The 144,179-nt window shown below is 33.9% G+C and overlaps 1 protein-coding gene across 1 annotated transcript; it reads left to right on the top strand.

Moving 5' to 3' along the window:
• The first annotated feature begins 48,201 nt into the window (after positions 1-48,201).
• LOC149560612 (uncharacterized) lies at positions 48,202-91,612 on the top strand. The gene is made up of 5 exons (XM_089824747.1): positions 48,202-48,385; positions 89,608-89,660; positions 89,812-89,928; positions 90,774-90,910; positions 91,071-91,612. The coding sequence occupies exons 1-4, from the start codon at positions 48,262-48,264 to the stop codon at positions 90,852-90,854; spliced, it is 375 nt and encodes a 124-aa protein (XP_089680873.1). The 5' UTR covers positions 48,202-48,261; the 3' UTR covers positions 90,855-90,910; positions 91,071-91,612.
• Positions 91,613-144,179: the final 52,567 nt, after the last annotated feature.

Genomic DNA, 144,179 nt, shown 5'->3' with positions numbered 1-144,179 from the left:
TACATTCCATGATAAAAAAATTCATGAAAATTCTTCTATATCTTCCTCATCTTCAAGAGAGGAGTAGCTATTCTGCAAGAAGGTAGAAATTTGGTTAAAGTTAGAAGGAATATCTTCTAGATTGATGGCCTGATGTTTCACCACTAGTTTCTTAGCACATCTAGGAGGATTGTGAGAACACCACACATTCTGAGGCATAATGGAAGAAGCAACAGGAGGGGTTCAAACCATAGCTAAGGCATTAGCCCTAGCAACCACCTTAATCCCCTATGAGCTAGTAGGGTTTGAAACCTACGAATTCCTCGAGTTGGGTTTCGAAGAAACCACCTATTTCCCTAAGCTAGTTGGGGTTTGCGCTCCTATTGAGATAGGAGGAACCACAACCACCATGACATATGACTATTTAGGAGCCAAGGGAGTCAAGGGAACCTTGCCCTTGTGCCCAATAGTAATCCATTCTTCTTTTTCCCCTTCAGTTGGCTTGGCAGGAGCTTCTTTAGGCGGGGGTTTAACCCTAGGCACAACTAAAGGGCAATCCTTGATCTTGTGTTTTGTTGACTAAAACCTATAGCAGGTGTTGGGAAGGTTCAAATAAAGTAGCTTTTGAGAGAAGGTTTGAGCCACCACTTGGATTTCCACAGAATCCTTAAGATCCTTGGAAAGATCAACTTCAACACAAATGCATCTTTAAGAGTGAGTGTTAAAAAATTTCTCATGTTCCTTTGTGATGACTTTGCCAAGGGTATTGGCAATGGACTCAATAAAAGGCCAACATGGCAAGGGTAAACTTGGGAACTTGACCCACACAGGAACCCTAAGGTTTTTGTCATCAAAGATTGTGAAGTCTTGTGACCATTTTTGGAAAAAAAGTAGGGAAGAACGCACAGACCAAGGACCATTGTTAAAAACCACATCTGTTTGTGATGGGTTGGCGAAGCGAAAAAAAAAAAAAAAAAAAAAAAACCTTTGGTAAGGTTTTTCACAGCATCAAGGTAGATTCCATGAGGAGTCTATCTCTTGTTAACCCATTCTCAGAGCATAGCTTCAGGAGGAGTCCTACCCACAAAATACCCTATTAAGGTATACTATTCTAACTAATCACAAGCAGCATCAAATTCTTGTAAAGGAAGGATAATATCATGATTACCTCGTGAAAACCTTCAAGATGAATTTATGAGAGCGTTTGTTTTGAGAAGTCACCATGACAATTTGAAGTAGCAACATGAACACTAGTAACAACCGGGTCACCTACCTAGCCTAAAAGCTCTCACAACAAATGTGGTGTGACAAGTGGAAACAATAGAAGGAGAGCTCAGATAGAGAGTTGTACACAAGAAAATTGAAAGTTCACATGAAACCCTAGGAAAGTTTTAAAAAAATTATTAACACATAATTTAATTCTTTTTTATGTAATTTAATTAAAACAACCTTTATTAAATTTTTGTTCTCTCTCTAATTAATTATGAGATGTTTTAATAATATATTTATTAATTCAACTAATAATATTATTTAGAGTTTATTATTAAAATAAAACTCCTAAATAATTACTATTAAATTAAATAAATATAAATACACCTAAATTAGAACTTTAATACAATCTTTTGAATTTAGTTCTTTTATTTTATAAATTTCTCAATTAATTAAATATAATTAAATATCAAATTTCTTTATAAGATTTTCATTAAATTAAATCATTAAATTATCTTTTAATTTGATTTAATTATAATAGAAAATCATCACAAACTCACAAAACCAAATACAATAACCCATCATATAGTACGAAATATCAAAACAAACTCTAGGTAAAAATCATGAATTCACGTCACTTGACAAATTTAGAAGGGTGAAACTAACTTAGATACTTATCCTATTTTCTAGGACAATTGGCTTAGGATAGGATTTGGACTCAAGAGTTATCTTCTCACTTATACCATTGAAATACTGCAATAGGGTACACTCATCCTGGCAATTTAGGGAAGTCGATACCTGGTACCTATAATCTACATAAAATTCATGCATGTACAAACACATATATCCTAAACTAAACAAGCAATGGCAGGAAGTGGTACATTGTGTAGATCTCGACTAGCAGGTGACTATGACTCCCTTCCTCAACCACATTAAAAATGTCAAACATAAAGAAAATGCACATGTACACCATACACATGCAAGTATGGGGTAACCATAAGAACTACATATAAATCATTCCTCTAACTAACACCATGATATAACTAAAAATTATTAAATGAACATAAATATATCATCATCGAAACAATCATAAACACTTGAAATAACTAAGTAACTTATCACATATAATCAACTGAGTATAAAATAATATTTAATCAAATCCAGTAACCAAGCACCGATAATCATAAACATAAACATAAAACAGGCCTAAAAGAATCTAACAGATAACAATAAAAGTCAACTAGGGGTAGGCATTACATCCACTCCCCCTAGACATAGGCTTACTCCTAGAAGCCTAGAAGAAAGATAAAACTATACTAGGAGCAGGCATTACATCCACTCCCCCTAGACTTAGGCTTACTCCTAGAAGCCTGCTACAATGACTAGGGTAACTAAAAGTCAGAGAATACTATCCACAATGTCAAAAAAAAAAGCTCATTTAATAAACTAATACAAATAAGTTAATTATGTATATACTTTTAGTCATTTAGAGCAATATGATTCTGGTTTAATAATAAATCGAAAACCTTATTGATCCAACATTCATCTTTTTAACAATTACTAAAATAGATCCCCTAAAACACTCAACACAAAAGATCAACATCTCTAAATCTATTGGAAAACATAAAAGTTATAATATATAGACATAAATCGAAAGTCAAGAACATAAATGTTATGAGTTTCCAAGTTCCATGTTAAAAAGTTTCACTTTCTTGTTCAAACTATTTAGGTTCAATTTTGTAACTCTACTAAAAACACCCAAACAAGAACATAATGCTCACAAAGACAATCAAAGGCATTCTACCTTAAAGCATAATTATAAGAAAATATGTCTAAAATCTAACTCAATAATTTTACAAGTTTTGCCTTTTTCTATGTTTCAAGTATCAAGTATAAAGTTTTCAAGTTTCAAGTGTTCAAGTTTGAAGTTTCCAAGTGCTAAAGTTTGAAGTTTTCAAGTGTTAAAGTTGCAAAAGATACATTACATTGTTTACATTTCATTTTAGTTTGAACAACTAGTTCAAGTGTTCAAGTTTTTAATAGATACACATAACAGTTTAAGTTTTGTTTCAGTTCAACTAGTTAACAACTAGTGGCATTCAATATACCTATAGCTCCCAATGTAGAAACTCAAGCTCTGATACTAGATGTAATGCCCTGTCAAGGAACCCATAAGAAAATAACCTAAGGTTTTACTAAGGTTTCCCAAACTTTTTTTTTTTTTGAAAGATAATATACAACAACAGTTATAAAATAGCAGAAGCAATAACAACAAGAGATAAAATAATAGCGAAAACATTAACTCACATACATAATAACCATCATAAACAAATTACAATTCTTAAGGGTCCCATGACATTGAATCACATTTAAGTTTAATTAATAAGTTAAAAACAATATAAAACACATCAATATTAAAGAATAAATCCACAAATTCCATTTAAACAATATACAATTATCTCGAATGTCACTTGGCAATAAATAGAGTGGACAATAATCCACTATAAAAGTCATAGGATATGAGATGCTAAAATAATATGCATCATGAAATAAATTACATCATCTTGTAAGATGTATCAAATTAACTACAATACAGTAGAGTATAACCATCCATCATAGTACATAAGAATAGAATGAAAGATAAAACATAATAGGGAACTCCAACAATGGCATCAAATTGTTGGATCTCAATGGTATAAGAAAATTCACTACCACCCAACCTTGTGAAACCCAAAATGATCCACTCCCACTGCACTGAGGAGATATACTCAAGTCCCAAATAGGATAAAAAAGTCAAAAGTCAAAACCAACATCTAGGTTCAAGGAATCACTTGAAAACAAACTATCTCAAAGGGTACCAAGACACAAGTATCAACTAAACCTAGAGGCAACATAGACACATAGGGAATCTACTATTCAAGTGGGAAAGTTTCATCACATGAGCCAACTCTAAGGTTACCTGACAATCTTTTAATACTCTGTGCCCCTAGTGTCTCTATGTGGTGTCAGTATCATTTCGTAGAGAAAAGGCATACTAACAAGTTAGCTCTAAGGTTGCCATGGTAGTCTTTTAATACTTCAAACCCCCTAGTGACTTTATGTGGTACCAATATCTTTTTAATTCATTTGAACCCATTTAATAAAATATTATCACTTATTAAAATAACCCACAATGGGTTACCCATCAGCCTCTTTTGGACCGGGCAAAGCAAGTAAACATAAACCAAATCTATGTCGTAACATGACATAACAAAAAATAAATCTTTTTATTCACCTCAGTCCTATAGAAGCAACTAGGAAGAAATCAAGGATAACTGATCGAAGACTCACAGGTTATATCAGGAAAGACACATCATCCACCTTAGTTCTACACAAGAATTGAAAAGCACATCAAAATCTCTAGTCAAACTCATCATAGAACACACACAACACATCACCATGGTCGGGTGTAAAATATCATAATCAAAACATCATCATGACACCACAAAACAAAACTCCCAAGCCTTTGGTAAACATGCTAACTAGTCAAAGTACTAAGTCAAACCCAAAAACCCCAACACCAATAAATCACACATCACAAAAAGTACATACAATATAACTTTCTCAATACATAAGGTTTCAAAAACACAAAGGTTTAATTTAACAATAAGGTTCAAGTTTTCATTTCGTTTCAAGCACAAGATTTGATATACAAGTAGGGTTTCATTTTTCGTCTTTTCAAAGTACCAAGTTTTCTAAGGTTTTCATTTTATCAAAATATGTAATAGTTTTCCCTTAATAAAAAAAATCATTTTCATTTTAAAAATTAGACAATTAAGCAAAATCCAAATTTACCAATTAACCATACACAATTTATGGTTCAAATATATTTTAATAATAATTTAATTTAAAACTTTAACTAAATATTATTAATAATTAAATCAATAATCACTAATCTATTAATGATAATAATTATTTATTAAGAATAATTTATATTATATTATTAATAAATAATTATCATTTTATTAATAATATAATACTATTGTAACATTAAAAAACTTACTTATATTTAATATATTAAAATTTACTAACATTTAACATATTTAAAAAAAAAAAAATTTAAGATATTAATAATATTTATTAAAATTTAATATTAATTAAAAATATTAATAAAAAAATTATTTAAAAAAAAACCTATTTTAATATATGTGTGTGACCTGCATCAAAGCAACCTAGGCTACCTTTGGCAACTGTGGCCTGCTTGCACAGCTGCGGTCTGCCATTGGCAATCGTGATCTTCTTCATACAGCTGTGAGCTCAAGGTAGCCGGGCGAGGGAGGGAAAGAAGGAAGGCGGTGTGGGTAGTGGTCACCCCGATCCACCCAATAATTTATTATTATATTTTTAATTAAAAAAACACATATAGACACCCCCCCTACACTGCAATTCCTCTATTATTATTTTATTTTATTTGTATAATTTTAATATTAGTTATAAATTACTATGGTAATTATATAAATATTTTTTTTTTGATAGATTACCAATACAATTCTGGAATAGAAGCTCAGATCAAACAGTCAACATCTATAAAATAAAATTGGTTTTCTTTTCAAAACCCACATCACGATTTTAACAATTTTATTATGAACCACCTAATTCATCAAACAAGGGTTTCAATTCTAAATTAACAAATAATGATTTCAAAAGAATGACACTCATTCATAGACATTTCAAAAACAAAGAACAATAGATTAGCAAACAAGGGTTTTCACCCAATTTTAAAACTCAAAATACATATAACTTCAATACAAAGATAAATTAAGATTCACAATAGGATTTCATCAATGATATCAAACAAAGCTACCAATATCTAGGAACAAATATATCCAAACATGAAGCAGACAAAAGATTGGAAGATGAAAATCTTATTGCAGATAAAACCCCTTTCTTCTGAAAACTTCCTTCTCTGAAAATCGCTTCTCCAAATCTCGGTAACTGTCAAATAAGCTCTAGATCTTTGATAAACAGTTCTCCCCCAAATCTAGGGCTTTTATTGTACAATCACATAAGGGAATTCATTGATTGTTACCTTTTATTATTTTATTACCTTTTTATATTTTCATGCACACTTTTTGTAATTTAAAATATCTTTATTAAATAGTTAGCTTTCTCTATTGATTAATTTATTATATTTTAATTTCATGCATAAGCTTTATGCAATTTAATTAGAATAACCTTTATTAAATTTATGTTTTATCTCTCTAGTTAATTACAAGATGTTTTAGGCAAAAGCCTATAATGCAATGATAGCTTGTGAGCCTCTCATGTGGAAAGTCTTGGGTTCGAATCTACCTTTGCTTAACATATAATAATAATTAATTCCAACAAATAATAATTAATCTCCAACAAATAATAATTAATCTAGGCTTCAGTCATTTATCGATAAAAAAATAAATTAAAAAAATTACAAGATGTTTTAATAATATATGTATTAACTCAACTAATAATATTATTTAGAGTTTACTATTAAAATAAAACTCCTAAATAATTATTATTAAATTAAATAAACATAAATATACCTAAATTAGAACTTTAATAAAATCTTTTAAATTTAGTTCTTTTATTTTATAAATTTCTCAATTAATTAAATATAATTAAATATCAAATTTCTTTATAAGATTTTCATTAAATTAAATCATTAAATTATCTTTTAATTTGATTTAATTATAACAAAAAACCATCACAAACCCACAAAACCAAATACGATAACCCATCATACAGTACAAAATACCAAAATAAATCGTAGAGTCAAAATCACGAATTCACATCACTTGATGAATTCAAAAGGTGAAACTAACTTAGATACTTGTCCTATTTTCTAGGACAATTGGCTTAGGTTAGGATTTGGACTCAAGAGTTATCTTCCACTTATACCATTGAAATACTACAATAGGGTACACCCATTCTAGCAATTCAGGAAGTCAATACTTAGTACCTACAATCTGCATAAAATCCACACATTTACAAACACATATTCTGAACTAAACAAGCAAAGGTAGGAAGTGGTACATCATGTAGATCCCGACTAGCAGGTGATTACGATTCCCTTCCTCAACCACATTAGAAACATCAAACATAAAGAAAATGTACACGTACACTACGCACATGCAAGTATGGGGTAAGTAACCATAGGAACTACATATAAATCATTCCTCTAACTAACATCATGAAATAACTGAAAGTCATTAAATGAACATACATATATCATCATCAAAACACTCATAAATAGCTGAAATAACTAACTCATCACATATAATCATTTGAGTATAAAATAACATTTAATTAAATCCGGTAACCAAGCACCAATAATCATTAAAATAAACATAAAATAGACCTAAAAGAATCTAAGAAACAACAAGAAAAGGCAACTAGGGGTAGGCATCACATGAATGGTTGTCAAATAACGATTAAACAAATGTTGATGTCATGACCTGCAACTGTCAGACTTGCTGTGTCAATACTTTATTAATGTCAACACTATGCAGGCATCCTTTGTACATTTTAATTTTGTGAACTACATTAGAAGAAACTCTCCCTTACAAAGAGTATTAACATTTTGATACCATCTGTCAAAAAATTCAACTCTCAAAGGAGACAAAAAGTTCACCCTTTTGAAAGGAGATTGTTGAAATAATGAAGATTGATGAACCTCTGATGGAAAAATCATTATTTTGTTACTGATGTCAAACCTACTACTTTTTGGTGAGACAATTTCTTTCTTTTCAATGAATGCTATCATTTGTTTGATTGATGACAAGGATTTGTAAAGAAAGGATAACAAGAGAACCTAGAAAAAGGTTGAGTTATTTAGTGTATAAATGATGTTTCCCAAACCCTTCAAATTAATAACTTAGAAAATATTAACACAACACAGATTCTCAGAATACTAGACTCTTCATTAAACTTCTCCAACTCTACTCTACGTTACAATGAAGGAAAATCACTACTTATTAAAAATACAAAAATTACCATATTTGACAGATTTTTCCATTTTTGGTAATTTTCAACACCCATCCTAAGAATCTTAATTTTTCCCAAGAAAAGCCCCCAACTAAGGAAAGATGAATTGCCAACTAATCTACAAAATCAAGAATATGATTTCAGATTTTTTACAAAATAACTTTCTAAAAAAAATGGAAAAAAACACAAAAACCTAATTTTAGAGGTCAAGATGATATTTCAGGCTCCCAGAAAAATGCCAAAATGACCACCTATCAAGCTAAGCTCAATTGACAATCCACATAACTCCTCACATGATTGCTTGTAAAATTTCAGCCAAAACCCATATCCAAGTCAAAAGTTATGACTCTCAAAGTTGATGCATCAATAAAAGGAGCACTAAGACCAAGAAAGACATTGACAATATTGTGTAATTTTTATCTACTTAAGGCTATAATGAAAGGATACTTAGAAAAGACTTGAAGAAACAGTAAGTAAAGAAATGTGTCTGTCAAGCCTGATTGAGCAAACAATGCAAGCTGAGCAAAGTTAGTGCAGGCCGAGTAGATAATTAGTTGAAGTTGAGTAGTAAGTTTAGTATGTGCCCAGAAAGAGAAATATAATTGGTGCCAAGTGAAGAAAGTTTTGAGCACTAGTAAAGGCTTAGTGGATACCAAGAAACCCAATGTTTTTCCTACAAATAGAGTGTTATTGCCGAGTGCCAGTAAAATGAATTAGATCAAATATTCAATGAATTTGAGCTAAAAATTTTGATTTCTTGAATTGTGTGAAGCATGTGGAAGATAACTATGATGAGCTGGTGGCACAAAATTCAAGAGAAACCATTTTGAGGTGAATTCAAGGAGGATTGCAAAGGAAGTTTCGAGAAGGGAACAAAATGGAAAGATGGGTAGATTCAATGAATCTAACCTAACCCTAGAATGGATGATTTTGATTAAGTGGTAAAATACTTAAATTCTCTATATAAGGAGATAGTAAGCCAGGAGCAACTAGTGTCATGTGTGAGCACCTAAGAAAGGCAAGAAGTCTAGGTTGTTGCTTCATATAGTGGCCGAATGAAATAATCTACAATTGGCATACAAAACAAGAAGGCTTATGGTGAGGAATGCTTGAAGGGTGAACAAGTTGTAGAGACAAAGAGGATTAATTCTAAGAAGAATGGAGGACTAAATGTGAAAATTGTAATCTACAAGTGACTTCTTATTGTTATTAGATCAAGTCTTGTTATTACTCTCTAACAATTGTATTAGCCTAGATAAATCCTTTGGAGTAAGGTTGACCTAATAGTCATCAGCAAATACTTTAACAGGGTGGCATTCTAATGGAATGTTCTAAAGTCCTCTAATAAGGCTCACTCCTTAAAAGGTGATTGAAATCCTTTAACTAGGTCACATTTAATAATATGCATTGTAACCTTTAAAAGGGTTGGCTCCTCATAAGGCTCACTTCAGAAGAGTAAAAATTGGTAGCATGTTACCAGTAGTTTTTTCCAAATTGGATTCTACATAAAATTCTTGTGTCAAAATGTGTGATTGATTTTGTGGTATTACATGTTTACATTTCTGCAAAGTTATTTTGACCTAGGACAACAATTCACATATGTTTATGATATTGAATGATCAATGCATGCATAAGTATAAGTTGAGGTACTAAAAAGTTTTATTTGTACATTTGGACCTAGGATAACCGATTCACACCCCTTCTCAATTATTCTAAAGTATTCCAACAATTGGTATTAGAGTGCCAAGTGCTTGAGAGAAAGTTTTGAAGGAACTTAAAGCTAAAGATCAAGATGGAAAGAAAGGAGGTGCCCAAGTTAAACAAGGAAAAATTTCTCGGACAGACACGTTTGATTAAGCTACATCTAGGATGTCTTGGAGATTATGCACAATCAAATATCAACACTGACCATGTTGATCCAACTAGAGATCCAACTATTGAACAATTGAAACATAAGAATGAACACAATCATGCAATGCTAGACATTGTATATGCCTTAATCTATTCAGTGTTTGATGACATCAAAGGATGTGTTCCTACTAAGAAGATGTGGGATACCCTACAAAAGATCTATGGAGGGGAAAAGAATGTGCTTAGAGCCAAAGCTAAAGGGAAATTTGATAAAATGATAATACAAAAGGTGAGACTATTGTTAGCTAGTATTGTGCAAGAATCAAAAATATTGTTAATACAACTCGAGGATTTGATGGACAGATTAAATTAATTAGATATTTCCTAATTAATTCTAGTTCTCTTAAGCTAAACTTTAGGCATATAATAATCAATTCTTTTATTAATTATTATTATGCAACCTAGGTTAGACCTTTTAAAGGTTTTGATCTCCTTTATAAGGATGATCTCTCATTGTAAACATTAAGAATTAAGACAATTTAGTTTTGATAACAACAATCTCTTTTTTTCTCATCAAGAATGTCTCATCTATGGATCTAGCAATTCCAGCCTCCATAGTTTTTTGGTTCTCTTTCTGTCATAGGTGTTTGCATGCAGGTGATTCTTGGAAGCTGTAAGGTTGATCATTCATCAAATTCACCATTTTATCGTAGCTTCAGATCTTCATATCCCTATTATGTTCATGAGGGTTTTTGCATTGGTTTTCAAATCTGAGCTTTTAGAGAATTTTTTATTGGATCTTGGGGATCATTGATTTTTGAAGTACTTTGAGCAAAAATAGACATCATCGTTGAGTTCAATGCACTTGAAAACCCCCATTTCCATATAAAATATGTCTAGTTTGGACACTATTGAAATTTGAGGCAAAAAAAATTTGTGCCTGGGCTATTTATACCTGGACATGCAAAACGAGGCAATGATATTTTGATTTTTTAAATAAAATTTTTAATAGTAAGAATTACTTAATTTGATGTTGGTGAGAAAATGTTTCTTCATGCTTGGCACAACTTTCTCTTAGGAATGTTGGTGACCCTTCCTCGAAGTCACAGTTACTCCTCAAGCCATGCCCCTACATTGATACACGACCCCCTATTCCAAGTCAATATTTATATGGTGGATTTTCAAATTAAAAGTACTTATTTTTTGGTTTTAAATTCCTCTATTTTGGTTCCTTCTTTATATTTGGGCTCCATTCCCATTACTGTGTGATGTCACCTGTTGGCCAAGATCAATGAATGTTTTTGGGAGCATAATTTTGGGTGGATTTTCCCATATATGGATCGATCTCAATATGGGTAAGAGTTGGAATTATTAGAAAATTTTGTGGGCTCGTGCTTTATTTTAGCATTGGCAATGGATTTTTGTTGCGTACATGGTGGAGAGGATTGTTAATGAGCCCCACAGCTTTGTCTTCTCCCCTTGCACTTTATGTTTTGAGTGCATAATTAGTGGAGAGATTTATGATGTGGTAGTTCATCTTGGACTTTGCATGCAATTAAGATAGTATATTTTTCATCAATCATCAATGCATTGCCTACCAACTGGTACTTATGTACCATGATTGGTGGAGTTTTTAGGATTTGAACTCTGCTCCATTCTCCTGCCTCTACCCACATCGATAGAAATAGAGTGATTTGCCAATTGTTTGGTGGTTTTGGTGATTACTGCTCCTCTGACTCACTCCAGTTGTCCACTCGACTAGCCCATGCCTTGGATTTTGACACTTGATTGCACACTGGGGACTCCAACATTCAACATTTTTTTTGGAGGAAGACAATGATTTATTGGTAGTTTCAATCCCTTCTCGGGTGGTTCCAACGGGTTGTAGCTTTTAATGCATGATGGTGCCTAATATTGTTTTGGTACCAAGTTTGGGATGAGTTTTTACTGATTGTTGGTTGCATTTTTTAAATGTAAAACTAGTGTACGTAAAGCTAAAGAATAGCCTTATTGCTCATATTAACTTTCCTTGACATGCTCAATCTCCAAAGCCAACCCAGTGTGAGTATTCTGAACTGGAGAGTTGGTGAAGTCAGCATTCAAAGACACTGAATTGTATGCAACATGGATCTTGGAATTAGAAGGGTTTTTTGATACCTTTTCCCAAGCCCACACTAGGAAAGGACTAAATGCAACTTCAAATTGGGGGTTGATGCATTTTTTAATGCCAAATCATGACATTCAATCAATGATTTTTTTAGTGGTGAATCTTCACCAATTAGTTATTCCATATCTTTGGGAAATTGCAATTTAGCAAATATAACCTACATATGGGGTCAACCATGTCACTGAGATATTAAATAATTTTGGTCCAAATCCCGGGCTAATTGCTCATTAGTTAAAATATAATTGGTCCCAAATCTTGGTTCAATCGCCAATGTAATCTACATTTAGAATACAATTATTTTAAAAATTTTGCCAACCTTTCCCTAATATTTTCTTATTAAACAATGTTATTTCACCCTTAAAATAAAATAATATTTTCCCTTGGGTTGAGCATTGCCTATAATTTTACTGAAATGTGTCTCCAACTACCCCCATTTAGCCAATTATTTTGGTCTTTGGGACAGGTGTCCTAATTTCAAGAACATTTAGAATTTATGGTATGTCATTTGAAATTAGGCCCGAAATAGATTTGAAGCCATTGATCTATATTACATTGATGGTCCAAATTAATTCCTTTCACCATAGAAATGATAACATTAAAAGTGATGATGACCAAGTTGACAATAAAAAAGGACACATTATTAATTGAATCTTAATGCATTGGCATACTATAAGTACACTACACAATGAACGTTTGGCATATGGGCCATAGATCACTTGTGACTCTATAAATTCACCAAAAAATTAAATAATCTCTTTTTGGATATTGACATATTAACCAGCTATATTAATATTTTGTGTTATAAGAAATGATTAACTTGCCTCTTACATTACAAAAATATTTGACCAACAAAAAAAATCACCTACATTTATTCTCATACCAAAAATAGATAAAATTAATTCGCCATAGTTATTATTAAATTTTCATATGGAAAGGAAAAATTTTCCAATAGAAAATAAATTTCTCCCTTGGTTCGAATGAAAAAATCACCATCGATTAGAATTTTTTCTTGCATATTTAATGTTGAATTTGCTAGCATTTTACATATTTTTCTAGGGAGGGGTTTCTTAAAGTTATCCCTGCATTCAATGCTCTCCAATCACCATGTGCTTTGTTGTTTGGCATGTTTTTCATACCATCAAGCTTTATTGTGAAACTACTGACAATTTTGGACCAATTAAAAACTGTCCTCTTTATGCACATGAATGTTTTTTATGAAGCTCAATGTCTAATCAATGGGCCCCACCATCATACTGGTGGGTTTTTCCTATTAAGTATGGGCAGCATTTTGCCCATCACTAGTGTTTTTGGGATTTTTATGGTTATTTTGTCCATGCACCTTTCCTTGCATAGGGGGATTAATCTTTCACATGACGTAATTTTTTGGCCACTGGTTTTTAATCTAACACCAATCCTTTGTCTAACATTATGTTTTCAATGGTCGGATATTTTTTTTTGATCATTTTCTGGCATTTTTTTGCCTTGACAGCCATTTGACCATCAAATTTGGGCTAGTCACTTATTGCCATCAATGCCATGTCAGCATTGCATCACCACTTCCTATCACATCCTCAACCTCTATTTGAACCCACCTTCATTTTCTTGCTCATATCTCAGGCATACAAACTCCATTTTTTTGCAAATGAGACATCATTGAAAAGCTAGTTCCAAGCCCATCATAGTGGTATAGTTAGTTTTCATTTTTGATGCTTTTTTGATGGCTTTTTCTACTATCAAAGTTGTTAGGGTAAAAGCACAAACCTGTGTCACCTTTTATAAAGGAGAAGTGATATCAAAATTTAAAGTCTTCAACTTTAACAAAATAAAAGTGGCATTTGTGCTTAGAATTTGAAGATGATGTAAACTAATGAAATGTGTAAAATTGGATGAAGTTTATGTCTATAATTTTTTTTAAAAAAATTGAGCGAAAATTTTATTTATTTTTGAATTTTTAAAGTGTATTTTTTAATTTTTTAAAAATACTAAAAATATAGAGTTTTTTTTCCATCAAACAAATATATGCAAATGTTCATATTTTGGTTTGATTTTGGAATATGTTAGAGTTAACATGTATACCTGGTGCACCGAAAAAGAAAAATTGAAAGTCGGCTAATATTTTTGAAGTTATAACTGGTCAAAGTCAAAGTTATTAGAAATATATAGTTTTTTCTCCCGTCAAACATTTTCCATCAAAGCTGCATTTTTTTAAAAAAAATTACATATTCTTGAAGAAGACTCTCTCCTCTAGTGCACCATAAAAAAATTTAAAAAAATTTAACATGATTTACTATTTTTTTCTTATTTTTGAATAGACATCTTCCTGAATCTTAAGATACCTACTTGTAATATTTTTAAATTATAACATATTATTCATAATCAAAACTTTAAAAAAATTATACAATCATAATCGTGACTCCGAGAACTACAAAAGTATATTTTTAGTTTTAAAAAATACTTCAATTTAGTAGGTCAAATTGGCCTTCAAAGTGAGATGTTTACAGAAGTTTTGATTTTTTCTTGTTTGGCTGCCACATAGAGTTTCGGTCGTAACAGTTTCGGCTGAAACAGTTTCGGCCGAAACCCCCGGTCAGCTTGAGAAACCGGTAGCGGTTAATGTGACTTTTTGATATAAAAAACTATTGTTTTATCTTTTTTTTAAAAATTAAATATACAGGGACAGCAAAAATTGGAAGAAGATTTGCAAAAAACAATTAATTTTGAAGCAATTTTCAACAACTGTTTTGCAGATTTAATCAATATTGCAAAGGATCGAATATTTTGAAGGTGTTTTTTTCTCTTCTAATTATTTTTATTTTTATGTATTATATATTGAACCATTAGCTAATATTTAGTGAAATCTAAATTTTTTTAATTTTTTTTTCTATAGATTGAATTATTCAATGGGTAGTAAAAGGAAAAGATCAAGGAAATATGATAGAAAAAGAGATGACAAAATGAAAGGCCATACAAAACATGCTCAAAACCAACCTACTGAAATTCCTGAACATGATGAGATTCATGAAGAAAATGAAAGTAATGAAGAGGAAGAAATTGGTAGTTCTATTGATAGAGACAAATTAGAAAGCATAAAAAAATTGATGGATTTGGATGAAGAACTACTTTTTAACCAAATTCCATCTAAAGATATGATAAATGATAACACTATCAAAAAGCATTGTCAGAACATGTGGGATGAATATTTCAAGGATAAAAGTATATTTGGACAGACACAATTATTTGTCAAGTTATTTAGGAGAAGAGATATGAGACCTATCTTAGAGTTGTTGGGTGTTGATAACAGGAAAAGCCATGCTCATAATATTAATAAAACAATAGTTGAAAAATTGCAAAATGCTTATAACAAAATTGACGACACAACTCGAGGAGGCGATTTGAGTAATGCACGTAGAGCATTGATGACTACTATATCTAGTAGAAAATTGACACATAGAAAATAGGTACGTGCAATTTTTGATGTACTACATATATCTAGAAGAACTGTCCAGAGATACATCAAGAGGAGAAATATGCTAGATGATAACATTGAGAATAACTGGGTGAATATTTGTAGAGTTCCTCGAAAGGACAGGATTTTTGAAGAAGTATAAAGACAAGTTATTGAATTTTGGACCACACATTCTCGTGTTTCTTCCAATAGGCATGATACTATACAAATTAAAGATCAAGAAACAGGGGCCAAAATTGAACATCCAAAACATTTCATAGATATAACTCAAAGTGAACTTTTTGAAGCATTCAAATAAGAATTTTCAAATGTCAAAATATGTCAGAGAATGTTTGAGAGTTTACGTCCTTCCTTTGTATGCATAAATAAGATGCGAGAAACTTGTTGTTGTAGAAATTATGTTGAATTTGGTCTACACTTGCAATCATTTAAAAAAGTTATGGCAATACTTGATCCTAATTTGGTCATCCCTAGCAGTACAACACAATTTGTGAGGTCCATATTATGTGATAAATTAGAAGATTCAGATGAATTCAAAGTGCAATGCATCAAAAATCAGTGTGAAGTTTGTGCAGATTTACACAAATTTTCTCAAATTATGCAAGTTGAGAATATTAATGAATCCACTCCAGTTTCATGGATGAGATATGAATATGAGACATACCAAAATAATAGAGGGGATGAATCCAGAAAAATTGTATTGAAGGAGAGTGAATTGCATTATGATGAGTTCATGGCCAAGTTTCGTCCATTGATATATCCACATATCCAACATTGTCATGGTGCACGATGGCAAGCTAAACAGTTTCGTGATTCCAAAAATTGTTTTCCACCTGGTTGTATACTTTCAATTGTAGATTTTTCTGAGAATTATACATTTGCACCTCATACAGAGCTCCAAAGCCAATATTATCATTCTGAACAAGTTGCAATATTTGTGCAAGTGACCTATAGACATGCACAATTTGAGGTGGATCAGATAGAAAGATTGGATGAAAATGAATGCATCATCATCAAAGAGGTTCATTTCTATATTAGTGATTATAAAGTTCATGACAAGAGTTATTTGGCTCATTGTTTTGCAATGTTCTCTGAAGATCTCATAAATTGTGGAATAAATGTTTCAGAGCACTGGATTTGGTCAGATGGATGTGCAGGTTAGTATACACAAAATAGTTGTTAGGATAAACCACAGACAGAAATAAAAACTACATGCAAATATGACCAATAACAGAAAATAATAGAACACACAGAAATGAACACAAGGCACCACGATTTAACGTGGTTCACCCAATCCCTAGGCTATGTCCACCAAACAGCAAGTCTGATCTTATTACAATCCAGTGATTACAACCTGATTACAATCCGTAATCCCTTACAGCTCAATACCGCCGCAAGAACCAATTTCGTATCACCACATATAAAAAATACCCAACCCTAAGAACTTTTTATATAAGTATTAAACCGCTTTAGGGTTATAATGTGTCGGCCATAATATGTCGGCTACGTCCCAAAAAAAAAAATTATTTATGAAGTATGTACAGTACTTTCCTTATCAGTCACCACAATCTAACAATCTCCCACTTGGGGACTGATCAGGCTCCACACTAAACAACAATCTCCCACTTGGAGACTGATCCTGTAGCAATACAACTACCGCATGGGGCTCCCACTGGATCAAACCACCCTGGACTCTGTTGTTCTTTTATTCACATTTATTCTAAAAGACCAACTGAAGCTGAAGAGGAGTTCAACTTCTCCCTTGTTACAACCTTTGTCAACATATCTGCTGTATTTTCATTGGTACGTATCTTCTCCAGCTTTAACTGTCCATCCTCCAAAACTGACCGAATGAAATGGTACCGCAACTGTATGTGTTTGGTCTTAGAATGTAGAGCTAAATTCTTAGCAAGATGAATGGCACTCTGACTATCTGTGAACAAATAATTATCCTTCTGAGGATGTCCCTGTTCTTCCAAGAAGAACTGAAGCCATATCATCTCTTTGGCTGCCTCTATAGCAGCAACATACTCTGCCTTTGTAGTGGAGAGAGCATTAATCTTCTGTAGCCTAGAAACCCAGCTCACGGCTGCCCCACCAACAGTAAAGACATAACCTGTAGTACTCCGCCTGGTATCAATATCCCCAGCCAAATCTGAGTCAACATAGCCCTGTAAAGCAGTAGTAGAGCCCCCAAAGTGTAAACACTTATGGGATGTTCCTCTCAAATATCTGAGAATCCACTTGACAGCATTCCAATGCTCAAATCTTGGATGACTCATATACCTGCTAACAACTCCCACTGCATGTGCAATATCTGGCCTAGTGCATACCATAGCATACATCAAACTTCCTACAGCTGAAGCATAGGGTACCTTGGACATCTTATCCTCCTCTTTCTGTGTCTTGGGACACATCTCCTCAGTCAATTTCAAATGACCAGGTAAAGGTGTGCTGACAGCTTTAGCATTCTCCATAGAGAAACGTTGCAACACCTTCTCAACATAATTAGCTTGAGATAGCGTCAATGTTCTGTTCTTCCTATCTCTGCAAATCTTCATACCAAGGATTTGTTTTGCTACCCCCAAATCCTTCATAGCAAATGCATGTGCTAATTGGCGTTTCAGCCCCTTAATATGATCCATGTTAGACCCAACTATAAGCATATCATCAACATATAAACATAAAATAATGTAGCTATCATCATCCAACCTCTTAAAATAAACACAATAATCTGAATGACACCTATTATATCCATGCTCATGCATAAAACTGTCAAATTCCAGATACCATTGCCGAGGTGTTTGCTTTAAGCCATATAAACTTTTCTTCAATTTGCACACTAAGTTCTCCTTACCTTTGACCTCAAAACCCTGTGGCTGAGCCATATATATTTCTTCATCCAAATCACCATGAAGAAAGGCTGTTTTAACATCCATCTGCTCTAAATGCAAATCTTCAGTAGCCACAAGACTTAAAATAGTATGAATAAAAGTCATTTTAACAACAGGAGAAAATATCTCATCAAAATCAATTCCCTTTTTCTGTGCAAATCCTTTTACAACTAACCTGGCCTTAAATCTTTTCTTACCTCCTTCCTCTTCTTTCAACCTGTAAACCCATTTATTCTATAAAGCCTTTTTACCTGCAGGCAACTTGCACAAATCCCATGTCTTATTTTTCAGCAAAGAGTCCATTTCATCTTTCATTGTAGACTCCCACTGAATCTTAGTATCCACCTGCACAGCTTCATCATAACTTTCAGGTTCACCAGCATCAGTAAGTAAAATAGAATACAAAGAGGGAGAAAACCTTTGTGGAGGTCTAATTGGCCTTGTTGACCGTCTAACATTCACTGGTGTGTGTGGTATTTGTTTTTGCAGTTGTTGCACATCATGAGGAATGGCTGGAACATCAGCTTTTGGAGTATCATCCAGCACTACATAATCATCTTCTTTCTTCTCATGTTGCTGCAATAGATCTTTGTACAACACTTTTTCATTGAATATGACATCCCGGCTTCTTATAATTTTATGATTTTCAAAATCCCAAAGCCTATAGCCAAATTCATTAATTCCATATCCAACAAAGACACATTTCTTTGATTTAGCTTCTAGCTTGGTTCTATTTTCAGAGTCTATATGAGCAAAAGCTTCACAACCGAAGGCCTTGAGAAAAGAATAACTCACCTTCTTACCAATCCATGCTTCCTCTGGAATACCACAGCCCAAAGGAGTAGAGGGACCTCTATTAATCAAATATACTGCAGTATTGACAGCTTCCGCCCACATGTGTAAGGGCAACCCAGCATGCAACCTCATGCTCCTTGCGCGCTCCATTATAGTCCTGTTCATGCGTTCAGCCACTCCATTTTCCTGTGGAGTCCTTGGAACAGTTTTCTGTCTACGAATACTTTTAATGGAGCAATAATCTTCAAATTCATGACTGCAATACTCACCACCATTATCAGATATGAGACATTTTAATTTCTTACCAGTCTCATTTTCAACCAAGCATTTCCATTTCTTAAAAGTTTGAAATACATCAGATTTCTGTCTAAGGAAATAAACCCATACTTTTCTAGTTGCATCATCAATAAATGTAACATAATAATGAGAGCCACCAAGGGAAGATACCTGAGCCGGTCCCCATACATCTGTATGCACAAGCTCTAATTTCTCCTTTTTGTTTTCCTTCCCTGTCTTTACAAAACTCACTCTCTTTTGTTTTCCATACACACAACTTTCACAGAAATCCATATTCACACATTTTAGACCTGGTAAAACTTTCCTTGAATGAAGTACTTTCATACCTTTCTCACTCATGTGCCCAAGTCTATTGTGCCACAACGCTGTATCAGAATCTACAGCAACTATTTGTTCTCCCTGCTCAACTGCAGTAATTGTTCCTGAATATTCATTTTTCTCTGAAACAATCAAAGTAGAAGGAACAATATGACCTATACAAAAATATAAGGTGCCTACTTTCACACCTTTTGCTACTACAAGGGAACCTTTTGAAACCTTCCAATTTTTATCATTAAAAGTAACTACACAACCCTCATCACCGAGTTGCCCTGCTGAAATTAAATTCCTACTCAGCTTTGGAACATGTCTTACCTCATGTAGTAGCCAATGATTCCCATTCTGCAACTTAATCTTAATTTTTCCCTTTCCAACAATCTGACAGGGTTTATTATCCCCCAAATAAACAAGCCCAAAATCCCCTTGGACATAATCAATGAAATAACCTCTATGAGGTGTAGCATGAAAAGAAGCACCAGAATCTAAAACCCATGAATCATCAACACTCTCTAAAGACAGAAGCAAAGCATCCTCTTCGGATTTGTTACTTACCACATTTGCCTCTTTGTCTCCATCTGATTTATCTCCTTCATTTTTCTTTCGAGTCCAACAATCTTTCTTTTTGTGCCCTGGTTTCCCATAGTACCAGCAATCATTTGGTCCTCTCGATTGAGACCTCCTCCCCTTTGACTTTCCTCTTGATTTCCCATGATTTCCAGAGTTACTTCCTCTTTCATTCGTTCTACCCCTGCTTTGTGCATTTAAAGCACTTCCTGATGTAGATCCACCTGAGGATTTTCTACGAGTTTCCTCACTTAAAATAACACCGATCACATCATCATATTTTAGGGTACTAGATCCAGGAACAGAATTACTCACCGCCATTACCAAGCCATTCCAGCTTTCAGGCAGAGAACACAAAATCAAGAGAGCCCTAATTTCTTCATCAAAATTGATACCCACAGAAGATAATTGACTAGTAATAGTATTAAACTCATTTAAATGATCTGCAACAGATCCACCTTCTGCCATTTTCATATTAAATAAACGCTTCATGAGAAATACCTTATTTGAAGTGGAGGGCTTTTCATACAGTGTCGCTAGGGTTTTCATCAAATCTTCTGTCGTCTTTGCTTTTGTAATATTAAATGCCACCGATGGTGCTAAGCATAACCGAATGCTTCCGAGTGCCTTTCTATCCAAAAGATCCCATTCAGCCTCTGACATAGTTCCCTGATTCTTGGCTTTTCCTTCCAACGGCTTCCATAAATCCTTCTGATATAGATAGTCTTCCATTTGCATCTTCCATAATTGGAAGTTCTGCCCATTAAACCTATCAACCCTCAGCTTACCCTCATCTGCCATCGCTCCCACTCAACTGTGAGACTCCCACTTAACCGTGAGACTTTCCTGTAGAGGATAACTGAAAAACAACCTCGCTCTAATACCACTTGTTAGGATAAACCACAGACAAAAATAAAAACTACATGCAAATATGACCAATAACAGAAAATAATAGAACACACAAAAATGAACACAAGGCACCAAGATTTAACGTGGTTCACCCAATCCCTGGGCTACGTCCACCAAACAGCAAGTCCGATCTTATTACAATCCAGTGATTACAACCTGATTACAATCTGTAATCCCTTACAGCTCAATACCGCCGCAAGAACCAATTTCGTATCACCACATATAAAAAATACCCAACCCTAAGCCCTTTTTATACAAGTATTAAACCGCTTTAGGGTTATAACGTGTCGGCCATAATATGTCGGCTACCATGTCGGCTACTTCCCTGATTATGAAGTATGTACAGTACTTTCCTGATTAGTCACCAAAATCTAACAATAGTTACACATTTATTTAACTTTATTTTAACTTGTATTTATTTGGACATGTCTATTTCTATTTAATATGTGTACTTGGATAATTGTAGATACTTATCATGTTTCACGTTCACAGGACAATTCAAATATGCAAAAGCATTTAATTGGTTAGCAATGCAACAAGCTAGAACCAATGTTAAGTTTTTATGGAATTTCTTTGAAAGTGGACACGGAAAAGGGGAGCATGATGGAGCAGGAGCATGTATAAAACGTGCGCTTCAACAACATGAACTTGCAGGTAAATATATGCATTTTTTAAATGTACATGTTTAATACTCTAATAGCATATATTTTAAATTTTATATATACATGCATATTTTATGTACATACAAGGAATAGGATAGAGAGCGCAAATCAAATTTTTGAATGGTGCAAAGTTCATTTCGCTACTCGAGATACTGAATACAATAAGCGTTAGTTTTTGGAGGTGAAAGGTGAACTAAGTTATATTTATTTTTAATGTCTTTTTCAAATCAAGTTGAGTTTTTAATTAAATATTTATTTTGAAATATGACAATTAGTTTTTGTATTTGTAACAAATATAGATCGATCTAATCCTTACAATTGTCAAACGATTCCTGGAATTAGAAGTTTACATCAAGTGATGACTACAGGAAACCATAAACCTCCAATACTTAAAGTAAGAGAGAAAACATGTTTTTGTGATGACTGCATTAAGGACAATGTAGTGAGTGCATGTGAAAATATTGAGAATGGATATGTTTCACATTGGGATTTGAAGGAGATAGTTAGAAAGCCTCCTTTTGAAGATGTTGACATTGACATTGACATTCATGATCCTGTATATTCAGCTGATTATGAGTGCATTTCTAATTTAGTTGTGCCAAGTTTGTGTGCATATATACATATATATAAATTAATATACATGTATATTTGTTTTAAAATAAAAATATATATTCTCTTTTTATATACATGCAGGAGATATTTTTGCAGTTCAAGCCTTACCAGATAATGCAAAAAATGTGGACTATTATCTTTTAAGATGCACAAAAGCAAAACACAAGTTGCTAGAAGGAACTATAGATGCTTATGAACAGTCATATCCAATTGGATAAATTGTTATTGAAGGAACATATTATCAACAAACAAGGGTAATTGGTAGTGGTATTGAATTTATTGAATACAAGCCTGGAGAAAAGGTTTTACACTACAGTAACCATGTTATAGCAACCAAATTACAATTTGAAGCAGTACAAAGAAAAGGACATCGTGGAAATCAAAAGTGGAAATTGCCTATTGAAGAACATGAAAAACTTATAGAGATAATAAAAAGTAGAGAGGATCCTAACAATACATTGTTTGTGGAGCTCTAGTTTACCTATGTACTTATTGTGGAGCTCTAGTTGAGTTATGCCTGTATAGCTCTTATACTTTCATATTTAATATTGATAGGATATTTGTTTTATAAATTTTTGTACATTGGATCATTTATCTTGCATATGAAAAATTAGACATGTATTGTTATTTTTATTTAAATTCGACATGGATATCTCATTTAAGACCAGGTCTCTTAGGACCTCCCCTTAAGACAACCTTTTTAGTATTTGTATGTATTTGTATGTACATATAATCTTTATATGTTCTTATATGATACATTCTTGATGTTTGTATATAATCTTTATGTTCTTACATGTATATGTTATATGAACTATGTTACATATTACATGTACATTATATTTTATTAATTAAATGTTGTTAATTATAGTTAATTAAGAATGTATGTCATTAAATACAGTTAATTAAGTCATTAAATAGAGTTAATTAAGTCATTAAATAGAGTTAATTAGTAAGACATTAAATATAATTAGATTAAATATAGTTAATAGGATTAAATATAGTTAGTTATAGTTAATTAGGTTAAATATAGTTAATTACAATTAATTAAGGCATGTCATTAAATATAGTTAATACATGATCTACATTAAATACAATTAGACTAAATATACTTAATTATACAGTTAATTAAGACATGTCATTAAATATATGTTATATTGTTATGTACATCGACCATTAAAATTATATAGTTAATTACACTTAGATTAAGGCATTAAGATGAATAACTATACATATACATGTAAACTTGAATATTGAAAATATGAATAACATATAGAAACATGTGCATAACACATACATAAGTTACATAAAAGATGAAGACATCAAAAGATCAATAAAATAGACGTCTACATTAAAAGATCAATAACATACATGTGCATATATCTAGAGAATATAATGTACCCATATTAAATGTATAAAAATAGATCATGTAGATCAAATGTTTGGAAATAACATATATAAAACATCAAAATCTCAATATAAACATGTATCTGGAAATAACATATAAAACATCATTTAGTTTCCATGATATAAACACGTATCTAGAAATAACATATAAAACATCAAAGTGTCCATATAAACCATGTATCTAAAAATAACATATAAGACATCAAAGTGTCTGGATATAAAATGTATGCATATGGAAATAACATATAAAACGTCAAGCTGTCCATATAAATATGTATCTAGACATAACATGTGTGTAATAAAATAAAAGGCCACATATGATCTAATCAGCTACATCCCCCCTCCTAATCCTGGGCCTTGTCGCCAAAAGGGTCTATCAGTTGCATTTGAACCCTGTGTCAAATGATAACAAGTGAACCATTTAATTATGTGTACAGACAAATTATATCAAGATCTACATGTATATAAATCAAATATATATATATATAAATTGTAACATACCTGGGACTCACGACGTGTAGGATCTGTCGGTGTCTGCAGATCAGCAAAACGTAACATACTATCACTCAAACCCTATAACACATACACAAACACACACATATACATTAATTTAAACATATAGACATATTATTTACTATAATAAAAATAAATCTAAACATATAGAGATATTTACCGTAGCATTATGTAATTCTCTGCCGATCTGACTGATATCTGAATCATGTAATGAAAAAATAATATCAACATTCAAGTCAATAGTGCGGCCTTGATCTGAAAGCATGGAAGTAAATAGACCAGGCTGTATGGTGCCATTGAGATCCTGAGTAGGGGGGGTGCTGTAGGGTCTTGAGTAGCTGGGGCTGGTGCTGTAGCCTGGGCCTGCGTAGCAGTAGTAGTAGAAGGTGCAGGAATGTCCTCCTGCCTCTGTGAATCCTCTGGGACTGTTGTACGTGACAAAATATGTCTAATCTGAGAGCTCATGTCATGAAGTGGAATCCCTGAGAGTGTAGATAATGCTCGATATGCATCTAAAAGATTAGATGCTAAATATGATGCCAAACGATGCAATGCATCCACCTCTAAGACTGTAGAAATGTCTATAGGAGAAGGTATGTTTGCAACTCCATAATCATCATCAACAGGTGTGCTAGATGATGTAGCTGTGGGAGCAGTACCTTGAGACCATAGCATATATCGACTACATCGATCAGAAGAAATCTCGTGTAACTATGTGGCGACGGTGACGATGCTCGAAAAAATCTGTGTCCTAATTGTGTCATTAGGAACACTCTCACCTGCACTAGCCATCTGTGGACCTCTCGGCATAACCAAAAGGTTTGGACCCACCATTTCCCGTTTGTTAATGGGCACAGGAGTGTTCGCGGGTCTAAATCTATCAGAAAGTCTCCCCTGACCCTACTTAACATGCCCTGGATAATCTGTATAGTCAACATCATAGTGTAAATGAAATTCTGCAAACAATTGTTTGCAGAAATATAGGGGGAACTCATCCTTCTGTGGCCATCTATGATGAGTAGCCAACCAACGAGGATACATCAATGGTGTGACGAGTGGATCAGTACACTTCGTCACAGAGTAGCCTTTGACTCTGCAATGATCTGCATAAGATGGAAACATGGTTTTCACCATGCCGGTGAAACCTCAGTATCAATTTGTGTGTACTTCACAATACCAGTGAGACTGTGAGATAAAGAAGAATAAAATGTCTCAATGCTCATATCATCAAAAGGGTTGTATGATTCAACTGTCTGAATCATACGAAATAAATCCTCTCGCATCGCTATGACCTTATCCCTATTAGGGAGGGTGGTAGAAGAGGAAAGCGAGGTATCCAAAACCTGCATAGCATGAGATAATCTCGCCACTATATCTCTAAATAACTGCTGTCTATCATGGGTGGAGGTCGATCTACGTACTGTACCAAACTCAGCACTCTGACCCCCACCATGAACACTGGCATCCCCTGAGGATGCAGGAGCACGACCCTGAGAACCGGATGCCATAATGTATATATGAAAATAAATATGAGAATATGAATGTGAAGCTACAATCTGAGTGATAAATATCTAGAGATCTGCACATGCATATATATACAAATATAAACATACAAGTCTATTTAAATTAAAAAAATTAAAAGTTAAATTTAATTTGAAACACATGTACATATAAATACACAACATTAAATGTATGGTGCTAAATGAACAATCATGTAACATACATATGTATTTTAAAACAAATTATCTTAGAGACCATATCTAATGTACATTGTAAAGTGCTCATGCAAATGTGAAAAATAAATATTCATACATGTACATGTATATGCAATAAAAATAAAATAAAATTTCTTGATTAAATGATAACTAAGTGCACACATGTACATACATGAAATAAAAAAATATAATTCTTGACTAAAATCTAAATTTTGATGTAAATGCTTTGATGATTATGGGGAGTGTAGATGAGAGTTAGGACATAGGGATAGAAAAATTTGTTACTAGATAAGTAAATGAGTATAGTTAGCAAATGTTAATTTACAATTTAGAACTCATGACTTAATTTAGTAGTTTGAATTAGAGTTAAGAATGTTAATAAAGTAAATGGGATATAGTTTTATTAAGGTTGATAGTAAGGTCAATCTATTATGTGCTAGTAAACATATGAATACCTATTACAACCTATAACAGACGTAATGACCTAGTAGGAGTCCCTAGGTCCCCTTAACATATATATGGATAAAAATACCTAGAAATGTATCATGAGGTCGTTATGTGTCATTTGATAATGTAAGAATCATCATTATCTAATAAGACATATTATATCCTAATAATACATATTAAGAGTTATTAGAACCTAAAAAAAATAGTATGACCTATTATGACTCCTATGTCCCCTTAAGACACACATGTATGGATAACGTATTGAAAAAAACAGTTGACATAAGTGATCTTAATGTGTTGTTTGGTAATGTAAGACTCATTATTACCTGACAATGCCTATTATGTGCTAGTAAACATATGAATACCTATTACAACCTATAACAGACGTAATGACCTAGTAGGAGTCCCTAGGTCCCCTTAACATATATATGGATAAAAATACCTAAAAATGTATCATGAGGTCGTTATGTGTCATTTGGTAATGTAAGAATCATCATTACCTAATAAGACCTATTATATCCTAATAATACATATTTGTTAGAATCTGAAAAGATTAATAACCCAGAAAACTAGTGCAAAGAGTAAATATCTAAACTATGAATGCAAATGATACAAAATCAAAATAGCATCATAGATTTAGTTTTCAAAAGAGTAATGCAAATGCTTGAAGCAAAATAGCATTAAGAGGATGCAAAAATAAGAGATACAAATACAAGCCAGGTAGAATGCTTATATAGGCAAGGAAGAGAGAGGAGGTGGCAACACCAACCAATGAGGAGCAACCATCTATCAGACTAAAGATAGCAAAGTATCTTCCCAAGATAGCTAATGGATGCTCACATGTAGGAAGGTGACACCTCACAACCATTCACCTAATAAGACATGCTCTATTAACCTAAGCAAGATTATTAAAAGTGTAGGAAAAACCTAGCAAAATAGGAAAAAATAAAAAACTACACTAACACCCCCCCATAAGCGAAGCTTAGGTGGATGTAGAAATGGGTCCCGGCAACGAGGCCATGTTAGGTACCCAAGTACAATGCAAGAAGATGCAACCTCTGAAAGCGGGGAAAGAGAGAAAACCACAAGGGAAAAACCCTCCCCCAAAAAGAGGTAAGAACCTAGTGAAGAACTGAAGAAGTCTCCCGCTAGGGAAATTGTCCCCTAAAATAGGAACAAGGAGTGATCATGAAGAAGCAGCATCACTGAAGCATGAAGAACCGCAAAACTCTGTCAAAATGCTGATCTGTAGAACCCCCATGGAAATAGAAGGCACGAACCATCAACCAAAGGAACCTCCATGGAAATAGAAGGCACGAACCATCAACCAAAGGAACCTCGATGGAAATAGAAGGCACGAACCATCAACCAAAGAAACCTCTATGGAAATAGAAGACATGAACCATCAACCAAAGAAGCATAGAACAAAAATATAACCTCCCCTTAAGGTAGGTGAGGTGACAGGCAACTGAAAAGATGGGCCAAAAAATCTCCTACAACACAGGAGCCAAACTCATCGAGAGTGAGGTACAAACACAAATAAAGGCATGTGTCATTGACACTGCATGAGGAATTAGAGAAAGAGAGCCTATAAGTGGCAAACAACTATCCCCCCCATGGCACTTTATATAATAGTGCGAGTACAACGAATCACAATGATGAAAAGGATCCTGAATCGCAAGAGTGGCACTTTATCTTAGTGTGTTGCATAAAGATGCTTACAGTGAATATCAACAATGATCAGAAAAAACATAAGGCTGAAACAACAGAAGGTAAAGCCCAAAACAAAGCAACTGAAGCAACAAAATTGATCTCCGGACCTGAAACAAACAGAATATCCACCAGAATGCTAAAATGCAAAAGACTGAATAGGATATGTCTGGAACAGAATCTGGAACAACAACCAACATCACTAGAAAGAGCACAGAAAGAGCTTTCCAGCGATATAAAGAAGTCCAAAAACGGAGATCGAAAGCTCAAGATACGCCTCTCGGAGTGCAAAATAGAACATCTGACTTTGATTTCCATAATAGGCAACCAAACTATATCAAAACTCAAAAAAACCTATACCAGTATCTCTGTCTCAGAACCAGCTTTTCGACGCTTCTTTCGGATCGGAAAAATACCTCCATATGCAAAAGTTATGGCCAAAAAACCACAAGTAGGTCTTGATTTCAATGCATTACAAACCCTCATGAAGAGCATATGCTAAAAGTGAAACTTGGGCACAATAATCAAGGAAACAAATAGCACCACTGCGATCTACTCAAAAAATCATGCACTTTCAAAAAAAGAATCGCCTCGATACGAGGTCGTATAAGAAAGTTATGATCCTCCGAAGTTTCCAAAATGAGAACTGTGCACAGTCACGGCTGAGAATCTGCAATTTCTGAAGAATTCATGCATGAAAATCAAAAAATAACTCCACTAGTGGATAGAGCACAAAAAAATAGCCAAGTTCATAACAAGAATCATCAAAATCGGAGTCCGTATGAGCAAGAACGAGACATTTGAAAACTGCATTCAAATCTGCGGCTGCCAACGGAGAGGGGTATGGCTGTAGCTTTGCATGCTCGATTCTGAAAAATATACAGCTTGCATGCAAAATCTAAAAGATACCCAAATGGTTTTTCGGGGCTGCGAACAAAACCCAGAAAGTGTTTTTCTTGTTGATGAACAGAAGATGTTGCTGTAGTGTAAATCAGATGCCTTTAACAGTAAAAAACGGCTCCAAAAATCAGAAAACGACCCCAGCAACCAAAATATGACATGCAACTACTGGATTAGCTTCTTAAGTCCATCAATGGCATGCTGGAACCTGCAAAACTGATTGAAAATTCCAAATATGCAAGTTGGTTGTCAGATTTGAGATTGAAACCCCAGAGAGAAATTGTTTTTGTCAAAACTTTTTTGATTCTCAGGATCATCCAAAGATGCAAGAGAAGATCATACTTCATTTTTCAAAAAACTACAATAAAGTTTATTTGCCCCCCCTGAATCTCTCAAATAAGGAAACTAAAATCTACTCTTGCACATAGAAAAGCTCTGATACCATGTTAGAATCTGAAAAGATTAATAACCCAGAAAACTAGTGCAAAGAGTAAATATCTAAACTATGAATGCAAATGATACAAAATCAAAATAGCATCATAGATTTAGTTTCCAAGAGAGTAATGCAAATGCTTGAAGCAAAATAGCATTAAGAGGATGCAAAAATAAGAGATACAAATACAAGCCAGGTAGCATGCTTATATAGGAAAGGAAGAGAGAGGAGGTGGCAACACCAACCAATGAGGAGCAACCATCTATCGGACTAAAGATAGCAAAGTATCTTCCCAAGATAGCTAATGGATGCTCACATGTAGGAAGGTGACACCTCACAACCATTCACCTAATAAGACATGCTTTATTAACCTAAGCGAGATTATTAAAAGTGTAGGAAAAACCTAGCAAAATAGGAAAAAATAAAAAACTACACTAACAATATTAAGATTTATTAGAACCTATAAAAAATAGTATGACCTATTACGACTCCTATGTCCCCTTAAGACACACATGTATGGATAACGTATTGAAAAACGCAGTTGACATAAGTGATCAAGTAATGTGTTGTTTGGTAATGTAAGACTCATTATTACCTGACAATACCTATTATGTGCTAGTAAACATATGAATACCTATTACAACCTATAACAGACGTAATGACCTAGTAGCAGTCCCTAGGTCCCCTTAACATATATATGGATAAAAATACCTAAAAATGTATCATGAGGTCGTTATGTGTCATTTGGTAATGTAAGAATCATCATTACCTAATAAGACCTATTATATCCTAATAATACATATTAATATTTATTAGAACCTATAAAAAATAGTATGACCTATTACGACTCCTATGTCCCCTTAAGACACACATGTATGGATAACGTATTGAAAAACACAGTTGACATAAGTGATCAAGTAATGTGTTGTTTGGTAATGTAAGACTCATTATTACCTGACAATACCTATTATGTGCTAGTAAACATATGAATACCTATTACAACCTATAACAGAAGTAATGACCTAGTAGGAGTCCCTAGGTCCCCTTAACATATATATGGATAAAAATACCTAAAAATGTATCATGAGGTCATTATGTGTCATTTGGTAATGTAAGAATCATCATTACCTAATAAGACCTATTATATCCTAATAATACATATTAAGATTTATTAGAACCTATAAAAAATAGTATGACCTATTACGACTCCTATGTCCCCTTAAGACACACATGTATGGATAACGTATTGAAAAATGCAGTTGACATAAGTGATCAAGTAATGTGTTGTTTGGTAATGTAAGACTCATTATTACCTGACAATACCTATTATGTGCTAGTAAACATATGAATACCTATTACAACCTATAACAGACATAATGACCTAGTAGGAGTCCCTAGGTCCCCTTAACATATATATGGATAAAAATACCTAAACATGTATCATGAGGTCGTTATGTGTCATTTGGTAATGTAAGAATCATCATTACCTAATAAGACCTATTATATCCTAATAATACATATTAAGATTTATTAGAACCTATAAAAAATAGTATGACCTATTATGACTCCTATGTCCCCGTAAGACACACATGTATGGATAATGTATTGAAAAATGCAGTTGACATAAGTGATCAAGTAATGTGTTGTTTGGTAATGTAAGACTCATTATTACCTGACAATACCTATTATGTGCTAGTAAACATATGAATATGTTTTACAACCTATAACAGACGTAATGACCTAGTAGGAGTCCCTAGGTCCCCTTAACATATATATGGATAAAAATACCTAAAAATGTAGCCTGAGGTCGTTATGTGTCATTTGGTAATGTAAGAATCATCATTACCTAATAAGACCTATTATATCCTAATAATACATATTAAGATTTATTAGAACCTATAAAAAATAGTATGACCTATTACGACTCTTATGTCCCCTTAAGACACACATGTATGGATAACATATTGAAAAATGCAGTTGACATAAGTGATCAAGTAATGTGTTGTTTGGTAATGTAAGACTCATTATTACCTGACAATATCTATCATGTGCTAGTAAACATATGAATACCTATTACAACCTATAACAGACGTAATGACCTAGTAGGAGTCCCTAGGTCCCCTTAACATATATATGGATAAAAATACCTAGAAATGTATCATGAGGTTGTTATGTGTCATTTGGTAATGTAAGAATCATTATTACCTAACAATAACTAGTTGTTAAAATGAACATCATCAATATCTAAGTGTGGTTCATTCAGTTAGTAGAGGGCCTATGTTATGGTTAGAATGTGGTATGGGTTATGATTGTAGTTAATATAAAGTTATGTTAGAAGGTGTATTTAATGTCAAAATTTATTTCACCATAAGATATTATTGTTTCACCTCTAGATCCATCAGGTTATGTTAGAAACTGAATAATGTTCCCTAAAGATTTGCTACATTTTTTACTAATATTTTTTTACATGTTTACCTCATAACCTAATATTTTTCTATATTTTAACCTAATGTTTTTCTAAATTTTAACCTAATGTTTTTCTATATTTTAACCTAGTGTTTTTCTACACTTTTAACTAATGTTTTTCTATATTTTACCCTAATGTTTTTCCTAATATTTTTCTATATTTTAACTTAATGTTTTTCTACACTTTTAATTAATGTTTTTCTATGTTTTTATCTCATGTTTAACTACATTTTTGCTAACAAATTAATTTAAATACCATTCTAAAATAATCTAAAATAATTTAAATAATTTAAACATATTAAAAAATAAACAATTTAAAGCATTTCACTCACAAAATATGTCAAAAACAACTATTTTAAGTACGATTAACATCTATTAATCAAAAAATACGTTTAAAAACTATTAAAAAATGGGGAGGAAAAAACCACCAACCAGTTATGGCCAAAACCCTTAACCCGCTCTCCAAACATTCAGGAACTGCAACAGTAACAATGATAGCCACTAGAGGTTTGCGCCGAGTTTTATTTTGGCTCGGGGTTTGGGTCAGAACCCTTTCGGCCGAAATAGTACACGCCATGTAGGCGCGTGAAACTGCCACGTGTGTACGGCTAGATCTGTTACGGCCGAAACCATTACGGTCGAAAGGGTTCTGGCCGAAACGGTACAAGATATCACAAACGGTGACAGAGCTTTGTGCTTTTACCCATTAGTGTAAATTATTATTATTTACACTTTACTTAAGTTTATTTAGGATAAATGCATTATTAGTTTGTCTCCTAGGAGTAAGCGTACTCTTAAATCTTGACAACATAGGAGTTTGCACCTTATTTATGTATGTGGTGTCTACACCTTGTCATACTTATCCTCTCATCTACATAGAAGAGTTACAAACACAAAGAAGTAAGTATTTTTCATTCAATATTTAAAACAAATATTTCTTTTGTCAATTTGTTATTTCAATGATTTCCTTTACCTGTTTTGGAATATTTACTTTGTTATTCAATGCTCTCCAATTTCTCTTTGTTTAGCTCTTATTTTGTGTATTCCTTTTGATGTATAGAGTAAAAGAAATAATGCAAGATGGGGCACATGATCTGAGCAACGAGTGCATGAGCATTTTTGTGGTAAGGAAAATCAATGAAACATATTTGTGATGATATCATACTAACCCCAAAACCAATTAGCCTTTCTAATATTGAGTTGTGTAAGGAAACTTGAATTTTGTGTGCATTGGGGAAAATTCATAGAGAACTCATTGGGTGGTGTCCAAAGGATCAAACATTCAATTATTACCAAAGCATGAATGTTGACTTAAACCTAATGATTCTAGTTGGGAAGAATCATGGATTTTAGATAGTGTGTGGGCTAACAAAAGTTAAGGATTGTTGATCAATAGAGGAAGTAATATTGAAGCAACATGTTGAGGAGTGCTTGAGAAGTGAAGAAGATCATGATATTTAATGTAAATATGTTTTAATTACTTGATACAACCGAAAAACACAACAAGGAGTGATGATAGACACATACATATTTATACGTCTAGTTCATGCAAGTGCCTACACTTCAACTCTAAGTGAGGGAATGCAAATTCATAGTTTGGTAATCAAGACTTATAATCTTTTTTGAGTTTAATATTTTCATTAAGATTTACTTTATGAACATGTTTGCATCATACAATAAAATTGAGGATATACACCAACTATTTGATGAAATGGGCAAGGCTCAAATTTTCTCATCGAGTGCAATAATTATAGATTAATTTTAGGAAGGTGCAACATAATGAAAGTTTGATCTCCATGGGTATCATGTATGTTAATATAAAACAAGTTAGCCATATATTGTAGGGCTCAATGAGAGGAACAAGTCATACTTTGACAATTGTATGCTTCAATTTGAGTTTCTTCTCTAAAGCCTTAGACACTCTCATCCTTGCAGGACATTGCACTCAAATTGTAAATCATGATGTCAAAGCCAAGATAGACTATAAGATGATTAAAATAGATATTAGTTTTTTGTCTTTATAAAGCTACTATTGTAACATTTTTCATAGTCATGAATTGCTTCTTAGATGTTTTCTTAGAAGCACATGTACAAATTTTGAGATATTCTTTCACATCATATGGGCTTGTAGGAAATGATGGTCACTATATATGTTAAATATGGAAGCATAAGAGATGCACACAACATGTTTGACAAATAACCCATACAAGTTTTAGTGTCACGGAAAACAACTAGTTTAAGATATGCCATGCACAAAAGTAGTTAGGAAATATTTGCATATTAATGAGCCATTCCTCTAGACCTATAACTTGAGAAATCTTCTGCTAATGAGTAAGTTATCTACTAAATGAGACAAGTCAGAAGGGAGACTCTACTAACAAATAGATTGTTCATGAAAATGTTCACTATAATGATTAAGGAAAAAATCTCTATTGAATTAGTTATCATCTAAGCACCCTTGTACTAGTGTATTATTGATCATATAAAGTACTGTGAGTTTGTTCAACCTATGCATTTAAGTGGCCTCCACCTTGGCACTGTAATGTCCCCAATTTCTAATAGAATATTTTAATTAGGTTAATTAATTGAATGATCCTAAAACTCAAATAATATCACAAGGACATATTTAATTGATTCATTTAATTAATAAATGGGACCAAATCATATTAATTATTCGTAGATGTTTTTGGTGTTGGCACTCTTTTATAAACCCTCAAAAATTTTCTCCAAAGGGGTATTTATATGAGACATGTAGGTAGTTGTTAGTATGAAATTTGTATTATTTTATTTGTACTACATGAATTATTTTGTTTGTACTACGAATTCCTATTGCAGTTCTCTATAGTTCACCAAATTTGGAAGTGAAAGATCTTCCCTACTTGGCTTTCTAGTTTTGGTGGGATTCAACCCTCACCCTATTTCATTGCCTATAATACTTTGCTCAAATTTGGAAAATCAGAGTACCATCTTTGTTTGTGAGTATTGATTGGAGAATATCAGCATTCAATATCTACTCATGCTCAACATTTATTTGATGGAGTTGTGTTCTAATATTATTTGCATATGAGTTTGTATGCTCTTTCCAATTTCTGTTCAATACCTGACATACTCCTCTATCCACCTCCCCCTGTCCCTCTCCCTACATTTATATTGCTCTATTTTTAGTCCTCTCTCCATCTGCCATACTCCTCCCTCCATCTATCATACTACCTCTCTCCACTCATACTCCTCCATATTTACTCCTCCCTCCCTCTATCATACTACCTCGCTCCATCCACCTCTTTTTCATACTCCTCCCTCCATCCACCTTGCTAACTCCCTCTGTACTCCCCCCTCCATCCCTTCGTACTCCTCCCTCAATCCACCTTTCTAACTCCCTTTGTAATCTACTCTCCATCCCTCTATACTCCTTCGTCCATGATCTTACTACCTCCACTTCCATCGTACTCCTCCATACATTACCATATTCCATCCACCAACTTTCACCTACCATCTTACTTCTAACTTCCATCCACCATCTTCCATCTTACAAATTTCATCTTCCATCCACCATCTTCCATCTACCATCCTCCAAATTCCCCATATGATATTCCATTCCTTTGTATCAGAATATATATTCCTCAATACGACACTCACATTCCAGGCATATCCATTCCTTTGTATGAAAAAGTCATTCCATAGTACAACATCCTACTCCACCATGTCAGTTAGACATTTCCCCCCCTTAAGACTTAGACAAATGGCAAGGTTGCAAAAAGGAACATTATAGGCACATACATTAACCAACTCACTTCAAGGCATTACATCGTGAATTATTAATTAATCTAGATTTTTAAGGAGCTTCAACCCAACATCACAGATCCTTAAAAATTTTAATTAGTTAAAAATTATCAAAATTGTCACATTTAAAGTTGCCTATTTGCACTTCCCTTGCACCTTTTATAACAGAAGTACTAGTAAGATACTAACAAATTTATTAGCTCCCAATTGGAATTTTAGAACCTCTTAAAATAATAATTAGCTGATAGGGTTTTCCTATGAGGTTGCTTGCAACCATAATTTGTCTTACAACGACAAATAAGACACTAGAAAAAAATTTCAGGGTGTACATTTGATTTTGTGATTATATCTTTGTATAGGCTATATATTTGATTTTTCGATCATATCTTTGTACAGTCATTATGATCTTTCAACAATCACGAAAGATGCTTGAATCAAAGGACAACATTAAAGGAATGGCTAGCTATCAACCATTGACATCTATCAACTACTCCCATAATGGGAAAATCTTAAAGAAATCTTGTTTACAGATACGACAAAGCCTATGTTTCAATATCTAAAGAAATTTATAGGGTTTTCTAATGGTTGTCACCCAATCCATTATTTTCTATGAGAAGGTGTGATCACTTGATTATTCTGTGTAATCATAGGTGCAATGTAGAATGACATAATTCATTATTGCATGACCATGACGCTCAATGTCACAACCCCTTTTAGAATAGAACTATAAAAATTATTTTGAAGCCGCTTGGACTAGGAAACCATCGACGATCTACTCATTTTGGCGAATTCTTGCTACAAAGCTGAAGGGCAAACTCTGTATGACACAAATGTTCTATTACAAATCATGGCTAATTTTTTGTAATTTGTGGAGGAGGGAGAAGCATACTCATGGATGGTGTTGGTGATGATGAACTTCTAAACAAAGAGATCATTGATGGGTATGAATCTAATTCAAGCTCTTTCGATCTAAGTATTGCTCATGTCTAGAGCCATGATTTCCACAACCTTTTGCTTCCCCTTACTTTGGTAGTTCATTTTCTTAGCTTGTTCTGCAATCTCTTCTAATTACATTTTTTTTGTAGGTTTTGAGATATTTTGAATCATTACAATCAAGGGATTGAATACATTTCTTTAAGGACATGTTCCTTAGCATTTTCTTGGAGACATGTTGTTGGTTCATAAGGAAATTTGGTTTTCATCTATATAAGTTCTCTGTGCCTTATGCAAAGGGATGAGGGGATGGTGATTTGAACATCTATTATCCATAGAAGATGTATGATGATTAGGAATATTAGAAGATTGGTTTGAATTACTTTTGTTGAAAGGATCAACATCATTAAACATGGACGAAAGTTGTTGCTCATCCAATCTATCAATGTCCTGAGATCCTCTAGAAGGTATACATGTTTCACTTTTACAATCAAATTCATCTTCCTCTACAATTTCCTCTATTCTATTAGAATTTGTGGGGGCTTCCAGAAATGTAAGTGAATCACTCATTGATCACCTGTGATGGACACTCTTATTTTCTGGTGTCTCACAAAGCGTGTCCTGTAGATCATCTATCCATGATGGTTTGCATTGTGAGAGATAGCCTACTAAGGGTTGGCATTGATGTTTCAAGCTATGGCTCTAGAAAGAGAAATTATGCCAACCCATGTACATATTATTGTTATGTTAACCATTGGAACCCATAAAAGGGTTTTCTTTTTAGGGCACAAGTAAGGTGGCTTTGAGTAAGTGAATCCCCAATTTTCTCCAAAATTATCAATGAATTCCTGCTATGCCATTTATAATAAATATGGGAGCAAGCTTTTGTTGATGGATGATAATGTGCAATATAGAAGAAGATTCCAATGGCACATCTTGCAATGCACAATGTCTAATAATATAAATGTCAAAAATTCAAAGGATCTTGAAACGTCATTTAAAAAATAATGTGATCAAACATTAATGTTATTGTCTATGCATAAATATTAAATTAATGTCTAGGTACATTTCATCAGAGTATACAATGGAAAACCCAAAATAATCACACACTCTGATGAGATAAGTGCTAAAAACTTAAGGCATCTACAATGCTCTTAACGTCACATTGTTTGGCATAGCTGAATGTATTGTACAATGGCCACAAGATCTAATGAGATTAATACAAACAAAATACCACTCTTCTGATAAGCACAAGGTCTTATGAGATCAATGCAAGCAATCTTCAAGGCGCAAATACCTGCACATTTTTTTAGAGAATGTTTTTTTTCAGCATAACAAGAAATGATGCTAACAAAAGTTCCATAAATTCAGCTTTCACCCAACTACATTTTCTTAAATACCTCCAAGGACTTGTCAATGAAAATATTTTGTGCTTATCCAACAATTAATCGAATTCCACAAAGTGTTTGTGCACATCCTGCGATCATTGCATCCATGAAAGCATACCACTAAGATATCTAATCAAACATGTAAGATGCTTTGTGTATGCTTCTGCACTTTGGATACATATTTACCATGCCTCTTTGAACTAGATCTAACAGAAACCTAAACAAACTTAAATTCTAAGTTCCAAAACCCCAATAACAATCATGTATATGTTTATTTGAACTATTACTTAATATGAGAATTATGGTGCCTAAAAAACATATGATATCAGTTGAAGATATCCCACCAACGACAATAGTTTGGAAATGCATCCTCGTGATCAACTTCTTTTATGACTACCAACAAACTGTAGAAGAAACTAGAAATGTGAGCTACAATAGATCTAGACTAGGAAATAACATAAACACTCATAATTACCATTGGCCACATTTCAAACAATAGTGCAAGAAGTATAAGCACGCATAAAGACACATGCACAAATACACATGCACTTTGCACTTTTCACGAAATATCATGGTAGATGCTAATGTAACAACAATTGTCATGCAATATAATTGGCAGATAAAATGAATTATTTTGTTTTAAAAGATAACACTAATAACACTTTCAAGGCAATGAATTAACAATGCTTTAGCTTTCTCAATAATTTACCAATAGTCCAATTTGGCATATTTATCATTTCCTTTCTATTCTCCACTTTCCCTTTATGATGTTAGATTGTATGTGTAATTTAGAAACTTATACAGTTAAAACAAATGATTTTAAGCTATTACAATGAATGAAAATTTAAAATTTTGTCATTACTTATTTTTAATGGGCATCACCATGTGAAGTTAGTCCCCATCCATACTTGTTTTACATTTAGTTAATTCAAGAATAATAATGATGAAGGGTAGTTCTGTCATTGATAATTTTTTATCTAAGTTTTATGGAAATGAAGTGTTGTTGAATTTGTTACCATCCTTTTAAACTAGTTGTACACAAATTTTAAGCTATAATAATTTTAAAAAGATAAAATAATTTGTAATAATAAAAATTTAATACAAGTGTGGGAGGATATCAAAGTTGAAAATTGTGATTAGAAAAGGTGGAATATTCTTTGCTCTTAAAGAGAGTTCGTGGTAGTAATTGTGGGAAAGCATTTAAGAAATATATTAATCTAGAAAAATAATAGAAAATATCTTTATTTTAAAGATAGAGATGGAAATTCTCAAAAGTGTAAGGAGAATTTATTAATTTTTAAAGTATGCATTAACCTATGCTGCACATATACTTGTATTTAGGCTTTTCTAAATGTCTCGTAAACATTAATTATTTTTAAGTAACTTGTACATTCATAAGAAATCTATTAGTGAATTTTTTGTAATTGAATTCAATGAATTAATTGAACGAATTTAGACTATGTTGTAGAATTTATGAAAAATATGAAATATGACAGACATACAATTAAAAACCAATAAAAAAACAAAAGCATCGCCTTCTCAACTTTTCCATATTTGTCTCTTTGCACATTTACTACTAGGTATCTCGAAAATATGCAACAAGATAGATACAAATTTAGATTTCAAACAATACACTATAGAACTTGTACATGTTGGAATTTGTTCATTCTCTCTTACTTACATTTCTATTCCATCACATATTTTTCCTAAAAGCATTAGACTACGACACAAAGTTTGTTTGTATGGAAAATCTTGAGTTTCTATAGACTTTATTAGACAATTAAGAATTTCATTTGACTTAAATTGATCAAATTTAATCTTGCAAATTTTAGCGTTTAGATTATTTATCTATTTAAAAAAAAATATTAGAAATTTTTTAATTTATTCATTTGATTACTTTACTTCTTTTAATTGTATAAATTTGTTTCTGGTCATTATGGAGAAAGTTAATATGTAATTAAGACTAACAAATATAATAACATTTTATATAGAAAAATAATAATAGGATTTTGTAAAGGGCACCCCAAGAATGCCCAAAACTGAACCAACTACTGATAGTGACTTTAATGTGTTTGCATAGATTTGAAACCACATAACATGAACAAGAAGAAATTTATAATACTATGCAAATTGAAGATTGAACTACTACTGAAATAATATTAATTTCAAAATATTCCAGTAATGACTTCCCATCTTGCTACTACAGTACTATGAATAGTGTCGCACTACAATGTTGATACAATAAAATCTATCTTCAATTAGTCCAAGACCCTCATAAAATCACCCGTTCACAATGGCATAAGCATCGGACAAGAAGCGAGAATGATATGAGAAAACACTCAATCCACTTATAGTTGGAAATGCACCCAATATGCCTATTAATGAAGTTGATAGCAATGAATTTCAAAGGCCAAACCCCAAGGGAATGATGTCTAGAATGTCACAAGAGAGGATAGACGTCCTCTAATGGCAAAAATAGATCTACAACCCACACATCAATTTTCTTCCCATATTCCACCTCCTAACAATAGCCACAATCTCTCCTTTTATTTCTACTTCATAGGATCTACCACTTTTCACAAGCAATGTGGGATAAATAAAAGAAAAGAAAAGAAAAGAAAAGGCTAATGATCACACAACTGGACAACTACTAAAGTGGGGACATTACAGATTTTATATGTTAACATCTTGTGATGTGACAACTTGCAAAAATTATGTAGTTATAGTTTAAAAAGAATAATATGCATAATTTCATTCTTTCAAAGAATTTCATTGTTTTATTTTGGATAAAATTTATGAATTTACAATTTTAAGGTTTAAAAGCCTTTCATGGGAGTTATTAAAAATAAACTCCTCTACATATTAAAAATGGATAAGTAAATAGTCACAACTTTACATGCAAGAGAAGATCCCTTTGTGTTCTTTATCTTGGGTTGCCAATCAAATAGATGTGTTATCATATTCTTTAGTCATTTCATCTGTATAGAGTTCATCAAGGGAGACATTGTAACAACATAAAATATTCATTTGGAGCACAATCTTGGCCTCATTCTTCAGGGTCTCACTCGATCTTTGGTGGACTCATTCATAACCATTCAACTTCACAACCAAACCAAGAATCATTGATATTCTTTGTAATTTTTAAATGGAGACCATCCACAAAATCTTTAAGTACTCAATATGGAAACACAAGCCAATGCGTGAATCTATCTGGCAAAGAGCCAAGAACTAAGGGATATCCATTCCACCAAATTTTCCCCAGGTATGATCCCGACCTTATCCCTTTTTTTGATAATGGAACCTTACACTCAATAGGACTTGATCTTTGATTGGATCTTTAAGAACATTTCAACTTCACCAGTAGACCAAGGGCCCATTTATATTTTTGTAGTTTTATTCTTCCTTTCATTTTATTTATAATTCAATTTTAAATTCTTAAAATAATGATAATTTTAAAGAATAAATTTGATTAGTACTTTCAAATTCATTAGACTTGAGAGCATCAAATAATTTTCTTTTTTAATAGACACGAAAGAGATGGTCAATTTTTTAAACAGAAATTGTTTGCAACCAAAGTTAATGTCATTATAAGAAGTCATTAAGCTTAAAGAGTACAAAACTTCCCTTTCTCTTTGGTTTTGTTTAAATAAATATAGAGCTTTTTAGGATGTGCATTCGTATGCTGGTTTGGTGGTATTGATTCCATGAAAATGTTGTGTGATAGGAATTTGTTTCATTGGTAATGTTCTAATGATTTTTGGGTGGTCCACATTGAAAAAGACATAGAATCCTATTGATTGGCTTGAAATTCCTCAAGCATAATCAATGAGACTATACTCCATTTTCTTTTTATGCTCACTTGTTACTTCTTGGCTTATATTATGCTTTGTGTCATTGCCTTGTATAAGTTCTCATATAATTTGTTAATGTTGTTATGGGTCACCATAATGTCTAGATGGTCGTTATTTGAGCATCGTCTTGTTGTACTCTTCTTTATACAAGTCCACCCTCTACAATGATACATGTTTGTAGGTCGACACTTATATGCACTTCTGTTTATTATCTAAAAGTTTGCTTATACTATCAAATCAAACACCCATTGACATATCCCTTGCACCTTCTTTAGGTGCAAATGCTAACAAGAGATGCAATGCATCAAAGTTTTTGCCAATAATTGGAAAAGAAGGAAAATAGAGATTTGTAGATAGAAAGTCCAAGGATATGGAGAAAGAGCTAAAAGAGATAATGATATGTTATTATAAGGACAAGTAAAGGAAGAATGATAGAGAGAGTTGAAAGGAATTTAAAAATATTAATAATTATATTATTTTAAGAAATATATAAATAACGATAATTATATTATATGAATGAATTACTCATTTCTACCAATTGAATTATAAGTTGAAATATTTTATTTTCAAAAATAAATTATTGATTACTTAATTCAAACTACCAAAATATTTAGTATGTTTGAGGGGTAGTATTAGTTTACAAATTATAAAATGGTATAAAAAAATGTAGAGCAAGATTGTAAAATACTAGTTAGTAAAACATAGTGTAGCTTAAAGAAATAATATTTTACAATTGGCAAAAAAAAAAATCAATATAAAATTAATAAATATATTTAAAATAAGAGATATAAAATATTTAACCCCATATTTGAACTTGGTAAGAAAAATAGATTATGATAATTAATATTGATTAGACATTCATTTTTGTCCAAAGTGGTGTGAGGTGGAAGATAAAAAAGATTATTTTATATAAATCAAGTCAAAATGTCACAAATGTGGAAAATATTAAATTGTAATTAATGCATGATAGAGTTGTTAGAAAATAGTCGTATTTTTGTTGAAGAAAATTAAATTTTCTCCCTACCAAAAATAGTATGGTCCAAGAGAATGAATGTAAAATGTGATTTATAAAATAATGAAAAATTAGAGAAAAATATAAACATTTGAAGTTTCTTTTAATCTTTTAAATTCTATGAGTTGATTGGTCAATTGAATTGAATGAAAACAATAGCATCCCAGTATCTTGCTTTTGGCAAGAACTAAAAATAAATAAATATGAAGAATGTCCTTCGAATTTTTCAGTTGCATAAGTTCATTGCCCTTACCTAACAAGAGACACAATGCATCAAAGTTCCTACTAATAATTGGAAAAGAAGGAAAATAAAGATTTATAGATAGAAAGAAAGGATATGAAAATAGAGCTAAACTAGAGAATGATATGTTATTATAAGGACAAGTAAATGTAGAATGATAGAGTGAGTTGAAAGGAATTTAAAAAATATTAATAGTTATATTATTTTAAGAAATATATAAATAACAATAGAAATTATATTATTTGAATGAACTATCATTTCTACGAATTCACTTATAAGTTGAAATATTTAATTTTAAAAAATAAATTGTTGATTACTTAATTCAAACTACCAAAATATCTAGTTGTGTGCTAAAATATTGACACACTTCTATGAGTCATTATATCTAAGATTTCTTAAGAATGAGGTCTCAAATGACAAATCATAGCTCTCTATTAATAGAGTGCAAGGGTTTATAATGGAGACCTTCAGTTTGACTTAGTTAGTGCCCATTTTGACTTAGTTTGTGCCCATGCATGCACACCATAAAATGAGAAATTCAATGATCAAAATATGCATGCAAATGAAAATGCAAGCTAATTTAAATGATAACAATGCAAAGCAGTACAAGAAAAGAAATCTAATCCATGAAAAGAAATAACAATGCAAGAGTAATCTATAAAAGCAAATATGACACTAAGCTAATATGTAAATGCAACAATGAAGCATGATGATGGAAGCTATGGATGCATGCGAGAAGAAGACAAGAAGAGAGAAGTTGCAATGAAGCTCCAATGTCTAAACATCATGGAAGAAATTTCTCTTTTAATTAAATAGATTTATCTTATTTTATTAAAATCTTTCTTTTTATTAAATAATCTTATCTTATTTCATTCAATTATAAGTTGAAATATTCAATTAAAATAAATAAATTCTTGATTACTTAATTCAAACTACTAGAATATCTAGTAAGTTTGATGGGTAGTATTAGTTTTACAATTTGTAAAATGGTATTAAAAAAATTAGAGCAAAATTGTAAAATAATAACTAGTAAAACATAGTGTAAACTTAAAGAAATATCATTGACAAAAAAAAAATCAATGTACAACTAATAAATATATCTAAAATAATTACATATAAAACATTTAACTCTATATTTGAATTTGGTAATAAAAATAGATTGTGATAATTAATATTTGATTACACGTTCATTTTTGTGCAAAAGTTGAGGTGGAAGATAAAAATGATTTTTTTTTCTTTGAAAACCTAAGCAACTTGTCACAAATGTGCAAAAACTTAACACTTCAATCATATAATTGGAAAAGAAGGAAAATATAGATTTATAGATAGAAAGGAAGTATATGAAGAGAGAGCTAAAATAGAGAATGATATGTTATTATAAGGACAAAGTAAAGGTAGAATAATAGAGAGAGTTGAAGAGAATTTGAAAAATATTAATAATTTTATTATTTTAAGAAATATATAAAATAATAAAAATTATATTATTTTAAGAAATATATAAAATAATAAAAATTATATTATATGAATGAACTACTCATTTTTGCCAATTCAATTATAAGTTGAAATATTTAATTAAAAAAAATTTGTTGATTACTTAAATCAAAGTACTAAAATATATAGTAAGTTTGAGGGGTAGTATTAATGGTATAAAAAAAATTGAGCAAAATTGTAAAATAGTATCTAGTAAAACATAGTGTAAACTTTAAAAAAATAACATTTTATAATTATTAAAAATAAATATCAATGTAAAAATTAATAAGAAATATATATATATAAAATAAGAATTTTTTTTTTTAAAACTTGGTAAGATAGCTAGTAAAATATAGTGTAAACTTAAAGAAATAACATTTTACAAATTACAAAAATAAACATCAATATAAAACTAACAAGAGATGCAATGCGTCATAGTTTCTGCCTAATGCATAATAGTTGTAGAGGTGTAGATGAGTGAGAATCTAAATTAACATTGTGAACGCATTATTTTTTGCCTAGAAATGCACTTGTGATCTAATAGGATTGCTCATATTTTGTTGTTAAATTCTCGTCCTAAAAATGCGTTCATGACTTGATAGGATGGCTCATATTTTGTTGTTAAGTTCTCGTACTATATTATTATATCTTTGGGCATTTAAGCCCAAGAATAAGAGGCCAAAGTCTCTAATATGGCACTAAGTACTTAATATCATACTACGATCAATACATATGCTTTAGACAAATTTGCACCTTCTACATTGACAACTTAAATTATGTGCAATGAGGAAAGATATCCATACCGATATTTGAATTATAGAACTTGAAGAAGTGATGAAGCATTTGGAGTATCACATTATATATTTAAACATACCATGCATGCTATTAGAGAACTATAAGTAGTTGGAAAAACTCCCCCAACTATGTATTATTCTCATCTTAATTATCAAATGGAACTCACACTATTTTTAATTATTAACACTAGACAAAAACTACGATAGATATATGGATAGAGATAAATAATAGTATACAACAATAACAACATAAACATATATGTAGAGGAAAAAAATGATAGATAATACAGAGGAGGAAGAGGAAGAGAGATAAAATAATAAGAGTGATACCAACATAAGTTGTGTGTTCATGAGAGAGTGAGAGAATTAAATATAATTATTTTTCTTAATAAAAAAAATAGTCAAAATAAAATTATGGTTATAATAAAAAATTAAAATATATTATAGTTTAATTAATGAAACTAAGAATTTAATTTTTATATTAAAACTCACATTTCTATAAAAAAAATGAAATGTATTGAAATATAAAAATATTTTATAAGTAAAACTAATTGTTGAATTTTACACAATTAGAAAAGGTTTACTATTTAATGTTTTGTATTTCCAAAATTTTCATAAAATTAAGTAATTTTTAATTGTGAAATAATATCTATATAATTTAATATGTACATTTGTAAATAATAAATAGATGTAATACATATAAATTTGATGTGATGAGTAAATATGATGTAATAAATAATAAATAAAATATAACTATTTAATTTTAATACATAATTTATAAAAACTTAATAATAATTTATATATCTTTTATAATTGAATTATTTCTTTTTTGTATTTTTTTTAATATAAAATATAATTATTAATTTAATATTAAAATATATATTTAAGTTTTAAATATATTTAAACTAAATGATACATTGTTTAAATAAAAAATATTAATAATAATAAATAATATAATTTATAAATTGTAAGATTTATCAATTATTCATATTACAAACACTATTATAAAGTATAATTAAAAAATAATATTATTTAATTTATTTTTATAAAAGTAAAATAATAGTAATAATTTAACTACTTTTATTAAAAAAGCAAAGTTAAAAAAAAAAGAAAGAAATTCAAATACAAAGATATAACATATTGAAATTATATTAAAAAAACATTTATTAGGGTTATATATATATATATATATATATATATATATATATATATATATATATATATATATATATATATATATATATATATATAAGAGTATAATTTGAATTTATGCATTGAATGAAGTTTTAGGAACAAGTTATATCAAATAGTCAAAAATAAACATCAACGTAAAATTAATAATAAATATATTTAAAATAAGAAATTAAAATATTTAATAGATTGTGATAATTAATATTGATTAGACATGTTGTGTGTGAGGTGGAAGATAAAATGATTGAAAAAATAAAATCTTATCAACTTGTCACAAATCACAAATGCAAAAAGATAAAATTGTAATTAATACATTCATTAATGTAAGATGAAGTTGTTAGAAAATATTTGTATTTTTTTTGTTAAAAAAAATTAATTTTCTCCGCTATTAAAAATAGTATGGGCCAATAGAATGGATGAAAAATGTGATTTATAAAATAATAAAAAATTAGATAAAGATATAAACATTTGAAATTTCATATAATCTTTTATATTCTTTGATTTGATTGACTAGTGTTAATGCTATATTTGCATTGACATGAATGCATAAGTATTCCTATCATGGTAGGAACTAATAATAAATATATTTAAAATAAGAAATATAAAATATTTGACTCTATATTTGATTAAAATATCTAAATTATACAACTTAAAAAATATTTAAATTTATAAATTCATATGACTTCTTCTTCATAAACTATCTTAAATAATAAATGTATTTCAAATGAGAAATATAAAACATTTAACTCTATATTTAATTAAAATATCTATATTTGAACTTCGTAAGAAAAATAGATAGTAATAATTAATATTGATTAGATATTCATTTGTGAGGTGAAAGATAAAAATGATTGTTTAAAAAAACGTAAATCTACTTGTCACAAATGTGTAAAAGATAAAGTTGTAACTAATGCATTATAGAGATGTTAGAAAATATAGATAAAGTTGTAATTGATGCATTTATTAATATATGATAGAAATGTTAGAAAATATTTGTATTTTTGTTGGAGAAAATTGAATTTTTTAATTGTCAAAAATATAATGTTCTTATAGAATGGAAAAATATGATTTATAAAATAATGAAAAATTTAAAAAATATAAAAATTTGAATTTTTAAATTTTTTTTTAAAGATTCTATGAACTGATTAATTTGTTAAATTGAAAAATTGAATTGAATGAAAACAAAAACAAAGACAAATTGAAGAAGTTAAAAAACTTTCATTGAACTCTAACAAGACACAGAACTAACTTTCAATTGACCTCTCACAAGACGGACAAAAACAATTTTGTCATGGTTCTAACTTCAACATTTTTCATATTTTTCCGCGGCTTTCGTAACGGGGGCTTTGGCTTTACCAGGGCTTTGGCTTTACCAGTGCACAAAATTACTTCGCCTTCCAGCTGCTGGTCATTAGGTATGCATTTCTGAAGTCTCTTGATGGACATTTTATTTTTAGTTCCTCTGTTCTTACTGTGCATCAGATCATGCATTACCATAAACAGTTCATCGGAATACCTTGGCAAATAAATCGAGATTTTTCTTGTTTTATTATCAAAGCTTGCAAATAATGATTTAATGGATATGGCAAAGAAACTGTAGAATTAGGTTTATGGAATAAAACAAAATTGAGAGGCCTGAGGCAAGAAAATAGTAGGACATCAGTGGACTTTTATTCTCGAGGGCATTCTGATTTTTTACCGCCTCGCAAAAATAAAAAAAATTGAGATCCCCAAAACCTTGTTTGTTCACACAGATTACTTAATTGCATTTCCGCTCATGAGAGTCAACAGTTTTACTCCCTCATTGGTCGGAATAGGAGAAGACACTTTGACGGCTCCCTAGGACATACACGCTAACACAGTCAAGGGTATAAGGATCCGCAGGATTCATCAATTTACATATTTGGACATTCTCTTGTGTTCCTTTCATCCCCTAGTTTCTCTTTAGCTACTATTGTTGGGGCTGATGTATTTTCACACTCTTAGTCGAGCCTAAATCTTCTCCGATCATTAGTAGAAGTTACATTTTCTTGCATTGGCAGCCGGTGCCATCATTTGGCTGAAATCGACATACCATTTTCTATTTACCTTGTCCATTTTTTGGCAATATTCTAAATTTTTGTTTCCTTGCAATTCATTGGCACTAGAGGACGGTTGGATCATTAAAAAACTTGTCCTGATCCTCTTTTGAGGTCTGAAATAATTATGCAGCGACCTATAATTTTTTTAGCTTCTATGGTACTCGGTTACTTGCAAGGGTTTTTTCTTAAATTTTGTCAATGGCATTGACGGAATAAAATATAAACTACCCTCCCTCCCTCATAATTCTTACGTTGAAAATCCCATGAATCATGTGTACCTTGTATATGTACATAGTTGAGATTTCAGCGGAATAGTTCTCTCAATATGGATTCTCATAGGAGTGCATAACTAATGATATCTAATTTAATAAAAAATGATTTTGATTGTCGTTGTTTTCAGCTAAAATGAGTGAATTTTTTTTCAATCTATACATGCATTTCTTGATCTCACGTGATTAGTGGAAGGCTTTTTTTTTTTGATCGGTAAACGGCCAAGGCCTTGATTATATTTATTAATAAAAATGGTAATTTACAATAGAGTTTCTCCATTCAAATGGGCATTGGTAGGAAAGAACGGAGAAGAAAACCTCCAGTCTAGCCTGAGACTAATGTCTTTTATTTTTACAACATAGCTTTAGTGGAAGGCTTTATTAAAGATGGAACCATGAGCTCTATTGTTGGCAGAGACAAAGCCCTTGGCCTTGTCAACTGGTCTGCTGGCAGCTGCATAGACATTAAACTAAGAAATCTGAAAAATTGCTTGGGATTAAGTGGTTTCAAACCCTTTTTATTTTTATCTAGCTAGACCTCATATTTTTTTAGCATTGGAAAATCAGTTTAGCTTCTAGTTACAATTGATATTTAGTCATCAATTTCATGATCCTATGGATCTATATTATTTTTTCGCCCTTCTTTGAAAGCACTTTTATAAAACCTTGTCATATACATAACTTGTTGCCTCTGCATTGATTGTTTGTGAAGGAAAACTAAACTTGTCAACTTTGAGCAACATTGGATTTCCATTGTAGGAGGTTGGGAAACTTTATAAAGAGCACCCAAATATATTCAGTTGTTCTTCAAAACAACTGCAAAATAATCTCACTCTAGCTCTCACAAAGCATAAATAAGGACTGATCTATAGTTTTCATATAATGACCATATCTCATCATCATAAGAAGGGTACAACGTAAATATATCTCTAATATGCACAATCAAAGACTGGAAGTATCAAAACTACAAAACCCCTGTTGCTGAAGAACACACCAATATCTGAAGGCTCAAAGCTGTAGCATCTCATAATGCTACATTCCAGAGACCTGAACCAAAAGCATTAGATGATTTATTTTTGCCATTACATGAGAGCAAGGTTGCATGGGTACGTGGGTACGGGAACGGGAACGGGTACGGGAGCGGGTACGGGTACGCATATTTTTCAAAATAGGGGACGGGGGTACGTGTGTAAGCCTAATTTTTTCTATATAATTAATATTTTATAGAAAATATAAAAATCAAAATATCTGTCACGAGTCATGACATTGAGCATTCAAAACAAGAAATTTGAAAATATAAGCCATAAGTCAAATATATATATATATATGCTATTGCTGAATGTTTAAAGTATTTTTCATAATTGGGGACGGAGGTACTTGGGTATGTCAAACTTACTTAAAAATTACACTTTTATATTTATTAAAAATCTGATTTTATGAGTCATGACAATTGTTTTTCAAAACAAGAACAATGATAAAGTTTGCAAATGTAATGTACTGTTTTCAGTTTCAGATTTGCTATATGTTTGAAATAATAATACATGATAAATGCTTAGAGGCATAACAAAGAAGGCAGACTTTAAACATGAACAAGAAGATCCTAAACCATATGACAATGACATATTGCAAATGATAAACTTTTAACTTGAACAGTGATAAAGTTTATTGTTAGTGAGTATCAAAGTTTCAAACTGATTTGGTTTTGAATTAAGTTTGATAAACAACAAGCTAATACAAAAACAAAAAACCAAAAAAAAAAATCAGAACCTTAATCAAGGTCCTTAGCTATGATGCTCTCCACCGAGTACCCGGTACGTGGGATACGTGTACCCGGTACTTGGGTACGTGGGTACGAGTACCAAGGGTGTGGGTACGAGTACCCATGCAACCTTGCATGAGAGGCACTTTGATGCCTAATCAGTAGTTCACCGTATCATGAATAGTTATGATACAAGTATTAACTCCCGCAAAGTATTCAAAACGATAAGGTTGGCACATCAATACAGAAACAGCCTAATAAAACATAACTTGATGCCATATAAAGAGAACCAACGTTGTTATTATGTGAACTATTGAAGGGAAGTAGAAATTGTCAACTACAACACAATAATTAGCACACACATGATGCCAAAATGATAACACACTCAGGCAAAGCTGCGAGCAAGGACAATGACATATGATTAATGTCAGGTCAGCAATTACATGGTGCCAAGTGAGCAAGAAGATGAAACACGAACACACATGGAAGCACTGAATAAAATATATGATGCACAAGAGAACCATAGAGAAAACAGAGAGCAAGAGAAACAATGCCATCCACAGTCCCACATAGATTTCTGAGAAGCTTAATGTAGACAAGTGCAGACATGAATATCTAACAAACTAATTGAACGATTTGATAAAAACACCTGAAGTGGTATTTCAAAGAATTAACCCAACTAAGGCGAGAGGGGACCATTGAGGACTACATGATAGAAACCAAAAAGCTCTTCGTCATGGTTTTGGAATAACCGAAAAGAGACTCACTACATATGTGTAGAGGGAATATTAGTATCTACTTGGGGCCTACTAAGTGCCTTGGATCTTACCACTCCAAGGTGCAATCCTAAAAGCTGATACCACCAAAACAAAAGATAAAAGTTACTCTAAAAATATATCGTCAAAAGATAAACCCTTCTACAAGGAAGATGGGCATAAGAGAACATTTCTTTCCAGAGTTGAACATGAAAAGATTCATAGGAAAACTATATGCTTCAACTGTAAGGATGAATAGGAGTATGGACATGTTTGTGCTATGTGAACAAAAGGTTCAAGAGAAAAAATGTGCTTGAAATGCAAGGATGAATGGGTGCATATGATATAATTGTAACTGAAAATAACTTAAAAATAAAAATCTGTGTTTGAAGTGCAAGGAAAAATGGGACTTGGGACATATACACGGAAAAAGAATCCAAGTGGATGATATAGAGGCATTGTTTGACGAGGAATCATGGGAAGAAGAAAAGAAAATCCAAGCAAAAGAAAAAGTTGTGGTGAAGAAAATCTCAGCAACATTCAGTTGAAGAAGCAAGGACAATAATCAAGTGTTGACGATTGACTAGACAGTCGGAAGCAAGATGGTTAAAGTAGTTGCCACACCCTTATATCCTCAAGATCAAGAAAAAAAAATCCAATCAATCTCAATAATAAAGATTTTAATATGTCACTTTAATCACTCTAGAGAAACCCTAAGATTCCTTTGGTCAGTGAAGGGAAACAACTTCATAGAATATAGCATAAATGTATGGCATGTTTCAAATCCTCATCTCGGTATATAAGTTCTTGCCTTACAGTTAAGAGATATATATGATATTATGCAAACATTGAACCTAATGAAGCTGAGAAGGATTTAAAGATTACAAGCCTCCATGAGCTAGTTTATGGACCCTCACATTGAAAAAGGAAAGAGTTTAAACTATCAATTGCTTGAGGACAAGCAATCATGGGGCAGACTGTCAATGCCCTTGCCATAGAGAAAGATATCCATGCTCAAGGAAATTTCATTTTACAGGAATGCACAATTTTCTGTTGGAAGTAATAATCTCAGTCAATGATTATAAGAATGATGAAAGGCAGTGATCGCGCAGTGATTGCATAAGGATGATGATGGGCTGTAATGATCACTTGTAGGACAGCAATTGATATGAGCAGCAATATATTAAACAGCGATACTATTATTTTAGGAGTGATGATTAGTATGAAGGCAAAAGAAACCATAGATACATCATTAAAAAAGGTTATGACCATTCTTAAATATCAGCAACCTCCAAGGGTTGTCTCTCTTCATAGAGACATAAAGATAGAAGACCGTCTTGGAGGAGAGCATGAAGGAAGATAGAAACAAATTAGTAATTGAAAAAGGAGATCTACAATTTAGAATATTGGCATATTTGGATCTAGTAAATATTGCGGTATGCATTAGAATATTTTTCATATGTATATATATCTATGCTCTTTACATATTTCTTTTCAAGATGTTAATAAACTTTACTATGCTTCTTTAAGTAAATAAATTGTTTATTTTTAATTTCCACAAACAATCATTATTGGAATGGAGGGAAATACATTAGGGAAAGGTGGTAAACATGAAATTATGTTGTTTTACAATGTGTTATTCCATTTTGATGTCTCAATTTGGGGTTTTTTTTGGCCCATTAACGAGTCCATTGCAAAGCTCAACAGGCGTATATTGGCAACGAAGCAGCACATATATTGTGTTGAATAAGCAGTCATCGATTGTGTAGTTGAATGAATCAATCCATAAGCAGTTGTCATTGGCTAGAGCTTTATCAATTGATAGTATTTGTGGTTAACCATCTAATATGGACGATTTATATGTCTCTATTACAATAGGATTTTGCGGGTCTTCTTTTGTATGGCAGCAAATCCTTGGTGTCATATTGTTTGTTGGATCTAACATGGGCTTATAATAACCAGGTTTAAGTAAATAGAGGACTATTGCAAACAGAACGATCACAATTACGAAAGAGTTGCTTTTATGGTTATGTTTTCATTTGTATTTACAATTGGTGTTAACTATGAACAATATATGTATACGAATATGATTACAGTGCAATTGTGTAGAAGCATAAATAGATATATGTAATTTTTGAAAATGTTGCAAGGTTATAGCAGTTGAGGACTTACCTGGAGTGTTGCAGTTGCACAAGTTGAATGAACATTGGGAAGCATGAACAACCTACAAAATACCTAAACATGTGAGTGAAATATCTCTGCATTTCATTTGTGAAATCAAAACTAATAGAACTCTAGTGCAATAAATAAGATTGAACATTTCTGAACTAGTATGTCATGTCCCCTCTTTAGCTCCTTCTAGTAGTGATATGTGAGTTAGCCTATCAGGGAGTCTTGTAGGCTGGCAAGAGTGTTTAGAGGCTCAATTAGGGTTATAGTGTTCGGAAGTTTCTGACAATGAGAGCATGATTAAGAGGAGTTCCTTAATTATAGGAGGAGACCCCTACTTTCTAGGAGGTGGAGGTATCATCCAGCATTGAGGTTATAGGAGATCATTCCCTGGTTTCAATTTTGGGAGATTCAGAGGTCTTCCTACTTTTTAGGGTTATCCCTAGATTTGAGGGATGAGATTGTCAATTATTTCATAATATCCGACATCAGTCATAGGTGGTGACAAGTTTAGTTTCACCTTCTAAAGGTGATCTGGCTATTAGTTGGGCCTTGGGGAAATATTTAAATATTTCCCAAAGTTAGTAATTAAATATTAAAATAAAACTAATTTATTAGCCACTAGGATGAAATAAGGAGATTTTTGGCTCCAATTGGTCAATTATGCCGAGGTGTGATAGTCCGTTGGAAAGTGCTAGACCTCTACTATTTGATTTTTAGCTATAGGAGCTCCGGTGATGCTTGATACTTTTACCATGATTGAAATAATGTTTTATCCTCTATGTTGGATGTCAATAATGGAAATAAAAATTATAACCCAAAGTTTCCACTTAAGTCATATTAGGTCATTCTTAGGGTTCGAATGCCTAGTAGGGAGTTATAAGGAGAAGCAAAGGAAAGAAAGATTATCTTTTACATTATTTATCCATCATTTTGGGTGCTTGGCTCTAGTAGAGCATTCCTTCAATTAAGACGCCAACCCTAGGTTGAGAGAGTAAACTATTTGGGACGTAACCTTCAAGTAACTGTGATTTAGCAGGTCTTCAGTACTATATTCAGGTAGAAAGCAAGCAGCTTCAGCAATGGCAACCTTTCTTATCTGATCTTCAGCAGCAGCTGCCATCTTAGATCTGACTTTCAGCATTGGGCTTCCTTTTTGCACACTTGGGTGTTGGAATAAGAGCAGATTTTTTGCAAATCTATAGCTAGCTGCCTATCCATATCTGGCGTTGACTGTAGCTAAGGTACTAGGTTGCTTTTATTTTTGTAACATACATTACTGGGTTCATTTGGGTATTCCCAGATTTTAAGTGTTGTGGTTTTGGATTATTACTATGTTGTTTAAATACTGTTGTTACTAGTAGATATTGTAACACATCTATTTTGAAGAGAAACTATCAAAAATCAAACACCAAACTTCTGCACTTCTGTCTACTTTGGAAGAACACTTAATTGCAGGAGAATTCAATTTTATTTAAATAAAATTATAGCATATCAGTGAATCAATCTGCTAGGGATACTTCAGTGATATCAGAGCCTGGTCTTGCCATCCTATGAGTTGATTGCAATCTAGGATTGAAACACTATGGTAAATGAGCAGAGAAATGCCAAGCATAACCAAGTAGTGGAACAGGAAAGAGCAATGATGCAAACACTCATCACAACACAACCCTTGATAGTCCAAGCCCTCGAGAGATTACAAGATAACTTGGAAGAATGGAATTGGATAGGCACAGGGGTAGATAAGGATGCAGTAGATCTGTGTCAGTAGCAAGGAGTCAGCACAACCACAGATCTCATGCTTCTGTAAGGACCTTCCTTTATTCCCATAGGCATGAACGCCCCCATACACCTACTAGAGATAGACCCTTGCTTCCACAATTCTTACTAGGAGAGTGTAGAGCACATGCAGATCCACCGGAGGTGGAATTTCAGGAATCTGTTATGGAAGCTGTAGCTGAATGGAGGGCCTTACCTCCTAAGTTTCGTGTTGTTTTTCCTCTTCCCTAGTACTATTCTTAGAGTAGGGATACTACTAGGTTAAGAGGTGACAGGGGTTTTAGACCACAGCAAATAATGATCTCAACAAAGCTATTGGGAAAGTCTCACTGGTCACTTATGATGGTATGGGTAGTACTAGTGCATGAGCTTGGGTGCACAAATTGGATATTTACTTATCTTTACGTCCCATGCCTAAGAGGGAGGCTATATAGTTCACTGTATTACACTTGAATGGGATTGCATATGATTGGTGGCATCATGGGTTGATCACCCAAGATCATGGATTGATTCACTCTTATGCAGATTTTACTGAGTGGCTTATTACCCAGTTTGACTAGAAAGACAAAGAGCTCTACTACAGAGAATTGGCTCATCTTAGATAGACAAGACATGCTGAAACTTACATTAATGAATTCCAACGCATTGCTGTGATGGTACTTGATATGCCCCAGAAGAGGAGTGTGATGTTATTCATTGAGGGGTTACAGGACAGACTTAAGGGATTGGTCTGAGCATTCTAGCCAGCCACCCTTAAGGATGCCATTGATGTAACAATAAGATTGGACGTTATTCCTACTTATCAGTCTGATAAGAGACCATTTAGGGATGCAAGACCTCCACAGAAGGCCAACACCTCACAAAATAGGGACAGACAGTTAGCTAGACCCCCTAGGATGGACCCAGAGACATGAAATGATTTGAGGAGGAAAGAATTTTTCTTTTCATGCAAAGAACCTTGGGAGCCCGGGCACCATTGTATGGGTAAGGGCAAGGTTCATTTGATTGAGGTGGCATTTGAGTTTGGTGATGAGGAGATACCTGACATTGACATTGAGGACAATCTTGAGGAGACTCATCCGGAGCAATCTCAGTTGGAATTGGACATGCCAGAGTCATTGGTGGCAGCCAAAGTGACTATGTCTACCTTATCTGGTTATCCCAAATTCCACGCCTTTTGGCTGAAAGGTACATTACAGGGCCAACAAATCATGAGCTTGGTCGATACAAGAGCTACACATAACTTTATTGATAAAAAATTGGTTGAGAAACGTGGGCTACAATCTGAGATATTTGAGGGTTTTGGAGTAAAGGTTGCAGATGGTGCAATTTTGGGCTGCACTAGGAGGATCTCACAGCTTACTATTCAGATGGGGGATTTACTTTGACAAATGACTTCAATATTCTACCCTTGGAGGACTATGATGTTCTTTTGGGTATGCAGTGGCTACAAGGTATCGGAAGGTATATTATTGATCACCACCGCATGCAGTTAGAGTTTTTGTCTGGGGAGAAGAAGGTGATCCGAAGAGCAGCATCAGACGGTGGACCTAAAGAGGTGACTTCTTGCAGGATGGAGTCTATTATTAGACATGATGATATGATTTGGGCTACATGTTTTGTGAAGTCCAAAATACCTACTCTTCAGGATGGCAGAACATTTCATGTTGATATTTAGTTAGTAATGGACCGACATGGTAGAGTTTTTGGTGACATACCTCCTGGTGTACCTCCAGATAGAGGGTTTGAGCATGGGATAGAAATGGAGGATGGAGCTAATCCAATGATCACCACTCTGTATCATCACCCTAGGGCATACAAGGATGGGATTGAGAAGACCATTCACAAGTTGTTGGACATGGGCTTCATATGCCCCAGCTCTAGCCCCTTTGCTTCTTCTGTGGTACTAGTCAAGAAGAAGGATGGAACCTTGCAGATGTGTATAGATCACAGGGCACTGAACAAAAAGACAATAAAAAATAGATACCTTGTTCTACACATTGATGAGTTGCTGGATGAGCTTCATGGAGCTATCTACTTCTCTAAGATTGATCCCTATTCAGGTTATCATCAGATCTGTGTACGATCAGAGGATGTACACAAGATGGCTTTCTGCTGCCATTATGGACATTATGAGTTCTTGGTGATGCCTTTTGGCCTTACCAATGCACCAGCTACTTTCCAGTCATGCATGAACCACATCTTCAACAAGTAGTTGAGGAAATTGGTTTTGGTGTTCTTTGATGATATCTTGATTTATAGCTAGACTTAGGATGACTATATCAGGCATGTTGAGGAGGTACTTAGCATCACGGAGAACCATTCTCTATTTGCTAAGTTGTCCAAATGTGATTTTTGACTTAGAGAGGTTTTTTATTTGGGCCATGTGATCAATGTTGACGGAGTTAAAGTACATGAAAAGATTCAAGCTATTCGTGATTGGCCTTGCCCCCAGAGCATTACTGAGTTATGTGGGTTTCTTGGTTTGTGTGCTTATTACGGGTGTTTTGTGAGGGGTTTTTCTCAGTTAGTAGCACCATTGACTTATTTTACAAAAAAATGAGCTTTTAGATGGATAGAGAAGGCACAAGGAGTCTTTGATAGACTCAAGGAGGTTATGAGTACCTGTCCAGTATTAGCACTTCCCGATTTCTCACAGCCTTTTATGCTGGAGTGTGATGCCTCAAGTGTGGGCATAGGAGCAGTATTGATGCAGAATAAACATCCCATTGCCTTTGAGAGTAGGAAACTGAGGGATAATGAGAGACTATACTCTACATATGACAAGGAAATGTTGGCTATCATGCATGCATTAGCCAAGTTCAGATAGTACATTGTTGGCAACAAAGTTGTGGTGAGGACGGACCACAATAGTCTGAAATACTTCCTTGATCAGACAGAACTCAATAATAGACAATAGAAATGGGTAAGCAAAATCCAAGCCTATGACTTTGACATAGAGTTCGTTAAGGGGAAGAATAATGGGGTTGCTAATGCACTTTCCAAAAAACCATCTATCACTGCCATATGTTCATTGAGCGAGATTTCAGTAGATTGGAAGGCTCAACTTTTAGTTGAGTATTCCAAAGATCAGCAGGCTTGTAAAATCATGGATGGGCTGATTTCAGATGATAGGTATAGTGTAGTAGATGAGATCATCTATTACAAGCACAGAGTGTTCCTTGTTCCGGGTTTCGAGTTGAAGGAGCAAATTCTGCAAGCTTATCATGACGCCCCTATGGCAGGGCACCTAGGGTACAGTAAGACTTACAGGGCATTACGAGAGAGATTCTCTTGGAAAGGACTCAAGGATGACATTTTACGTCATGTTCGAGAATGTTTGACATGTCAGCAGAATAAGTCCGAATATTACCTTCCCTGCTGGATTATTGCAGCCATTACCCATATCGGAACAAAAGTGGATAGGGATCTCCATGGACTTCATTACAAGTCTTCCTCGAGTATAGGGGAAAGATTGTATATATGTGGTAGTTGACAGATTGACCAAATATCCCCATTTCTTTCCTATCACAGTTCACTGCACCGCATCTTAGATAGCAGAGTTGTTCTTCAGAGAGGTGTTTAGACTCCATGGCCTTCCCAAGACCATAGTGAGCGACAAAGATAGTAGATTCATGAGTTCATTTTGGTAGGAAATTTTTAGGCGCACTGGTATAGAGTCAACACCTAGTACCAGCTACCATCCACAAACAAACGGACAGATTGAGATTGTAAACAAATGGGTGGAGAGATATTTACGCAACTATGTCTCAAGACAGTAGAGAGCATGGTTGTGTTGGTTACACTTGGGCGAGTTTTTGTACAATACTACCCATCATATGTCTATTTCTATGACACCATTCAGAGCCCTCTATGGTTACGATGCTTTATCATTCGTAGACTTGGCCATTGAGGACATGTAACACCCTGCCAAGGGATCCAAAAGAATTAACCTAAAATTTTGATTAAGTTTGCCAAACATTTTTTTTTAAAGAAAGAATAACACACACATCAATCATAAAGTAGCGAAAGCAATCACATACAATCATATAGAAGCAAACATAACAGATTACATTCCTTAAGGATCCCAAGATGTTGAATCACATTTAAATTTTAATTAATACTAAGTCTAACAAATAGTACATTCATATGAAAGAATAATTAAAAGTCCAAAGTCCATTTAAATAATATACATTTGTTCCGAATGCCACTTGGCAAATAAAATTTGGAATGCTCAATCATCCACTGTACATGTCACAGGGTATGAAAGGCTAAAAGAATATACAATTATAAAAATAGATTACATCATCCATTTTGGATTCATGAAACAAAGTACAATACAATAAATGAAACAATCCATTATAAAAATATAACTATCCATCATAAAGGTACAACCATCATCATAATACACAGAGATAGAAAGAAAGGAAATGCAAACAAGAAAACTCCAGCCACGGTAGCAACGGATGGATCCCAATGGTAAGAGTAAAAGACACTACCACCTGACCACGTGGAACCTAAATGGCCCACTCCCATCGCGCTGAGGAGATACTCTCAAATCCCAAACAGGATATCAAACCAAAAGTCAAAGTAAACTCTAAGTTCAGGAAATCCTAAAAGCAATCTAACTCAAGGTTTCAAAATAGGTCAACATCTAGACCCAAAGGCACACAAAGACAGGTAGGAAATCTATATTGCTAGTGGGCAAGTGTCATCACACGAATCAACGCTAGGGTTACCTGACTAGTCTTTTAATCCTCCAACCCCCTAGTGACCTTATGTTGCACTAGTATCCTTTCATACTAACAAAGCATACTAATGAGTCAACTCTAAGGTTACTCGACTAGTCTTTTAATCCTCCGGCTCCTTAGTGACTTTTTGGTACCAATATCTTTTTAATTCATTTTAAACCCATTTAATGTAATGTTATCAATTATTAAACTACTTACAATGAGTTACCCTGGCAACCACTTTGGGCCCCGACCCCCATTGCAGGCCACTTCCCAACTTAACATACAGATTACCTACCCTAGGCTCATAAAAGCATAAATCAAAGAATCACAAATATATCACCTCAGTCCTATACAAGCAACTGGAAAGCATCAAAAAGATAATCATAATAACACATTAGTTCTCTACAAGCAACTAGACAACATCCCCAAAAATATTGATTGAAGACTCAAAATGGTTATATCAGATAAGTCACACTTTTCACCTCAGTGTCACAAGAGAACACCAGAAAGCAACAACAATCAATAGAACAATACACATCATAGAGCATACCACACACATTACCATGGTTGAGTATAAGGATCGAAATCAAATCATCATAACGTCACAATCACATAACTCCCAAGCCTTTGGTAGACGTCCTAAATTGGTCAACACTCTAGTCAACCCAAACCCCAAAATACAAACAACACACATAAAACAGAGGTCTTATAAATTGGTTTGCTTTTGAAAACATGTTTGTAATGGGCACCCCTAAATGTCCCAAAAACTAAACCAAATTGCTGAAAGGAATAATGTCAAACAGTTTGCATTCAACCTCTTATTTCTCCGTTTAATGTTTTAAACTCCTTATAAATCCAGAATTCAAACATTTATTTGTTTGTTGTGTTTGTGCATGGAATTGGTATCATACAACATAAACAAGAAAGAAACTACAATAATATGCAAAAGTGGAAATGAACTACAACCAAATAAATGTTATTTTCAGAATTCATAAAACCAAATACATGGCAGATTTATCAACTCACTAATTACTTCAGCATTATTGACATAATACTCCAGCACATGCTTTCGAACTTGCTGCTACAGTACTTTGTCCTTCAATCAGTCCACTACCTTCGTAATATCATTCTCTCAAAGTGGCATAAGCGTCGGACAAGTAGTGAAGAAGATATGAGCAAAATACCAAATCCGCCTGTAGCCGGAAATGCAACTAAACTGCCTGATAATGAAGCCGATAACAGAGAATTCCAAAGGCCAAACCCCAAGAGAATGACGTCTAGAATGTTACAAGAGAGGATAAACGTCCTCAAATGCCAAGAACGGAGCTGCAACTCACACACCAATTTTTTCTCATATTCAACCTGCCTAATGAAGCCACAAATGCTTCCTTTTATTCTATTTTCAAGGGTCTGCTCAACTCATATGGGCAATGTGGGATAAAAGATGTGTAATATATAAAACATATATTAAAATACCCCTTATGTCTCCCTTGGGTACACATCACCATAAAAATAAATATTAAAGTAACACTTTAATATTTTACAATTAAATTAGACGTTACTTTAATAAAACTTCAGGCATTAAAAAGTATTAGCAATCGGACTCATAATAATGCGAGTGATAGCTCATCGAAAAGCTCTCACCGAGGAGTATCGAATCCAATCACCAAAATTGACCTGCACTGTGTTCTGCCGACTTACTAAAAATAGTAAGTATGTCTGAAACTGAGTAAATCAACTTCGTTTTGGCCCAAACTGGAAATGATTAGGCCAAAACACTCCAGGATCCCATTAAACCCTTTGTTAGCCCTCGGGACTATGTAGAACAAGGCTAACACACACACACACACTTGGTCAACTGCTAAAATGGGGACATTACAGTCCACCCCCCTTGAAATTGCTTGTCCTCAAGCAATCTCAGTCCAGCCTGCTGAATAACCTGCTCACTCTCCCATGTAGAATCTTCCTCCGGCAGGTCTTTCCATCTGACCAAATACTCCTTCACTATCCTGTTTCTAAGCTTCCTCTCTCTGGTGTCCAGAATAGCCTCGGGTACTAACACAAGCTTCCCCTCATCCAAAGGGGGTAAATCTGCAGAAGGCACTACACTCTGACCAATGGCTTTCTTAAGCCTAGACACATGAAACACATTGTGCACTCGATTGCCCTCTGGAAGCTCAAGCTCATAGGCGACTTTGCCCACTTTGCGAATCACCCTGTAGGGACCATAAAATCTAAGTTTCAACTTTTCAGCTCCGCTCTTCTTGAGCGATGACTGTCTATATGGTTGTAGCCTCAAGTAAACCATATCCCCTACCTCGAAGCTACACTCTATTCGGTGCTGATCAGCATATAATTTCTGTTGATTCTAGGCCTGTTGTATATTCTCTTTGAGCACTTTCAAGATGTCCTGACTATCCTGCAATAAGTTTTTGGCTTTGGGCACTCTACTGTCCCCCAAAACTAAATCCATGAAGCTAGGTGCTTCATAACCATAGAGTGCCATGAAAGGAGTCATCTTGATGGACATATGATAAGTGGTGTTATAACAATACTCTCCTATATGCAACCATCTGATCCAAGCCTTTTGTTGTGTAGTTACATAGTTCCTCAAATATCCTTCCGCCCATTTATTCACAATCTCTGTTTGCCCCTCTGTTTGCGGATGATAACTAGTGCTAGGTGTAAGATCTGTACCACACAACCTAAACAACTCTTGCCAAAAAACACTCATAAACTTACTATCCCAGTCGCTGACAATGAATTTGGGCAGCTCATGTAACCTGAATATCTCTCTAAAGAAAAGATCTGCCACCTGTGCTGCTGTGTAAGTGGACGGAATAGCAAAGAAGTGAGCAAACTTCGTCAAGCGGTCCACCACCACATAGATGCAATCCCTTCCCTGCACTCGTGGTAAACCAGTGATGAAGTCCATCGAAACACTTTCCCATTTCCTATCAGGAATGGGCAAGGGCTGTAATAAACCTGCAAGAAATGTGTGCTCTCCCTTATTCTGTTGACAAACCACACACTCCTTGACATACCTCTGAACATCATCCTTGAGCCCTTTCCATGAAAACCGCTCTCGGATCTGCCTGTATGTCTTGAAGACCCCCGGATGTCCAGCTGTGGGTGCATCATGAAATGCCTTCAGTATCGCCTCTCTCAAATGTGATGACGGAATCAAATAAACCCCGTCCTGAACTCTGATCAATCCATCTATCACCTCATAGCGATCATCCTGTATGGTACCTGTAATCAATCCAGAAGCCCAAGCATCTCCGACATACTCTGCTATAATCCGATCTCTCCAATCTCCTAAAATCTCTGCCAGAGCACATAAGTGAGGTCTCCGAGATAAGGCATCAGCCACCACATTTTTCTTACCTTTGACAAACTTCATGTCAAAGTCATAAGCTTGCAATTTAGTCACCCATTTTTGTTGCCGGTCATTAAGATCACGCTGGCTCATGAAGTATTTAATACTGTTGTGATCAGTCTTGATCACAAAACGTCCACCTACCAAATATGATCGAAATTTGGCCAATGCATGCATTATGGCCAACATCTCCCGGTCATAGACAGAATAACTTTTCTCAACTCCCCGGAGCTTCCTACTCTCGAATGCAATGGGATGCTTCTCCTGCATCAATACTGCTCCAATCCCATCACCTGATGCATCACAATGAAGCTCAAAAGGCTTCGTGAAATCTGGTAGAGCTAGAACTGGACATGAAGACATTACCTACTTGAAATGCTCAAAACACCTCTGTGCTGCCCTTGTCCACACGAAGGATCCTTTCTTGGTAAGATCTGTCAAGGGTGTAGCAATCTGTGAGAATCCCTTAACAAACCTCCTATAAAAACCACATAAACCAAAGAATCCCTTAAGCTGTGTAAGGTTTGTGGGAGTAGGTCACTCTACAATAGCTCTAATCTTTTCGGGATCAACCCGAACGCCATCTGCACTAATGATATGCCCAAAGTAAAGGAGCTCAGTCATGCCAAACTCACATTTAGATTCTTTGGCATACAATGACTCTCTCTCCAGAATAGATAACACCTCCTCCAGATGATGTAAGTGCTCCTCCCAGGTCTTACTGAAGACCAAGATGTCATCAAAGAAGATCAAGACAAATCTCCTCAGCTGCTTCCTGAATACCTGGTTCATACAACTTTGAAATGTAGAAGGTGCATTGGTTAGACCAAATGGCATAACCATGAACTCAAAGTGGCCATAGTGACATCGGAAGGCTGTTTTCTCAATGTCCTTTGCTCTCATCCTGATCTGATGGTATTTGGATCGCAAATCAATTTTGGTGAAGAAGCATGCCCCATGCAACTCATCAATCAGCTCATCAATCCTAGGAATGGGATACCTGTTTTTAATTGTTTTCTTATTCAGTGCCCTGTAATCGATGCACATGTGCATCGTCCCATCCTTCTTCTTTACCAATACTACTGCTGAAGCAAAGGGGCTCTTACTGGGCCTAATATGCCCCATCTCCAACAAATCCTTAATCGCCTTCTCTATCTCATCCTTGTGTTTCTTAGGATGATGATAGGGAGTAATCATAACTGGTTTGGCTCCCTCCTCGAGCTCAATGACATGTTCCATCCCTCTGTTAGGAGGAACCCCATGAGGAATATCGCTAAATACTTTAGCGTGTCTATCAAGTATCTTCTGGATATCTGGTGGATGACTTTTTTCTTGTGGCTCTGGTGAAGTTGGCATAATGTAGTACTCTGCCGCCCACTCTATGTCATCACGACGAAAAAGTCTCTGCATTCTCCTCAAGGACACTACTTTGCAACCTCCATCTGAAAGTCCTCTAAGTACCACAGTTCTGCCCTCATGCTGGAATCTCATCTCCAATTTTGCTAGATTGAGTGTGAACTCAACTAGTGAAGCCATCCATGTCATGCCGAGGATGACATCATAATCTCCCATGTCCACAACATAGAACTCATCCTCCAACTCGTAGCCATCTCCAAACCTGATGCGAAGATTAGATATCTTCCGAGTGCATAATAACTTATCACCGTTAGCCACCATGACTCTAAACCCATCATGCTCCTCTGTCTGTAACCCTCTCCTGGCTACCAACTGTGCATCTATGAAGTTATGTGTAGCCCCAATGTCAATAAGAGATATCACTTTCTACCCCTGGATAGTACCCCTGACCTTAAATGTGATTGCCTTTTGGGCCCTTGTCAAGCGTGCCAACGATCTATCATCCTGAGGAATGTTGCTCTCCTCTATAGTGTTACCCTCATCTGAATCGGAGTGCTGATCCTCCCCTTCTGACTCTGACTCTTCTGCTGAAAAATACTCCATTTGATTTGCCTTAGCCTTGAGAGAACATTTATGAGATAAGTCCCAAGGCTCTCTACAATGGAAGCACAACTTCTTCTTTCAAAATTCATTCAAGATTTCATTGTCTAGTCTTTTTGATCCTTCTTTGAGTTTGCTATACTCTTTCTGAAACGGTTTTTTGTCTTTGTCCTTGCGGTAGGAAGAATCTGTTGAATGGTTTTTTCCTTTGTATACCCAAGGGGCTAAATCTCGTGCCTTTTTAGTTGCTTCAGCTAAGGTGAGTGGATCATGTCCCTTCACCCAACCTCATAATGGATTAGCAAGACCATCACAAAATAACACCACCAATCTCCTAGGAGAGATATCAGTAAGAAGTACAGACAAGCACTGAAACTCGGCAATGTAAGCATCCACAGAACCTGACTGTTTTAATTGTGCTAGCTCCTTGAAATGTAACTCGGGATCCCTAGTGTCAAATCTCTCAATCAATGTTTTGGTGAATTCCTCATAGGATGTAATCTGATTATGCCCCAAAGTCACCATGCCATGATGCCACCATTCATGTGCAACGCCATCCAAGTGTATAGCCGCATACTTGATAGCCTCCTCCTCAGGCATAGGATTTAGCTGCAAGTATGTATCTACCTTCTGCACCCAAGCTCGTGCAGTCATCTTCCCTGAAGCATCATAATAAGGTAAAGAGAGTTTTCCAACTTTCTTCCTCAGCTCAAAGTTTGGATTCCTCCCTCTTGCTCTAGGCATGTGTCTCATCCTCAAGTCCATATAATCTCTGAGGGAAATATCCGCCTGAAACTCCGGTCCACTAGCCTCCCAGTCCCTCCTGAACTGATCCTGTAACTCGGTAATCTGTGGTTCGTTTACTGGTTGAACGGATCTCTGGGTGCGAAAGTGGGTAGAAGAGGTCTCGAGCTTGCAGTCCGCGCTGGGCGTGCAACGTGTCTAAAGTTATCAGCCTCATTCCCATTGTTGCTGTGTCCATTATTACCATTAATGTTATTTTCAGGACCATTGTTGTTGCCTTGGCCTCCATGGTTATTGTTTCCCCCGTTGTTATTGTTTCCCTTGTTGTTATTGTTTCTGTTGTTGGCATCACCTAGATTAATATTGACACCCATCTGTCTAGCCATGAGCTGCAACATCATGTCCATTCGCCTATTCTGCTCCTGCTGCATACGTTGCCCCTGCTCTAATGTATCCAGTAACTGTCTGAACAGTACCTCCCCCTGATTTGGACCAGCATTTCCGCCTCCGCCTAATCCTGTATTCCTGTCATCTCGATCACCCATATTATTGTCCTGATCAAAGAATATCTCCTCTGTGTCTATATGGTTGGATTCAATGTCCACCTGCACGGATGTACTAGACTATTTGCTTTGCAAGTCTGAAATCCTATTTTGTCTTGCTCTGGTATCACGAAAATTATAAGACTCCTGTCCAATGCTCAAACATAAATGCTTAGCCAGTGTTTTTTACTTATTTCTGATTTTAGTGTTTTGACATTTCGTCAAACACTTTTTCCCTCTATCCGGCTGTTCCAAATTCCCTATAAGACCTCCACAGGATGGCAGGACTTATAGCTCTGATACCATTGTAATGGACACCCCTGAATGTCCCAAAAACTAAACCAAATTGCTGAAAGGAATAATGTCAAACAGTTTGCATTCAACCTCTTATTTCTCCGTTTAATGTTTTAAACCTCTTATAACTCCAGAAATCAAACATTTATTTGTTTGTTGTGTTTGTGCATGGAATTGGTATCATACAACATAAACAAGAAAGAAACTACAATAATATGCAAAAGTGGAAATGAACTACAGCCAAATAAATGTTATTTTCAGAATTCATAAAACCAAATACATGACAGATTTATCAACTCACTAATTACTTCAGCATTATTGACATAATACTCCAACACATGCTTTCGAACTTGCTGCTACAGTACTTTGTCCTTCAATCAGTCCACTACCTTCATAATATCATTCTCTCAAAGCGGCATAAGCGTCAGACAAGTAGTGAAGAAGATATGAGCAAAATACCAAATCCGCCTGTAGCCGGAAATGCAACTAAATTGCCTGATAATGAAGCCGATAACAGAGAATTCCAAAGGCCAAACCCCAAGGGAATGACGTCTAGAATGTTACAAGAGAGGATAAACGTCCTCAAATGCCAAGAACAGAGCTGCAACTCACACACCAATTTTTTCTCATATTCAACCTGCCTAATGAAGCCACAAATGCTTTCTTTTATTCTATTTCCAAGGGTTCGCTCAACTCATCTGGGCAATGTGGGATAAAAGATGTGTAATTTATAAAACATATATTAAAATACCCCTTATGTCTCCCTTGGGTACACATCACCATAAAAATAAATATTAAAGTAACACTTTAATATTTTACAATTAAATTAGACGTTACTTTAATAAAACTTCAGGCATTAAAAAGTATTTGCAATCGAACTCCAAATAATGTGAGTGATAGCTCATCGAAAAGCTCTCACCGAGGAGTATCGAATCCAATCACCAAAATTAACCTGCACAGTGTCCTGCCGACTTACTAAAAATAGTAAGTATGCCTAAAACTGAGTAAATCAACTTCGTTTTGGCCCAAACTGGAAATGACTAGGCCAAAACACTCTAGGATCCCATTAAATCCTTCGTTAGCCCTTGGGACCATGTAGAACAAGGCTAACACACACACACTTGGTCAACTGCTAAAATGGGGACATTACAATGTTGAAGGGTTATAGGTTTTTGTTTGATGTAAGTTTCTGAATACCTGAGTTTTGCATTTTAACCCTTACAAATTAATCCATTTCTTATGTTTGAAGATGAACATCTTATTACCTTAAGCTCTTAAAACGAGCATAATCTCTATAAAGATTTTCCTTAAATTCTAAATAATATTATTAATTTTTCTCAAATTATTAAAATATGAGAAATCATTGAGGGTTTTATTGGGAATTAGTTATAAACAATTAATTTAATTAATTCAATTATTATTATAAATTGTCGAAAGAACATTATAATGGAGGATGGAGATTTTCTAATTTAATTTAATATTCTTAAAATTTCTCATATTTTAATAATTCAAGAAAAAATATTGATAACCATATTGATGACACCTTATTAAATATATCTTATAATTAAATACATATTAATTATTTTAAGTCTTTTAAATATCTTAAAACTTTAAATTATATTAAAATTTAAACATTCATAAAAGACAAATTTAATACATCAAATCTTAAATATCTAAAACTTAAAATTTTTATTTTATTAAAATTTAAATAAATTACAATTGACATGAATTAACAATTTAATAAATTAAATAATAATAAACAAAATTTAATAAAATTTCATTATGCATTTTTAGAGGCTCGTTGGCCTATCATCCTGCAGTTGTAGGTATTACTGCTGCTGCCGTGCGCAACCCTTAAGGCCGTGGGCAGGGGGATGGGGAGTGGGGTTTGATAGCCTCGTCCCCTCCCTTAAATATATTTTAATACTATTTTAAATTTTTTTTAATTTTATGTTTAAAATTTTATTTTGTTCAAGTTTGATAAAACAATAACCGCCCCGCATAAAATTTTAAATAAATATATATATATTTTGAAACAATTGCTATTTTGGTCTGATAGGAGAGATACTAACAACCATGCGAATTTCCATTTTCATAAGCGTCTACTTGGACTCTGATGCTAATCGCTACGCGCAAGAAGATTGTAGAGAAATTCCTCCTCTCAGAACCTTCTCCTTTCTGAAAATTCCTTCCCCTTCTAAAATTCGGGGTCCTTCAAAAATTAACCCCCAAACTGTGATATGGAGTTCTCTCCTAAAATTGGGGCACTAATTGTGCGTTCACCCTAGAGAACTCTCTGCTCACCAAACTTCAACTCTTTATTAACTTTTTCTTTATCTTTCCTTTATCTTTTCTTTTTTCTTTTCCATGCATTTTTATTGAATTGTTAAACAACTTTATTTAATTTTCACTTGACTTCTCTTTTAATTAATTTATTAAATTTAATCTCAAGCACGCATCATGCAATCATAGAACTTTTAATAAATTAATTTCTTTTTCCACTTAATTTATTTTCGAACGTTTAATTTGATAAACTATTTATTAACTTAAATAATAATAATATTTAGCATTGATTAACAAATGATCTCTAAATATATTATTATTAAATTAAATAAATATTATCATGTTCTAAATTTATTCTTATAACTTTTATCTTCAAATTTAATTCTTTTTACTTAATTAATTTCCCAATTAATTAAATATAATTAAATATTAAAATATCATAATAAATTTTGATTAAATTAAATCGTTAATTTAATAATTTAATTTGACTTAATTAAAAGAATTTAATAATTTAATTTGACTTAATTAATAGAAAAATCACCAAAGACTCATTAAACAAAATACGAAAACCCATCATAGAAAAACACATACAAAATGAAACTAAAGGGTTATAATCATGAATTAATGTCATTTAATGCATTCGGCAGGTACTCAACTCAAATACTTTGTCCTAATTTTCTAGGACAAATGGCTTAAATGTTTAGGATTTGGACTTGAGAATTTATCTCCCCTCTCCTACCATTGAGATAATGTGATAGGGTACGCTCATCCTGGCAATTCAGGGAAGTCGATACCCGGTATCAACAACCTGCATAAAATCCACACATGTACAAGCACATATATACTAAGCTAAACAGGCAATGGCAAGAAGTGGTGCATCGTGTAGATTTCAACTAGCAGGTGACTATGACTCCCTTCCTTAACCACATCAGAAATGCCATACATAAAGAAAAAATACACGCACACCATACACATGCAATATGGGGTAACTATCCATAAGAAAACACGTATAGTAATCCATCTAACTAATCATCATCAATAACTGAAAACATTGTAATAATCATCATGCATACATGAAGTATAGAGTACCAAGTAATCTCATCATAAAATCAACTAAATATGAAACAATATTTGATAATCTCAAAACAATGCTACTAATCATAAGCATAAAACTAGCCTAAAAGAGTTCGGCAACAATAGCAAAAAATGCAAACTAGGGGCAGGCACTATAGTACAATAGAGTTCCTCTAGCACAGGACTAGGTTCAAGAGAACCAAAACATTATGAAATCCCTTGGGGAGAACTTGCAGTAGTCACAGAATCATCAGAAGATCTATGCTGATTGGCACCGAGTGGAGAGGGTTTTCGAGGTGGATGATTTGGTCTTTCTACGATTGTAGCCCTACTGGGAGAGCACCCTTAAAAGGGGTGGAGCTGAAAAGCTCAAGCCACGTTTCAATGGACCCTACAGGATCCTCAAGCGTGTTGGGGAGGTCGCACATGAGCTTGAATTACCTTCAGACAAAAAATTTCATAATGTATTCCATGTATCTTGCTTGAAAAAGGCACTAGGGTGATAGATTGTAGCATCCCTTGATCTTCCCTCGTTGGATGAGGAGGGAAAACTGATTCTGATTCTTGAGCAGATCTTGCAGGAAAGGGAACACCAGCTGAAGAGAAGGGTGATCTGGGAGTACTTGATCCGTTGGAAAGGCCTCCCTATTAAGGATGCCACATGGGAAAGTGAGTCCATTTTACGGCATCCAGGTTTGCAGTTACTTGTGGGCAAGCATCACCGAGAGGGGAGGATTGTCATGTCCCCTCTTTAACTCCTTCTGGTAGTGATATGTGAGTTAGCCTATCAGGGAGTCTCGTAGGTTGGCAAGAGTGTTTAGAGGCTCAATCAGGGTTACAGTGTTCGGATTTGAAGTTTTTGGCAGTAAGGGCAGGATTTAGAGGAGTTCCTTAATTATACGAGGAGACCCCTACTTTTTAGGAGGTAGAGGTATCATCCAGCATTGAGGTTATAGGAGATTGTCCCCTGGTTTCAATTTCGAAAGATTTAGAGGTCTTCCTACTTTTTAGGGTTATCCCTAGATTTGAGGGATGAGACTGTTGATTATTTCATGATATCCGACATTAGTCACAGGTGGTGGCAAGTTTAGTTTCACCTTCTGAAGGTGATCTCACTATTAGTTGGCCCTTAGGGAAATATTTAAATATATTTAAATATTTCCCTAAGTTAGTAATTGAATATTTAAATAAGGCTAATTTAGTAGCCACTAGGATGAAATAAAGAGATTTTTGGCTCTAGTTGGTTAGTTGTTTTGGGGTGTGATAGTCAGTTGGAAAGTGCCAGACCTCTACTATTTGATTTTCAGCTATAGGAGCTTCGATGACGCTAGATACTTTTACCATAATTGAAATAATGTTTTTTCCTCTATGTTGGACACTAATAATGGAAATGAAAATTATAACCCAAAGTTTCCACTTAAGTCATATCAGGTCATTTTAGGGTTTGAATGCCTAGTAGGGAGTTATAAGGAGAAGCAAAGGAAGGAAAGATTATCTTTTACATTATTCATCCATCATTTTGGGAACTTGGCTTTGGTAGAGCATTCCTCCAACTAGGATGCCAACCCTAGGTTGAGAGAGGAAACTGTTTGGGACCTAACCCTCAAGCAGCTGTGATTGAGCAGGTCTTCAGTACTATATTTAGGCAGAAAGCAAGTAGCTTCAGCAATGACAGCCTTTCTTATTTGATCTTCAGTAGCAGCTGCCATCTCAGATTTGACTTTCAGCATTGGGCCGCTTTTTTGCACACCTGGGCATTGGAATAAGAACATATTTGTTGTAAACCTGTAGCTAGCCACCTATCCATGTTTGGCGTTGACTAGAGCTAAGGTACTAGGTTGCTTTTATTTTTGTAGCAGACATTACTAGGTTCGTTTGGGTATTCCCAGATTTTAAGTGTTGTGGTTTTGGATTATTACTATGCTGTTCAAATACTGCTGTTACTAGTAGATATTGTAACACATCTATTTTGAAGAGAAAATATAAAAAATCAAATACCAAACTTTTGCACTTCTGTCTACTCTGTAAGAACACTTAATTGCAGGAGAATTCAATTTCATTTAAATAAAATTACAGCAGATCAGTGAATCAGTCTGCTAAGGATACTTCATGGTTAAAAAAATTCTTAGTAGACTGTAGATCATTTTGTCAAGACTCCGTTGGAATAAGAGCAATCGTAGAAGTGAATAAGACAAAGTGCATGTTGAAAACTTTCATTTGTGGATTCCATAGTGATTTCTCTCGATATTAGATTACACTCTTCTTGAGTGTAGTAGCTTTTAGTCGATTAAATTTGGGGAGCTTGGAAGGAGCACTTATTCCTTGTCTAAAGTTTTCCCACGAGTTCATTTAAGGTTATCATAGCTTGCTCTTTACTATCATAGATGTGACCAATTGTTGAGAGTTGCTTCCTTAATTTTGTTATCCTCATAAAATATGAGGTGATGGTTTCTGCTTTAGTCATTTTAATATTAGAGAGCTGATTTTTAAGAGTAAGAATCCTGTTAGTGTTGTTGATCTCAAACATGTTTCCCAGGGGTTTGAACATATCATACACAGAGTCTAAATTTGTGATAACAGTTAGTAGATGATGTTTTACTCTATCTACTAATAATTCCATTGCTCTAGTGTTGTCATTGACTCTTTTCGTCATTTGCAGTAGATTTAGAGGGATATTCTACGATTGTTTTCAATTCTCGCTTTCTTCGTATTAGCATCATTTGCAGTTTCCAGGCTTCAAAATTTGAAGCACCTTCAAGTCAGTCTTCAAGTTTGATTCCATTCACCATTTTGATAAGTATAAAATATGTAAACTGTTTATTGTCAATCGAAATCTGATCTGATCATCTCTTAAGCCTTCTCTGATACCATATTAAAATTTACAAAGGATCAGATTGATTATAGATATATATTATTTTGATATGTATAATGCTGATATACTTATCAACTTTAAATTTAATATTTAATTAAGTCCGGTTGTAGACTTTGACCCTTGATATGTTTGTTGAGTCTGATTGCAGACTTTGATAGGAGTTATTTGTTCATGACTGTAATTTAAAACAGTTTTAGATTTCTGTTAATCTATCAGCACTGAAGACTGGTTTATTTACGTGTTTGTCATGCTGTTTAAACACAGGTTTCTCTGCATGTATATTAATGAAATCCCATCATGGAGTCATGTCCATGATGGGCTGTGTCGTGGTCGTGACCTCCACGATTACAACAGAGTTGCTTTTATGCTTATGTTTTCATTTGCAATTACAATTGGTGTAAACTATGAACAATATATGTATATGAAGAAGATTACTGTGCGATTGTGTAGAAGCATAAATAGATGTATGCTATTTTTGGAAATGTTGCAAGGTTATAGCAGTTGAGGAATTACCTGGAGTGTTGCAGTTGCACAAGTTGAATGAACACTGGAAGCATGAACAACCTACAAAATACCTAAACATGTGAGTGGAATATCTCTGCATTTCATGTGTGAAATCAAAACTCGTAGAACTCTGGTGCAATGAATAAGATTGAACTTTTCTAAACTGGTAGAAAATTCTTAGTAGACTGTAGATCATTTTGGGAAGACTGTGCTGGAATAAGAGCAATCGTAGAAGTGAATAAGACAAAGTGCATGTTGAAAACTTTCATTTGTGGATTCCATAGTGATTCCTCTAGACATTAGATTACACTCCTCTTGAGTGTAGTAGCTTTTAGTCGATCGAACTTGGGGAGCTTGGAGGGAGCACTTATTTCTTGTCTAAAGTTTTCCCATGAGTCCATTTAAGGTTATCATAGCTAGCTCTTTACTATCATAGATGTGACCAATTGTTGAGAGTTGGTTTCTTAATTCTGTTATCCTCATAAGGTATGAGGTGATGGTTTCTCCTTTATTCATGTTAATATTAGAGAAATTTTTTTTAAGAGTAAGAATCCTGTTAGTGTTGTTGATCTCAAACATGTTTTCCAGGGGTTTCAACAGATCACGCACAGAGTCTAAGTTTGTGATAACAGTTAGTAGATGATCTTTTACTCTATCTACTAATAATTCAATTGCCCTAGTGTTGTCATTGACTCTTTTTGTCATTCACAATAGATTTAGGAGGATATTCTATGATTGTTTTTTACTCATGCTTTCTTAGTATTAACATCATTTGTAGTTTCCAGGCTTCAAAATTTGAAGCACCTTCAAGTCACTCTTCAAGTTTGATTCCATTCATCATTTTGATAAGTATAAAATATGTAAGTATTTCTTGTCAGTGGAAATCTGATCCGATCATCTCTTAAGCCTGCTCTGATACCATGTTAAAATTTACAAAGGATCAGATTGACTATATATATATATATATATATATCATTTTTAAATGTATAATGCTGATATACTTATCAACTTTAAATTTAATATTCAATTAAGTCCAATTGTAGACTTTGACCATTGATATGTTTGTTAAGTCTGATTGCAGACTTTGATAGCAGTTATTTGTTTCTGACTATAATTTAAAACAGTTTTAGATTCCCATTTCCTGCAAATCTATTGACACCAAAGACTGGTTTATTTATGTGTTTGTCATGCTGTTTAAACACAGGTTTCTCTGCATGTAAATTAATGACATCCCATCGTGGAGTCATGTCCACGATGCACTATGTCATGGTCGTGAGTCGTGACCACCACGATTACAAAAGAGTTGCTTTTATGCTATGTTTTCATTTGTATTTACAATAGGTGTTAGCTATGAACAATATATGTATACAAAGAAGATTACAATACGATTGTGTAGAAGCATAAATAGATATATGTTATTTTTGGAAATGTTGCAAAGTTATAGCAGTTGAGGACATACTTGGAGTGTTGTAGTTGCACAAGATGAATGAACGCTGGGAAGCATGAAAAACCTACAAAATACCTTAAACATGCAAGTGAAATATCTCTGCATTTCATGTTTGAAATCAAAACTAATAAAACTCTGGTGCAATGAATAAGATTGAACATTTCTGAACTGGTAGAAAATTCTTAGTAGACTGTAGATCATTTTGGCAAGACTACACTAGAATAAGAGCAATCGTAGAAGTGAATAAGACAAAGTGCATGTTGAAAACTTTCATTTGTGGATTCCATAGTGATTTCTCCAGATATTAGATTACACTCTTCTTGAGTGCATTAGCTTTTCGTCGATCAAATTTGGGGGGCTTGGAGGGAGCACTTATTCCTTGTCTAAAGTTTTCCCATGAGTCCATTTAAGGTTATCATAGCTAGCTCTTTACTATCATAGATGTGACCAATTCTTGAGAGTTGGTTTCTTAATTCTATTATCCTCATAAAGTATGAGGTGATGGTTTCTCCTTTAGTCATTTTAATATTAGAGAGCTTATTTTTAAGAGTAAGAATCCTGTTAGTGTTGTTGATCTCAAACATATTTTCCAGGGGTTTGAACATATCATACACAGAGTCTAAGTTTGTGATAACAATTAGTAGATGATGTTTTACTCTATCTAATAATAATTCCATTGCTCTAGTGTTGTCATTGACTCTTTTCGTCATTCGCAATAGATTTAGGAGGATATTCTATGGTTGTTTTTAACTCATTCTTTCTTAGTACTAGCATCATTTGCAGTTTCTAGGCTTCAAAATTTGAAGCACCTTCAAGTCACTCTTCAAGTTTGATTCCATTCACCATTTTGATGAGTATAAAATATATAATTATTTCTTGTCAATGGAAATCTGATCCGATCATCTCTTAGGCCTGCTCTGATACCATGTTAAAATTTACAAAGGATCAGATTGATTATATATATATATATATATATATATATATCATTTATATGTATAATGCTGATATACTTATCAAATTTAAATTTAATATTTAATTAAGGCCGATTGTAGACTTTCACCATTGGTATGTTTGTTAAGTCTGATTGCAAACTTTGATAGCAGTTATTTGTTTCGGACTGTAATTTAAAATAGTTTTAGATTCTCATTTCCTGCAAATCTGTCAGCACAGAAGACTGGTTTATTTATGTGTTTGTCATGCTGTTTAAACACAAGTTTCTCTGCATGTAAATTAATGACATCCCCTCGTGGAGTCACGTCCACGATGGGCTATGTGATGGTCGTGACCTCCACGATTACAAAAGAGTTTCTTTTATGCTTATGTTTTCATTTGTATTTATAATTGGTGTTAGCTACGAACAATATATGTATATGAAGAAGATTACAGTGCGATTGTGTAGAAGCATAAATAGGTATATGTTATTTTTGGAAATGTTGCAAGGTTATCGTAGTTGAGGACATACCTAGAGTGTTGCAGTTGCTCAAGTTGAATGAATGCTGGGAAGCATGAACAACCTACAAAATACCTTAAACATGCGAGTGAAATATCTCTGCATTTTATGTGTGAAATCAAAACTAATAGAACTCTGATGCAATGAATAAGATTGAACATTTCTGAACTGGTAGAAAATTCTTAGTAGACTGTAGATCATTTTGGCAAGACTACGCTGGAATAAGAGCAATTGTAGAAGTGAATAAGACAAAGTGCATGTTGAAAATTTTCATTTGTGGATTCCATAGTGATTCCTCTAGATATTAGATTACACTCTTCTTGAGTGCAGTAGCTTTTAGTCGATCAAATTTGGGGAGCTTGGAGTGGGCACTTATTCCTTGTCTAAAGTTTTCCCATGAGTCCATTTAAGGTTATCATAGCTAACTCTTTACTATCATAGATGTGACCAATCGTTGAGAGTTGGTTCCTTAATTCTGTTATCCTCATAAAGTATGAGGTGATGGTTTCTCCTTTAGTCATTTTGATATTAGAGAGAGAGCTTATTTTTAAGAGTAAGAATCCTGTTAGTGTTGTTGATCTCAAACATGTTTTCTAGGGGTTTGAACATATCATGCACAGAGTCTCAGTTTGTGATAACAGTTGGTAGATGATCTTTTACTCTATCTACTAATAATTCCATTGCTCTAGTGTTGTCATTGACTCTTTTCGTCATTTGCAATAGATTTAGGAGGATATTCTACAACTGTTTTTAACTCATGCTTTCTTACTATTAGCATCATTTGCAGTTTCTAGGCTTCAAAATTTGAAGCACCTTCAAGTTAGTCTTCAAATTTGATTCCATTTACCATTTTGGTAAGTATAAAATATGTAATTATTTCTTGTAAATGGAAATCTGATCCGACAATCTCTTAAGCCTGCTCTAATACCATGTTAAAACTTACAAAGGGTTTGATTGATTATAGATATATATTATTTTTATATGTATAATGCTGATATAGTTATCAACTTAAAATTTAATATTTAATTAAGTCCGATTGTAGACTTTGAGCATTGATATGTTTGTTAAGTCTGATTGTGGACTTTGATAGCAGTTATTTGTTTCTGACTATAATTTTAAACAGTTTTAGATTCCTGTTTCCTGCAAATTTATCAGCACCAAAGACTGGTTTATTTATGTGTTTGTCATGCTGTTTAACACAGTTTTCTCTTCATGTAAATTAATGACATCCCATCTTGGAGTCACGTCCATAATGGGCTATGTCGTGGTCGTCAACTCCATGACAGTTAATACTGTTAGTAGATAATAATTATGCCATTAGTTATATGTAATTGGTCAGACTGCCCTCTAATCAGTCAATAGCATAGATGGAAAAATCGCGGAGTACTTGGCGAGTTTCAAATATTCGCCAAGTTTTTAAGCTTGGCAAGTTTTTCGCCGTTTAACTCGCAATTTCACAAACTCGGCCAAAACAGAAAAATCATCGATTAATCGCTTAAAAGGGCAAAAACTCATTTTTTTCTCATTGTTTGTTGTGTTTGTGTTCTCTAGAGCCTTGAGGTGTGGAGAGAAGAAGGTTTGGAGGCATTCTTAGCTGATTGCAAGTGATTCAAGGCGGATTGAGTAGATTTTAGAGGAAAGAGGAAGATGTGATTGTATTGATGTATTTAGACTTTTAGTATTTATTGCTAGTTTGACATATTGAAACTATTTACTATTTTGCTTCCTGCCATGAGCATTATGCATGAGAATGCAATTTTGTATGCACTATGCATTTATATATATCTAAACTCTGCTTGTTCCTTTTGTGTTCTCTTTAATTAACTTATTAGATGCATCTTCTTATTAAATTTTGCAAAATATATGTATTTTTAATTAAATTTCAGTGGTTTTTTTATGTTCTCGAGTTTTTTTTTAAATTGCCGAGTTTTTCCCGATTAAACTTTTGGGGGGCTTGGCAAGTTTTCCAACTATGGTCAAGAGTATTATTATTATGCAATCTGTTATTATTAAATGTGATTTAATAAATGACAATAATATATATATATATATATATATATATATATATATATATATATATATATATAGCTTAATAATAATAATAATATAATTATATATATATCCGACTGAAACTACAATAACATCAACAGTATTTTTCCCAGAATAATGGAAAAAAATGTAGGAGGCTCTCCCATGCCCCTTATAAAGCCTAGGCACACACCATATAAGTAATCCACTCCGTCCATTTGAATTGCCAACCACATTTGCTACAATCATTGTAATTTGCCACTGAACTTGACAGGGAGGGAGTACACACAGTTTATGAAATGCCATGTTAAAACCCTACTTGATGCCAAATACAATGTTTTTCTGGAAAAATTCTACTGGCCCCATAGGCACCTAGAAAAATTTGGAGACAACAGTTTGTATGATATGTCTTTATTGGGACTTTGGTACAATCTGAAACCTGAAAATTGAGTGAGAATGATTCATTGAGTGAAAGTTCTTTAATGTAGTTCAAAATGTGGCTGTCTAGAAATTCAAGATATTTTCATATTTCTTTTTGCATTTTCTGTAATCTACGGTGTCTGTGTAATTAACCTCTGAGTTCATTTGATTTAATAGTTAAACAGAAGAAAACCTGCTTATGGTGATCATATCATCCTTTCCAGAAGGCTGGGTGTTTTCCACCCAATCGTGGACCTTTCGATCATGACCGTCACTCATACAATTTCCAAAGGAAGTAGTTCAACCCTTTTCAGGAATATTGTGTATGGTATCCATTTGCTTGCCATCCAAGGGTTGGTATAGAACCCACAACCATCATAGCTAGTCAACCTAAAGATCTTCTTGCATACTAGGTGACTCTTGTTACATGTTGCACTAGTGGTCCTAGGGACAGACGTATACTACCTATAGTATAATATTACTTTGGCTAATTTTTTTTAAGTGCAAGTACATTCCCTGTGTGGTCAAAGTCACCACCAATCCTGTCCCCCAGATCTCCTAGTCTATTTCATTGGATAATACAATCCAGGTGGCATAAACCTCTATGCTAGTAAGTCTTCTACCCATCCAGGGATGCTCTTAGATCAATATGGATAAGAGTTTCAGAGGTTCAATCTAAACTCAAGTTGCAAATTCTCATAGCAATCAGATTTGGCCTAGAGGAACAATACAAAAGGGACGCAACAGGCAGACCATAGCTAGAACCATATGCATGTTATTTTAATCCTTAAGAATCTATCCTTACAATTTTTTTCATAGGTTTCACTTACTTAATCAAAGCCATTATTATTACGATAATAGATAAATGTCTATTATTAGTTAATGGTAATCTATTGTAAATATTTGAATGTTTCTAATATTTAGTTAACTTTACCTAGTTGTAGCTTTTTTAGCTTTCTTTCAGCTAGAATAGAAGGTTTCTATTTTTTATGATCATTTCTTAAGGAAACATCGCTCCGTTCTTTTGTATATAATGGCCTCTCGGTCTCTGTTAATAACAAGCAAGTATTTTACCATTTACTTCTGTAATATGGTATCAAAGCCAATACTTCAATTTATTTTTGAAAACTTTATAATTTCTTTCAAAAATATATGCTCCAAAATTTTCAAAATTATTTTTGATGCCGTGTAGGGTTTCCATTTTTCTTCAAGAAATTCCTCTCTTCTTCAACAGGTTCTTGGCAAGGGTTTAAGGATCTAAAAATCCTCTTTTTTCAAGCATGAGCAAAATCACAGGTTGGAAATGTGCATCACAAAAATGGAGGTCATTTTTTTTATTTGGTCGTTTTCTCCTGCCCACAACTGCTAACAATCGCATCTATAGATGTCATTCTTGGAGCTGCTCTTGCTGATTCAACAGCTATTTTTTTTGCAGACATTTTTCTGCATTCCATTCTTCAAAAATTTGCCTGTACACACCTTTTTTGGTGTAAAAACCAATGTCTCTAGCAACATTTCTTCAAGGACATCTATCTTCATGGAAAAAATTGACCATTTTCTCTAAGAGAACTCTATTTTTCTGCAACTTCGACCTTTCATGGCTGCCAACTAGGGTTTTCTTCAAATCCCTAATTTTTGAGCTCAAATTTTTCTTTTGATTCCAGATTCTCGGTGGATTTTAAAAGAGCTCAACTAGGTTGTCATCTATTTTTTCTAGGTGCCTCGATTTTTGTGCCTCAATTTTCAAGCCAGTTGATCTAGAAATCGACAACATATTCTTTCTGGGTTTTTTGACCTTGGTCACCCTTCAAATTTTTTGGATCTTCTATTTTTTTGCCTCAAGGATTGTGCCTTTATAAATTTTCACATTTTTCATTGAAAATCGTGCCATGGCATCTCTAACAAACATTCTTCTCGAGAACAACTCAAAAGTTAGTGGTCAAAATTATGACATTTGGAAGTAATGAATCATAACAATTTTTGAATATTGGAATATTGATCTAATTGTTCTGGGCGTTATGAAGTGTCTGACTGCTCCTAGTACTAATCAGGAGACATGGGATTTAAATAATCGAGAGGCAGTGATGCTTCTCAAATTATCCGTAGTTGATGATTAACTCTCTCAGATTCCTTCCGACATGACAACTGTCGAGATAAGGGCAAATCTCAAAGGTCTTCATGAGATTTCTGAAAAAAGAAGAGCTTTCTTCTTGAAGAACACTCTATTTTTTATTATCATGAATGCTTGCCATCGGTTGCAAGATGGAGGAAGTGGACATTATGGTTATCACTCTTCAAAGTTTACCAAAGTCTTATGAGCATTTTGTCAAGACTCTCAACATCATGTCTTTTGGTGTTGATCTGAAGTTCATTGATCTCTGCACACTTTTGCTTTAGTAAGATCGGTGAAAACAACAGTTTGGTAGCAGTTCCAACTCCACCTCCACAGAGAAAGCTAAATCCTTTCAGAAGGATAAAGGCGAGTTTCAGCAGTCATCTTAGCAGAAGTCTTTTGCTCTAGCATCAGATGACTCCTGAAGAAGACCATTCAATGCAACTATTGCCACAAGTTTGGGCAGATGAAGGTTGAATGTTGAAAACGCTTAGTTGCACAATCTAAGCAATCAGTGCAAAGCACACTAAGCAGATGGAATCTTTCTTTTACGCCTTCATGGCTAAAAGACCCGCAGATCATGTGAAGTCATCTACTTGGTACATTGATTCAGGTACCTCATCATTTCACTCACCTCAGAGACTGGTTTACAAACTACCAACCTTATTGAGATTCTGTTATTTTTGGTGGTGGAGAAGAGTACACTGTTGTTGGCAAAGGCAACATTCAGATTTAGTTTGTTGGGAGGAATCTCATTTTCCTCGATATGTACTATGGTCTAGGGATGGAACTAAATCTACTCTTAGTCAATTAGTTACTGTGACATTCTCCACACTTGGATGTCACCTTCAGTTCACATCAGTGCACCATCATTGATCGGGTGATCCAGTCTACTGTTGCAGTGGGTCTTGAGGATCATGGTCCTTTCTAACTTACTGATTTTGGTCTTTTCTCGAGACTTAGCTATGGTTACTCGACGGTCTTCTGTTAGCACACTTTGGTATCAACAATATCGGCACTTAAATGTGCATTATCATTCAGAGCTTGCTTGGGATGAGCTTTTCCTTGTTATAGAGTTGATCTATATATATGCTATGTAATATAAGATCAAGGGACATCGTAGTGAATTGCAGATTCATGTAGTAAGGATTGCCAGAGATTTAGACTCAACAACTTGGAGTTTGTAATGCATGCCAGGTTGGGAAGCAACATCCTATAGCTTTCACAAGTGGTGATTCATGGCGAGCTTCTCAGGTATTTAAGTTTGTTCATGCCAATATTTGCGGTCCTATGGCTTCTCCTTCTGTTCTTGGGTCTAGGTATTTTCTATTGCTTCTTAATGATTTGAGTAGAAAAACATGGGTGTATTTCCTTAAAAAGAAATCATATGCATTTCCTATATTTCATAAGTTTAAAACTTTAGTTGAAAAAGAGTTTGGGAAATCTATTATTACTCTTAGATCAGACAATGGGGGGGATTTGTTCTAATGATTTCTCTAGCTTCTTGGATACTCATGGCATCAAATGCCAGTTAACAAACACCCCATACACCACAACAAAATAGTGTAGTTGAACATAGGAATAGAACAATCCCCGAGATGGCTTGATCTATGCTTGAACATAGACATATTCCAAAGTTTTGGGCAGAAGTAGTCAACATTGCAGTTTATCTTTTGAATTGGTCACCCACTGTGGCTGTCAAAGGTAAAACTCTAGAAGAGGTGAAGTCAGGTCGCAAGCCCACAATTAATCACTTGAAGGTTTTTTGGCTCCCTTGCTTTTGTTTGGATCCCTGATGCGTCACGCACTAAGTTGGATGCCAAGAGTCAGAAACTCATGCTTGTTGGATACAATAGTCTTCACAAAGCCCATCACTTGATTGATGTTGAGACATCTCATCTCATCTATAGTTGTGATATAGTCTTTTATGTGCAGTGAGGACCATTCATGCCTGTTTCTCCTATTCTCATTCCAATAAACCAGTCTATGAAGGCTCATGATTTGGGAGTTAGGCTTTCATTATGTCCACCTGATGGGAGGGCTCTAGTTATACCAGTGATCCGTGTATAGACACCTCCAACTTCTCTTGCAGGATCACCTCAATTTTTCGATGCTTTGCTTGAGTTTGATCCTGATTCTTTTGATGAGGAACTTGATCACGTAGCATCTCTTGATACTATTGTTGGTCATTTTCCTCTTCGACCTAAGTGGTGGGCTAAGACACTTGCTGATCTTCGTGATGATGAGCTCATTAATGGGAAAATTGCTCGAGAAAAGAACAAACCTACAGAGTTTGTTAACTTAGCTCTGTTGGCCAACGTTCATAATGCGTTTGAACCTCAAAAATACTCTGAGGCTAAAGGAATTCTAGAGTAGGAACAGGTCATGACATCTGAATGACAAAGCTTGCTGAAGAATAACACTTGGGTACTTTTTGATCTTCCACCAGGGAAGAAACCCATTGGTTGCAAATGGGTTTACAAAATCAAATACAAATTGAATGGTACTTTGAATAAGTACAAAGCTCGTTTAGTTGCAAAGGGCTTTTCTTAGTGTCAGGGTATTGATTATGAGGAAACCTTTGCTCCTATTGCAAAGATGAGCACCATTAGATTAATTCTAGCCATGGCAACTCAGTTTGGTCGGAATGTCCATCAGATGGATGTTAAGAGTGCTTTCTTGAATGGTGATCTCCATGAAGAGGTCTACATGACGCAACCTCAGGGTTTCAAGGTGTTGGTAAAGACCATTAGGTTCTCAGATTGGTAAAAGCTCTCTATGGATTAAAGCAAGCCGCTCGGGCATGGTACATCAAAATTGATAAGTACTTTAGTGATCAAGGCTTCAAGAGGAGGTCTTCAGACTTAAATTTGTACATCAAGACTACTGACAGTGACATTATCCTTCCGATTATTTATGTGGATGATTTGATCATCATTGGCAATTCAACATCTTTGATTTAGAGAATCAAATAGAGGGCATTGATTATGAGGAAACTTTTGCTCCTCCAACAAAGATGAACACCATTAGATTAGTCTTAGCTATGGCAACTTAGTTTGGCCAGAAGGTCCATCGGATGGACGTCAAGAGTGCTTTCTTGAATGGTGATCACCATGAAGAGGTCTACATGACACAGCCTCCTGGTTTCAAGGTGTTGGTAAAGACCATCAAGTTCTTAGATTGGTAAAAACTCTCTATGGCTTGAAGTAGGCCCCTCATGCATGGTACATCAAAATTGATGTACCTCAGTGATCAAGACTTTAGGAGATCTTCAAACTCAAATTTAGACATCAAGACTACTGATAATGACATCATTGTTTAGGTCATTTATGTGTATGATTTGATCATCACTGACAGTTTGACATCTTTGATTTAGGGAATGAAACAAAATTTATGCCACTCTTTTGATATGATTGACCTTGGGCTCATGCATTATTGCCTAGTTTTTAAGGTTTGCAAACAGTGTTCTGGTATATTCATCTCTGAGTCCAAATACGCCAGGTCACTGTTAGACAAATTCCGTATGCAGGATTGCAAGCCCACATCTACACCTATGGAGAAGGTCTCAAGTTATCCGCAAAGTCTGATTCTCCTCTCACTGATGATACTACATATATGCAACTGGTAGCCAGCCTCATCTACCTCTCTGCTACTAGGCCTGACATTAGCTTCACAGTCAACTACATCTCACGTTTTATGACAGCTCCTGGGGCTAATCAGTGGATGGTAGCAAAGTGTGTGCTTCATTATGTGAAGGGCACTTTAGAGCATGGACTTATTTACTCTTGAAGTTCTAATCCTAGACTCAGTGGGTTCATAGATTCAGATTGGGTAGGCTTTGTTGGCAATAAGAAGTCAACTTCTGGATATGTGTTTAGTTTGGGATTCGGTGCAGTCACATGGATCAGTAAGAAGCAGTAGGCAATTTCTCTCCCCTCTATAGAGGTCGAATATAGAGGGTCTGTTAAGGAAGGATATGAAGCTATTTGGCTTCAATTGAGGCTTGGTGATATGTAGATGTCACCATTAGGACCGATTACTCTGGTTGTTGATAACAAAGGCGTTATCAAGTTAGCCCAAAATCTAGTCTTCCATGAACGAACCAAGCATGTGGATGTTCACTATCACTACATACGACAACTGGTTGAAGACAAGACAATATCTTTGCAATATGTTCCTACCACAGATCAGACTGTAAACATTGTCACCAAGCCTCTTGGTCCTAATTGGTCTGTCAAATTTAGAGGACAGCTTGGTGTTGTGGATGGATTAACCATTAAGGGAGGGTATTACGATAATAGATAAACGTCTATTATTAGTTAATGATAATCTATTTGTAATCTATCATAAATATTAGAATGTTTCTAATATTTAGTTAGCTTTAGTTAGTTGTATCTTTTTTCACTTTCTTTCAGCTGGAATAGAAGGTTTGTATTCTTAACGATTGTTTCCTAAGGATACGTTGTTCTATTCTTTTGTATATAATGACCTCTTGGTCTCTGTTAATAGCAAGCAAGTATTTTACAAATTATTTTTGTAATAATTATTTCCTTAAATGAGTAAAACTTGCGTAACGGTTTACATGATTAGAAACATCCAATAAAGTTGCATACAAAAACCGTGGTTCAAATAAGAGATATTGCCATTATTCACATGATGAGATTCAACAGAGATTAAGTTTCTTGATTCTAAGTGAGCTGTAATGATGCGGCATTATAATGCCATAATGCGATTGATAAGAATCTTAATGCTGATAGAGAGATAGAGATGCCATAAGGCAGCTAATAAGAACTTTAATGCTTAGTGAGATGCTATAATATGACTAGTCTTATCATGTTGGAGATTTAAAAGCAGAATGAGCCTGTGATGCTCCCTAATGAAATCACGATTGAAAGCATAAGATTATAATGCATGTCGTATGACCCGGATGCAAATAGAAAATCCAATGATCAATATGTAGTTCAAAGTCATATAATTATAATTCCATGCCACACAATATAAGTATTCAAATTTCTGACATGCATCTATCTTTTTAGACAGCTTGATTGCATAAGGAAACAATCAAATCATTTGATCATTATATAGCAAACAGATTTTCATCAACAAATAAAAACATTCGTATGCTTTCTTGGAAATCAAATGATGATAGAGATTGATAGTTAATTGGTGAATTACTAAAGTTGTTCAAATCAATAAAACAACCAAATACCAAGGACCACTTAACCTCCTAGAAACTCAGCTATCACTAGCCCCTCCTAAGGAAACGACAATGCTGCGGTTCCTAATCAGATGACATTCCTGAATTTTACCATTACTTGTGGACTCTTACACCGATGACACTATTTCTCCACTCCAAGTTAATTTCTTTTTGACACAAATGGAATAGATATTCATGCCATTGAATCAAACTCAACTACTAAATAATCTTGAATTGTATAACAATTCATTTCCTATTTTTCATATAGGATAAGATAAGATAATAATATTAATGTCCACAAAAAATCAACAAGGTTTATGAGATTGAGCATACAAATAGAAGACTCGGCCAAAGTAGAAGCACCAAACGGTGACTGAGAAGAAACGAAAGCTAGAAACAAAACAAGAAAGAAGACAAGGTAAGGACTAAGGGTCCTTTCTTGTCACAAAGAAATCAGTAACAGAGGAGTAAATCCATGAATGATCCATAGTCTTAGAATGTCGTGTAGAACCAGTGTAGGATTGTCGCTACGTGGAGAGAGTGGTGCAGTGTCTAATTGATTTGGAATGAGAAGTACTGGAAGGCCTTTTCAAACCTCGTGGAAGAGACAAGGGAGAGAAAAAGGTAGTAATGAGCTGGTTTGAAGTATGCCTTTGAGGTATAAAAGATTGCAAGGTAATCTCTTGAAGATGGGTGGCCTCTTGAAGATAAAGTGCAAGACACCACTAATCAATATAGCTGATGAACATCGAGAGAGAAGAATAGTCTCTGAAAATGCAGTAAAATCTTCCTATGATCTCATAGTAAAGAGGACATCCAAAAATGAAGTGGATCTCAGACCAAAGCCAAAGTACACAACTGACATATTCAATCCGCTCGATCCATATGTTGATTGGTTCGACCCCTATGTCGGTGAGAACCAACCTTGAATGAGCCTAGAGAAAACAGTAAGGCATGATTCTAGTGCCGATAGAGATAAGCAGGGCGAACAAGAATACCATCCTAAATCACAAGAAAATGCTCAACATAGAAGGCCATCCTAGGTTGTAGACCCCCTGGGGGATTACTCCAGGAAGTGATAATGTACTGTCTATAAATTTCCTGTTTGACATGCTCATTCAACTCCTGACGTGAGGGGAGAAGATGAGCAGGAGCATCAAGTGAAAACTAGTAAGGAGGAAGGCGATCTATCTCAATACCAATCAAACCCAACAAAGAGGTGGCCTAGTTGTACCAACAACGAGACCTAGTAGAGGTGTCAGATCTCATAATCTCAACTAAAGAATAGAATGCCAGATGAGAGTATCTGTGCCAGTCAACACCTGACTCCATAAAACCATGAAGTTGATGAAGAAACCAAATCAAGTAAAAAATGGTAGCAAGTTTGAGAGGATGAGCTCCAAACTCAGATAATACAATGTTGTGAGGGGTGAGTCTATGACATCTTATGATATGCCGCAGCATCAACGTTTGAACCCTCTCTATAGAAGCCCAATCAGAAGCAATAAGAGAAAGCCCCCAAACCACCGAGCCATAGAGAACTGTCAGATGAACCAAGGAGTCCAAGAGGGACAACTTGGATGAAATATCCTGGAAGTGATGCCTAAAACACTATCTTTCCAGCAAAGTGAGAGAACCCATGCCCTTACTAACTTTGGACTGAATAGCTGGTCTCAAGCTAAAGCATGGCCCCGAGAACTTCACACTGGGATACATATAAGAGAACGTAATCTCAACCTCCTGACCCTGAAAGAAGAAATGAAGACGAGAGGTCTTTAAACAGTTAAAGACCATAACCCGAGTCTTAGACAAATTGACTACAAGCTACCGCTGATCACAAAAAGAAGCCAAACTATCAAGGAGTCTTCGTAAGCTGTTGGGAGAAGAGGCCAAGAGAGCCACATCATCAGCAAAAAGGAGAATGGAGATCAAAACCTGATGCAAACAGCAACCATATAAGAAAAATATAATTTCTTTCATGGCAGAATATACATGAAAATCCACATTGCCAATATTAAGAGAATTTAACATTTCCATTCTCATTAAAAAAATTGACATAACTACATTTAACAGAAATCATTTTAACAGCCATTGTCACATTTCACAGGACTTAGTTATGATAGTTATAAAATAATGTGGTCACTAGGAAGAGATGCAACAGTTCCTATCTTAATTCTACAAAAGATATTGCAGATTCCATTTCCCTTTTCCATAAATTATTTGTTTTTTAAGCTCTAACCATATTTTTTCTTAACTGACGCAAGCCTCTGTTGATTTTTGGAGTTTGCTTCAATTTTCTTCCCCATGCTGATGGCTCAATTTACCTCTGCTTACATATTTGTTTCAATTAATAATAGAACTATATGACATCACAAAGATAGGAGGAAATCTGTGTCAATTCTACAGTTAACTGGTCATATTATAATTGATCTCCACTTTTGTTTGTCTACTTTCAAACAATTAATGCAGGTGGACCAATAACTAGTGAGAAAATGGAAGTCTTATCTGGAGATTCAGAATGCCTCTTATTTTGGAATATATTGCTTGTTCAGTGGCCTAGTGTATGCCTACACAAACAACACGTATGACTTACCTTTGGAAGTTCCAGAAATTTCTTGTTTATGTAGTATGCAATACGTTCTTGTCAAATTTACTTTTTGAAGGGTTGCTTAGGAATTGTATGATGATGATGAAATCAAGAGAACATCAGGATCATATTTCATACTTCCTCTTTTCAAACTGCTGTTATCTATTATATTAATGAAAATATATTTCTTGGTGCTGTACAGCACAAGGGCTGGTATTTCACAGGCAGATCAATTTTATAGCTCCTATCCAACTGGTGTAGAGCTTCTTTCTGATACCACGAAGATTATTAAAAGGCTTGTTAAGTACATTTTTAAATTACTGATATGTAGCTTAATGGTGTGTTGAAGGCCATTTCTTGTTTGAGATGTTTCTTGACACTGATTTTGGTTTTTAATTTTGAGCAGTTGTATAAATCAGCTCTGGGTAATGTTTTTGAAGAGGAGGAATGGGGCCCTATTGAATTTCCCATTATGGCAAAGCATTTCCAGCGCCAAAACAAAGCTCCATATGCCTATCATGCTGTAAGTCCCACAATTTTGTTTTTTATAAAATTGGTTTTCAAAGTCTCATCAACAACTTCAGACATTCATTGATTCTTTAGATTTATTCTGTGTAGAATCTGGTCCTATTTGTTAACAAGAATTTCAATTGACTTTTCTTGGTTTCTATATGGTGGTAATTGAATTAATCAATAATAATATTAATAATAGATGAGAGAGACATGAAATATATAAACCCAGCCCTTTGTCCTTCTGTTGAACTTTGAATTAAGATTTTGTTAATGTGATTATAGCTTCAACCGGATAAATCTATGAGACAATACTATTGTGTGTGTATAAATTTATATATATCTGTGCATTTGTGCCTTAATATAATAAGACAAGAAATACTATATATATATATATATTTATAAATGTCATTATATTAATTAAAAGAGTATATGTTAATTAGTAGACATGTCCCACATATCTCATCCACTATATGAATAAGAGTGAGATGCGGTATTTGAAAAATTCATGTCGTACTGGCAGTGCTAATACAGTGCTAATATAGAATTTAGTTTGATAAAGGGTGCAAATGTGTGAATACTTTTCGAGGGACTAAAGACAAATATTGAATTTTTACTTTTTTATCTCTGTGAATATCATTTGGCTTCCTTTGTCTCTCTATGGGAGATAAATTCTGAGAAGGCTTCAATATATGTTTAACAATTGAAGCGAATTATTCAAAAAAGACTATACTCGGGGGAAGAAATATTTTTGTGTGCAAGACTATTCTGCAAATCACGCTTTCTTCAATTTGTTTAGAGGAATCATAGCAGAGAAAGATGACAATGATCGCTACACTTTTCTGTTTGTGGTTGTAGCATCTCCATCAGGATTCAATGATTTATCAATGTTGTGGTTTTCATTGGACTTCATATTCATTGTGTCTGCCTAGTTTGTAACCTGCATCAATCCGGTCGTGATCTGCTGGCTCCAAAGCTCTTTTGACACATTGAAGGTTTGCCCATTTGCACAATTTGTGGAGTGAATTTTGTTTGGTTGTATTTGAATCGTGGAAACCTCTTTGCTTGAAGTTATGTAGCTGATTTGAAGTTTGATCTTCCTCAAGATAATTTTGTTCCACTTCAAAAATGACACTGAATTTTTGATTTGTACAGACCAGAAAATCTGATTACTTTGGACTACAGCTATGCACTACACAATAAATGGCAATTTGGCACAGCAAAGATTAAACAGATGCAGCAAACAAATTTATTCTTGTCCAATTTTTTTTCCTTTGAAGATCCTGAGACCACAGAACGAAAGCCGCTGCAGTCCATACAGGCAGGAGTTGCTGTACTTGGTTGATTAGCATGACATACTTTGACGTGTAGATGCTGTGCATTGTTGATTATGTCTTGCCTTCTAGGATTTGGATAAAGGTACCATCTGGGAGGAGAGCCTCCATCTCAAAGGGCTATACATTTAGCAATTGCAGTTGGAACTATGGTTGTAATTCAGGGAAGTATTGTTCTTGTTGGACATTCTACTGCTAACTTATACGTTGCTCAAAGATATTATTTTATGAGGATTGCTTGCAGATGTAATAGTACTGCCTTCATGGTATGTGTGTTCCAAGTGCAGTGATCTCTCTTTATATTGTGAATGAGATAAGGATAGACACGTCTATTCATTAATATAATAGTTTATTATTTAACTACACACACATACATATATATATATATTTATCTATATATAACTATTGTCACTTTTGAAGCTCTTAAGAAAGTGATCTATAATGATGAACATGGTTTTAATTACTTGCGTGTTCTTACTCACCTTGTCCATTCCCATGTTAAGCCTTTGGTACATGAGTACATGTTTCTGGCATTTTACTGTGTTCAATATTTAGTTATCATATTTGAAAGATCATTTTATTGATGTTCTTGGATTTCAATTGCAGTCCAAATCTGAACTGTATTGAACTACCTACACTTTCCTTCTCAATTATGGATTGACTTGTTATGTTGGGTAATGATACATTGTTTTCCTTACTCTTATAGGAAGCTATTATATAGTTCTAAAATCTAGAGGGAGGGAGAGTGGAAATATAAAATTGTCTAGATGATTTTAGTTTGCTGATAATGGGCTTACAATTCTACATGATTTTCTATAAATTATATTATGATTAAAGTCATGATTTTCACTGGCAGATTGGACTGTTAATTAATTCCCTGATCAAATCTTGATAGAGGGCCCAAGAGGGAGACAAAAAATGGGTCCCTGACAGGGATGTAGTGCGTTTGTGCTAAGTAGGTCCTGTAATGTCTAAGAATCCCTTGAGGCCCCAAAACAAGTTTGGGTTTTGGGAAATCAGACCCAATTTTCAAGAAAACTGAGTTGTGGTACAGAAAAGAGATTTTAAGTGATTGAAGGAAGGGAAGGGAGGATAGAAGTAAATAGGTCCTGCGTTGAGCTTTTCACGATGAAAGAGGAATACCAAGGAGGATCCATTAGGTGCAACCCTAATTCCACTTAGAAGAAACAAAGAGAAATGAGAAGAAATAAGAGAATGCAAATTAAATGCAATCCTCTCTCTAAATAAGTGATAAACTGTCATTAAATTGAAGTGCTTTTAATATAAGATGCTACATCTAGCCCTCACTTTAGTGAGCGTATGGGCTGAACTGAATCTTGTGATTAAGAGTTTGTTGAATTGCAATGAGAAAGATCATCACTTAGTCAAATGGATTAAGCCTCAAAGAGAAAGGGTCCTAGCTCCACATCCATGTACATTGGTGCAACACAAAACAAAAGACAAAGAGATAGACACAAAAGGGGTTAGTACTAAAACCCAAATCAACTAGTGAAGAGAGCTCAACCAACATCTCACCCACTAATATCATGTTTGGAAAGCCATTAGAAGAGAGAGACCAACATCTCACCCATTAATATCATGTTTGGAAAGCCATTTTTAATACATTTTTCCATTTTTACATTTTATTGAGTTGGTTTAGTTTTTTTTTTTGTAGATAAATTTTTTTTTTCATTTTTTTGAGTGAAGTTAAATTATCAGGATCTTTTTTATTATAACAAATTAGACACAATCATGAACATGAATACACATTAAAATAGTCATGAAAGTACAGTAAAATTTATTCATCATTTTATACATAATTAGTCACCACAATACGACCAAAAACAAGTTCTAAACAACAAAATAGTCAAATCAATATTAAATATGTCTATCATTTCTATACAAAATCATAAAATAAATTATACTGTACAGTAGTCGCTCTGACTTTTAGCTGCATTTAGCATATGGTCCCAATATACTAGTAAGATTGAAACAATAATAATGCAAAAGCAGCCTCGAAGAAACATGTTTTACCCTCTCAGACCTTGCACAACTTGCAACCATCCTTTGATATGCTATAGATTTAGCTATGGTAGATGTGGGTGGGACATCATCAACCTATGGAAAGGAATTACAGCCACTACCCCCCTTGCAATACCAAATAAATTAGTGATTGCCACAATAATTACTTACATAAAATGTAAACATACAAAATTTTTAGTAATAACTTTTCTTCCATTTGGACAATAGAGGAATTTAAGTTCTAGATTATTCGTTGAGTGCGAGGTTTTCATTACTATATGGCCAACACCACACTAGCACATTGACAAATTTAAATCCATCAACCCTATATAAAATATGAATGAATAAAACACAAATAAAACATTCAATTAGCAAGATGATATTATTTTTACGTACATTCATTATAGAAGAATCTAATTTTAAAAATGATAATGATCTCACCTAAATCTTTTATAGATAGATAAGATAATATAAGATAAGATAAATTTATTAATGTCCAACAAGAGATCAATGAGGGTCTAAGGGACTAGAAACAGTACAAAGGGCAAATGCCAGCAAGGGGAGCACCAAACGGTGTTCATAGAAAGAACATGAAAGCAAAACAACAAAAGAACCAAAAAAAGAATATCAACAACTAAGAACTCAAAGGTGAGAAGTAGTCCAAAATGGAAAGGTGGGCATTAGAGCAATCGGTTACTTTGGAAGGTCGTTGCCGAGTGTGATCTCTGTGGGGTCTCATAGATCTAGTGTGAACCAAGAGAAAACATGGAGGCTACTTCAATCCTCGTGTAGGGGTTGTAGGATTGAAGAAAGAGGTGATGAGTTGCATAGGGATCAATGCCGAGCAAAGCTGAAGCTGTATGGTGTGCTAGCGAAGCTACATGGTCTCCTGAAGGTAGAGTGCAAGATAGTGCTGGTCAATATATTTGAAGAATGAGGGAAGAGATCGATACTCTTTGAACAAACAATAGAATCTCCCTCGGATCTCATAGTAAATGGGGCAACAAAAAATAAAGTGAGACTTGGTCTCAACTTCCTTGAGGTGATAAAGCCGACAAATCCTATCCTCCCTGCCACTCTGGTGATCAGTGTGAATATGTAGCTGGTGAGATTCCACTCTAAAAGATCCCAAGGAGATGCGAAGACCATGAGTTCAATGACGAGTGAGGTACCAAGGGCGTAAGATGATCTTGTCCTAGATATGAAGGAAGTGCTCATCATAGAAGGTCATCTGTGGGCGGAGCCCACCTAGGGGATTCCTCTAGGTCATGATAACATACTATCTATAGATGTCAAGTCTAACATGCTCATTCAACTCTTGCTGAGGTGGAAGATGGGTTGGAGCGCCCAGAGAAAACTGAAAGGAGGGAAGACGATTGAAACTAATACCAATCGAGCCCAAGAGGGAAAAGACCTAGGTGTACCAACAACAAGACCTGTGTCCAAGGTCTGAACTTGCAACCTCCATAGAGGAACAATAAGCCAAGTAGGAATATTTGTGATGACCATTAGAGGAATCAGTGAAGCAACGAAGCTGGTGAAGAAGCCAAAATAAATCAAAGATGGTCCCCAATCTAAAACGGTGAGCACCAATCTCTGCTAGAATGATGTTGTGTGGTGTGGACCAGTGGCATCTGATAATGTGCTGAAGGAAAAGAGTTTGGACTCTCTCAAAAGAGGCCCAATCAGACTCCAAGAGGGAGGGGCCTCAAATAATAGAGCCATAGAGGACATTTGGCTTGATCAAAGAGTCAAGAAGGGACTCCTTAGTCATGGTGTCGAAAGCACTATCACTCAAGAATAGTGAGGGAGCTGAGCCCCTTGTTGACTCTGGGCTACATGGCTAGTCTTAGACTGAAGTGACGTCCAGAAAACTTAACCCCCAAGTAAGTATATGAAGATGCAATCTCGATCTCGGTACCCTGGAAGTAAAAATGAAGGTGTGATGTCTTTAAACAATTGAAAGCCATAACTTGATTCTTGCCCAAATTTACAACTAGCTCACATAAGTTGCAAAAAGAGGCCAAGCCATCAAGGAGTCGCTAAAGACCATCAGGAGAAGATGCTAAGAGAATCACATCATCAACAAAAAGAAGAATAGATTTCAACACTTGATGTAAATAACAACCATCGCCAGGGAGCAAGCAATTACGGAGAAATGCCTCAAGCTCGTTGATGCAAATGCCAAAGAGAGTGGGAGAGAGAGGATAACCCTGTTTCACCCTAATAGTGCTCTGGATAGGGCCAGAGAAGCCCTGTGGAGTCCTGAATTTGCCCACAACACACTCGTATAACCTCATTATAGCTGTAAGGAGAATTTCTGAGATCTCGATGTCCCTAAGACATTGAAAAAGAGTCGCCTAATGAACAGAGTCAAAAGCTTTGCGAAAGTCAACAAAATAATAGTAAACTTTCGCTGAGTGGTGTCGAGCCTCCTTAATGATGGCTCGTAAGGTCAAAATGTGATCAGTGGTTTGAAAATCTGTACGAAACCCAACCTGACCTCTAGCTTGACAATGTCGTTGATCGAGCTCTTTGGACAAGATACCATTCAGTACAGTCACATAGAGTTTGGCGAAGGTATGTCCAACCATGATGGTTTTGTAGTTCCCAGGGTTGGAAGTTGGCCCAGATTTATGTATCAGATAGATAATATGTTGTGACCAAGAGTTGGGAAAGCCAACACAAACTACTCAATTAAAGAGCACTGTAAGAAAGGGACCCAAGATAGAGATACCCAATTTGAAGAATTCAGCTTGGAATCCTTTCTCATTTGGAGTTCTGCTACTGTTCATAACTCTAATTGCCTCACAAATGTGGGAAAAGGAGAAGAGGTGACAACGAGTGGGGGAGAGGATGAGATGGAGAGGGGGCTAGCCAAGAATATCATAAAGGGTGGAGGTGTGGGAGGCAAGGGAGTGAAGGTCCAAAGTGGGGGGGGGGGGGGGTGAGGAAACATGGTGCATCAAAGGAGCTTAGGATATTGGAAGAACGTGGTGCAAAGAGATCTACACTGCAGTAAAGTGAACTTTCATTTCTTATGGCGAAGAAGGCGGTGGTAGTCGAGTGTCAATTGAGAGGAAAGGGAGGAAGAAGTGGGTGAAGCAAAATGAAGCATGGAGGTGCAACGGGTAATGGAGAGAAGAGCAAACTCCCATAAGGCAAACACAAATGAGTGGAACATGGAGGTGACATCCTTGGAGTTGGAAAAGAGGTCCTTGGGAAGAAGTCGTCGGAGGTGATCGATGAAGAGCTCAACGTCGCCATCGATGAAGCGAAAAGAAGTGTGAGCATGGGGGGGAGAGGGGGGGTGCCACTAGTAGATGTGGGGCAAGAAGAAGTGGATAAGCAAGGGAGAGGAGGTGTCATGGGTCCCCAAAGGATGATACTAAGGAGGGCGTGGTCAGCCAGAGGAAGGCAAGAGATGGTAAAGCGACAAATGAGAAGGATGAAGGAGGCCGTATAGAGAACATAGTCCACAACGCTAGCACCACCACCATGTGGCCAACAAGTGAAGAGTTTAGAACCAGGAAAACAAGAGAGCCCATTCAAAATCATTAACTTAGATGATTCACAAAGCTGAAGTAAATTTCGACCATACCTAGTGAAGGGCCCCTGGCGATCCTTAGAGAGCCGATGGAGATCCATAGAACTAGGATCGAAAGCAATTGTACACATGGGATCAACCCTATCATCATTGAGAGGAGGCCGTAGGTCTCTGGTTCACGCATTAAAGTTTCCCAAAATGATGATGTCTAGGAGCATTGATTGTTGGTAATAATAAAAAACAAATCCAAGAAGAAATCCAAAAATGTAGAAGTGCCAAGAGAGATAATGAAGCAAAGAAAGAGGCAATCCACCTTAGGAATGAGGTTGAGGAGATCTAAATTAAATAAATATGTCTGGTATGATAAAATAGTTTAGAAAATTTAATAAAACAATATATTAAAATCATTTGATCATTTAAAGAAATACATTTCCAAGTTCCTTGTGAAGATTACTTCCTTACTCATTCCTTCTATATTCAGATATAAATAAGCAACAATGGTGCAAGAAGAAGAATAAACTCAAAACAAAAACATATGAGGTTCACTAGTATGCCAATATCCACTAGAAAAGCAAGGGAAATATCTGTTTATTAATTTTGTTTGCACAGTTACAACAACTTGTTTCAGGACATGTTGCAGTCCTTCCTATGACAATGACCTAGCTTGAAACCTAGTACGTAGGCTCTCCATGAAAAACACAACTCAGAAAGTAAAGTCACATAGCCTCTCAAAAAGACAGTTAAAATATCAGAAAGACATGAAACATAAATATATATCAAAATGCAATTACAATATCATATCTGGAACAATAGTTCAATACAAATTCATGACACCATCCTTAAACTTGAAAGAGTTTGCCTAAAAAATGAAACAAAAATAACTAGTGACATTTAGCATTAATGTTGGTTACAATTAAAATATTATAATCCTCCAAACTTATATTTAACATAATCTTCCCCCGCCTTTATATCCATCTCTAAGAACCAAATAGCTCTTGTAGGTTCATGCATAAAATTGTCACTTGCAACAGCTAGAGTCTCCTGCCAAAGTCTAGGGATGGCGTTCAAATTAGTGTCCTTGTTATCAACCTTGATATTGTGAGGCTTATTGATTCCCTCCTATATCTATGGATGCTTTCAGATATTACATCCAAAGAAGCATTCATGCTTGCCTTCCTCCTATTTGGCCTCCTTGTTGTTGGTGTAGAAGGATACTTCTAGTGGATGCATTGGATTGATTTGATTGATGGAAATCTTCATCTAAATCAGCAACAATGGTTATAGGTGTATTAAAATCGTCATCACCATCCATATCAACAACCTCGTCCAAAAGGTCACCATCTTCAGTATCTTGTGTCGTTGCAACAATGTTTCCTTCCGTCATGTCATTCCCCACAACAACTGCTAGATCATTAAAATAGGTGAATGGTTGCCTCCCGTACACTTTTGCACTCCTGAGTTCATTTCCCTACATGTTGGCAAAGTTAAATAATTAGGTATTTGTTTCAAATTAGAATTGAAAAACACTTTGAAGAGGACATTACCTTCAAAAGTTCATCCCATATGTTGTCCTCAGCATTGATGCATTGAGTTGTCTTTTTCCAAACAATTCCACTTGTATTTCGTAACTCTTTCATTATTCTATGCATCGTTTTCCACATTCTCAACTTATTTTTCAAAGTTTTCTCATCCAAGATTCAACTTCAACTCTTCATTGAATATCCTCTCTATGGAAGTCCATGCCTCTTGTTGAAAACCTCCTTCACCTTTCCTTCCTAGAGTAACTTGCTTAAGGAGAAAATCTAGGAGTTTTCTCTCCATCTCTCTAGTCCAGACCACTTTTGGACTTCTAGAAGAACTAACAAGGGTAGCAACACGAGTACCAATGGGGGACATACAAACCTCTTCATGTATGTTCGTTAATAGATTTGTGAACGACATTTTTACCTGTGAGATATGTAGTTGTTATATTGGTGCACAACAAGTGAAACATTTTCTTGAATTTAGCCTGTATCATAATTTTGATCTTCTATATATTCTCGAAACTCATGCATGTGCTAAATAAATCCTAATAAGATGAAGTACAAGATAGATGATTGATTCATAGAATATCAACTAAGCTTAACAAAAAAAACTATAGTTGGTTATCATTTTCACTTCTCTTTTCCTAGAAAGACAAATGTTGTGTCTTGCCATAAACTCAACAACATGCTTAAATATCATAATTTATTCATGTTTTGAATGCACTGTCATGCCATACTAAATTTGTTTTTTCTAGTTGTATTGATATGTTTAAACAATGTTTAGAAAGGAAGATTTCTTGTTTGGGTACAACTAGCAGAATAAAAAAAAGAATTAGCTTAACTATTTACGGTATCCACTTCTACTTTGTTTCAGTGGGTGGCGACTAGAAATTAGGGAATGGCAAAAAAATGAGTGGAAACCATCAACATTATCTTCAATTTGTATAAAGTTCATCCATGTCATGAAATGATAGTAATGGGGCATGGAATCTATTTTTTTTTCAAATGACATGACCCAGTTGCTATTAATTAGGCTAGGAAACACATAAAGCCTCTTAAATCTGCCCTTCATAGTTAGTACAACTTCAAGCTTTCATCGCCTCATCACTCAAGACCTCTTGTTTGCAAGAATAGATTATGACCAGGGAGGAACAATGCAACCCCACTACAATCCTAGGTCTTCTGAGGTCTTGTTTGTATTTAAGGGGATTCTTTAGGTAGGATTCATTGATACCCAAAACAAATTGTTTGTAAAGATTCTAAGTGAAGGGGATCTCTTTGTTTTTCCTATGGTTATGGTGCATTTTTAGGAAAATGTCAGGAGAGGAGAAGCAGTGAGCTCGTTGAGCTTGAATAGCCAGAATATAGGGGCTGTACATTCCATTAAGAAGGCCATCACAAGCAAGGGAGGAATGAGATATGGATGCCTATTTAAATATATGATGCTGATGATTCAATTAATCCTTTGTCTTTTTGTATCTGTATGACTAGTGCATTTCTAGCTTAATGTATGAACACTATTAGACAACATAAAATTTCCAACAACTCAAAGAAATTCTAGTAAACTATTGGTAAAAGTTAATTTTGTAATACTATTGGTTTAGAATTGATGAATCATATACAACTTCAAAGATTAAATGCAAATGTTCAAATAGAGTAACCAAATGTCAAGCATACATTTATTCAATATTTTATAACGCAAAGTAAAACCTTAGTATATGACATATTATTAGTACAAAATTTGAAACTGCAATCAAGAGTTTACTTAATGAAAGGAAAAGCCAACAATAAAAATTGTCAATGTGAGTAAAAAGAACAACTATTGTCGAGATCTATAGTCCTCCCACATCTTTCATGTTATTTCATCTCAAAAAATTCTCTAATCATCTATATCTCATTGGGTCGTCCCATAAGTGTCAATAATTGCCAAAAACATTTGTCCCATTACGATAATCTTCCTTTTCTATTTCCACATTGGGTGGAACATCATCTTCTATCGTAATGAAATTATGTAGTATGCAACATGCTAATATTATCTTTGTTTGAGTCTTGATAGTGTAGGATGTCACATGTCTCAGGATAGGAAAGCGTTGCTTCAAAATACCAAATGTGCACTCAATCACATTCCTAAAAGAGGAATGTCAGTTGTTAAATAACTCGTGCATTATTGATCAAGTTTGCTCTAGAAAACTCTTTTAGGTGGTACCGTGTACACCGATAGGGGGCAAGAAATTCAAGAACATTTGGATAGCCAACATCAACTAAATAGAATTTTCCTATACAAAGGAAAAATAAGTTATTGATTGGAAATAGCATAAAACTATCATTTACAATAATGTCTATATAATCATTAAAAATATGATTTAATGTACCAGTGGGAACTAGTAGCAGATCTGCTATTGATAGAGCCGAAGCAAGAACACAACTATTTGTATATGACCCTTCTTAACCAAGAAGAACATATTGACACTTGTGGTCAAACAAATAGACACCCATTGCATTTTATGACAAGTTTCCTTTTCTATTACGATATTTTGCTTGGTTATCCACACCAATGGTAACTAATATATGGGTTTCGTCAATTGCTCCAATATAGTCCCAGCGTGAGAGATATTATTGTCAAATATGTAACAATGGACATAAGCAACAAAATACATGTCATTAGGAGATTTACCTTGAAGTACATATCAAGTTGGTCCTTCCCAACAATTTCTAGTGTAGGTAGAGAAGGGGGCAAAAAGCAATTGGAATGGAGGGCTATTATAGCCTTCAAGAGCTTGTGGAAGTAGTGACTAATTGTCTCTCATGAGTGATTAAAGTTATGGCCAATCTTACAATTCCTTACATTGTTGGCAAGGGTATGGAGAAATATGACTAGTTGTTACACCAATGTCATGTTTATTGTATCTTCAATGCTCCCTTTCTCCCTTAGAATATTGGCGAGTTTGAAGAAAGCTCCTCTGCATATGCATATTTGGTCATGGCAACCCATCTCATTGGAATATATAATATATTTATTGAAGAGACATGCAACTCCTCTTTGCTTGCATCTATGTATTCTAGCATCTTCAACAGATGCAACTACGAATGCTGGTTGGGTGGATGCAACTATGAATGCTGCTTGGGTGGTAAGCAAAATAGTAAGTACATACAAGAGCATGATCTTCCTAACAATGTTACTTTGAACTTCTATATCATTAGCAGGATCCATTAAACGATCAAGGAGAAAAAAGGGTGTTGTCATTGTTGTCAAGAATGAAGAATACTATGGTCAGTATTTCAATTTTCTTTATTCTCTTGTTTCTTACAATTTGTTTACAATTTTAATTTCTTGAAGTGTATGGAAAAAATTAGGTCTCATTGAGAAGATTAGGTCTCATTGAGAAGATTTTGAGTGGATTGCTGATGTTTTTCTTTATCTTATGGATTTTAATATTCAACAGGCCAACTTTTGCTATTTACTAATTTGCAGGTTTAGAACCTACTTTATTGTCTCTTCGAAGAGATAGTACTTTCATATATATCTTTTTTTTTTTCCCGCTTTTGACTGGAGCTTTGAACCAGTGAGGCCACATTCTTGAGGGACCTCATCCTCATATTTGTCAGCATTTCATTTTTGCTATCCACTACCACCACCATGCCATATAGCTTATACCTTCTCAATCCTTGTCACTCCAACCCTGTACACTCTCTCCAGTTTTATCCTTCTATTACCTTATCACTCCAAATCACTCCTTATGACTCCCGAGAAGACTGCATTTGTGCACCTTATAACTCCTTAATACACCTTATTACCCCATTTCCTTTTACTCCTCCTAAACATTCAACATCATTCATGGGCACCAAACTGGGGACCATTGCAATCACATCGGCATGGGGCACCTGCACCATTTGAAATCCAGAACTCCACAGCATGACTAGGCATCATCAATAGACCTTCCATCATCAAAGGAAATCATGACACATGTCGCCTGGATTTGACCATTTGACCTCTCTTAGGCAAGGTTCGTGACATACCGTTACCTTGCAGGGTCATCGTCGCTTTCATATATATCTTTATCCTAACACTGAAACATAACATAAAACCCACAAAAATTAATTCTTAGAATTGAAAATGAAAAATAAATTAAGTGACAATCCTTAGATGGTCTATGATGACCTGTGTTTAATTGATATCCTAAGGTGGTCTAAGATCATCATATATCCAATTGTAAATGGAAAATGTGAAAATTAAAGATAAGATGGAGACAACTTGTAACAAGAGAATCAACTATCATACCGTTTATGACATTGTGACATCATCAACTAGTGATGTTATCCAACATTAGAGAATAAGAACAACTAAAACAAATTATAAATTTAAGACAAACCTTAAGCTCGACCGCATTAACTATAATAGTGGAAAAATTTGGCTCTATGGTTACACTGTCTTCTTTTTTCTTTAAAATTTTCCTCTAGTTAAGAGGCCTTTTATGAAGTTGTTAAGAAAACAAAAATACATTTTCCAATACTTCAAGCTAGTCAAACTTGGATTAGAGAAATCTACAATTGCAACAAAACAAAAGATACAATGATTAGCTCAGTACATGTTTTCTAAGTTTTTGGTAATGATTGATATTTACCAAGGTTGCATGGGTACGTGGGTACGGTAACGGGAACGGGTACGGGAGCGGGTACGGGTACGCATATTTTTCAAAATAGGGGACGGGGGTACGTGTGTAAGCCTAATTTTTTCTATATAATTAATATTTTATAGAAAATATAAAAATCAAAATATCTGTCACGAGTCATGACATTGAGCATTCAAAACAAGAAATTTGAAAATATAAGCCATAAGTCAAATATATATATATATATATATATATATGCTATTGCTGAATGTTTAAAGTATTTTTCATAATTGGGGACGGAGGTACTTGGGTATGTCAAACTTACTTAAAAATTACACTTTTATATTTATTAAAAATCTGATTTTATGAGTCATGACAATGGTTTTTCAAAACAAGAACAGTGATAAAGTTTGCAAATGTAATGTACTGTTTTCAGTTTCAGATTTGCTATATGTTTGAAATAATAATACATGATAAATGCTTAGAGGCATAACAAAGAAGGCAGACTTTAAACATGAACAAGAAGATCCTAAACCATATGACAATGACATATTGCAAATGATAAACTTTTAACTTGAACAGTGATAAAGTTTATTGTTAGTGAGTATCAAAGTTTCAAACTGATTTGGTTTTGAATTAAGTTTGATAAACAACAAGCTAATACAAAAACAAAAAACCAAAAAAAAAAATCAGAACCTTAATCAAGGTCCTTAGCTATGATGCTCTCCACCGAGTACCCGGTACGTGGGATACGTGTACCCGGTACTTGGGTACGTGGGTACGAGTACCAAGGGTGTGGGTACGAGTACCCATGCAACCTTGATATTTACATAGCATCTTCAAGCAAGATATCGAAGCAAATCATAGCAAAAATGAGTAGCTCTGGTGGTGAGAAGACCTAAGCCAATACAAAGATAACATGGCTAATTTCTTGGAAAAATGACATTATAGACTAACAAAACTACTGCAAAGCAATCTAGAGAATTTAAGAAAAAAATAAAAATGAAATGGAAGGGCGACTTTACTACTTGCATCTTCCAAGGGGCAAGGTTGACTCCAACACAAAGTTACAAACACCAGTAATATATACAAGTAGAAAGCGTGGTTTAAAATTTTAAAGTAGGACAAAAAAAAGAAATGTTGTATTGATCAAAACTAAGTATGCCCATTGGTTTGTTGATGTAATAAAGGTTGAGGACTATGAAAAATGTGTATGCAATCACACACAACAAGGGGCCAATTGCAATCATAACAACTCATTTTTTTCCATTATCAAAGCTAATTGACCCCTCATTAACATACCCTATATAGAAATTCTTGTAATAATTGTGTGAACTCCTCCTCTTCCAACATGTTATTATACTATATTACACCAACAATTTTCTCTTTATCATTATTAGTTGTTGAAGCAAGTAGAACAATGTTAAATTTGTGGTTCTTAAATTACAAATTATTGGAGAGTTGTAAATCATTTTGGTATTGAAGTGGATTTGATCATTGTAGGACTTCTAGACAACATTTTTGTATGACAAATAGAAAAGAGAATGAGCTGCTAGCAAACAATATGAATATCTCTAGCTAAGGGTGGAACAAAGAGGTGAAAATTGATAACCTCAAAAATCTAAATAAAAGAGTGATATAACCCTTGAGAGCAACATGGAGATTTTCTTTGAAAAAAAAGAAATTATATGAAACTACAACAAAAAGAACATATAAGCCAACAAGAGCACATGAGCAATGAATGGTGTGCTCAACCACCCTCGTCTTCACCTCTGCTTCTAACTCCTCATGGGCCTCATGTCGTCTTTGCTATAGGAGACAATGGTGAAAACATAAAGACCAAAAAAGCTTATTGGAAGATGAAAAAAAGTTCAAGTCCATCCCTCGTGGAGTATGAGTTGTCTAATTAGCATTGAATGCATCTAAGAGAAGTGTTCAAGGGTGAAGAATTCAGATATTTTAGGAGGTAACCCTTTACAACACTATGCTCCCACAAGATCAAGCAAAATTGGCTTTCTACACCATTAAACAAGTATCGTGTTTTATGAGCAATTAATTATAGAACCCTTCGAGCTCATCAAAGGGAAAACATGAGGTATTTTTCAAAGTGTTATCAAATTACATGTTTTATTAGGATTCAACATCAAATATTTTTAGTAAAACTATTTTACCCATATTTCATGAATAACAACTCATATGAACACATCTCACTTGAGAGTGAATGGTCTACTTAGCATTTATTGTGTGTACATGTGTCTAAAATGGTAGATATATTGAGGCATTGAAAGGTGTTACCAATACAAGTACTACTTTCTCAAGCACACACAACTATGAATTTCCCCCTAGACTTATGCCCACTTAGCTTGCTACACCATTCACAAAACCTTGAACAATTGCTGCCACTTATGAGCCATTCAATATAGAATCCTTCAAGTGCATCCAATGATGAGCAACAAATTTTTCAAAATGTATCATTGTTATGTTTTAGCGCCACAAGAAAATGCTAAGTTCTAAGAGCTTGGGTCTAACAAATGGAATTTTCTTTCAATGTACATAGAGTTAGTAAAGAAAAAAAGATATATTTTTCTCATTTCAAAATGACTCAAAATATAAAGTAAAGCTTATGTAAATTTTATTGAAAAAAAGGAAACCAGTTTCATCTAAATGGGAAAGAATTGTTATTATTAAATTTTTATCCTTTCAAACATAAAACTAGCCAAAAAATTAATTGGTTGTATCTAAATTGGGAAAATGTGCCTATGTGCACAACCAAGGCAAACTTTATGAGACCAACCATTTTACAAGGTGTAGATTGAGAGGATGAGGGCATGTGTATAACAAACTACCTTTGAGGCCTTCACACCGAAATCAAATGGACCATGACAACTATTAACCCACAAAACTTGAACAAGGCCAATATCAAAGCATATTATGTCAAAAGTGAAGAATACCAACCATCCTCCACAAAAGAGGGACTAGGGTGTTGATATTAAGTCATGTTTGTTAAGTTGTCAATTTTGTATGGTTACCGAGCTCTTAGATTAGTCTTCAGTTCATGCTGAGCAATTCAATGGTTACCAAGTTTCACAGTTCATACCGAGCATTCCAGTGGTTACCAAGTAAATTTAGGTAGTGTGAAGTCCAACAGTTCAGATTGAGTAGATTAGTTCTCACCGAACAGTAAGTGGTTACCAAGCTTTACAATGTTCATTGAGTCATTAGTTCTTGTGATGAGAAGCTAGTGCTAACCGAGTGATGAGATGATCATTTTCTACCAAGTGACACTGTATCTACCAAGTCTCTAGTGTATGCCAAGTTTGAAACTACGTTGAGTGATTAGTATGGATCGAGCCTCTACTTCCACCGAGTGCATGATGATGCCAAGTAATGCAGTGGATGTCGAGTATCAGAAAGTCACCAAGTCAGCTTTCAGAACTCGAGTTTCTACATTTGGGCCGACTCAGTGATATTGGTGTTAACTTGTATTTTGGCCGACCTTGTAATTATGAGAATTGGAATGATATATATGTAATGTATTGTATGATACCCATGTATGTAAGATGTATGGTGAAAAACAGGTGTAATGTTTTGATGCATTAGAATGCGAATGTGAATCAACAACAACGCAGAGTATTTCGTAAGGTTAAATCAGGGGAAGTCAAGTTACATCTATCACAAGAGATGATCATTACTTCAAGGATCTAAATCAACAATTCAGTTGTAAGTTAGATCTACTATTTTATCCTAATAGGTGAATCAACTTCAAATCCTTTAATAGGGTAGACTTAATAGTCTTTTCTTTAAATCTCTTTACCAAGTGCATACTTCATTGTATGTTTGTAAAACCTCTAACAAGGTGGGCCTAGTAGTCCTAATTGCTCCTTACAGGACAGATCATCAGAAGTGATCAATGTAAGCCTTAACAGGCCAACTTTATACTACAGTACTGAAGTTTTGTGGGTATCATCCCCACCCCAGTTTTACTTTCTTATTGGAAGGTTTCTGGGTCACCAAATATTGTGTTCAAAGTGTTTTGTGCTTTCAGTTTCTTATGCATGCAGTAGATTTGATCTATTGATGATTAAATGGGTTATGTTATTAAGTGCTGAATTTATTCAAAAGTTTAAGAGGTTACTGATTCACCCCTCCCCTCTTAGTAACTTAGCTTGTCTTGATTATTTCCAACATTAGGAAGCTTTTTTCTCGGTCAAGCTTCAATAAGCTTTTGTGGGACTAAAAGCCTCTCTACTAAGAAAAATAAAAAATGTAAATAGATTTAGGAATAGTAATTTGAATTTGTGAAAAGGTTGTCTACAAACACAATGTATTGTTCCCTTGGATTAAATCCAATTGTATGATATCAATCTACACTTGCACTTTCAATTATACAACCACAAAAATGACCCTGAGATGAGCAAAATAGAATTCAAAACAAAAATGATAACTTTTGCCATTTCTAGTTTCCAAGTGGGGGAGCTCCAACATGAACAAAGATGAAGAAGTGGGAAAATCTTTTCACAGAGTTGAACGAAAAATTAAAAAAGTCAATACCATATCTCCAATTTGATAAGTTAAAAGGTCCAAAAACTGTAGTTGGACTTAAACATATAGAGCTAGGCCACAGACAAAGAATGAAAGAAAAAACATGTTATCATGTTCCAAGAGGTCACACATCATCAAGCCAAACTCTTTCATGTTTTTGATGGTCCATATTTTATCTCACATTACAAATGAAAAATTTGAATGAAACTGCAATTAGGCTGGATGCCAAAATAATATTTGAGAAAGAACCTTGAATGCCAAAGTTAAGAAAAGACTCAGAATTAGGTATCTTAAAAATTCTTTGACTTCAGATGCTTTGAGTGTACATTCACCCACGTATTCAATCTGTTTCTTTCAACATCATAATATTTAGGTGTTATAAGACAATATCAAATTTTTTTTTGATTAAGGAGATTATGTTTTGAAGAATGCCTGAAACCCTTTACAGATCTTCTAATTTTCACTAAAGCTCAAACTTAGAAACAACAACCCTTAGATGAAACAGGTCGCCTAACAAAACATGGTGACCAGAGTGGCCTCACAGATAACACAGTGCACTACTACCACCTAAACAAGTTTTAAACGAGATCCTGAAACCCCATGGTTACACAAGAAGACATTTAAACTTGAACCATGTTAAGCTGCAAAACAACAGGCCAAAGAGTCCAGGATAACAAAAATAAAAAGGGACAACCTCAAAAAAGACCAAGTGAGTAGCTGGATAAGAAATCCGAGCCTCAAGATTTACTTTTAGATCCCTTCTTTTGAGAATGTAGAGACATATCAAATGATGGAAAAGAGGGCTTGACTTGTTTTCCTTTTACTTTTGTCCATCCATCCTCCACCATCCCAACAACCTTCTACCAATCAAAGTCATCCAAACCACAAGAATCCCCCAAAGTCCTTCCAGCCAGGGCAAAAGAACCACCACCACATGAAATAGGGGCTACAACTCCCCCTGAAGCTAGGGCCACATGAGGAGCATTAGCCAGATTGGAAATAACAACATTCGAAGGAGGGACAACAAAATTGGCCACCACCATAGGGGAAACACCACAAGAATCTCCCAAATCCCTACTAGCTAGGGCAAAAGAACCACTACCACATGAAAGAGGGGCAATAGTTCTCCCTGGAGCCAGGGCCACATGAGGAGCATCAGTCAAATCAGAAATAGCAACATTCGAAGGAGGGACAACAGTAATGGCCACCAATGTAGGGGAAACATTTAAATCATGCAAAACAACAATAGAATCGGCCTCCAAGGAATCCTGAGAAGAATCAACCAACCCACCCCCCAAAAAAGGGAGCTTTCTGAATAGTGTAGTGATCATCCAAAACTCCCTTCGACCAAGAAGGTGACTTTTTTGATCTAAACTTTCCAGAGGAGCATCTCGCTATGAGGTGGCCAGTCTTTTGGCATTTTTGACATTTGAATGGAATGTCCTCATAATCAAGAAGCTGAATCCAAGAGCCTATTGGTGAGCCAATTTAATCATTTCTGGAAGCCCCTCAGAGACATCTATCTCCACAAGGATGCATGCATACATCATCCGAAACACATTGGAAGATGCAGAGTCAACCAACAAAAAATCCATTAGGCCTCCTCAATGGCCTCTTGAACTAAATCCAACCATACGTGAAGGGGAAGGTTAAGCAACGTTACCCACATACCAAGGTTTAACCATCAAGGCGAACCTCTCCTGCCAAGAGAAACCACGCCTTAGGATGCTATTTTGATCCTCCATAGAAGCAAATTTCACAATGAAAGAGCCCCTTGCCATAGGGAAAATCTGGACAATATTTGAAACTATAGGCTCCCAAAATTTGGAAATCTAGGCATGCTAATCCGAAAGAGAGGGCCAAAAACCTCTAAAATGAAAGATGGCAACGGTAGAGTAGAAGTCCTCCACTTGAGTACAATTCTCATCGATAATATTAGACTCAAGAATGATCAGAGGGTTTTTGTAACAGACACAACAACACAGGTCCCTGGACACACAACTTGACCACCAAGACCAGCCTCATAGGCAACCACATCAACATAGGAAATGGCGTAATGATCCACAGCTCCTAGGGAACGAATATCCCCACCAGGATCAGGAGAAGCCCTAGTCTAAAAAGTAACAGAAGCCGTAGCAGAATCGAAAGCCAGATCGGCCGCCATAAAGCTAGATGTGGGAGCCAAAGCCGGCTGCAGAAGCAAGCCGTGAAGCCACACAAGCCAGACCGGTACAAGTTATAATTTCAAATTTATTTGTTGCAGCTAGTTTTCTAATTATAATTTGAGGAGAAAGACAACAATGAGTTAATATTCTCATTGAATTCGATTATCATGGATGCATAGTCAGGTAACAATTTTCATATTGGCTCTACGACTTACAACGTGTTCATTTTTGTAGTAATCTTAGCAATCTTGGCTAGTCTTTTTCAATATTCAATTCTCAATTCTTTAAGTTGTGAGCCATCTAAAAGTGTTTATACGATGCCATTATCAATGCTTTATATATTCATTAGTGAATTAAGGAAGGGAGAAATTGGTTTTAACATAAATTACAATGGATCATGTTTACCAAATGAGATATATATATATATATATATATATATATATATATATATATATATATATATATATATATATATATATATATATATATATATATATATATATATATATATATATATATATATATATAATTTCGAAACACTATTGAAAGTTAATAATCATTATATAATTTCGAATAGAAAATTCCAATACCATGTTCACTTACATGTGAGAGAAAACACATCAACACGACAAGAAGCAAAGGCTTATCTAGAAGAAAGAACATTACACATCCAACTAGTATCTTTGAGGCAATAAAATTTAACTCATGGCCACACAATAACTTGCAAAAAAATAGCAACACTGCTAACTAGCCATAAAAAATAACTCAAACATCAAAAGAGGAATAAGTAGGGTTAACAATGCATTAAAGATAAAAGCTTAATTAACACCCCACCAACACTATTGTGAAGAATAGTGTAACAAAACATATTTTACAAATAATCCCTAAAACAGAGAAGATAAGCTAAGATAAACTAAGACAAGATAAGATATTGATACAAGGAAAACCTAGTCATCATCAAGAACGTTGTTTCTACCATATTATCGATAAGATAATGTAGCAAAACATTATCGAAGATACCGATACAAGGAAAACCTAGTCATCGTTAAGAATGTTTTTTCTACCACGACATAGAGGCTCTACCTTCCATGGCTTGCAAAGAAGTGTTGAAGCGGTTACAAAAAAGGGTACTAATTCTAACCAATATAAGAACAATTTTTTTAATGGAATAGAACTAGGAGAGTTTCTTGAACTGGAATATTTTAAAACGATCGAATCTTTGATAATAAATTGATATGAACTGGGCCTCTATCTCTACCCTATCTTTGAATCTCTACCTCTCCTTTAAAATTGTTTTGGAACCCTACACCAAAAAAGCAGAATGAAAGCGACAATGATAAATGAGAACACTACAATGAAATGAATAACCTTGTAATCAAACATGAAAATGAGACATGACTACTCTACACCTAATAAAATTGGAGGATGAAACAAAAATTCCTTCGCCTAGTACCAAAGACCCACAATTTTCACGGATGCGATAATACAATGAGCATCAAAAGTAGACTTGAGCGGACAGACCGTGAATTTTATTTTTTCTAATCAACTAATAATGGAATAGGAACAAGTATACCAATTCCACCTATTTAGGTGGAATTGCATATGCTCATTTTTTTGGCAAAATTGGAATACTTATTCCTATTGTATTACTATTTATAATTTGTAGTTGCTAAACCCAAACAAAGGATAAGAATACACAAATGTCTATTCTAGCAGTATTCTTGTTGCCAAACAAGTCCTAAGTAACATAATAAATGCATACACGAGAGAATATCAACTTACAAGAAAATGCAAATTCATTAATGATATTTGATGCATTGAACAAGGGAATGACACAATATGCCTCCCTAAGTGGTTTCACTCTGTGCTAGACATGTAATTTTCAAGAAAACATAAGATTGCACTTAGGATATTAATTCATAAGTAATCACAATAAATGAAGGCCAAAAGAGATGTCATCATATAAATGGAAAACTAGTCATCAAAGGGAGCACATTGATCGTATGATATAGATAGAAAGAGGACATGAGGACCTTGCCCCCAAGTGAGGAAAGAAGGGAAATGTCTATTATGTTACTCATAAAGTAGGACAATGAGCTTGCAAAAGATAGGCTAACAATGCCACATAGCTAGGAGCAACAAAATAGGGATGTAGATCTATGAAGTAGGATGATCATAGAAAAGATACCATTCATCATTGGAAGTCATATGAAATAGAACATAAGAAATTAATTGGAAATAAAGATAAAGCACAAAAGAAAAAGATCTCCTAGTTGTAATTAGATGGAAATGTGAAGAGAAACAATCAATATGCATATACTTTGTACATAAAGGTGTTTGATTCATAAAGTCAAGAATGTAGGATTTTGGTGTGAAATCTGAAGTTTCCCAATCTTGTTAATATGAGCAGGACAGAATATGAAGCTTGAGCATGTGAATGATGGAATGCTTTCTTGTGTGTGTGGATACTTTATGATGGAAAATGAGGCAAATGGATGGTTTCATAAAGGGCTCAGAATAAACTTTCTTGCATAGATCAACCTGATTGGTGATTAATTCCTCGGATGAAATCTCGATAGGGAGCCCAAGAGCAAGACCAACCAATGGGTCCTTGACAAGGACATAGTGCATCCTTGCTAACTAGGTCCCATAATATTCAAGAATCCCTCGAGGTCCCAATGTAGGTCTTAGTTTTTGGAAATCAGGTCCAAATTATGAGAAAACACAGTTTCATTGCAAAAAAGGGATTCCAAGTGATTGAAGGAAGGGGAGAGAGAACCCAAGTGGATTTGTCCTTCCTTGAGCTTTGTGCCATGAAAGAGGAATACCAAGGAGGATCCATTAAGTCCTACCCTTATTTCATCTTGGAGAAACAAAATGAGATGAAAATGAATATGAAATGCAAGCCTCTCACTAAATAGGTTGTAATCCATCATTAAATTGAAGTGCTTCCAATTTAAGACACGATAAAAATGTTAGATATTGATAAACATTGCTAGGTTAATCAGTACTATAATGAACACTAAAAGTATCTTGAAAACCAAGTAGAGAAAGATCAGGGACAACTTCCATGCATTGTAAGAAGCCTTTACAATTCAAACAAGACAAAACAAAAAATTGTATGTACCTGTGGGTTATGTTATGACTTGTAGGTGTATTTTTCCATCTTTTAGATGCACTATAGACACCATTACTTGAAAATAGGTTTTTTTTCCACTTTGGTGTTATTGACCTCCAAAGTTGTAACATTTACTAAAGGGAAATAGGAAAACAAAACACACTAGTCTATGGTGATGGACTCAAATGTCATCACTTTATGATACTTTATAACTTCCTTAATCAAGCATGGTCTATTCATGATCTCTACCTAATGAAAGATGAAAAATCTCATGTCATGATTGCATTCTTCATAGATAAAATCACAATAACAATATCTTGAATAAGTGGGAGACAAATACATAAACTCATTTCATTATACAAAATATGCATATTGAATATTACATAATGGAATAAACTACACTCTAGAGGCTAGATTACATACATTGGTTCAACTTTTCTATGTAGAATGGGACATCATACATATATACGTTTTTGACTCATGATTTCTTATAAAAATACATTTATAGCTAGTGTTATGATTATGGTTTTCCTTCTAAAATGACGATTAGATGCAGAAGTTTGAGTGTTGCAAGAGATTATAATTTTAAAATCTCTTGAATATGGGAAGAAAACATTGCTAAATTTCCTCTCACATCCTTCAATAAAGAAGAACATTTGCAAACCAAAATATTCTGTCCACCCTCTCCATCTTTACGAGAAAATTGAGAGTTACTATTGAACATTACCTAGTAGCTTGTTAGAGTCCATCAACACACCCATTATGCTCCATAAAACATCATTTCTAAAGAAAAAATCCAAACAAAATAATTTATTGCTTTTAATTAGGAGGGAAAGAAGAGGGATACAACACTAAGTACAATCTAGATATCGAGGGTGAACATAAAGCTAAACATGCATGGAACTCTTGGTAGAGATCAAAAGATGTTCCAGAGAGGGGAATAAGAGACAACCAACACAACATTAGATTGAATAGAAAAAAATATGAAAAGAAAGAAATATGTGGAGGTATGATGTAAGAAGGAGATTATAGGACCTATCCTTAACCCAAATTCCCAAAAGGAAAGATCCAAATTGATTAATCACAATGAAGTGATCAACCAAATTCCCAAAAGGAAAGATCCAAATTGATTAATCACAATGAAGTGATCAATCCACAAATGAATCAAATAATGGAGAATGTGAAGAAAGGATGGAATCCTATAATCTACTATGGAAAGTAGATACTTGAAATCTTGAATGAATAAAATGCAAATACTAACTTCAAAGTAGGGAAAATATGGAAAATGTGTTTTCTGATGTCTATGCATAGTTTCGAGAAATTCTGTAACCTACTCCAGACTGGAAATGCTGAGACATAGAAAACCTAGAAATTTTTTTTCCTTCTAGAAGTAGGTCGTCTTGGACCCATATAGTCGAGCACAATCTTACCCAAAAAAGTCAACGTTGACCTGCACTGCTTTGATAGAAATTTTTTTTGCGAATCTTGGAAGTTCAATGGATAGGGTACTCAAATATGCACTGATATTGACTATCTTGTACCTGCACCTGCAAAAAAAATGGTTTTTTGTTTGGGAAGGCAAACCCCAGTTTGCAAACAACCTTGAAATGTAATTGAAATCACAATATGTATAAACAAAGTAAATGGAACTATTCACCTTGCTTATGTTGAAATCCTTGTGGAGGATTTGAATCCTTGAATCCACAAGTAAGAATGCTCCAAATGAATGTAGGATGTCTCAAATCAATGACATTAGATCTTTAGCACCAATCTTGAATGGATCTTGGGATAGAAAGAGGCTAGAATGAATGTGGAAGGAGAAATCTTCAACAAGAGGGCTTCATAGAGATTGAATCCTTCAATGGAAAAATGGATCTCCTTGATGAATTGGATCTTGAATGCTTGAATGCTTGATCATGAAAGTGGATGCTTGATAATGGATCGTCCAATATCTTCTTGTTAGAGAAAATGAAAGGAGGCTTCCTTATATAGTGATCTAGGGCACGAAATTATAGAGAGGCCAACATTGGAGAATTAAATCCCAATTAATCTTAACTCCTAGAAATACACCTAGATTAAATGCAATTTAAGAGTTTACCATTCCAAAATCTGAAACAATCAAACCATAAGTGGGAAAATGAAACTTTCCAAAGCTCGATATCCTGAAACCACAGAAACTTAAAATTGGGACCTGGGGTCAGGGTCGAGGTCGACTCTACCCTAGGTCAGAGTCAAGGTCGCCCTTGACCTAGGTTAAGGTCAAGGTTGACCTTGACCCATTAGGGCATCATTGACTTAAAAGGTCAAAGTCTTCGATTTCTCAGAGAAAGTTGTTAGAAAGAGGTTGGAAATAGGGGGAGAGAAGCAAAATAGGGGGAAACAACCAAATCCCTACAAATATTTATTCAAGGCACTTGACATGACCACAAACCACTTACTCATAGGGCTAAATGCTATTATCATGGAAGTGTTTCCATTTTAAGACAATACACAAAAAAATCCATAAGTGTCAACTGTTGTGAGGAGAACAACGTGAAGAATGAGAATCGAAGCAAGCATAGGGCGAGCACATAGCAATGTTGAAAAGACTTCCTAAGAAGGTTGAAGGTGAGAATGTATGCCAAAATTGTGTGTAAAGTGTGGTAACTTGCAAAACAACATACTTAAGTAGGGTAGTATATCATCAGGGTTAGCACATAAAAATATATCAATAAAATTGCCCAAAACGTAAAGGAAATCATCCTATTGGTGATCATGTAGAAAATACTGTGATTAACTGTTCAATTAACCTCGGAATTGAGTTCCCAATTAGTGACAATAATATACTAGAATGAGAGATTCAAATGATCATTCATTCTAAACTATATAATTGAGATCAATTTCCATTATCCAAATTCAAATGTGAAGTAATTACTAAGAAAATGAAGCAAATGCAAAATGCAATTAGCAAAATGACATCATAATACCAAGATTCTAAGAATGAGGGCCATTTGAGCTTCAATTCCATCATATTTATACAAATTGAAGTTCTATGGGTGGTTGTGATTCAATTCTAAAGAGTGATTGCAATTCAATTTGGAATGATCCATGTCACCACCTTTTGCCCCCTTTAATTAAATGTACTAGGTAATAAATGTTTTATTTTGAGAGTAATTGATTGATTTTGATTATTTAGTTAATGATTTGATTGATGAATTATGTTACTACCATAGTTGATATAATTAGGGATGATTTTGATGAATTATGTTAGTAATATGGTCAACATAATTAGGAGTGTATCCTGAGTAGGAGCAAATAGGGAATCTAGTCTATCAACCCATTTGGGGTGATTAGATTTTAATGATGTGTGTGTAAAGCATGGACACTTCAATTGACTTTACATCATTAGGGTTAGTACATCAAAATATATCAATGTAATTGCACAAATCCTTAAAGAAATTGTCCTAGTTGTGTGCCTAATCAAATAATTATCAAGTTTATTAGATGCAACTTTTATAATCAAAATAGACAACAACCATATTATAAGAAACATATACAATTAGCAACAAATATATTAACTAGGGAAACCCTTGATAAGAGGGAAAAGCCCAATGGAATGATTCCCACTAGATGATGCACTAATAAGAAAATTCCTTATGAAAGAATGTGACCTTGTTAGGAGCCAATTACATACAATTAGTACACTAGAGTCCCTGTTAAGAGACTTTGAATCCTTGTTAGGAGATTTCATTCATGTTAGGAGCTGATAGGGAGTTAACTGATAGAAAGTCAAATTCACATCCAATATTTGATCATATATCATAACACATATACATGACAATTTAGAACCGATGAAACTTCTTTCCTTTATAACCTATCCTAATAACTGATTGAGTTGGCCTTGGGGCTCCCCCCTATACAATGAACAATATAGGATCTCATAGAGATATTGCAATACACTCACATTACAATTTACACTTCCTAAATGAATATAATCAAAACTCGTCTTCAAGGAAATAAGACCACATGTTAGTCTTCATGAACCTTCACAAAGTGAACTCTAGAATCTGCTACCTTGAATGTATCATCACAAACATGTCTTCAAACATAATCCAAGCCCACTCAACCAAATTTTATCTCGCTCAACAGATACAACCGATATACTAGTAACTTGTTTCATGCTCACTAGTCTTTGACCAATCTACAATTATCCAATTGTAAGTCAACAAATCTGTAAAAAATATTTTGGCAATCACAAGTTTGATATTTAGACACATCTCTAATCATTTATCTAAGCCCACATAAGTTACTTCAAGATACATTATCATGCTGAAGAAAAAAATCTCTACAACTCTAATTGTCATAACCATAATGCATATATGTTGACATCAATGACAAACCAAGACATGAATGCAACACATAAACAACCAATCCAAATGCCAACCATCCAATCAACTCTTGCAAACATTCTAACAATCTCTCCCTTAGAATATACTCACGCTAACTATCTCCCCCCTTGGCATCATTGGCAACAGATGATGAAAAACAATAATAAATATCAAATAAGTTTATGAATATCTTCAACATTCATGCTATTTGAAAGTTCTCCCCCAAGGGTACTACTCTCCCTCATACAATACTCTCTCCCATGGGCATCAATCAATGAATTACAATCTACTAAGTTTTTTCATGTATTATTCCCCCCCATTGACATTAATGACAAAGGTTCCATTATGTCAGTTCTTGAAGTTCAATCATCTCCAATACAATTTGAAAAAAAAGAATGAAATGCCAAGTGCCAACAAACACTGTTATACAAATAATCATGTAAGAATTCTCAATAACTTTGCTCAAAGAGTGTCCACTTCTATTACATCCCAATTTTTGACCTAATTTAAAATATAGCCATTGAGGTTCACATGAAGTCAATTGACGGTTAAATTTTTTATAATGCTACGAAATGGTAGGATGGTTTGTTGTTATAATTTCATGCGAAGACAACATGCTAGCTTATTATTTATCACGAATTCATGGAATTGAAAAAGTGGTTAGCCATTATGATTATTTATGATTAAATAACTTGTTATGGTAATATGATTTAATTGCGACGAAATTCCTTGTAGGAAGCACGCCGAAGGGGTGAAAGTATTATTAGAAAAGAATTGGGCACAGGAGGATCACCATCACTAGGCAAATGTGTATGAATTGTGAATCACCATGGTTGAGGACCTAGCGACTTGAACATCTGGATACAATTGATGGAACTGCATGAGATATTGAATAAACATTTAAAACATTAATTATTTTAACTAAAAATAATACATACCTCAAAGGATTTTGAATGATCTTTCACCATATTATTTATATATACCTATGTACGTACACATAGATCTAAATCAAAGTGAAACCATAATATTATTTTCATTATAATAAAATGATGTCAACTCACCAATATATCTACATGTAGGTAGATAGATATAAACCATAATATTTTTTGAATTATAACCTTCAAATCTTCTTCCATCCTTTTTATTCTTTTTCTTTTTTGAAATTGATTTAACATTTGGCACATTTATTTGGCATACAAGAACCAATACACTTCCTTTATGTTATAGATTCTTGGAAGCTAAGGAGTGACATTACCTTTTATTAAGAAGTTGAGAGTGAGAGGGAAAGACGTCTATTCTTCCAAGCACCTGACTTTTATTATTTTTCCAAGCATCTGACTTATGTGATCATTCCCATATTCTTCCATATTACTGATTACATTTTCATAGCATCAATATCTCTACTATTATCAAATTGTAATCATTGCATTGTTCCTTCCCATAAATTCTTTATTATGATGTTATTCTCTCGAAATCACGAGCTACCTTCATATTGGATTAACGTTCAAGATCTTCACAGTTGAAAGTGAGGTAGGTTTGTGAGCATCCAACAAGACCCCATTCCTTTTTAGATTATTTTAGGTTATGTGGATATCCAAAATCCAAAATATTGCAATATGAATTTCTTATTCAGTTGCTACAACAAATCCAATTTACATAGCAATAAGCTACAACTTATATCATGATGTAAAATATCTTAATTGATATCATAGGATAGACCTCTAAATTAGATTTGTTTATGGAAATTAAAAGCCAAGTAACCACGTTATGAAATCATGATTTATTATGCCATTAGAGATTAGAATTCAAATGATATTTTCTACACATCTTTAAGAACACATTCTTCAAATCACAAATTGCGATAAGATGGAGCGTATATTATTTATGAAACAATTGAGAATAAAAAAAGGAGTTGGTTGCTTTGGGATTCAACCACCTAGGACTCACCCGACTGTATAGCCAAGGAAAAGGGTGAAGAGGTGAGAGAAAGGAATCTACAATAACATGAAATAGAATCAGATGTGACATAAAAATGTTTATCATTTTAAAAAGGAATCATTTAATAACTCATGCATGATCATGTTTATTTTATTCTCCTGTTGTCAAGTCATGTGGTGTGATTAGATACCAGGATGCTTAGTGGCTGACAAGGTGTTCCATGTCTATTCTGGGTAGGGAGGGCCTTTCTCGTTAGAGATTGTGTGGGGATAAGTTATGGTTTGAGGTTGGGTGATTAAGCCCATGACAATGTTTCCCCTCTCTACAAGATGTCAGATGTCCATCAGACAAAGATGAGCTATGCATTCAAACGTTTGTCAGAAACACATATTTTTACTTTTATGATGTATGTGCAAGTAGAAGGTAAGATTAATTGAGTTGTATCATCATTACAAGTATTTCTTTCAATGAAATCAACTCTTATCGTCGATATAATTGGCAACTAGCTAGATTGGTTGATCCTCTAATTAAATGTGGAATATATTTAGTTGCGAGAGATAGATTTATCTGATGAATTGTTATTCCAGTCTTTCATTTATATGAATAATGAATATGAGCATATCTTTTAATCTTATGTTATTGTCACAGTTAGCAATGAGAAGAAAAGAAATGATACAATGATATTTGATGCCCTAAGTGATACAATGATATCTAATGCCCTAAGTGATACAATGGTATCTAATGCCTTCAATGATACAATGGTATCTAATGCCATAAATGACCCAATGGTAATTGATGCCCTAAATGATACACTGATATCTGAATCTCTAAATGATACAATGGTATTGATGCCCCAAATTGATACAGTGGTATCTAGTGCCCTAAATGATCCATGGTAATTGATGCCCTAATTGATACAATGGTATGTGATGCCTTAAATAATATAGTGGTATTTGATGGTAATCATCATTTGATTTTAATATAGTGGTATTTGATGGTAATTGTCAATTGATCCTAAGTGATATTTGTGGACTAATCTGAGTGATTGTAGAAGCATCCCTACATTGATTTTCGGTTCAAATTCCATGGTATGTAGATTTTAATTTCTATAGTAAATTTATTGATGGTGTTTTCAAATGTTAGTTATGAGTTTTCCGTTAAGTAACTGTAATAGTTAATCTCATTCTCATCAACATAACTGATATAACTATCTTTTGATGAAAATGAAGTAATAACTATATTTCTTTCATATGTTAGTTGTTAGTTAACACCTGGTAAAAAGATGATGTTACAACTCCCCCATAGGAGCATCACAAAGCATCATGTTCAATGGTATAAAAAAATCCTCTATATAACACTAGATTGATGCAATCTTGTATCAATTACTCTGAAGAAGGTTGGGCAATGACCCCAAGCATACTGATAGGGTACTTAAACGTGTCCTTAGCAATAGTTTTGTAAAAATATCTGCTATCTTTTACTTGTGTTGATGTACTCATGTTTGATTTCCTTCCCCACTACATCCTCTCTTAAAAAATGATACTAGTAATAATATGTTTAGTATTTGAATGTAACACCAGATTCTTTGACATACTGACTATATTGGGTTGTCACAGTGAATAATGAGAAGTTTTGAAAATTTAATGCCTATATACTTTAACATCTATTTCATCCTAACGATTTGTTTAAAAGTGTTTGTTGCTGCTACATAATTCGCTTCTACTATAGATTGTGATATACAATCTTGTTTCTTGCCTAGCCATGAAACTAATTTTCCTCCCTAGAAAAGTGCTCCATCGCTAGTGCTTTTCCTTTTATCTACATTTCCTGCCCAATCTACATTAGTATATGCACATAAAGTAAAATCATGTTATATTTCATACCATAAGTCATAGTATAATTTACCCTTGAAATACATGAATATCCTTTTTATTGCTGCTAACTATCTCTCTTTAGGATTTTCTTGAAATCTTTTAACACTACTAATTGCATTAACAATATCTAGTCTTTTATGAGCCAAAAATTGTAATCCTTCTACCATGGATTTTTACCTTTGATGAAGGGACGAGCAGATTCAAGAGGAATATGTCTAACTTAAACCTAAAAAAATCACTTGTTTAGAGTTACACACGAAAGAAACATACAAATTAAATTCATAGAAAAGAACAAGAGACCAGATTTTGCGCAACCATATTGATGTAATCAATTAACTTTCATAACTGAAATCCAAACATGCTCGACTGTGAGGCCTTCTAGGTTGTGACCATATACAAAGAATTATGAAATCAAGTCCAAGTGCACATCTTGTCTTCTCCTCTAGGATATTCTAATAATCTATCTTGCTAATGATCTCCCAATTGTGTTATCTACACAAGTCCAAGCTCCTTATATAGATAGCTATGCCACAAGTCGACTAGCAAAGCATTTAATTACATTATAGGTCCAACTTGGAAGAGTAAACCAAAACTGAAGCAAATATGAACAAAACTTAATGCCAAGTTATCATTTAGGTCCACACATGACCCAAGAACATGCCCCTAACTTAGAAAGATCCCATTTCATCGTACAGAACCACACAAGATGAAAACCCCACACATTTCGCAAAATTTGGCCAAAAATCGATACTGGAGGAAAATGATGATATCTCCCAACTCCGAATGAATTAGGACTTGCACTTTAAATTGAATTTAATACTTTAGGTCCTATTCAATAAATTAAATGCACAAAGGATGATTCATTAAGGATAAAAAAAATACATGCCCCACAACTAGCACATGAAAAACATAAAATATAGCTCTAGCCACAATGTAAAACAATTCTAACTTCAACATTATCCATCCAATCCTTATGCACACATAGGAGAATGTTCAAAAACATGTCTCAAACATATCCCCAACTTCAAAAACCATAAGGTTCATGAAATCTATTATTAATATTATTATTATTTTTGTTTGATGCAAGATTGCTTAAAGCCCCAAGATCCTCCTGCATCAACCTTGTTTGTAGTGTACTAGGAGATTCATTATTGTTTGAGAATTTCAACCTCGTAAAAATTTGTGATCTAAGTGAATTGCAATTTTCCAATCCAAACCTTATTAATAGATCTCTGAGATATTTTGTCCGTTATTTGAAAATGCCATCCTTATTATGAGATATCTGCAATCCTAAGAAATATTTTATCTCACCAATAATGCCCATCTCAAATTCATTCTCCATTTCCTCTAAACATTTCTCACAAGTTTCATCATTTCCTCAAAAAAATGATATCATCAACAAATTCTTCGATAATAAAAACTTCATTTGAATTTTCTCTTTAGAACATGTTACTATCTACATTGTCTTTCTTATATCTCAATCTTTGCAAGTGTTTGTTTGATCTCACATACCAAGCTCTAGGTGTTTTCTTTGTTCTATACAAACTCTTTCTCAATTTGAAAACCATATCCTTGTGTTCTGTGAATGGAATGCCATCAAGTTGTTCAATATAAATATCTTCAATTTCTCCATTTAGAAATGCTGATTTGACATCCATTTGATATACCTTAAAATTCTTGTTAACTACATATGCCAAAAACATTCTCATTGTTTCAAGTCTTGTAAAAGGGGCACACGTCTCTTCAAAATCAATTCCTTTTTATTATGAATAATCTTCACACACCAATCTTGCTTTGGTCATATGGAATTCTCCTTGTTCTTTTCAGTTTGATAAAGTCCTCCTGTCATAGATTTTATTCAATATTCCTCCTTACATTCTTCATCTACAATCTTATGTTCAACTTGTGACATCAATAAGATTTCATCTCTTATCTGGTTTGTTGTCAAAAATCCTTTATTGGCAGTTCTAATAATTTCTTCTCAAGGTGATTGCTTGCTACATGCTTTGGTATTCTTTGTTCAAGTGTTCTTTCTTCTACTCTAATTTTAGGTTTGGGTTCATCTCTTTGTTCCCCAATTTGCAAATCATTATCAGTTTCATAGAATGGTTCTTGTACAATTTGATTGCTAGGCCTACTACTAGTAATTTCTTCATTATCTGAATAATAATCAAGTATCCTTTCTTGTATTCTAAAATTCTCATCTACTTTCACATTTTCACTTTCTACTATAGTTCAAAATTTTTGATTAAAACATCTATATGCCCATTTTTTAGTGAATATCAAATAAATATATCTTCACCACTTCTAGGATCAAACTTTCCTATATCATCCTCTGTCTTGATATAACTCTTATGTCCAAATATTCTTAAGTATTCCATAGTAGGTGCATGTCGAAACCAAAGTTCATAGGGTGTCTTAGTAGTACTTTGTCTAAAATGTATTCTATTCATGGTGTATAATGTGATGTTTTTTGCTTCTCTCTAATAGATATGCAATCCATTTCCTTTGAGCATTATAGTTCTAGCTGCCTCATTTACATACCCGTTCCTTCTTTTTGCTATACCATTCTATTGTGGTGTCTTTGGTGCCGAAAGGTATCTCTTAATCCCCTTGTTTTCACAAAAGATGTTAAATTATTTTGATGTGAATTCTCCTCGTCTACCAAATCTTAATCATTTGATTGTCAATCAAGATTCATTCTCTATTCTAATATTGACTAACTTGAATTTCTCAAAAGCTTTAAATTTCTCTCTAAGAAATGCAACTTACATCATTCTTGTAAATTCATCAATGAAAAGAATGAAATACCCTTTACTATAGAATCCTCTAGTTCTTGTAGAGCCACATAAATCTTTGTGAACAATCTCTAATTTGTTTAATGTAGTGAACCCCATTCTTGGAATATATTTCTTTATTTGTTTAGCCATGACACATTACTTACAAATCATGTTAGAGGGTTTCACAATCTTAGGTAGATCTCTTACTACAATTTGTAGTATCGATCTTCACAATGTTATCAAAATTTACATGACAAATTCTTTTATGCGATAACCAATTGTCATTTTCTTTAGCTTCCAAACATGTCACCTCTATAGGATTCAATTGAAAAATGTTACCTCTTATCCTTGTACCTATTCCAATCAGTTTATCGTCCTTGTCCTTAATTATACATGTTTTCTCAATGAATTGTAAATGATATCCCTTGTCAACATGTTGTCCAACACTCAACAAGTTATGTTTCAATCTATCAACAAAGTAGACATCTTCAATGTTAGTTTTCCCATCAAGTGCAATAGATCTTTTTCCTTTAATAGGACATGATGCATTATTTCCAAGTTTGACCACTCCACCATCATAACTATTGGATTGAACAAATTTATTCATGTCACTAGCCATATTATGTGAGCATCCACTGTCTACAATCTAATTTGACTTTTTCCTATCTACATGTGATACTAATGCTTTCTCTACTTTTACTTTTTCCTTTATGACAACAAATCCAATTTCATCATCTTCATCATTACTTTTTAGAAATTTATTGCTTTGAAACCATATTTATCTTCTTCATAAAAAAAGAAGTAACCTTTTGTAATCTTTGACTTGTAGGGCTTCTTAAGCTTTACCTTTGTTTCTCTTTTAGGACATTGATATGAAAAATGATCAAATTCTTTACAATTCCAACAAGAAAAATCTTTCTGACCTCTAAGTTTCTTTTTCGCAAGTAATGCAACACCTTCATCTATCTTCTTGTCTTTGTCTTGCTTAGCTGACCATTCTTTAGCATAATGTCCACGTGTTCTTACACTTCCAGTCTAGATATTTTTGTCCTTTTCCATACTCATTCTAAAAGAAATCTCTGTTCTGGTATGAGTTTGATTTTTCTTTAGTCTCTATTCAAATTCTTGCAAGTTTCCTAACAATGTTGTTAACATTCGATGTAACAATAATAATTTCTTCAACAACAATTACCTTAGTTTCATAACTAGGTGGCAAGGATTTCAAGAACTTCTATACTACTTGATCATTTGTGCCAATTCCTTGACAACTCTTAATTCCTCCAACAATTTATGGTTTTCTCTAAAAAATATGACCTTATAGACTCATTTTCCTCCATTTTAGCACTATCAAACATACATTTCTAATTCACTAACTTAGATTTCTTTACAAATATATCACCATCATAAAGTGTTTGTCATCTAAATATCATAAGAAAGTTGTAAATTCTTTACCTCAATAAATTTTAATTCAACAAGAGCTAATATGAATGCTTTCCTAGCATACATGGAATATGAAGAACTCCTTTTAAAGTACTGGTTGAAGGTTTATCTTCTTCTACCATAGCCTTCTTTTCCTTTGTGATCACCTAATAATCAATTTCCATGCATAGAAAACTTGTCTTGATTTTCTCCTTCCAATTGTCATAGTTCTCTCCATCAAGATGTGGACTTTCTTTTCTGAATGTAGCTATGGATCTCCTTAAGCAGTTAAAATTTCTCTTCAAGGACTAATGCTCTGATACAAATTGCTAGAAAGTAAAGTCCACAACACAATTAAGGCGGGGAGTTAGGGAATTAATTGTGTGCCTAATCAAATAATCCAACTTTTATAACTAGAATAGACAAAAAGAATAAGATAAATAACATATACAAGTAACACCCACTAGTGCATTTAACCCTAAATTTCGATCAAAAATTTTGACCAATTCTTTTAAATGCGTTGGTTGGTCGATTTATAAAGAAAACTTTTTTATTTTTTATTTTAATAACATGCCCATGTTGGTCACAATTGTGACCAATTATTTTGGTCTCAATTGCGATGCACATGGCAACATAAAGACAAAAAAAAGGGGCAAAAATCACATTTCATTTGAGCAAGTTGGTGTCGAGGGTTCCAGAGCATTCTAACATTTCGCATGAGGTCATATTGTCTTCAAGGGGGGTTCCTGAAGAGAGGACTCGCGTCAGGTGCATACGTTGATATAACCTTTGCCAAGGATGACTAGCTTTGCCAAAAACTGAGACGACATTGTATAGGGCCAAACTCGGCTAGTGAAAATTAATCTCCGTGTTAACATTCACGCTGAAGAGTTGGACAATATAAATGTAGGTGTTTGGCTAGAATCAAAAAGCTTCAGTGATGCCAGTTTGCCAACAGTACCAAGTCGCTTTAAAGGAACGTGCCAAATGGGACCTGACTTCGATGCCAACCATTGCAATAGGTAAAATTTTAGTTTGTGTCAATTGGGTTTTCAGCCAATTGCTGATAACTTTCTTGGATATTACAAAATAGTGGAGATTTTATACAGTACGTGGTGCTATTTGCTGTATGTTTCAGAGATAGTGTATAGTCTTTCTCTTGTATGGGTTTCCCCTGCAATGTGAATATGATTGGGGTCTGGCAACCCATGTGGCTAACTTCATCCTTCACTTTTCCTTCTCGAGTTGATAAAATTAGAAGAGGGTTTTATGGCAGATTGAGGGCATCATATTGTGATGGTTCAAAATCTTTTCTTTTTGTGGGTTCTTCATCTACCCTACCTGCTCTTTCATATACAGTTCAATTTTGGTGAAAGAGAATTCAAAAGTAGTTGAAGGTCTGACATCAGTGCTTGGTTGTAAGAAATTCAATGATAGAATTTACAAAATTACTTCAATAAGTCTAGGAATATTAAATGTGTGTCCACTACTCAAGTCTCTATCTTGGCATTTGATTCATTCTCTATTACTTTCAACTTTGCAATTTTCTTATCCAGTTCAACCAAGGTATCATCTTGAACTGACATTTTTTTTCTAGTTGCAAGTAGATCATCCTTGGCATTGCTCCTAGACAATAATCTTTTCAATGAGTGTCAAAATATTATATATCCTTTTGGCATCATTTTCTTCCCTATAATTCATTTATTTTATTTTCCAACTCATCAGACTTTACACTATTTGTTCCTAATCTTCTATTCACTAACCTATATTTTTTGTTCATTTTATTGGTGTTCCACTACTATATTTTTCATTTTAAATGTTTTCCTTGTGTTGCAGAAGCACTTGAGAGATAAAGGAACATTATGGGATCACCTGATGTTCCAATAGAAAATATAGTTTAATATGACCTATAAGGTCATTCTATAATGTAATTATAGTGATCAATGCCATATGAACGTAATTTGAGTCAAAATATGTCTAACAAAGGCTAATAGAGGGTTGATGGGGCAAACTAAGAAATAGCCAACAAAATTTCCTTATATTGTGTTTAAATCAACTTGACATCATAAACATAATGTAATAGACTAAAAAAATAAGTAGTTTGTGGTCAGTTTAGGGGTAGTTACGGTTGGTTGTTGATTTTAGGAGTTAGTATAAGTTCATAAAATTTGCAATGATCGATGACATAAGGAGAATGAATGTAAACCTATTTTGAGCAAATAAAGTATTGAATTTCCTACACAATTCCTATATATTGACATTTTTGATAGTCTAATTCTTTTTTCATAGTCTTGTATTGTGTTGCTAAAGATCCATTAGTATAGATGGTGGAGTATTGAATATCCATTGCTTTGGCATTTGCAGGGATTAAGACCCTGTGATATTTGTAGAGATCAAATCATTTTCCTAGGAATTGTCAAAACCTTAATATAGTTTAAGTAAGAACATTACAAAATATATTTTAACATTATCTTACATGCAATAAGACCTAACATTTGGTAAATAATATGGGGAAAGGTATATAATATCTATCCACAAGGATGTAGGATGTCATGCACAAAGAAACATGTTCAAAAGGTGTAAGAAGGGTCTAAGAAAATCATCTTACTACTAAGAGGATGGAGACAAGAGTGAGTAGATGTGGATTTGTCCATACAAGACAATAGGGAAGCATTGTGATGGGTATCAAAAGAAGAATGTGGAGTCTAGAAGATGTCCAAATATATGTGTATATTCAAATCATGTTTGGTTCAAAGACTATTTGGAGGAGTAATCAACTACTTGTTTTGATGATAAAGAACATTCAACATTGTTCTTGGGTGAGAGATTTGTGATAGGGTAGGTTAATAAATATTGAGGTTAGTGTGGAAAAAGTCTTGAAGTTGCAAGGGTTGAGTTCCCAAGGGCAAGGGGAAGAATACTATCTATGAGGATTAAAGGGCATAAGATCACAATTATTCAATATATCAACACTTGATGCATTATCTCAAGAATTTTCTTTTGTGTGACCTTTTTTAGGATGATGATAAATATTTCTTTAAAGTGTATGACATTATGGTGGTTGCCACTACTTGTAAATCTATTCTTTGTTTAGTTAAGCGTATGCAAGATCAATCAAATGCAACTCTACTTGTCTAGTTCTGTTGACTAAGATTTCAAAATCCAATATGGCAATCGACCATGGACAAAATGGGAGCTTGAGAAGCTCAAGCCTATGCCAACTCAATTAGATGCAACATCACTTGTTCTAGTTTCTTGACTAAGATTTCAAAATTCAATAGTGCAAACAAATTGACCATGGCCAAAGTGGGAGCTTTAGATGATTTATCCAAGTATCAATCCTTAGGTTCTCAAGATGTAGTAGAAGAGGATGCGATAGGGTTTAGGGTTCAAGGTACTATGATTAAAGCAGTAAGTGCTATTGTCAAGTTGAAAAGGCATTATCACCTCTACAAAATTAATATGGTCAGTGATCAATAGGAAGGCATAATCTCCATTTTCTCATTGGAATCTAGATACATGTTAACTATAAAACTTAGAAGGCATTAAGCTGGTATCTAAATTTCAGATTCATATAGGCATCAAATTTAATGAACTTTGACTACAAACCATCTTTAGGAAGGATCTCCAATAAATATATCTTAGAGGATTAGTACTGCAGTGTAATGTCCCAAGGTGATGTATTAGCTTATTTTGTTAAATTTTTAGAAATAGAATACAAATGATAACACATTTTTTTTGTTTTGATCATTGAGATCCCAATACGAGAAAGTTGAGAATATACAGTAGCTAGGATGTGAATAGTAAACAATTTATTTCACTTACCCAGTTTGAACAAGTTAAGAGTGCATGGTAGTTGGGGTGTAAACAAGAAGCAATTTATTTTGCTTATTGGTGTTAAGCTGCATAGTATATAGGATAATCTAGAGAGTTAGAGACAATTGGTGGTGCACTAAGAATGTTGAAGTTATGATAATGCAAGAAACAAACTGGAGTTGGCTCTCTCTCATTTTTTAGAAAAAGCTTGTCCACACATGCTTAGAAGAGAAATAATTCATTGATTAGTGTGTAGTTTATAGGTAATCAACATAGATATATGGGTAGGAAAAGGCAACGAATGAGAGAAATAAGGTGGTTTTGTGATAATTTTTTTAAACATATAATCATTGATATTCTGAACATGTATGTGTAGACTATCAAATTTGGAAGCACCATGCAAAACATATCACATAAATTTTCTAAAAATGTGCATATAAAGATGTATGAGACAATCAATTATTGATCAAATAGAAGTAAGATGTCAATAAAATTGTTATTTTAAGGACAACATTTTTAGGTAAACTTCAACAACATAACATGCATCTGTAAAAGAAAAGTGAGGTTTTCAAGTCACTGATTAGAGAGATTCATGACATTGTCTACAATATCAGGAAGTATTGGTGGCATCATTCTTAGAGTGAAAACTAACACTAAAATAGAAAAGTGTATTTGAATAGAAAAAAATTCAACAAAAGTTATAAGAAGCCTAGGGCTATAGTAGGGTTTGGTATCATCTCTTGAAGTTTTTACTATTGATTGGCAAAGGGTTTTATATTGTTGAATATTATTTCTATATTGTATCAATCAAATATAGAACTTTAAATCAACCTGAAAGTAATATGCTCATCACTGTTTCTAATGTTCATCAATTTTGTGTATGTGATGATCCACTTTTTTATCCAAATGATGGCTTGATATAATGGCCAGTTTGAAGTTTTTTATTGCTATTTTTGATATTTAATCTTATTTCTTATGTGATGTTCTTGTTAAGATCATCCTCTTTGATTGAGGCTATATGCACATGCAATCTTTATTTCTTACCAATGGTGGATTGCTTCCACCCTTCTTGGTTGCTGTAAGGCTCTTGTAGCCCTCAGTATGCTACTAAAATAAGGTTTGATAACTAAGTCCAAATATTCATGTTACTTTGGGTTTCAATTTAAATGTTTCAAAAATTTCCTAGAATTAATGAAAGTTTCTAAAGCCAATTTGTTTATGGTCATTTAAAATCATTCTGTTTTATGTTAATATTAGGATTAAATGGAATTTATAGAAGCAGAAAGTACCATCTGACTTCTTGTTTGTTTGTTTGTTTGTTTTGAAGTGTAACTTTTATTTCTTGGAAGTGTTCCACAACATAGATCTACTTCAACAAAATTATCTAGGCTGGGCAATTGGTAAATTTTTTTCTTTCTATGGAAGATTGTAATTGACAAAATTTAAGACCTTATAAACACTGTAATGAATCTTTTAATGATATGATTGCTTAGTGGATAAGTGGACTATTGAAACAAAAAGACCAAAATATTACGTGTTTTCATTTAGGTGGCTTTGAAGATTAAATGTTATTTTAAAAATAATAACCTTATTTCTTGACAAGAGTATGTATATAACCATTAAAAATATCTGGAACTATGTCTTGGATTAGAACTAAAATTAACATTCACATCTTCTTCTATTTCAAAATTTCGAACTATAATATATGATTTTGATATCCTTCACAATCAATGAATACCATAAATTTCTCTTCAACTCAATTTGGACTATTAATATACTTCCGTTCTACTTCTTTTTACATCAACTTATCATGGAAATTATTATCAAATATTGATGGTATTGTTTTTATATAAATTGGATAAGTGGCACTAGCGGAAGTTAAATAATCAACAACTCTTTTCTTTTCAAAATAGAGTTCAAGCTTCATCACATCAAAGTCTACTTAAATAATAGGAGCTAAGAAACTGAAGATAGTACCTATGCCTTTCGAAGTCAAGTTGCACTATAAAATTTGACATATAATATCAAATTGAGCATATTGATATTTTGACTAGTCACTATAATTATTTGTATCAAAATTTGTCGCATAGCTAGTAAGCATTCTATTTCTTTTAGAAAGTGAAATTCTCTTACCATATGCAACAAGACATAATCTTTGAATTGATTTCTCTAATGAATGGTCGTTAGAACCTTCTTGTTAAATTCAACCAAATCTAAGTTAATTTTTTTGGGTATTCTACTATTTTCATTACTTTTGAAGAAAAAATATTAGTTTTTTTCAAGGTCAAGTGAGCTTTATTAGTCTCCAAGTTTGCAAAATTATCATCCATGCGAAGTATGTGAAAATTACTTTGTTTGTGTTGGATGCTTCCCTATAATGTTTGGAGTTTTAGGTTATCTAAGCCATATCAAAGTGGTTGTTTGATGTTACAAGTGATTTTAGATCTCATATATTACTTAAAGCTCTGACTGTTACATACACTCCTTTGGTTTTGATTGTTCCAACATAGTGACCTTAAAAATGACTTAAAAACCATGAGCTTACAAAGAAACTACACTCTATTTGTATCCTTATCACTCCAAATAATCAACAGAGTCATGAGCAATCTCATCTATTAAGCGTATTAAAAGCTAAGGATTTGGAGTGACTCTATCATTTCATTTTTTTTCCACATCTTGTTCAAACCATATAATGCAATCTCATCTATGAAGTGTATCAAAAGCTAAGGATTTGGAGTGACTCATATACAATTCATTTTTTGTCATTCATTATATGGTTTGAACAAGTGTGGAAAAAAATCAGATTTTTATTATGAATTTTCTATTCACCAATCTATGTTAAACTAATCAGCAATATGTAGAGTTAGATTTATGCAAGGTCAACTAAGTATTTGTTTCTTTTCATTTTTAATATTTCTTTATCTCTTTATCAATCTATCTCTATATCTATACCTCTTTCTATCTGTCTTGCTTTAGTATTCATTTCTATATGTGTCTTCCTCTTACTACTCCATTTGCAGGTTGCAAACAAATCATCCTTCTTCCACCCAGGAGTCATTCCATTCAAGAAAGACCATGTCTGACGATATCAATGCACAAAAAAATAGGGAGACAATTGCTAGACTATGGTCTAACTTAAAAAGAAAAGGTGATGGAAAATGTTATTGTCCTTGCAAAATTTGTAAGGGCTTAAAGACTCGAAGATATCTAATCACAACAACCGAGCAACATTGTAGGCAACATGGTCACATTGAAGGGGGAAATGAATATTGTCCATTGGTATGTATTTTAATAGTTTATAAATTACATAAGACATGATTTGATGATGACATCATGGTCATGGTTAATATAAGGTCATCATTTTCATACAGGTCAACATCCTTGAGTTTCATGTTATGGACCATGACAATTCAGAGAATGCAAATTTCCAAATGAGTGAACATGGAGGTGTGAATATTGAAGTAGAAGATAATGATACCATGGAAGAAGACCATAGTGATGAAGATCACGATGATCAAGATAATCAAGATGATCAAGATGATGATGATGTTGACGCAGAGCTTGATGTACCTATACTTGAGAAGGTACATGAGTCCCTATATGAAGGCTCCAAAACAACTCTTGTTGCTTTTGTATTGTTGTTGGTGAACTTGAAGGTTATGAATGGTTTATCCAACGTAACAATGACACGTATGTCAAGGTATGCCATCTTCTTTCCTTATTTTACTTGTAGTTCCCTTACAATTAACATTGGGTTTGTGTAGTAATTAATATTTTGTAAATTAACAAATTATATTTTTGGTCGTAGGTTGATAGGTGAGTGTTTTTTACCACCATCAAACATTCTACCTCGCTCGTACCAAGAATTATCTACCATCATGAAATATATTGGAATGAAGTATCAAAAAATACATGCATGTCCGAATGATTATATTATATATCATAAATAGCATGAATTTGCAAAACAATGTCCTATTTGTCATATTAGTAGATATCAATCAGATCAATTAACAAAAAAGGTGCCTCGCAAGGTTCTTCGACATATTCCCATTATTCAACGTCTGCAACAATTATTCAGGTGCAATAGCTTTGCACAATTTATGGATTACCATGCACGCAATAGAAGTCAAGATGACATTATGTGAATATCTATAGATGGTTTGACATTTAAGGAAATAGAAGAAAAATGACCACACTTTAAAGAAGAACCTCGTAATCTCAAGCTTTCATTGGCAGCAGATGATGTCAATCCTTTTGGAGAGATGAGATCTACTTACTCGGTGTGGCCTGTTTTTATTATCAACAATAACATACCTCCTTGGTTGTCCATAAAGAGAGAGCACATAATGTTGACACTGATTGTTTGAGGTATTTTTTGATTTAGTGGTCATCTCAATTAATTTATTATTACTAATCCATTGAAATGGTCATAACAATTATGTAATATTTTTGTTCATTCAACTAAATAAGTACCAAGTTAAAGATATCAATGTATATATTGAACCCCTTATCGATGAGTTGTTGGTGTTATGGAATGAGATTACTATGGATGACATCTATAGACCAACAGGACAAAGACAATTTCAATTTTATGCAATGCCTGTATGGACAATACACGGTGCCCCTGGGCTAACACATTTTTGTGGTATGTTCTCTTCTTAACACCTCTTTTTTGGTATGTCAAAGTTAACACATTTAATCCAATTATACACGATCTTGTAGGTCTTTAGACAAAGGAAAAAATTGCATGTCCATTTTGTGGTCCAAAGACGAAATCTCATCATTCAAAAAGTTTAAGAAAGTAGGTGTTCGATGAGAATAGACACTTTCTGCACAAAAACCATAAGTACCAAATTACCAAAAAACATCTTTTCAACGGGAAAGAAGAGACTACGTCAAAGCCACAGAGAATGACACCTCACCTATGCAAGTTGACATACAATAAAATAAATCATCGAGGTAATGTTATTCCATTTGATGATTTTTGTTTCAAATTTATATTTTGATATATATATTTTTTTACTGATGATGTGATTGATGCTTGTGAAGGTCGTTAAGGCATCAATGACCAACTTCCAAAAAGACTAAAAATTTATCCTATGCAATTTACTAGGTTGTAGGACTACGAGCAACTCCCAATTGTGCATTTGTTTGATCCTATACATATTGGAAAGAATGTAATAGAGACATTATGGAAAGTCTTGGATGGAAGGCATGACAAAAATCAAAATTTCAAAACTTGTAGTGACATTGAAGAATTCAACCATGCAATAAAAAATGGCATTCGATCAAATAACAATGGAGACTAGATTGATACAAGTGCCCTTGGTTATTGTCAGAGCAGCAGAGCAATGCTATAAAAGAAGTCATAAAAAAAATATGATTTCCTATAGGATTTGCTGCAAACATAAACAATCTCATATCAAAGAAAAGTGAATTTGGGCCAAGGTTGAAAACACACAATTGACATACATTTATTAAGGTAATTCATGTTATTTTGTATTCACTATATATTTATATATTGCATGTAGTTTTAATTGCATTCTTTTATAAAATATTGACAAGATCATTTTACAAATATTGTAGTACATTCTACCTCTATCTCTCCCACACCACTTTGCCAACAATGTCAAACAGGTTATATATGATCTTGGAAAATACATGAGGTGGTTGTCATCTAAAGAAATCAATAAAGAAGATATAAAATATTAGAAGAGAAAAATTCCTCTTCTAATGTGTGAAATTCAAAAGTGTCTACCACCAAGTTTTATTCAATGCACAAGAACACTACCTCATACATCAACTTGATGAGATTGAATTGTGTGGACCTATACCAACCATGTCAATGTGGATAGTTGAGAGGCACTTGCAATTTTTGAAAGGCTTGGTTCGGCATAGAGGACATCTTGAGGGTTCTATGGTGGAGGGATATATGGTATACCAGACCATGATGTACATTAGTGAATATCTTCTTAAGTTTGCAGCAAAGATCCATGTAGATCGTATATGGGATCCCAACTCAATTAACAAATTTGAAGGGGAGTACTTGATGGGCAAAGGTAGATCGAGGAAAGTGAGAGGTAAATCTAAGATGTTATTGTAGTTAATTAATTCTTATAAATCTTCAATATAAGTTATTTATAATTGGTGTATTCTTTTTGAAACAAGTGGTTGAGAGTGGGATCCAATACATTTGTATATTACAAACAATCTTGATTGGATGATAGAATGGATTGAACGATGTCAAAAAAAAGTTTCTCATTAACATGGGAAGGTGTTCCTTCATTGGTTATAAAAGCTTATCATAATGGAGATTCCAATGTTATGTCAATGGTAGTTGATCTAGTAAAGGGTTTAAGAGGTGGAGAGGTATGTAGAAATTTATTAATGATCATAACTCAACGTATGTTTTGTATCAACTCACGATAAAAATAATTTACACACACTTCAAAAATTGCAGGTCAAGCACCACAAAGCTATGTACTATCATAGCCACAAATTTCACATAAAAAAGTTGGATGACACAAAGAAAACTTGTGATTTTGGAATAACTGCAATTTTCAAGGTCACCAATATATCATCTAGAAATGATATACATCCTCAACAATCTCAAAATCAATACTATGGCATCTTGGATGATATAATTGAGTGTGAATTTAACACCTTCAAAGTAGTTCTATTCGTCGTCAAATGGTATAGGCTATGACTAAATCAAAATGATCCAGATAGAATGGTTATTCAACATGATAATGGATTTACAATGATTAATACAAGGTCATTTGAGCCAATTGGAGATGAGCCTTATGTTCTTCCAAGCCAATGCAAGCATGTGTTTTACTTAGAGGTTCCACATAAATAGGGTAGGCCATTTATTGTTAGACATGATCAAAGAGGAAGGACAATAAAGTATAATGTTATGGAAGAAGAAGATATTGAAGATGATGAAGAAGCAGATGATGAAGATCAAGATGATGGTGATGATGGTGATGGTGATGACGATGGTGATGATGGTGATGGTGATGACGATGGTGATGATGGCAGCGATGATGGTGGCGATGATGGCGATGATGATGGTGATGATGGTGATGATGATGATGATAATGATGATGATGATGAAGAAGATGAAGATAATTAATGACTACAAATGTCGTCACCCCTTCTATTGACAATCTTGCATTCCATATATAAGGTAAATTTGTTCATGTTTATGACGTTGCATATTGTTCATATTGTCTTCTAAGTTATTTGTAGCTACACGTATCATGTAATTTTTAGCCAACTGAAGATAAATGATTGACATATGCAGGAAATTTGATTACATATTTATTGTGTTCATTTCTAATGATTACAACATATGTTATTTATAATTACCAATGTTTATGTTGTGTTTGATTATCACCTTTTTTGCAAATAGTCAATTGACTACAGGTACATTGTCACCCCTTCTGTTGACAATCTTGCATTTCATTTATAAGAGAGATTTGTTCATGTTTACAATGTTGCCTATTGTTCATGTTGTCTTCTAAGTTATTTGTAGCAAACATGTATCATGTAATTTTTAGCTAACTTAAGGTAAATGATTAACATATGCAGGAAATTCGATTACATATTTATTGTGTTCATTTCTAATGATTAAAACATATGTTATTTATAATTACCAATGTGTATATTGTGTTTGATTATCACCCTTTTTGCAAATAGTCAATTGACTACAAGTATATCGTCACCCCTTCTGTTGATGATCTTGCATTCCATATATAAGGTAAATTTGTTCATGTTTACACGTATCATGTAATTTTTAGCCAACTTAAGATAAATGATTAACATATGTAGGAAATTTGACCCGTTTGGCATGGATCATGCACTGACATGGATTAGAAGGTACAAGTCAATAAATAGACATAATTTTCTTATATTCTTCTTGTTTATCATTGAGCACGTATGTTATAAATAGAAATATTATATAATTATATAATGTATATATAGACAAAGAAGGTCCATATAGAAATATAATTTTATAATAACTTTCAACTTACTAAATTTTATATTTGTCACTTTCACTTTTCATTTGATGGATTGCAGGACCCACCAAATAGGTACTTGTCAGATCTATCTATATCGAATGAGGGAAATGAGAAAATGGTAGATGAAAGCTCTACATGTAGTATGGCTAAAATAGGGAGATCAACTAGACGTCAAAAGATTAGAAAAAAAATTGATAAACACATGCAATTTTTCCTTGCTAACGGGGGGTCATGTTCTTATGATGATGAGACCAAAGGCGACATTAAGGTGCCCTTTCGGTACACACACATTGAGAAAGAATGGGTACCCAATGAGCTACCTCCAATTAACACATATTTTTGTGTTAATGAGAGGATATATCGCATTGCTCCATCCTCATTATATGGTTTGGGCCTATTTTCCATTGATGGGATAAAGGTATGTTACAACAAAGTTGTTGAATTGTTCAAGTATGTCGGTCCATGTTACATTTACAATGAGTGGATGTGGATTGTTTGATATAAAAAAAGTATGTGTAGGTATGCACTATCAACTAATTATATACAATGGAAAGAAAATGATCAAAGTAAAAGATTTGCTATGTACATTGATGAGAGAATAAAAGCAACAGGTAATATTGCAGGTTTTATAAATAGTACACGAGCTTCCTCAACTAGTAAGCAACCCAATTGCATATTTGAGGCGTGTGAGGGGAATGAAGTTTTTGTTTGCGCAAAAAAATCAATAAGTGCAGGGGAAGAACTACTAATAGATTACCATTTAAATCACATAGATACAAAAAAAGTTACTATCATGAGGGTTGTAAGCACTATATACCATTTTGTTAATAAGTTTTTTTTTGCTGTCTATTGCTTTCAGTTAGCTGAATTTTTTATGTTTAATCTTTGTGATAGGACGATATGGATCCAACAGATGATAGAGGTCACCAGGATGCTACTCCCAGCCCTTCTTCAGAGAGCATAAACCTTATTGAAATTGTACAAATTAGATAGTTGAATTTTTTTATATTAATATGTTATCTTATTTATAGTTTTTGAGTTTTTACGATAGTTTTATTGATATTCCTCTCACAATTTGATGTTTAGGATGAGAGTAAAGCACCAAAAGTAAGTATTGAGCCACTAGCTATGCCTTTTGATGAGGATATTGTTGAAACTCCCAATGTAACAAAAATGTTGAAGAAAAAAATTTTAAAAATTAATTTAGAAATAATGAAAATTTTGGATGAGGCAAATATGGAATCCGAGGAGATCATGAAGAGGCTATCAGATTTGAGAGCGCAAGCTCGTCGTTATGAAGTAAGTAGTAATGAATCTTTAGTTATAATAAAAGTTCAATAAAGATTTATATTTTATAATCTTTTATGTTGTGAAGTAAAATATGTAATATGTGCAAAAATACTTTATTGATGCAATTTTTTTAAAGAGTTGTAAGAGAATTTAACTAATAAATTCTTGTTATACAAGATTTTTTGGCAACTGATCCACAACCTAGCCAAGGACAACGTGGTGAGGTCGGTAGTAGTAGAGCTCCAACTGCCACTAGTAAAATAATCTTTTAGTTGACAAGTTAGAAGGAATTTTTTATTTTGAACATTCAAAACTTCTTAACTCTTACTTTTATTATTTCAGAATGTCTTTGCTAATAATGTATTGTTCCTATCATCCAGTGCAGGAGACTCCTACGAGGTTGATGGATGCCCATACGAGATTGCCAACTGCAATGTCGGCAACAAGGGGGCGTCCAGTTGGTAAATCCTTATTTTGATATATTTGGTTTTGTGTTAATTGTGAGTTGATAATTTGTACTTTAATCTTGGGTGCATCACATAGTCTATTATTTTTTTTGTGGTAGGAGATGCACCGTCTGGTATGCCACTAGATGCAGATCATAGTGCATTTATTGGTGATAATTCACCATCATTTATTGGAGCTACTTGTGTTTCTAGCACAGGAGCTATGTAGACATCATTGTTGATTGACAATGATGAATCAATGCCTTTGAAATGTCCTAAGATTCTAAGTACTTTAAATAATGATTTTTTATATTGTAAGAGGGATTTTCCAACCCTGAAATAGATCACTAAAAAGATGAAACATGTATCTCATTTAATGTATTTTTTATTCACTATGAAAAGTATTCTTCACATGATTCATTTTAATAGTTCTTACTATTAATTATCCCATGACATTTTTTACAAGAAACACTACATTTTATAGGAGGCTTTATGACCTCACGCTGCGAAGATTTAGGCCCACCATACCTACAAGGTGGAACATCATAACTGAACTAATTTTATCCCACTATTTTTTTTATATCATTAATTGGTGCAACATTTTTCCTTTCATTTGGGTATTTTCTTATACTAGCTATATCTAACAATTTTGTGTTTTTTCTTAAAAGGTGGAACTTCCAAGATAAAAAAATAAAAGATGAGCTCATCAAAGATATAGAGCATGAGTTTGGTAGTAATATTTTTGATCATAAGAAATTTTAACAAAAAGCTTGCAAACATCTTAAGGTTGTGAGGGACTCATATAGAAAGAGTCTCATCTTAAACCTGAAGTACGAGCATCCTCCCTTTGTTTCAGTGAGGGATTGGAATGAGTTCATTTTGGATGCAAAGGGGAAAGTGGAACGTTGAAAAGAAAGTACGCTAGCAAATCCAAAAAGGTATGCAATAGTATTAACTACTAGTACATTAATGTAATAATCCAATAATTAGTACTAATCTTTATATCTATATCATCTAACATATTTCAAACTTTTCATAGGTTGCAAGACACATCAAAGGAAACAAAGGCCAGGCTGGAAAAGGTTGGGCAACACAGACTTGGCTTTGGGGGATATTCAAAAATCAAAGCACGCGTTGTAAGAAGCAGTAAATTAATTGCAGAGAAAAATTATTTATGAAATGCAAATAATTTTGTTAATTAATAAAAAAATGCAGGGTGCTAAATTTAATGCGGAGGCCATGGAAGAACATAAAAAAATTGCCTTCAAGCAAGGCTATGAAGCTGTGGTTGAACGCCTACGGCAAGCTTCCATTGCCCCAACTGAACAGTCTCCTGCATCATGTGCACAAGTAAATATGCCAAATAATATATTATAAATTGAATAATTGAGCAACAATCGATTTGATAATAATGTGCATGACATTGCAATGCAGCCTATTAATTGTGACACAGATCATACATTGCATCATGAAGCCCTTGATGTGCATCATACTATCAATGGAGGTGCTCATTTGCTATTTAAAACTAATTATGTAATTATTAATACAATTTTACATCTTTAATTGAACTTGTTGTAACCTTTTTGTGTTGAGGATATAGAATCATATCATGCTGAATGAGTGCCAAAGGATGTTTAGATTGATCAACAAGTAGATCATGTCGCACATTTAGGTAAAGAAAATCTATGTTTTGTTCTTTTAAATTATTTTTTTGATTTATAGTTATTTTACTTAAATAAAAACTCGTAATTCACTGATATAAAATGGTGTGAATTTAACTCATGAAGTACTTGTTATTGCAACAGACCCCCCTTGGGTGCAACAGCCTCATGATGTTCTTGAATGGATGAGGAGGAGACATGTTAGAACCAATAGAGGAGGGGGATGACAAGGACATTGATATTCCTCTTATAAATTAGATTGAAAAAACAAAATTCATGAATGACTGACTCTTGAATATTATGTTAATGAATATTATTCATTAATGTTGGGTGTTAATGAATTATTCATGAATGACTTACTCTTGAATGTTGTGTGTTAATGAATGTTATCATGTGGTTATAATGATTGAATGTTATATTTCAAAAATGGATGAATGAATGAATGTTATTAAATGTTAACGGGGAATTTAGAGTGATGTTTTTTTTTTTGGGGGGGGGGGGGGGGGCGGGGGAGGGGGGGGCGAGGAGGGGCCAAATGAGCTCCCACATTCACGTGGTTGGCCTTATTTAGTAGAGAATATTTAACTATTCTCGAAACCAAGTGAAGCTCAAACTTTAAAGATAAGCTTATAGTTAATAGTGACAACTAATTAGCAACTCAAAATGAAGTTCTTCATTATAGGTACCTTTTTAGTTTTTAAAACACGTTGTCATGTTTTAATAGTGTGTAGTTTTTTTCTTAAGTTAAAGTATTCTTTTCCTATAACAACATAATTTATGACCATTTTAGTAACTATTCTAACATCAATTTATGAAAAATCCTGTTTTGGCAAAGATGGCGATAAGTGGTGCTATCTATTCCTTGGGAGATTGGATTGCATAGGTCTGTATCTCAAAATCATTTGCATGTGGTAGAAATGCATACTTACAACCATTTCATTCTATATTTAAAAACATTGATGATAATATTGCTTGTTTTAATTTATATTTTTGTCTATATTCATTATAAACATTGCAACCTTAGTTAGCTTTTATAGGCTATGAAGAACATAGTTGAATACTACAATAATTTTGTGGTTAAGCATTTGTGTTTTCCCTAATCATAGTCCAATTTATTTATAGTTTAGAAGGGTACGATTAGTGTACATTCTACAATTTTATACTCATTCATATATTTATTTCATAATCAATTCTGTCATTGAGTTTTCTTGAACTGATTTGTAAGAATATCTTTAATCTAGGGCCCTCTAATTTCAATTTCAATGGAAGAAATAAGTTCAATACAAGAACACATCAGAAAGTCAAATCTATGAGTGTTGAAGATTCCTCCAATGAATTTAACTATATTACCTACTATACTCTTTACATTTAACTATATATGTTGTTCTCTGATAACCACTCATCTCATTATATGGCAAGCTGAGAAAGAGAATAGAGAGAACAAATCATTTGGTTCGATGTGCATAGATGATAATATTACAAGGATAAATATGTTGTTCTTGGAAGTTAAGAGAAGATATTCATCTCTTTCTACTTATGATACAGGTTGGTCTTTAAATATTCTTTTATATAGTTTGATGATATTTTTATAATGATCATGTAAATGTAAGAGACACTTGTTTGTTGGTGTAGTGCTCGGTTCTTATCCTATCAATTTGATTCTTGGCCTCTCAATGGTAAATCATTTGGAGAGCTTGGGTATAACAAGACATTTCAAACATGAGATAAAAGAGGTTCTAGATGATGTCTATATGTAATTGGGAGATATTTTTTTCTAACTAATTGTAGTACATTTTATGAATTGATTTGTATATTGTTTGAAATAAATGTTCTTCCTAGGTAGATTTTGGATAGAGAATGAAATGGGTGAAGGAATGCCATCAACATTAGACATAATAACCATTTCTAATAGTTAAGTCTTAATTTCACATAATTCTTGTTTCTAGTATATTTTATTCTATTTTTTAAGTTGTTAAGAATTTTCTTTTATTTGTATAGAATTAGGTTTTTTTGGTAAAGTCAATTAGATTACTTCTTATTTCTTTTCTTAATTTTTATATATATATATAATATGAATTATGTTCAATTTAGAAGATATATCTTTTATAAAATTGATCAACAACTTTAAAGAATTATACATTGTGTTATGAATTGATATTTAAGATTGAGTGTTTTGATTGTGAAGGAGAAAGAGAAAGGTGAACATTATGTATAGATTCATACTCAGTGTCTAGACACAACCTAAAACCTTATTATCTTCAATAGTGTTTTAGGATACTATTCTTAGATAAATACTTAGTGTCTAGATTCTTAGATAAGAATAGTGTGAACATTATGTGCAGATTCATACTCAGTATCTAGATTCATAATATTCCTAACATCTTAAAACCTTGTTATCTTACTCATGAATTCTCTAGGAAGGTGGTGTAGTGCAGGGTCCTTGTGGAATGCCTCATGATGACCTTGAGTGCACAAAGCTATATCACTAAGCTTGGATACATGTACTAGTCCATCCATGAGAGCTCCAAAATCAAAAAATGTTCCTAATGACTATATTCTTCTCACTATCCCTATAAAAGTTGCACCACGAACTAAATCTTCATTGGCACTCTTGGATTCCCATTCCTGCTAATATTTCTAGTGGGTACTAACTGTCATGAACTGGAAGGATCTTCAATAGCAAGTGATTCAATTTCTGATAATGAGCCAGACAAATATGATTTATCACCTTTTGATGGCTTATCTAAATCTCCACTTTCTCCAAGAGCATCAATATTTGGCTCCTCAAGTGTCACTTCATTCCCAACTGATGCCGAAATTCTGTGCAATAGTGAACCATGTCTTCTGTTGGAATATCTCTTTCTGATAAAAAGTGAAATTATTTCAAAATGATCTAAAAGGTAGTGACTTATTTGCTATTGCAAAATCTATAGAATTTTGGGAAGATAATGTTCTTTTTGAATACTTCTTGGTCCTTGTGTTTACAACCCTTCCTGACATGTACTGGATAGAACCAATGGGACAAATAATTGCAGATACCATGATTATGTGACTCCTTAAAGCAACTGATGTCTAGCTTCAAACCTATAGAGACTTCACCCGTGAGACCATGCCTATGTAAATGATTGGTAAAATAGTAAATATATACAAACCTTGGGAATGGTAAAATAGTAAAATAGTAAATAGCTTGGAACCTATAGAGACTTCACCCTTGAGACCATGCCTATGTAAATGATTGGTAAAATAGTAAAAATACAGACATCATACATGTTGGGATTTGGACATTTGAATATATTTATATATTTTTTGCATAGAAAGGGTCCTTTATTATATGAAAGCAGATTATTTTATAGATATAATAATTGTTATAAAAGATGGCTTAAAAGTTCATATCAAGTTCTTTAAATCTTACAGTCGGTATATATTATTTCAATTAATGAATTGAAATAATTTTCTTAGGGATGAGGATTCTGATGATAAATTTCAAAATTTTGTGCTTTAGGAGATGCATATTGGTCATGACACTGAATTCAGGATCATTAAATTAACATTATCATCTTAATTAAATCTAAAATTGACATAGATTCCAAATCTAGTGTAATTCCCATATCTCAAGAATTTCTTTGGAATTCATACCCCTACACTTTGCCAAAGATCTAGAGCAATTACTAAAGATGAAAACAAAACCATGAAATTTTAACATAGTTAATTTCACTTGTAGCTAAATGTACCATAGTCTTAAAAAATTCATGGTAGCTAGTGGCCCTAATGATAATGTACCATCCTTC

The sequence above is a fragment of the Cupressus sempervirens genome, chromosome 4, assembly GCF_028749045.1.
Source record: "Cupressus sempervirens isolate cs-2001-9-10 chromosome 4, ASM2874904v1, whole genome shotgun sequence".
Taxonomy (NCBI): domain Eukaryota; kingdom Viridiplantae; phylum Streptophyta; class Pinopsida; order Cupressales; family Cupressaceae; genus Cupressus; species Cupressus sempervirens.
This window is presented reverse-complemented; position numbering and strand designations above follow the sequence as displayed.

Coding starts and splice junctions, on each gene's coding strand:
- LOC149560612 (XM_089824747.1), top strand. CDS start 48,262: ATGGTTCTAACTTCAACATTTTTCATATTTTTCCGCGGCTTTCGTAAC. Junction 89,661..89,811: donor TTATAGCTCCTATCCAACTG/GTGTAGAGCTTC, acceptor AATTTTGAGCAG/TTGTATAAATCAGCTCTGGG. Junction 89,929..90,773: donor CTCCATATGCCTATCATGCT/GTAAGTCCCACA, acceptor TTGTGGTTGTAG/CATCTCCATCAGGATTCAAT.